Source organism: Furipterus horrens, unplaced genomic scaffold (assembly GCF_987537825.1).
Source record: "Furipterus horrens unplaced genomic scaffold, mFurHor1.1.pri manual_scaffold_10, whole genome shotgun sequence".
NCBI classification, from domain to species: Eukaryota; Metazoa; Chordata; class Mammalia; order Chiroptera; family Furipteridae; genus Furipterus; species Furipterus horrens.
The window spans coordinates 20,141,649-20,260,077 of record NW_028327180.1 but is presented as its reverse complement, the minus strand read 5'-3'; the positions used below and the strand labels follow the sequence as shown (position 1 = coordinate 20,260,077).

The 118,429-nt window shown below is 38.9% G+C and overlaps 4 protein-coding genes, 1 long non-coding RNA gene and 1 other non-coding gene across 7 annotated transcripts; 4 read left to right on the top strand and 2 right to left on the bottom strand.

The window, feature by feature from the left end:
• Positions 1-12,253: 12,253 nt before the first annotated feature.
• Positions 12,254-20,608, top strand: FGA (fibrinogen alpha chain). The gene is made up of 6 exons (XM_090288822.1): positions 12,254-12,350; positions 14,597-14,722; positions 15,182-15,365; positions 17,203-17,348; positions 17,934-18,945; positions 19,695-20,608. The coding sequence occupies exons 1-6, from the start codon at positions 12,297-12,299 to the stop codon at positions 20,402-20,404; spliced, it is 2,232 nt and encodes a 743-aa protein (XP_090144948.1). The 5' UTR covers positions 12,254-12,296; the 3' UTR covers positions 20,405-20,608.
• Positions 20,609-29,611: 9,003 nt separating this feature from the next.
• On the bottom strand, positions 29,612-37,280 carry FGB (fibrinogen beta chain). The gene is made up of 8 exons (XM_090288756.1): positions 37,185-37,280; positions 34,404-34,595; positions 33,739-33,922; positions 32,557-32,784; positions 31,557-31,670; positions 31,047-31,172; positions 30,548-30,833; positions 29,612-29,945 (listed from the first exon to the last, which is right to left on the bottom strand). The coding sequence occupies exons 1-8, from the start codon at positions 37,257-37,259 to the stop codon at positions 29,714-29,716; spliced, it is 1,437 nt and encodes a 478-aa protein (XP_090144882.1). The 5' UTR covers positions 37,260-37,280; the 3' UTR covers positions 29,612-29,713.
• A 6,761-nt stretch (positions 37,281-44,041) lies between these two features.
• Positions 44,042-59,843, top strand: PLRG1 (pleiotropic regulator 1). Of its 2 annotated transcripts, none has more exons than XM_090288894.1 (15): positions 44,042-44,152; positions 45,542-45,648; positions 46,673-46,815; positions 47,707-47,760; positions 48,823-48,916; positions 49,126-49,192; positions 51,136-51,237; positions 53,062-53,154; positions 54,976-55,125; positions 55,215-55,316; positions 55,863-55,965; positions 57,115-57,223; positions 58,189-58,328; positions 58,812-59,005; positions 59,562-59,843. In XM_090288894.1, exons 1-15 carry the CDS (start codon positions 44,144-44,146, stop codon positions 59,619-59,621), a joined length of 1,527 nt encoding a protein of 508 aa, XP_090145020.1. In that variant the 5' UTR covers positions 44,042-44,143; the 3' UTR covers positions 59,622-59,843. The 2 variants fall into 2 exon arrangements, with proteins under 2 accessions (XP_090145020.1, XP_090145021.1); XM_090288895.1 differs by lacking the exon at positions 44,042-44,152 and adding an exon at positions 45,913-45,988 and having other exon boundaries at positions 45,602-45,648.
• Positions 59,844-90,921: 31,078 nt separating this feature from the next.
• LOC149999326 (uncharacterized) lies at positions 90,922-91,895 on the bottom strand. Its single transcript, XR_016513546.1, has 2 exons — positions 91,708-91,895; positions 90,922-91,391 (listed from the first exon to the last, which is right to left on the bottom strand). It is a non-coding gene; the product is annotated as an uncharacterized LOC149999326 (long non-coding RNA).
• Positions 91,896-92,363: 468 nt separating this feature from the next.
• On the top strand, positions 92,364-97,404 carry LOC149999325 (protocadherin-23-like). The gene is made up of 2 exons (XM_090290160.1): positions 92,364-94,371; positions 97,358-97,404. The coding sequence occupies exons 1-2, from the start codon at positions 92,364-92,366 to the stop codon at positions 97,402-97,404; spliced, it is 2,055 nt and encodes a 684-aa protein (XP_090146286.1).
• A 2,478-nt stretch (positions 97,405-99,882) lies between these two features.
• LOC149999324 (U1 spliceosomal RNA) lies at positions 99,883-100,043 on the top strand. The gene has a single exon (XR_016513821.1). It is a non-coding gene; the product is annotated as a U1 spliceosomal RNA (small nuclear RNA).
• The last annotated feature ends 18,386 nt before the right edge of the window (positions 100,044-118,429 follow it).

The window sequence follows — 118,429 nt, the reverse complement described above, 5'->3', positions numbered from 1 at the left end:
TCTTCCCATCCAACAACATGGTATTTGCTTCCATTTATTTGTATCTTCCTTAATTTCTTTCTTCAATGTTATTTGTATCTTCCTTAATTTCTTTCTTCAATTTTCAGAGTACAGGTCTTTTATCTCTTTGTTTAAGTTTACTCCTAGGTACTTTATTTTTCTTGTTGCTATAGTAAATGGTATTTTCTTTTTTGTCTCTGTCTCTGATATTTTATTGTTGGTGTATAGAAATGCCTTAGATTTCTGTATATTTATTTTGTACCCTGTTATTTTGCCAAATTCACTTATTATATCAAGTAGTCTTTTGATGGAGTTTATATGGTTTTCTAGGTATACTATCATGTCATCTGCATATAATGATAGTTTTACTTCTTCTTTCCCAATTTGGATGCCTTTTATTTCTTTTTCTTGTCTGATTGCTGTGGCTAGGACTTTCAACACTATGTTGAATAGGAGTGGAGAAAGTGGACAGCCTTGTCTAGTTCCTGATTTCAGGGGGAATGCTTACAGTTTTTGTCCATTGAGTATGATGTTGGCTTCAGGCTTCTCATATATAGCCTTAATTATGTTAAGGTATGCTCCCTCTATTCCCATTTTGCTGAGTGTTTTCATCATAAATGGGTGTTGTACTTTATCAAATGTTTTTTCTGCATCTATTGATACGATCATGTGATTTTCGTCTTTTATTTTGTTTAGGTGATGTATTATATTTATTGATTTGCGAATATTAAACCATCCTTGCATCCCTGGGATGAGTCCCACTTGATCGTGGTTTATGATCTTTTTGATGTATTGCTGGATCCTGTTTGCCAATATTTTATTGAGGATTTAAGCACCTATGTTTATCAGTGATATTGGCCTGTAGTTTTCTTTCTTTGCTGTGTCTTGACCTGGTTTTGGGATGAGGGTAATACCGGCTTCATAGAAAGAGTTTGGGATTTTTCCCTCTTCTTGGATTTTTTGGAATAGTTTGAGGAGGGTAGGAGTTAGTTCTTCCCTAAATGTTTTGTAAACGTTTACAAATGTGAAGCCATCTGGTCCAGGGCTTTTGTGTGCAGGGAGATTTTGGATTACTGTTTCAATTTCCTTCTTTGTTATTGGTCTGTTGAGACTTTCTACTTCATCTTGATTCAACTTTGGAAGGTTGTATGTTTCTAGAAATTTGTCCATTTCCTATAGGTTGTCAAATTTCTTGCCATATAGTTGTTTGTAGTAACTTCTTACTATCGTTTGTATTTCTGTGGTATCAGTCATGATTTCTCCTCTTTCATTTCTGATTTTGTTTATTTGGGTCTTCTCTCTTTTTTTCTTGATTAGACTGGCTAGAGGCTTGTCAATTTTGTTTATTTTTTCGAAGAACCAGCTCCTAGTTTCGTTGATCTTTTGGATTGTTTGTTTGGTCTCTATGTCATTTAATTCTGCTCTGATCTTGATGATTTCCTTCCTTCTTCTTGCCGTAGGCTTTATTTGTTGTTGTTGTTCTAGTTCTTGTAGCTTTAGGGTTAGATTTTTTGTTTGATATTCTTCTTTCCTTTTCAGATATGCCTGTATTGCTATGAACTTCCCTCTTAGGACTGCTTTTGCTGTGTCCCATAGGTTTTGGGCTGTTGTGTGTTTATTATCATTAGTTTCTGGAAATTTCTTGATTTCTTCTTTGATGTCATTGTTAACCCATTCATTATTTAATAGCATGTTATTCATTCTCCATGAGTTTGGGTGTCTTTGATTTTTTTTTCTGAGGTTGATTTTTAGTTTCAAGGCATTGTGGTCTGAGAAGATGCTTGATATGATTTCAATTTTCTTGAATTTGTTGAGGCTTGTTTTGTGTCCTATCATGTGGTCTATCTTTGAAAATGTTTCATGTGCATTTGAAAAGAATGTATATTTTGCTTCTTTGGGGTGAAAAGTTCTATATATATCAGTTAATTCCATGTGGTTTAGTGTGTTGTTCAATGCCTGCATGTCCTTGGTGTTTCTTTGCTTCGATGATCTGTCTGTTGTTGATAATGGAGTGTTGAAGTTCCCTACTATGAGTGTGTTGCTGTTACTATCCTTCTTGTGGTCTTCTAGTATTTTCTTTATGTATTTGGGTGCTCCTATGTTGGGTGCATATATGTTTATCAGTGTTATATCTTCTTGATGGATTGTTCTTTTAAGTATTATGAAATGTCCTTCTTTGTCTCTTTTTATTGCCCTTGCTTTGAAATCCGTTTTGTCTGATATGAGGACTGCTAACCCAGCTTTTTTTTCAGGTCCGTTTGCTTGGAATATTTTTTTATATCCCTTTATTTTCAGTCTATGTAAATCTTTTGTTTTGAGGTGTGTTTCTTGTAGACAGCAAATATGTGGGTCCTGTTTTCTTATCCATTGCGTTATCCTTTGTCTTTTAATTGGAGTATTTAACCCATTTACATTAAAGGTTATTACTGACATGTATTTATTCATTTCCCTTTGTACCTCTATTCCTCTCCTCTTTTTTTCTTCTTTTTTCTTAGAACATTCCCTCTAGCATCTCTTGCAATGCTGGTTTGGTGGAGATGTATTCTTTTAGTCTTCCTTTGTCTGAGAAACTCCTTATTTCACCTTCCATTTTGAATGAGAGCCTTGCTGGGTAGAGTATTCTTGGTTGTAGACCTTTGTTTTTCATTGCTTGAAATATTTTTGACCATTCCCTTCTGGCTTGTAATGTTTCTGTTGAGAAATCGGTCGATAGCCGTATTGGAGCTCCCTTGTAAGTTATTTGCTGTTTTTCTCTTGCTGCTTTCAGGATTCTCTCTTTGTCTTTGAATGTTGCCATTTTAATTATGATGTGCTTTGGAGTGGGTTTTGGGGGGTTCCTCTTTATTGGAACTCTCTGTGCTTCTTGAACTTGCATAACTTTTTCTCTCATCAGGTTGGGAAAATTTTCTGTCACTATTTCTTCTATCAGTTTTCCTATTCCTTGTTGTTCTGATCCCTCTTTAATTCCAATGATTCTGATATTGTTTTTCCTTATGCTATCCTGTAATTCCCTTACTTCTTATTCATATTTTTTCAATCTTTTTTCATTTTGCTGTATTGTCTGGGAATTTTTTTCTACATTATCTTCTAACTCACTAATCTGATCCTCTGCTTCATTTAATCTGCTTTTGACTGATTCTACTGTGTTTTTCAGTTCAGAGATTGAATTCTTCATTTCTTCCTGGTTCTTGTTAATAGTTTCTATGTCTTTTTTTATGCTGTTGTAGTTCTCTGCAAGTTCCCTGTAATTTTCTTGGGGCTGTTGGTAACTTCCTTGGAGGTTGTCATAGTTGTTTTTAAGGATGTCGAGTATATTGAGCTTCTTCACCACTATTGTTTTGAATTCCATGTCTGACATTTGGGCTATGTCTATTCCATCTACCTCTCTTTCTGGGGATTCCTCTTTTTTTTTCATTGAGAGGTTGTTTCTGCACCTTACCATGTTGGATTCTTCTTGCTTGTTTTTGTTTTTTGGGTTTGTCTGCTTTGACTTCCCACCTTTGTGGTATGAGATTTTTTATAGGAGATCTGGGGGTTTCAGTGGTGCAGTTTCTTTGATCTCCTGAGCCTGATGTTCTTGGTGTACCCTTTATGTCATTTGTTTATGCTGTCTGGTTATATTTCAGATGCTCTTTGGTAGGATCTTCCTTCTGGCTAGTTGATTGAGAGTCACTCTATTCACTTTGTCTTGAGTTCTTTTGTGGAGATGCTGTTAAAAATATAAACACACAGCCCAGGCAGGAGACCCACACCCTTAAAAATATCCCTCACCCCCTATCACGCTATTGTCAGCCAACGAGCCAGTATTAATATAAGTGTAGAGAGATTAGAGCTTTCATACTATAGGAAGAATAGATAAGAGTTGTTTTTTGGGGAGGAAAATATGATTTTTTGAGAGAGGGGATGATAGATTAATAATAGTTGAGACTATGCAAGACAGTAGGTAATATTTACATTGTATGTTAATAACGATAGAAGAAAAGGAGGTAAGAATGCAGAATATAGTAAGAAAGTGGGATTGTATAGTATTGGATTTATATAGTAGTTATATTCTACTTATTTAGAGTGAAAGGGAGGCTAAACTAGACACATAAACAAATAAACAAAAATTAAAGAGGAAGGATGAGAAGGAGAGATTGTATGAAATAAATTGGAGATATAGTGCCCTCCCCCTTAGGAAAGAGAAAAAAAAGTAAGAATTATAATTGAAATTAAATTTAGAATTAAAAATAAGAAATGAAAAAATAATTTAAAGTAAGATAAAATACAAATAAAAAACTAAGATAGAAATAGAAATTTAAAAAGTACATAAAAGGAATGTTTTTACTTAGTTCAGCCTTTGTGTGTTGTCTTCTTTTTCTGCGTCTACAGCTGGTCTAATCGGATAGAGTAATTTTGGTTGCAGGTTGCCTTTCATCACATTGAATACTGCTTGCCAGTCCCTTCCTGCCTGCAAAGTGTCCTCTGAGAAATCAGCTGATAGTCCTATTGGCATCCCCCTGTAGGCAACTCTCCACCTCTCTCTTGCTGCCCCCAGGACTCTCTATCTTTCACCTTTGGCATCTCAATCATGATGCGTCCTAGTGTGGACCCCTCTGGGTCCAGCTCACCTGGGACCCTCCGTGCTTCCCAGACCTGTATGTCCATCTCCTTCGCAAAATTTGGGAAGTTTTCCTCATTTTTTTCAATTCTTGCTTCCTCATTCTACACTAGTTGACTGTATTTTTTTTCCCTTATGTTCCAAATTATTGATCTGAACCCTAATTTCCTTCCCTTCAGCATTGGTTTTGTGTGGATTTTCCTTCGTTTCACTTAGCATAGCCTTCACTTCTTCTCTTATGCGTTTGCCATACTCAAGCATATCTGTCAAGCCTGTGAGCATCTTTATCACCAGTGTTTTGAATTCTGCATCTGTTAGGTTGTCTATCTCCTCATCTGTTAGGTTGGCTATCTCCTTGTTGCTTAGATGTCCCACTGGAACCTTGATCCATTTCCCCTTTTGGGCCATATTTCTCTGTCTCCTCATTCTGACAGGCTCCTGTGTTTGTTTGCCTCCGCATCCCAGGTAGAACTGTGGCTCCTGTTACATTGTAAGGGGAGGAGTCTTAGGGATTCGTCAGTACAGGGCGACCTGTTTCACTACTTGGTAGTGCTGTATGTGGGAGAAGGGTCCGAGAGGGAACAATGCCACCAGCCCAGTACTTGCCCCTTTTCCAGGCACTTCTCCCACTTCTGCACTGGACTGGCACCCTTCTAGCTGCTGCCCTGGCCATCATTCCCAGAGTGGGTGGATCTGCGGACATTCTAGGACCATGAGGGTCCCTTTAAACAAATGGACTCTGCTAAGATCCGCAGTTTCTGCCCCCACCCCAACGCCCACTGGTCTGCACAGTCAGAAGCAATGAGGCTTGATTTTCTCTGGTGCTGGAACCGTGAGCTGTGAGGTCTGGTGAGGAGTGGGAATGCTCCCCAGGTGTCCCTCCTGACTTTTTAAAATGTGTGACTGCGCTTTCTGCCAGCCCTCTGCTGCTGCTGCTGCCACAGCTGCCACCACCACACTGCATCCTCTCCACCCCGGCTCGGCCCCTCCTACCTGTCTGGATGAGTATTTCTTCTTTATATCTTTGTTTGCTAGACCTCCATGTAGTTTGATTTTGTGGAACTTCTGGTTGTTTCTAGTTTTGAGGTAGTTGTACTCCTTCTTAGTTGTGGAGGGAGATGCAGCGTGTCTGTCTATGCCTCCATCTTCGCCAGAAGTCCCCCTGAGGATTTCTTATCAGTTTGATGTAGCTCAGAAAAGGAGGGGAGAAAAGAGTGGATGGCAATAAGACGAGTTGAAGTAGATGGAAAGTAATAAGTTAGTGACAAATAAACCAAGAGCATAGGAAATACCATTTCATATAACTCTTTGCTGTGTGTGTGTTTGTGCATATATTTGTGTCCATCCCTCAGAGGCAGAAATTGAATTAGCCACATTCCTACTATACCATTCTCATTCATCTGTGCGCTCGGTCACTCTCTTGATTAATTCTTCTTTATTCAAATCTACTTTCTTTCCTGTTTGCCCCATAATAAATAATAATTCCAATAGATGTGTGTTTCTTTATTTATGCATTCTTATAAATCATAGATTTTTCTTTTGAGCTATGTATTTTTAAATTACATAAATGACATTATTCAATAAATCAATGTCACTAAGAATGCTGGTCCTCAAGTTCTTTGTTACAGGTCTGCATTAAAATAAGCGAAATAATGGAAAATAATCATGTAGAAACTTTTTCCTAAATTGTGCTTGCTTTCATTATATTTAAATTACATAAAATATAATTTAATGGTTTTGGAATTTAATAAAAAAATTTGGGCTTGTACTTTGTATATACTTACCTTTTAAAATTTTATTTCTCTAGTAATTAAATTTCATAATCTAATATGTCTGGTTAAACATTTAATAAAACTAGTCCTCTATGACAAATGCTTTGAGAAACACTGTTAATGGCTTCATTGTACTCAGCAACATCTGCAACCTGAGTCTTTTATAATTTGTCTTGATTTCCTTTGGAACCCAAGGGTTTTAAAGTGAATGTCAGTTGGTTCCAAAGCTTGTGGCTTTTAAGATTTTATTTTTAATTAATATCTAAATTTTTTGCATTATGATCAGAGAACATACAGTTGGATGATATTAATTCTTGAGAGAGAGAGAGAGACTTTAGAAATTATTGTGGGATAGAGCAATTATCAGAGAATGAATTGATCCCATAAGAGTGTGTATAACATAATCAGTCTACATAACAGAAGACTATTAATATTGTTTCCTTTAAGAAGGAAATGAAAAAACTAAAGATAGACAGATATGTACTGGCTTTGTAAACATGAGCTTTGGCCCAAATGGTGCTGTAGCCATGGTCCAGCATGAACATTAAAAATAGGTTTTACCACTGGCCTGTGGAACACTCCTCTGGATAGGTTTGAAGCCTTTTGGGAAGGCTGGCTGGCACAATTTCAAGCTGTTGCTCATCTCAGTTTCATTGGGAAATATTTAAAGTTAAAGATAAATTCAGGATCATGGGATTTAATCAAGCCTACAGTTGGGTCAAACATGTATTTCCCAAATGAAAATCCAGTATCCTTGCCCCCTACTCCCATTTCCCAGGCCCTCATCCAGATTTTCATCTACCACTAATTTCAAGAACACAAATGACCTGAACTAGATGGGAGCCCTCTCCAGATAAATTTGAATACTGACTCTTTCTAAATAAACAGAGTAGGCAGATTCCACTCTGTGATGAAAGTGGCCTCTTTTAAATCCTCAGAGACAAGCAATCAAAATGTGACTTTAAAAAATATATAAATATATATCAACATTTAAGAGACCTTGGACTAGAACTGTTTTCCTTCCTAATTTGTTCTCTTTACTTCACAGAGATGTGGCAAGGGTCAAATAATATAATATATGAAATTGCTCCAGACACACACAAAAAATTGTTCTTTGTGGTTAAGTTTGGAAATATAATTTTAAAACTTTAATATTTTTGTGCTTATTTTTAATAACCTTTTCATTTTGAACTAATATATTATTTAGAGAAAAGTTTTAAAGATACTATAGTTTTCTGTACCCATCACCAAGTTTCCTCCAGTGTTAGCATCTTATATTACCATAGTTCATTTATCAAAACTAAGAAACCAACTCTGATAACTTCCACACTTTATTCAGATTTTACCAATCTTTACACTAACGTCTTTTCTCTGTTCCATGATCCCACCCAGGGTATATTACACTTAGTTGTCACATCTCCTTAGCTTTGGTAACAACTTCTTAGTCTTTCTTGTTTGGCACCATTTTGACTATTTAGAAGGGTATATTCTGGCATACTGGTCAAGTATTTTGTAAAATATTCCTCAATTTTGGTTTCTCTGATGTTATTCTCCATAATTTTTATTGAATTTTATGTAAGCATACTCTTACCCAAATGTCTTTTGTAAGTTACCTTAGTTTTACTATAGAATAGTCCATTTAAAATAGGTTCCAATAAGAAGCACAGAGAATTAAATGGATGTTAGTAATTAAATTATCCCATACTTTTCATATAATTCCTCGCTGAGGAAAGTCTAAGTACCTTACAGATACTCTTTCTCCAGATCTCAATACATCACTATTAAATCAATACCAACTGGTAGATTTTATTTGCTAAACTTCAGTAGAAGAACCACTGTATAACCAGCAGAGAAGTGGCCATATTTAATGGTTAGTTATGGTGTACGATGTTGGAATTAATCCATATTGTAGAAATTAATACATTAATTAGTTATTCATCTGTATAATGGTTTTACTTTTCAAAAATAACACTTATACTTTAATAAACCTTTAATGCAAAATATTTGATAAATCAAGTTAAATTTAGTAAAGCATATTTTAAGTAAAATTAATTTATCTTGAAAACTGAGTTACTTAATTGATAATACAGTCAGAAATAAAAAGAAATAAAGCAGTGGGAAAAACTTGGGACCTCACTTTCACCCATCTCTCTCTCTCTCTCTGTCTTTCACACACACTCACAATTACTCAGTGGAGGCTTGATTAAACGTACATAAGTAAAAGACTATAAAGTTATGTATAAAAATTAATGAGAATGATTATTATATTATTAGAAAAATTTAAAATTTAATATCAACAATACTAAAAACTGATTTAATTAAATAACCATTAATTTGGGCACAGTTCAATTATAAAAAATAAAGTGGATTTCTTTTCCAAATAAAGATTTAAAGAAAAATGCAGTGTGACAGAATCAAACAAGATCAAAAATTTTTTCCCCTCCTCACTTCCATAAGTACAGTTCATAATCACTTCTGTGTATTTAGGAAATTATAATCTTCTCTCTACAGCTAAACTTCCAGGACAACCTCCTGGAGTCAGGGTAGTGATGAAGTCTGAAAATAGAAGTCCCACTAGTTGCTCTTGCAAAGATCATCATACAAAGTCATTCACCTTTCATGGGAAGCAGCTTGGTTAATAACAAACTTTTACAACACCCTTAAAATGCAGGATACAAGTAGAGAAAATAAGACAAAGCTCAGTAGCCTTGCCAATGTGTTCCAGTTAATCCTTTAGAGGTCAGTGGCTGTTGTAAGAACCTGAGGAAAAGGCCCTGAAAGAGTTTAGAAATTAATTGTAGTATTTTCCAGGGGTGCATTTAATACCATTCTAATAAAATATTTCCTGTCAAAGTACCATTAACTTCTTGTTATTAGGACAATAGTAGATGTACATATTCATATAGATTTTTATGCTGCAGTTCACAATGAGTGTTTTTTCAGGAACATCTTGAATTTTTTGGCCAGAATTAAATCTGATATTTTAAGAAACATTTTATACAAAATGTAACAGAAAAAAAAGCAGAAGTGATATATCACTCCCTGCTCTGTGTTCTAACAGTATTTTGAATCAACTGCACAATTTTTCCATTGTTTTATATTAGGTTAAAACATATACATTGCAGGTATTCATCACTTTTATCTACAAAAATGGTACTTTTCTATGATTTAACTTCTTAGCTGCCTATGCTTGGATTTACTCACCAATTGTAAGTGACTTGAATGCATAAGACTGTACATTATTTCCTTTTCTATCTCAAGAACAGAGCTTGCAGGATTGACAAAGAGTAAACATAATATAAATGCTCATCACATTTAAGTGAAGGGATAAGGAAGTAAACTGCTCTCAGAATTTAATACATTTAAAGCCAATTGGTAAAGAAAAGAATATTCCTAAACTTCCCTAACAAAGGACAAATACCTCACTTCAAAGGAAGCTGAGGGTTTTTGTTTATTTTTTGTTTTGTCTGTATTTTTAAGTTATGTTTATATAATGGCAAATATCTAGATGCCTGGGTACATATTTTAGTCTTCATGTGTAAGTTTTCAAAGGTAGGTATAGTTTAAAACTGAAACATATTTACAGCTCTAGAATTTCTATTCCTTTTACACACATTATTTACCATACATATGAAAACTATTCCAGTCCTGCCAGATGTGATGGTGTAAGAAATGTGAGAATCCCTGCATGTAAATATTTACAATTTGTGGAACATTATATTAATTTCAAAAGGATAAATAAATGAAACATCCTTTTCATGGTTAGAATGAAGGAAGACAGGATATAGTCCTCTCTGAGAGAAATGCAGAAATTGTGGTTTAAGAAACTGGAAATTGCTAATATAATTTTTCCATTTGTACATTTGTCAAAGTACCCTTATTGTCACATGGTTTTAGAAAGTGACACTCCTGGTATTGTTATTATTTTTTTAAATTTATATTTAAAGAGAGGGAAAGAGAGAGAGAAAGAGAAGGAGAGACATCAATATGTGGTTGCCTCTTGTACATCCCCAATTGGGGACCTGGCCTGCACCCCAAGAATGTGCCCTGACTGGGACTTGAACTGGTGACCCTTTGATTTGCAAGCCGACACTCAATCCACTGAGCCACGCCAGCCAGGGCTCCTGGTGTTATTTGTTGCCTATTCATCTGCATGGCTTTCTGTCTAAACAAAACGTACTTTTCCATAGCAGGTAACATGGCTCATCAGTGAATGGAGAGACCAGTCTGGGGCTCAGGGCAGTGCCAGGCCAAAAGCGTACCTCACTGAAGTGCCTGGTTAGGGAATCCTGGCACTAGAGATCTAACATGGGAACTTTCTATTTGAGGGCATTGGGACATTTTAGAAACAATAAAAGTTACTATTCCTGGGGCTTGTAATGTGTATATCCCACATATAATACCTTGCAACAACCCTGCAAAATAAATAATGTCATACTTATTAGTATTGGCTTGCCTTGCTTTGGGCCAGACAGTATGCTGTGGCTTTGTGCAGCTTAGTGTGGAAGAGATAAGAAATAAGTAACTTCCCAAATATCCATTGTCCAGAAGCAATAAAGTAGTTTGAAGTAAAACACAACCAGGCTATGGGGACAGCACCCAAGGCTGACTGCTCTTAGGATGGAGTGGCCAAGGAGGGCCTCTCTGAGGAGGTGCCCTCTGAGCAGAGCCCTGGAGGACGTATGGGAGTCAGATGTGCTGATCCTGGGGGGGCTATGAAACAGCAAGGATGATGTCTGAGACATACTTATACTAAAATGTATTTGTTGTTTTTCTGAAATTCACATTTAAATGGGGATCCCGGTTTTCTGTTTGGTAAATCTGGCAACTCTCAGCCAAGGAAAATTTTGAGATGGAGATGAAGAATAGGGAAAGTAAATCAGCATGTCCAAAGGCATAGAAACAGAAAGAAATGGTGTGTTTCATGGCACTGGATGTTCTCCGGTAATTGTTAACACATACTGAGTACTGTACTTAGCACGTGGCAGTCACTGCTCTGAGGGTTTTACAAGGATTAATTCACTTATTCTTCATAAAAATATGTGTGGTAGGTTATCACTATCCCCCTTTTAAAAATGAGTAATCTGAGACAAAAAGAGGTAAAATAATGTGTCCAGAACTACAGAACAAGGACATGTAGTAACTAGGATTTTAAACCTAGGGTGTTTGGAGTCAGGGGCTACTGTCTTTTGAATAGAGAACAAATTATCTGTTCAAGACAAGCTTTTAGAAGGCCTTCAGTCATTTAAAAAAATATTTTTTATTTATTTTGTTAGAGAGGAGGGAAGGTAGAAGGAGAATCATTGGTGGGTGTGAGACAAACATCATTTGGTTGCCTCTTACAGGCCCCAGTGGGACCTGGCCAGCAACCCAGGCATGTGCCCTGACAGGGAATCGAACTAGCAACCTTTTTTGGTCCCAGGCCAGAACTCAAGCCACTGAGCCACATCAGCCAGAGTGGCCTTCAGTCATTTTTTAAGTCAGATCATACAGCCATAATTCCTACATAAAGTGAAATATCATTTGCCAAAGCTCTGCTTCACTGTGGGTTCCATACAGCTAGCCTGCCTTGGCAACTCTCCAGGTTCCTTCAAGTACTCAAGTCTAGCTATGTCCTACGTTCCCCTTTGGATTTCCAAAGTCACCTTGTTCCTGGAATGTGGAATCTGCCCGACTTGTTGATACCTTTGCAATAGATTATTGGAAGCAAACAAGCATGGGGGACTTGAGCAAGAACTTCTGGGACACCAACCTTGGAGAAGGAGCAAGGGATGTAGAGTGTATGTTGACCATCTAAACAGGACAAAGATAATGATTAATCAAATCTCTTACAGGTTTAAAGGAGATGGGAATTAGGAGTGAGGACAGTCCCCCTCTCTTGCTGCTGGAGTGCTCCTCGTGAGCCAGCCCCACCCTCTGAAAAGATGTTTTCCGTGAGGATCTTCTGCATGGTCCTGAGTGTGGTGGGCACAGTTTGGGTATGGATTCCTTTGTTTTTTCTTCTTGCTTTCTCTCTGCTGTTTGCTTCACAAAGAGCTTGCAGGTCTGAGTCAGCTTTCCCACTGTTAGCTCCCTAAGCTCCGGGCCGTGGAGGCCAGTTCCCAGATGGGCTGAACACCTCAGGAGTACAGGGCACCATGAGCCTAAGGGGGAGACTTGCCGGGAACAAAGTGTATAAATTCACAGGGGAAGCTTTAACATCTACAACTCAGGCTTACAACATTGTGGGTTTTTTTTTGTTGTTGTTGTTGCTTGTTTGTTTTTTAAGAGAAAATATCTTTGTTGCCGCAAAGCCTTGAGATAGCTAATGCTACTTAACAGAATAAAGCCGTCACATAAGTTTTTTAAATCTAATTATTATTTTCTTGCTATTTGTATAGAATAAACAGAACAGTGGTTTAATACAGTTTTTTTTGAAAGGCTGTTTCTGTATTTCTTTTAAGACAAATACAAAGCAACTCAGTTGTCTTTGCAAATATATTACATAGCAAAGTCAGATGAGATTAATTAAAAGGCAATATGCTTTTGGAAGCAATTATATTCTTTTAAGATAATTACTAAATATTGCAATAAGTTCTAAAGTTTGACTCCAGAAACCTACAGAAAAGAAGAGAAACTTTATTCAACAAGGCTTTTGAAACACTTTGATCTTATAAAAACATGATAAATATGTTTAAAAGCTCAATTACATCAGATTGTGAATTATTCTAATTTATTTCTTTTCTTTCACTGCTCATAAACCTTAATATCAAAGCAGAAAAAAACTAAAGAGGGTTTATAACTTAATTTCCTCCCTCATAGTAAAATACTAAGTAAACATTTTGATGGGAAATGAAACTAACATCATTTGCTAAGATAATATTTTTGAATAATGCATAACTTTCAGTCATTTCTCCCTGTTACTGGCATAAATGTTTAATTTTTGTCTGTTTTTATTGTTGTGTCATTTTATTCTGAAGTATGCTTGAATTTGTCATCTTGTTTCTTAGACAAAAGATTATATTTGTTACATTAAATAAATAGTTCTTGATTGCTCAAATTAGTATTAATTTATTAATATTGACGCATTTTTTAAATGATATGACAAATGTTAACTAATTATAAGAATAAACTATTTCAGATTAAAATAGTCATAGTCATGGACAACAGTGTGGTGGGTGTGGGGACATGGAGGTGTAAGAGGGTATGAGGAGATCAATGATACTGGAAAAAATACAAAAAATAAAGTAGTCATAGCAAAATCCTTGTAAGTTGGTAGTACAAAGTGAAAAGAGCTAAAACCTAAAACCAGCATTCATTTGTTAGCATATAAAGTCTTATTGGAAGAACATGTTTATATCTTATTTTATCTCATAGATCACAATAGGAAATTTTTTAAATCTGAATTTCTAATTATGAGGTGTTCAAAAAAGCTGTCAGCCATAAACCATTAGTTATGTTTTCATTCTACTTTTACTAATTTCAAACAAATTATTAAATGAGGGAGCAGCCTAAAAAGCATTTCTGAGTCTGGACTGGCCACATTTTTGTCCTTGGTAATATTTGCTCAAATTTAGAATCTGTAAGGTCATAGTAGAAAGTTAAAGGAGAGACAGACATTAAAATAGGATAGTGTTGGCTTTTTCCTACTGAAATAGAAATTATAGGAGGAAAAAAGCTGTAAATTTTCTAATTATCTATCTCCAGATATTAATGAGAATTAAAAAACTAAATTTTAATGAATTCTGTACATTCAAATAATTTTCCTTTTATAATGGAGCCTTTAAAAAGCCTACCATTTATTAAATGATTCAGTGTCAAACACAGTTAAATTCCTATACCTTATCTCCTTTAATTTTTACAACTTCATAAAATGGATATTAGGATTTTCATTTGAAAGATAAGAAACAGCTGGTGAGGGGAGAATTGGAGGTGGTGGGATTGAGCAGAAAAGGAAAAGAACTCACAGACATGGTGATTGCCAGGGAGGAGGGTGGGTGGAGGTTGAAGAGGGTGTAATATAAGAGAGATAAATGGTAATGAAAAAAAATACAATAAAAATAAACTATTTAAAAAATAAAATAAAATAAAGATAAGAAACCTGAAGCTTGTGGAGGCCCCAACACTGATGCACTTAATCTCTGGGAAAGCCCCTCCTCTCCTCTGGGTTTGACAGGCATTTCAGAATCTTCTTATTATCTGCTTACTGTTTCTTTCTTTTGTGTGTGTGAATGAATCCTTAAAGGCTGCAGAGACGGATCAAGGCGAATTTTTAGCAGAAGGGGGAGGTGTCCGTGGTCCCAGAGTTGTGGAAAAACAGCATTCTTCCTGCAGAGAGGCAGACTGGCCCTTCTGCTCAGATGATGACTGGGTGAGCAGTGGGCCTGGGAATGGGGGAGTCCTTCCTTGTGGTGGTAGGAATGTTCACAGGCTGACCCCAAGAGATTACAGAAAACTTTACCAGTGGAAATCATCTAATAGCTCCTTATATGTCAAATGAAAAGGAACCTAGTCCTGAGAACATTATTTAAATTACCTCCCATACTCTGGTTATTAGTGGGATTAAAAGATTGGATTTTTTGTTGCATGTCCAGATAGATACTCAGAATCTGAATATTATGACCTGAAGATTTCATGGGGTCTAATTTATGATGGAGAGGGTCCTCATTCAAGATTTTGCTATAATCTATAACTAGTTCTCTTAAACTACTTTTAAATCAATAGTTGATCTGAAGGAATTGGGAGTGATAGGAGCTTCATAGAAACCTACAAAATTGTACTAAACCCAAGAGATAGACCCTTAATTTAATTTTTTTCTCTTCACTTTCAGAACCAAAAATGCCCTTCTGGCTGTAGAATGAAAGGGTTGATTGATGAAGTTAATCAAGATTTTACAAATAGAATAAATAAGCTCAAAAACGCACTATTTGATTATCAGAAGAACAACAAGGACTCTAATTCACTGACCAGTAATATAATGGAACTAGTGAGAGGGGATTTTGCCCAGGCTAACAGTAAGTATTACATACTTAGTGCTTTGACTTTATAGCACATAACAAAACAACCACATCAAAAATCCTAAATATGTTATCTCCTTATGGCAACTAAGACTTTATTCCAAAGTACTTCATGTAGAAACATGTACTGTGTTCCTAAGGGTACCTTAAGATATAACTGAATTCTTAAGGAGGAGACTGCAATTTTGTTTTGTTATGATGTAAAAAATGTCAGCTTAAAGTTGTTTAAGATCACAATGGAAGTCAGAATTTTCAACTGAAGACTAGAATTTAAGTGTTTCATTCCAAGGGTATATACTGAAAATAAGATGGGCCCACGCTTTTGAGTAGACATATTTGTTTCTATCTCACAGAGGAGGAAACTGAGAGGTCAAGAGGCTTGCCTAAGGACACAAAGCTGTCACGTGATGGAGCTGGGAGTGCAACCTATAGACTCCACTAAGCTGATTATGCAGTTTCTTTACATCTTAAAATATATAGTCATGCTATAGCTTTCCCACAGGATGAGGGCTAGGTCTCATTAGGACCAGGAGAGACTGGGTTTGTTTTGAGCATGGACAGCAAGTTTAGTGAAGTCCCAGTTCCTGAAGTCTTGCTTAACTCTTTATATCTTCAGGAGACACTTAAGTAATTTAAAGTCAATGGTGCAGCAATAACTGGCAAGTGAGTGACCCTGTTGACCTAAAAAAAAAAAAAAAAAAATGATTAAGAACAATTTCAAATCCATAGGTAAGAAGCAAACCTCAGTAAGGAAATCCAGGAACACATTTCCCAGTACACCATATCTGGCTATCAAGAAAAACACATTATAAAACATACCAAAAGGCAAAAAGCACACATTGAAGAGGCAGAGGAAGAATCATAACCAGACATGGCAGGGATGTTGAAATTATCAGACTGGGAATTTAAAGCAACTATGAATAATATGCTAAGGATTCTAATGCATAATGTAGATAGCCTGCCCATGCAAGAATGTGGGCAATGTAAGCAGAGAAATGGAAATCCTAAGAAAGAACTGCATTACATGCTGGAGGTAAAAAGGCATAAAACAGAAGTGAAGAATGCCTGTGATAGGCTCATTAGCAGACTGGACATGGGTGAGAAAAGAATCTCTGAGTGAGAGAATATGTCAATAGAATTCTCAAAAACCTATACGTTCATTGTTATACATTAGTCCAAATCCACAGAATTACAACAAGAGTGAACCCTACGGTAAACTACGAACTTTGGGTGATTGTGATGTATTAATGCAGGTTCATCCTGGGTTTAAAAAAAGTACCATTCTGATGATGGATGATAATGACGGAGACTATGCATATATGGGGCAGTGGGGAAATGGGAAATCTCTGTATCTTCTCAATTTTCTTGGAAACAAAAAACTGCTCTAAAAATGAATTGATAAACACACATCATAAAAAGAAAAAAACAGAAAATTATGAGAAAACAAACAAACAAACAAACAAAATCCAGGAGCATGTACAAGCCCCATGAGTAAGGATTTGATGAAATAATTGGAAAGTGATCATACCAATTTTGTTATCTCTTACTTACACTTCTAAAATTCCAAAAATATTTTTTTCTTCTGCAATTATTTGGGTTACTAAGGTGCAGGGCACCTTAATTGGCATCCATGGGTGACAAACAAGACTTAACATTGTCCAAAGATCAAATGCCTAATAGAGTTGCAACTCACAAATTAAATATCCAGAGAACAAACTATTATGAAAATAAAATGGGGAATATTTCTAAGTAAATTTCCTTCTTTTGCTGGCTATTACAAGCAAATCACTCAGCAGCTACTTCAATATCCATATTTTTTTTTTTTTTATTTCAGACAAGGATAATACATTCAACCAAGTGTCGGAAGATCTGAGAAGCAGACTTGAGGTACTGAAGCGCAAAGTCATAGAACAAGTACAGCATATCCAACTTCTGCAGAAAAACGTCAAGGCTCAGCTGATAGATATGAAACGACTGGAGGTAAGGAAGTGTGTCACTCTGCCTCTGGATTTCCTTATTTTTGAATAGCAGGGAAAAGGAAGGCAACGGTCAATCACTAGAATGTCTACTGTATCTAGAGCAAAGTGTTATATATCTTTTATCTACCTACAAAGTAGGTATTATCCCCCAACCATACACATGAAAAGGCTCAGCGATATTAAGAAAAATTTCCCAGGGCACATAGATAATAAATTTCAAAATCAAATATTCAGTCCCTGGTTGTCTTATTCAAATTCCTGATATTGCCAAGCCTACAAGTCCTCAGCCTCGCTGAAGATCACTTCATTAGTGTTTCTTTTTGGAGGGAATAGCTATTTGCTCTTGATCAGTTCCTAAGATGAATCCAAATAGGTGCTATTGCTTCTCCTGGCTAGCCTTACAATATGCAACATCTCTTCCACTGAGGATACTACATAAGTGGAAAATGAAGTTTTGGTAGGTAGGTCTCCAAGTCAAAGGAATGAAAGAGTTTCCAGAAAATAAATTAACAACTAATATCTCAATAGATGTCCTTTATTAATTTATAGCTACCTTTTTTCTTTATCTCTCTTCTCCTCTCTCTAGGTGGACGTTGATATTAAGATCCGATCTTGCCAAGGGTCATGCAGTAGGACTGTAGTACGTGAGATAGATCTACAGGACTATGAAAGTCAGCAGACGCAACTTGAGCAGGTCATTGCCAAGGACTTACTTCCCTCTAGATATAGGCAACCCTTACCACTGATAAAAATGAGCCCAGTTTCAGACTTGTTTCCCGTAGATTTCAAGAGTAAACTCCAGACAGCCCCTCCAGAGTGGAAGGCACTAACGGAAATGCAGCAGATGAAAATGGTGTTACAGACGTCTGGAACAGATAGGAATCCCCGAGGAGATACTACATCTCATGGAGCAGGATCAGCACCTGAAAACCCCAGGAACCCTGAACCCGGTAGTACTGGAAATCGGAAACCTGGGATTTCCAGACCTAGTGGTGATGGCACTTGGGACCATGCAAGTCTCGGGGCTGGAAGTTTTAGGCCAGATAGCACACGGCACAGGAACACCGGGCCTGCCAGCCCAGACTGGGGCCCATTTGAAGAGGATTCAGAAAGTTTAAGTCCAGGGTCAAAGAAAGAGCGCTACCACACAGATAAACTGGTCACTTCTGAAGGAGGTAAAGAGCTTCTGATTAGTAATGAGAAGGCCAGTTCTGGGGGCCCAACCTCCAGTCATCGTTACTCATGCTCTAAAACCATCACAAAGACTGTTACAGGTGCTGATGGTCGCAGAGAAGTGATCAAAGAAGAGGTAAACTCTCAAGATGGTTCTGACTGTGGGGACACAACTGATTCAGGCTCCTTTGCTTTTTCTGGTGGCCTAGATGATTTCCGCATCAGGTTCCCCGAGGGTGCTGATTTCTTCGGCGCTGACGCTGAAAAACTATTCTCACCTGTGTTCAAAGAATTGGAGGGTAAGGTCCACTCACTGGGCTCAACATCGGACATTTTCACCGACTTAGGGGAAACCAGCTCTCACCACGTCAAAGAAACTTCCCGTACCACCAAGAAAGGCCGTGCTAAAACTCGCACTGCCAGAGGTATCCGCACTTCTCCTTTGGGGAAGCCTTCCCTGACCCGTTAGACTAAGTTAATTATTTTTACAATGTGCTCCCATAGCACTTTGCACTTCTTTCCTAGCCCTCTCTCCTGCTTTATTCAAATTACACCTTTTCTTGTTTTTTTTTTTTTTTTTTTTTTTTGTGCTAGAATGTAAGTTCCACGGGGGCAGGGACTTTGTCTCTCATGTTCATCTCTGTATTCTCAAACACCTGATAGTGAAGAGGGTCATCACTCAATAAATACACGATAAATGAATGAATCCCTCTGAAACTTGATTTTGAGTTTGTTTAATCAAATTCTTTTACTATTCAAAATGTGCATGATTGGAATTGTCACCTAATTTATTGATCATATTTTTAGAGTGGCTCTCAGTGGAAATTGAGATCAGGTTAAAAACAAGTTATATTAGTGCTAAATGAGGCTTAGTTATACTTGCTGGTTACTTGCTATTAATCAGTACATGCAGGTAAAATTCCAAATCCATTGAGAAAATCCTCTTTGCAATTTGTAGGTATAAATGCCACTCATTTGCTTATGATTCATTCCAGTGTAAGTATATCTTTTCTCCATGGAAGGAAGGAAGGAAGAAAGAAGGAAGGAAAGAAGGGAAGGGAAGGGTAGGTAGAAAAAGGAAGTCAGTATCTGCCTTCATTTAATCTGGGCCAGTCCTATCTTTGTAAAGTTAAATGAGAGTAACTTCTTCCAACCAGCTTAATTTTTTTTTTAGACTGTGATGATGTCCTCCAAACACATCCTTCAGGTGCCCAAAGTGGCCTTTTCAATATCAAGCTACCAGGATCCAGTAAGATTTTTTCAGTTTATTGCGATCAAGAGACCGGTTTGGGAGGATGGCTTTTGATCCAGCAAAGAATGGATGGATCGCTGAATTTTAACCGGACGTGGCAAGACTACAAGAGAGGTTTCGGCAGCCTGAATGACAAGGGGGAAGGAGAATTCTGGCTAGGCAATGAATACCTCCACTTACTAACCCTGAGGGGCTCTGTCCTTCGGGTTGAATTAGAGGACTGGTCTGGGAACCAGGCGTATGCAGAGTATCACTTGAGGGTAGGCTCTGAGGCAGAAGGCTACGCTCTGCAGGTCTCCTCCTATGAGGGCACAGCGGGCAATGCTCTGATTGAGGGTTCTGAGGAGGAAGGCACAGAGTACACTTCTCACGCTGACATGCGGTTCAGCACCTTTGACAGGGATGCAGACCAGTGGGAAGAGAACTGTGCGGAAGTCTACGGAGGAGGCTGGTGGTACAACAACTGCCAGGCGGCCAATCTCAATGGCGTCTATTACCCTGGGGGCTTCTATGACCCCAGGAACAATAGTCCTTATGAGATTGAGAATGGAGTGGTCTGGCTCCCCTTCAGAGGAGCAGATTATTCCCTCAAGGCTGTCCGCATGAAAATCAGGCCCCTAGTGGCCCAGTAAGCTGAAAGAGTGGAAATGAGAGCACTCTGTTTTGTTTAGTGACGTGGAGAAAAAATAAGGACACTAAAGGAGTCAAGATTCTCTACAATGTAAAAGTTCCCTGGTGCTATTTTATTATTTTTTGTACTCTAGCTAAATGTAACTGAGATATATGAGTGCTTAAAGGAAATAAAGTTATGTGATTTTAAAAAATCTTTAAAATAACTCTGAGTTTTAAAATTTCTGTAGGACACACCAAGGGACAGTCAGTACATCAGAAAGAGGGAGTCAGATAAAAGATCCTCTCTGCAACCTTGACGGGTGCTGTTTGGAGAATGTCTTTTCTCACACCATTCAAAATCATAGGGCTATTGTAAAGTAAAAAAGTTGCCCTGGCCCGTGTGGCTCAGCTGTGGATTCGATTCCTGGTTAGGGCACATACCTAGGTTGTGGGTTCACCCCTGAGCAGGGTGTGTATGAGTTCCCCAATGTTTCTCTCTCTCCCCTTCCCCACGCTCTAAAACAATGAAAAAATATGTTTTCCAGGGAGGATTAAAACAAAAGTTACTCCATCCATCTCATTTGAATGATTTTAAACCAACATTTTAAGTTGAAAAGCACTAAATTTAACAATGGCTGGCTTTTACAGAAGAATTACAAAATTCTTTGATCTCTTCTGTTAGCAAGCAAACCTAGGAAAGCAGAAGAAGCATTCTTTTGGAATAGAAATAGAACTCTATTCATAATGGATACCACAATGCACAGTTAATATTTTCCCCAGAGTCTAACCAATTTCTTTCAAAAAAAAAACCTGGAAAATGTATTTAAAAAATTTTAAATATTTACAAGTATTCCAAAAAACAAGTGACATTTACTCATTGATTAATAATTTTCACAGCATTCATTTTACTTTATTTTTCCACCAATCATATAGTCTGTGATACGTTAGTTGTTATTAAAGTAAAACATTTTTTGAAAGCACCTCACTAAATATGATTATATTATTTATAAGTTCAACATGTTTACATTGGTTAATATTTTATTTTATTTTGATCTAAGTTGCATCTCTGATCTTGATGGCCTCGGCTCTTGCTTTCAATTTTTAACTCATATTTCCTTCTAGTGAGTACTATTTCCCATTTATACTTAAAAATGTATTAAAATATCCCAAGCACAGTAGGATTACAGTATGTTGCACGCAATTGCATAGTTTCTGTCCCAATATAACTGCATCCTTTCTTCTTGTAAGGAAAGCAGACAGAGGGAGGGTGAAATGGAGGGAGGGAGGGAGGCAGGCAGGAAAACACAGAAGGAAAGAAGGGGCTAGGTCTGGGGGCAGGGGAGCAGAACCCAGGGAGCAGAGGAAAGGTGAGCATAAGAACTTGCCTGAGTCACATATGAAGCCTCAGTATTCTTGCATTTATTTATGTGCAATTAAAAATTGTTGCTACAGATGAAATTATATACCTCCAAATCTTTGATACTTGCATAAAAACTTCTTCTGAATTAAAAGAAGTTTCATTTGTTTCAGACAATGCAGTTCCATGTTATCTCTATGCCCACCATGTGGACACTCACACATATTATCTCTTTAGAATTTGATTTGTAGGAAGAATTTTATTTTCCAGAATATCACATTATTAGGGACAGAATCAGGTCCCAATGTGAAGGTGACTCTGCATGTGAAGGGTCATTTATTTCTCATTTATTTTGAAGGCTTTGAGGTCATTAGCAAGGATAGGTAACTTCTTTTAATTTAATGAACAACAGCCAATATTAGTACAATCATGAAATTAGAGATACAAATTGATTGTGAGAGAAGACAACAAACATCTCTTTCCCATTTTACCTTATCTTTAACCTGTTGCTCCATTTCCTTTGTTCCAGAAATTAAATGTTAATCTAACTTCGCTGATTCTCATTTACATAGAAACCCATTTTCAGTTGATTTTCACTTGGTTATCACTCTCTTGAAATTGTTCTCCTTAAAGTCAACAATAACTTTGTAGTTCCATCTGCAGGTTTACCTCATGTTTTAAACATTATGTGCTGTGGAAATCTGGAAGAAAGAGGAAAGACAGAAGTCAAAACAAGTACCTTCTCTCTTTGAAGGAAATTTCCTGGATGTTTCATATAGCACTTCGCTTAAATCTCATTATCCACAGTTCAGTCACATGGACATATCTAGCCACAGGAGATATGAGACACTGACTGTTAGCTATTTCATTAAAGTTAGGATTCTGTTACTAAGGAGACAAGAGAACAGGCGATCAGCAGCGTAGCCAGACCATCTTTTCTCACTCTATGTGTACATTTTCTCCTTGGTTGGCTTGACGATCACTGTAGTTTCAATTACCATCAGCAGGTTGACGATAGCCAAATCTAAAACTTCAGACCTGACATCCAGATCCATTATTTCAACTAATACTGAACACATCCAGTTAGCTATTCCTCATTAACTTAAGATTCAACCGATGACTTTTCATTAAAACCCGTTGTATCTTCTCTATTCCTTATCCGAGCCAGAAGCAGCATTAGCCCTCTAGTTTCTTAATTTAAAAAATTGGGGCACCTTCTCAGCTTCTTTATTAAAATTCTTATATCCAATCTATTCCAAAACCATCTTTTACTCTAAAATTGCCCATTCTAACAGCACTTTAGTGACTTGTGTTATCTTATGTTCATCTTTCCTAAATTAGGGTGTTCAACAGTCTTTTAATATCTTGCTTTACCACCCTTCTTTTGTTCATTCATTCTCCACAAAGTTACCTTTCAAAAAACAAATCCGTCATGCCTTTCTCTTATTTAACACCTTAAGGTTGAGTTAAAACCAAATGAAAGAACAAACAAAACAGACACATAGATACAGAGAACAAACTGATGGTTGTCTGCAGGGACAGGGTGGGGGGATGAGTGGAAAAGGTGAAAGGGAATAAGATGTACACACTTTCAGTTATAAAATCAGTACTTCATGGGGATATAATGCATAGTGCAGAGAAACTTGTCAATAACATCTTAATAACTATGTCTGATAACAGATGGTTACCAGACTTATCATGGCGATCGCATTATAAAGTACATAAATGTAGAGCCACTATGTTGTATATTATAAACTAATAGAATATTTTGTAGATCAACTATACTTTAATAAAGAAAACTAAAAACTTCTTAGCTCTTTCACAAATTGGTCTCTTTTTAGTCTCTCCAGTCCATCACTATATACTTCAGTCATTGAATTTCTCACCGGTATTGATATCAGATTCTTTAATGATTCTGTCTCTTTCCATATACTGCCTAGAAGCCTCCCATTCATCCCTTAACATACAGCTCAATACCGTTCCTTCTGTGAACCCTTTCTTACTGCCCACATAGAACCAGAGATTGTTCTCTGGGCCCTCACTGTTCTTGTTCATATCTCAAAACTAACATTGTCGACCCATAATTCTAATATAATTGTTTCTGTTGTTATGGCACTAGATTGTGAATTCCTCCGTGTGTGTGTGTGTTCTTTTTTTCTTTGGTTTGGTTTTTTTTTCTTTTCACTTTTTTGTTTATGCTATTACAGTTGTCCCACTTTTCCCCCTTTCGTCCCCTTCCACCCAGCCCACCTCCCACTTCCATATCAGTCCCCTCACCATTGTCCATGTCCATGGTTCCTTCATATATGTTCTTTGACTAATCCCTTCACCTTCTCTCAATCAGTCCCCATCTCCTCCATTCCCACTTATAGATGTCAGTCTGTTCCATGATTCTATGCCTGTGGTTCTGTTTTGCTCATTAGTTTATTCTGTTTATTAAATTCCTCTTATAAGTGAGATCATATGGTATTTGTCTTTCACCAATTGGCTTATTTCACTTAGCATAATAATCTCCAGGTTCATCCATGCTGTTGCAAAGGTAAGAGTTCCTTCTTTTTTACTGCTATATAATATTCCATTGTGTAAATGTCCCACAGCTTTTTAAACCACACTACTGATGGGCACTTGAGCTATTTCCAGATCTTAGCTATTGTAAATCATGCTGCTATGAACATAGGGGTGAATATACTCTTTTGTATTGGTATTTTGGGATTCTTCAGATATGTCCAGAAAGTGGAATTGCTGGGTCAAAAAGGAGTTTTTAAGGACACTCCATAATGTTTTCCACAGTGGCTGCACTAGCTGGCATTCCAACCAACAGTGCACTAGGGCTCCCTTTTCTTCACATTTTTGCCAACACTTGTGGTTTGTTGATTTATTGATGGTAACTATTCTGCCAGGTGTGAGGTGATATCTCATTGTGGTTTTAATTTTCATCTGATAATTAGTGATGTTGAGCATTCTTTCATATGTCTATGGGTCATTTGTATGTCCTCTTTGGAGAAGTGTCTATTCCGGTCCTTTGCCAATTTTTAAATTGGATTGTTTATTTTTATTTTAATTTACTTAAACATGAGAATATTACATATAGCATTTAATCTTAATTATTTTCCCAGAGGTATTACTGATCTAATTATACTCTGTCATGGGTTCCTCTTATAATCAACAAAATACATTTCCAGTTTAGTTAGCTGATAGGAGAGGTGCAGCTGGTGAATTAGAACAAGACCCATCCAGCCAAGTTCACTAATCTCCAGTCATGTCTAGAAAAGCCTGAAAGAATATGGCACCATATTAATATAAGTACATAAAAGTTGCAAAAATCATAAACTAAACATTAGTTATACTTGAGTGAAGTAATGAAACAACTTGAGAAGAAACAACATTTAGATTTTGGTAGTCATGAATATTATACAAGTTGCTGGTAGGTAATTAAATTTACACAGAAACAATTTTGGAAATATCATAATTTATTTATTTAATCATACATTTATTGATTAGCCTACATCCTATTTTTAATTGAATCCAAAGTACTTTATAAAGCTGGTTGTGGAGAATAATCTTTAATAGGAGGGAGGGTATGGTAAGTAATTTGCATACTGATTCAAATTAATTCTTATACAATAGCTAGACATTATGTCTTCCATTTCCACAAAAAGCAACACTTTGAAACCACAGAAACAAGAAAATTCAAGGCTTGAGCTGATTAAACAGTGGTCAGCTATTAAACAGTGGTCTCGCTATTCATCAGCTCAGGAGTGAAGGTGGCTACAGGTTGATTGCAACAGAGTACTCTAGAAAATATTTGCTAAATCCACCTTTGACTCTACAATAGGTCGATGACCTCAAGGTTGCATGCCTGCATAAGTTGTTGCAAAACTGCATTGGAAGTATATCCTTCGGAGAGATAAAGCAAATGTTGCAAACAACTGGTGAATGTAGGTGAAGGACATCAAGGTATTCATTAAACCATTCTTGTCATTTCTCTGTAAGACTGAGACTGCTTAAAATAAGGGGTTGTTGGAAAACTATAATTCAGTCCATATACAAAACAAAAAACATGTTGCCTTTGGTCACATCTTTGTTGGCAAAAGGAGAGAAAGGACACAGTGGTTAATACCAGTACAAGTTAAGACTTGTTGAAGAAACATATGATTCTTCCAGTATAATCAGTTAAGAAATAAAATACTTGAATAAACAGAATATCATGATTGTTATCCTACATACAAAAAAAAAAGGTTAAGAATTTATATAAAAGGTGATTATGCTAATAGAAAGTTGAGGAAAGAATTTAAAAGATAATTATCAAAAGAAGATAGTCATTAAATATTTTAAAATCTCTTACTTGCAGTAGTACTTAAAGATATGAAAATTAAAGCAATTGTCAATATTTGAATTATAATATTCAGAATTAGTGAAGGAGAAAAAAACCACTTGTAATTTTGTGTGCATGCCAAATGTAAATTGATATACATATTTACCTAACTTTAGGAATTTATTCTAGAAGAAAATAGATAATAATATATATTATACATTATACAGATTACATATATGCAAAAGGTTACTGTAGAAATATGCTAATTTCAGTATTATTAGAAAATGTTCAGAAAAATACAAATGTCAAATGAGAGATTTACTTTAAAAATTAGAGAACATTTACATGATGGAATGTTATATGGCCATTAAAAGGCATATTATAGAAAATAATATTAATAGAAACATCAAATAACATGACACAATGTGATCAATTCAGGCACTAAAATATACACAGGAAAACAAGAAAAATATAAATCAAAATATTAGCTGCTTCTTTATCATTGTTGAAATTACGTGGTTCTACTTTTTTCTCTACTTCCCAAAAGGTCTACGAATAATATATACTACTTTCATTATCTAAAATAACACTTAATGTTGTTAAAATAAACAGAAATCATCCCCTTTGATAGGTTTAGCCATAGTTATGCAGCAATGCATTGAGACCAGTTGCAGAGTTGCTTTCCAGTGGGAGCTCAAGCAGAGACCGTCAAATCACTTGCCTCAGTGAAGGAAGGGATGGAATTCAACAATCACAGTCTCAGGTCTCTGTACAAATGGTAGGCAGCATCTATACTTAAAAAAATCTAGAAGTCCCACCTAGAGAATGATCTGTGGCTGAGGGCCACTGGAATAGAAATAGTGGTTCTAGCATTGGAGACCATGTTGATAAACCCCAGTCAAGTCTTAAACACAGGCAGTAGTCACCTGTGAAGTCACAAGATTTCAAACCTGGTTGACACAAGTAAAATTGTATTTTAAATAAGATCTGCAGGTTTGGATGATCAGCCTATGTGATATTTGGTGTTCATGCTTAAACAGAAATGCCAGTTGACTGCAGCTGCCGGTGTCATGTCATTCACATTTTTGCCCCATGTGGAGAAATCTGTGTTCAGCTTAAAAAGCAATCCCTTAGTTACATTAGCTGTTTTCCTTGGTTCCTAAATGCAGAGGAACTAGAAGTTTACATCCAGAGTGCACATATCCTTTATATTTTGTTACATGCTTTCAGTCCTAATTGTATAATAAAATATATTATACTTTCATGCCATAGTGTGGGATTGGTAATTTTCAATTCATCTTTTTATTATCTTCAAAAAAGTCATGAGTTCATCTTTTTAGATAGGGTTTAACATATTCTAACTAGGGGACACTCCTTTTTTATTATATTCACAATTGTGATGCTTGAAAGGCCTAAGTCTTATATGTAGCATTTCTTACCAAATGATACCTTAAGAAGGCTTACTTCTTCCCAGAGACCCAGATATTATGTGTCACGTAGGACTGGTCTCTCTGTTTCTGCTACTTGTACATTAACTAAGAATTGACCATCAAGTTACTTACTACTGGTTTTTAATCTGTGGCTTTAGTTTAAATTCCAGGAATTCTTTAGATCCTCGGTGAGTGTCTAGGGGTTTAACAAAGGTCTGAGGTACACTGTCATTGGGTTGGGCTCTTGCCTTTCACCACCCATGATTCAGTGGGCCTTCGCTACAGCCAGCCTTTCTGCAAAAGTTCTACTTCCAAGAATTTTGCATATTCAGTTTCTGTCTGTGCCTTTGTTGGAAAATGGGTTCTATATATTTAAAAATAGGACACCTAAGATCTTGATAATCATTGGATTAATCATCTAATATGTATGAACTTATGAAAATCAACCTTTCTGATGGGCTAATGACTCTGGAATCACAGATGAGAAAGATCTCATTACTAGTGAAGGAGGAAGGTATGTACAACAGATAAATTACTATTAAAGTGAGGCTTGAAAACAAAGAGCAATTTGCCAGATGGATTTGGGGAAAAGACAGTTAACAATGAGGGTGCCATATAAAAGGTCCTGACCTTTCCTGGAAGGTGAAAACCTCACTGTGACAAGAATATAGATGTGGGATGGGGGTGGGGCAGAGGACAGTGCAGGGACCATTTTCACTCCCAGCTAAAGACTTCAGACTTAAAATTTAGATAACAGGGAAATAACATTGAGCAGGAAAGTAACTGGGTATATGCAATAACAGAGTAATAGATAGTAGTTAGGGCTAGGACAGAACTATGGCAGGGAAACTAGGTAAAAGTTGAAGTTGGATTTGATGAGGAATTAAGAGTGACCATATTTACATGATAAAAATTAACAGCCTTTGCTTAGATCAGCGGTTCTCAACCTGTGGGTCGCGACCCCTTTGGGGGTCCAACGACCGTTTCACAGGGGTCACCTAAGACCATTGGAAAACACATATAATTACGTAGTTTTTGTGATTAATCACTATGTTTTAATGATGTTCAATTTGTAACAATGAAAATACATCCTGCATATCAGATATTTACATTATGATTTATAACAGTAGCAAAATTACAGTTATGAAGTAGCAATAAAAATAACTTTATGGCTGGGGGTCACCACAACATGAGGAACTGTATTAAAGGGTCGCGGCATTAGAAAGGATGAGAACCACTGGCTTAGATGTAAAGGTTAAGAGGATGAACCTCAGGACCACAAGTTTCCAAGAAAATCAACGGCTCTGATGCTAAGCTAAGGAAAGGGGACCTAGGGCCATGGAGTTGCCCAGGGCAGTTGGAGTGAAGTGATAGGAGAATACAAGGTAAAATAATGTTGAGTTGAGGCATTCATTTCTTGGGGAGACATGGAAAAAACAAAAAATTCACTTATATTTCAGTTCTGGTATAACTATTTAAGAAACAATAACCCAGTTGAGGCCAGTTAGCCTAATTTCCAGGGGCAATAGGCAACTGCTGCTTCCTACCTCACTATTTCCCCCCCAAAAAAACAAATGGTGAAGACTCGATCCCAAGTGCCCTCTTGGAAATGCTGATCCCAAAGTCTGGCTAAGTGCCAGAGCAGTGGTTTCCCCTGGTGCAGAGTGAGATTTTCAATCTTCAAACATTCCATGCCAGTTTGTGAGCTACTTGAAGTTGTGAATACTTCTTTTCTTAAAAGTCAAAAGCCTAACTCATTGGCCATGTGGATTACAAAATAAGAAGACATTACTTTACTGCAACAGAGACTAGTTTAATTTTCATTCTTTTTGAAAGTTTTCTGCGACAGACCTTACATAAATAAATATGAGTTTTCAAAGTGAACTTTTAAACGTAGGCTTTTAGTTTGCCTCATAGTTTTTCTACAATGATAGAAAATTCCTCTTCCTAACTTGAAACTTTACACGATCAACTGGAATTGAAATTCTGAACACTGACTGTTCACAACTATCCTTTTGGTTACTTCTTGGTCAGCAATATAAATGAACAGCACAAAAGAAAATAGTGTGCTGATTTTAATGTCATTTACCCTAAATAGTTTTTCCAAAAAATCACACTTATAGCCTTTTGACAGTTTTAGAGGGATATAATATATGAAAGAAAATTGCAGTGACGTGATATAAAAAAAATGTTACAGATGGAAGAATAAAAATCTATGTTTTTGGGACTATTGCTGTGGGAAGAAGGGCCTGATCTTCATAGACATCTTCTTCAACGAATACCAGGACCCCTTCCAGTTCATCCAGACCACTCCATCATCGGTGCCATGTTTTGCCATGTCCCAGCTGTAATGCCCACCCCAGTAGTATCTGCCATTTGGATTGGCTGCATGACATCTATTGTACCACCATCCACCACCATCCTCTTTAGAGCACTGTTTCCTGGGGTCTGAGTTTAACCTGAAAAGAAACATGTTTGAGGTTATTACAACTGCAGTGTTGACCAGTTAATTCAATGTAAAGTACCCACAGAGGATGCTGTGTGCTATACCCCTTCCCTCTGGTTCTGTGAGTAAAGTCACACTAATACACCAAAGACCTTCTCTGCCCTCAGACAAGAAACGGAGAGACCTGGGCCTATGTGGCAAATGCATCTATATGTGTTACTTTAAACTGGAATGATAGCTTTCCAATCTCTTAGTATTAGAGAACTCTGAAAAACAAAATGAAGGCTTCGAATATATACATTTCAATATAGAGATACAGAAATTTATCTAAACACTCACTACTCAGAAGGTAAGAGTATTCTAATTCCAGTTCTATCTTTCATAGTTGTATGCCTTTGAATAAGTTACGTAATCTCTCTAAACTTCATCTGTCAAGTGAGGATCCTAAGGGCAACCTTATCGGAATGATACAGAAAGAGCTTAACACTTCAGTGCTTGACACACAGTAACTACCCAAGGAATGAGAGTTATTAACAACATTAGCTATTATTAATGATCCCAAACAACAATACCTGCGGTGACTTTTACAGCAGGAGGGAAGAACACAATACATACCAGCCGTCATTGTCTCTGTCGTACGTGCTGAAGAACATGCCGTTGTGAATGGTCATGGTTCGGTTTTCTCCCACCAGTTGAGAAGCTCCTTCCATGAGGGCATTGCCAGCTGTCCCCTTATATCTGTTCACTGAGATCTGGTACTTGTTTGCCTCGTTCTGTATAGTGAATCCTCCATAGCGTGCCTTTACCTTATCTCCTTTCCAGTCCTCCATTTCAATCAGAAGTTCAGTGGGTCCCATCTTGGTAAGCTGACTAATTTTATCATTTCCAAGCCAATACTCACCTAAAAAAAATAAATAAATAAAATCTCACCAAAAATAAAACCTTTAGAAACTAAAAACTGCCTTTCTTCTCTCGTCTTTCACACTCTTTTCATAAATTCTTCTGAACTACCTAAAACAGACTCCCAACAACTATGTTTTCCTTTTAATGGAAAAAAAATTAAAAAAACCCATTTTAGATACAATGATTTTATTTTGTACTCTTCAGTTATTACCTGGTAGGCCACAGAATTTTTTCCCATCTTCATTGGTTGCAATATTGCCAAAGCCTTGTTTATATGGATTCCATTTCCTGCCAAAGTCGACGCTACCATCTTGACGGTTCTGAATTACTGTCCATCCTTTGAGTCAAAGAAAGAGAAAGAAAAAAACAAACAAACAAACAAAAAAAAAACAGCACATATTCAACAACAACAAGTAATAGCCTTTTGAGGGAAATGTCTGAATTCTTTGTCTATTTAATTTCAATTCTGCCCATCTAAGTGCTCCACAATAGACCTAACAAGCAGATAAATATGAGAAGAAAACTCTTAAAATCTTTAAAATCTGCAAGTGCTTTATCTTACTCTGAATTGTGACTCATAGGTATCTTATAACTTTTAAAATATTGACTTCCAGATCGAATGGCCTATTGTTAGTTACGTTAAAGTAAGGTTTTATTTCCTAGGATTTTGTGGTATCAAAATAATTACAGAATAGCCGGTCAACAACTACTCAACACTTACCTCCACCTTCCGTGGTCATGTCACAGTATACTCTGTACGGTTTGACAGAACTGTGAGGCTGAATGAGATACAGCTCGGATGTTTCACCTCCATTCCTGATGATTTCCTCACATTCTGCAACCAGAAGGGAACGTATTATATTCAGGGAACTGCAACAGATTTACTTGGTCTTTAGTCATCCATTTGATGAGTACATGGGTTCCGGAGGAATGTTTTGCTTTTGGTATCTGAGAATGTATTACGGACATCGAATCTTTCTTTTACTCAAAATAAAACTCAGTTTTGAGTTACAACTGCAAAAGGGATGAAAAAGTCCTTCTCCACCTTTTGTGTCCCGGGCTATCTGCCAGCTGTACAGCCAGAGCACATGGAATGAAGACACTTCCGTTCTGCATCTCTTCACTGCACGTGTGGAGCTCCCACCGTCCTCACCCTCCACCCTGCCCGGCCAAAGCGGGCAAAGGCATTAGGCTACGTCAGAGCGCGGCATGTTAGGCGTGCGCTATGACGTCATTACGCTCGGCCAAAGCGTGCAAAGACATTAGGCTACGTCAGAGCGCGGCATGTTAGGCGTGCGCTACGACGTCATTACGCTCGGCCAAAGCGTGCAAATACATTAGGCTACGTCAGAACGCGGCATGTTAGGCGTGCGCTACGATGTCATTACGCTCGGCCAAAGCGTGCAAAGACATTAGGCTACGTCAGAGCGCGGCATGTTAGGCGTGCGCTACGATGTCATTACGCTCGGCCAAAGCGTGCAAATATATTAGGCTACGTCAGAGCGCGGCATGTTAGGCGTGCGCTACGACGTCATTACGCTCGGCCAAAGCGTGCAAATATATTAGGCTACGTCAGAACGCGGCATGTTAGGCGTGCGCTGCGACGTCATTATGATCGGTGGGAGAAAATCCACTGGACTTTTTCGTTGCTGTTGTTCCCTTATTTTTAGGGAGTGTGAATCCTTCTGGAACTCCCCAGAAACATGTTTGTTAACTGTTACCTTTGCCAGACACCACAGGAATGTTGCAGCTGACAGTGCACGGGGTACGGCAGTAGTCTATCTGAGCCGACACATCGGTTTCTAATTTTTGTATTCTGCTTCTCAAGTTTTCCAGGATTGCACGGAGTACACGAAGGTTAGTCGGGATATTACTATTCAAAGTCTCATCTATATATAGTCGGTAGTTTTCCAGCTCTGAGGTGTACTCATTTATTACATTTTCGTTATCTGGAAAAGTGAAATTATGTCAGAATGGTTAGCATTTTTCTCCTGATTAAAAAACAAAAACCTGAAAGTATTCAACCACACAATCGTGGTTCAGATTTTCTGAGAATAAATGAATGGGCACTGAGCCACCATGAGGCAGTCATGCTATGCAGTCGTACTTAAGAGAAAATTATTTGGTGCATGGCATATGCAAATTAACATATTCTAGCCACTACCCCAGTAATTTACCTTAAGTGTAAGCTAAAAGTTATGCTTAAAAGTAAATACAATAGGTTGTTTATTTTTTGGTGAGGAAAAAAGGAGAAAGTATTAAGACCTTCCGTCTCAGAAGTTCAACATCTTACGGAGTGGATACACTAGATTTATTTATTCATCTCACGTAAGTATAGCAGAGCCTTAAAATTTACAAGGGAGATGTCATAATTCCTTTGAAAAATGTCCAAACTTGGGCAAACTGTACACTGAGGTGTCTACGTCAGACTCGCTCACTAGCTGATTTCTAACTACAAAGCCCATAGCACTCAATTCAGATCTCAAGATTCAAAGGTTAGGTATCATTATTTGCAATACATACAATTGAGTCTGTCATGGATTACCCTCTTATATTCAAAACCTCAAGTGTTACATACATAAATGCTAAATTTTTACTGTGTGAATATTGTCTCCTGAGTCACAAGTTTTTTACAGATTACAAATGAGGACTCAAAAATTTTTCATAGAAAATTGTCCCTGCTGATGCCACATTGGGAATGAGTTAAATAGCGTTTCCCTAACAAGTTGCACGTGAAGGTGACCACGTGGGGACTCCAGGGTGATCAGGACCATACTGAAAGACTCAGGGTGCTGTTGAGCATAACCTAGAAATGTTACTCTTCTCTTCATTGTGCGTTCCCATGGCAATCTTAACAGTCCCACTGTGTAACAGAATCAAATGGAAAACGCAGGGATATCTACCTTTTACTTGCTTCTGCCAGTTTTTCCACATGTCTTTTAGTACATTCATATACTGAAAGGTGTCAGAAGCGGTGTGGGAAATAGAATCCATGTTATTATGTAACTCATTCACACTGTTTCTGATTGGTCTTTCCTGGTTTACCAATGTTTCTTGCAACTGACATCCTGTAGGACACAACACTCCCTGCAGACAAAGAAAGTATCAGGCGTTAGATGAAGAATCTGGGTTATGTATATTTGTGAAAATAGCACATAGTGAAAATCCAATGATATCATTAGCCAATATAAAAACTTGGCATTTGCTTTTCTTTAGGCAAGCCCAGGAATTCTAGAGTCATCACCATATTCCTATGAAAGTTAAAAATAGGCCTTACCACAAAATAAGTGTAAATATAAATGTAATAAATAAGTGAAAAATTTCTCATCCAAACACATGGAAGGGGCAAAATACAAAGGTAGAGGCAACACCCATGAGTCTTCAGATGTAATCTTGGGCTCAGACCAAAGAAAACTAGAAAGAAACTTTCAACCAAAGGCCCAGTATGTTTATGTTTCGTATGTACTTCCAAAATACACAAAATAACCACAATTAGGAAGCCATGATGAGCACAGAGGCTTTCTCTGCATGGGCCACCCATCACCACAAGGAACACCAGGGCACCTACCAGGTCTGGGTCGGCATGAAGGCAGCCCCCAGCGTCAGGGGCTTTTCTTTCCACTTTCTTTTGGTTGGCAGCTACTTTGGCTGGACGAGCCCGATAGCCACCTCCACTGATGGGAGGTGGGGCAGGTCTCAGGATGGGAGCGTCTTCCCTCTTCCTGTCGAGTGGTCGGTGACCGCGCGCATCAAAACCTCTCTTCAGAGAAACAGGCAGAAATAAAATATAGAGTGTTACAGAAGATTTGGGACGTAACTATTGCAACATCCTCATTTTATAATTTACGTTATCACACAACTAATGATTTGCTTAAGGTCCACCAACTGCCCAGTTGGTAAATCAATAAGTTGTTTAGGTTTTTTTAGTGTGAGCAGAAAGAAAAACTGCGCAAAAAAGCTACTGTATCTCACATAGTGTTTTAAAAGTGGCCCCAAAATTAAGCTGCATCAGATTATGAGTAGTAATGAGCTCAGATTCATGGAACCTATACACTGAATGACGCACAATAGTGAGGAATATATTGTCAGGAAGAATAAATAGTCTGAAGCCTCTTGGATTACTAAATTTCTATAATTATTGCTAATTATTTCCCCATGTTTAGTTTTTATGAATTGATGATTAATTTGGGTAACTCCTACATAATAATATCCTGAAGCAATACAAATTTATTTATAATAGGACAACCCTTGCCTCCAACATGCTTTATAAGAAATAGGGCACTCTGGAGCTAGACTCCTTGGCTTCACCCTACCACCTACTAGCTGTAAGATCTTGGACAAGTTATTTTATCTGTACCCATTTCCTTATCTGTAAAATAGGGATAATAATAGTTAGTATCTGCTGTTTAAGATGATTGTAAGACTTAAAATAATTTATTGCATATGAGATCCTCAAAAGAGTACCTGGCACATAGTATTTGTTATTATTTTTATCTCAATCACACATAACAGGTACTATAGTTTAAGTGACTTTTCCTCTGTTAATCCCCCTAACTTCTATCAACAAAATTATTTGATAAACCATTCTAATGAAATTTCCTATGTGATTTCTTTATCAAACATCATAACTTTTCATATTTAAAATAATTCTCAAGGTATATGTGTTGTGATTAAAATTATTTGTTAAAAATATTACATTAAAAGATGAAGTAGAAAATATGCATTGCAATATAAAAGGGTTGACTTGAATCTACTGTATTATCATATAGTCTATCAGTAATGATATGCTTTCAAGTTCAATTACAAATTATTGAAAGACTAGATTTGAAGCAGAGACTAAGCTTTCTAGTTATTTTGTGAGCCTGGAAGTCATTCAATTACTATTAATCACTCATTAAGTTATAATATTTAATATTTAGTTGGAGGGTGCTAGGCTTTAAACCCAGGCAGGTTGGTTCCTGATTCCCCTGCTTAACTGCTGGACTTAAATTATAGTATCTGTTATGTATGATAGCAATAAAAATGATGTGTGAAGATGTGAGGGAAAAAGACATATTCTATTTCAAAATCGTGGTCTCTCTGTCAGAGCCGGTCTGTTCTAATAGGAATTTTATAAAATATAATTCACCTGTGTATTATAAATCTATTTATAACAGAAGGAACAATGTTTTCTTTTATTCCAAAGTGCTATTAGAAAGGTAACATCGAAGACCTAGCTTTACAAGAGATAAAGAAATAAAAAATTTTCAAACATTATATGGATATTCAGGTTTATGAAGACCACTTATTAAAATAACTAAAACTAGAAAATCCATTTTGAAGCCTAAACTAGTAAACTGCCTCTGTAGAGATTAGTTTGTGAGCAAGAATGTAAGTGCTTAGCCAAGTACTTCACAAATATTTACATGTTCTTGACAATGTTCTTACCTAATGCAATTAACCAGACAAGGATATTTTTATATGTATAGTTTGATAATTAGATCACTTAGAGAGTTCCTTCAAATTCAACAAATGATTCAAAATGAAGGACATCTTTTAAACATCATTGTGTACTTTTATTTCTAGTGTGGCAATACTATGTTATATATAAGAAATTTGATCATGATTCATTTGATATTAAAATTAAAATTCTTTAAATTTTCATTTCCTTAAATGTATTTCTGTACTTCTGATATCTTCAAACCCATAGGAATAAATCAGCAAAGATAGTACTTTAGGAAAAACTATTCTACAAATGAATAAATTAAACTGGGCTATATGTTTCATAATCTTTAATAATAACAATATTACCTATGACTTAAATTTCATAATCTGAAAAAACAATATTTCATTTTCTATCACTGCCTTTGATCTATTCTGCTTTTAGATTTAGTTTATAAATTTCAATCACAAATAGCCAGTAATTCAGGAACTATATATGGCCCTCCTTCTCCACAGAGACCCTGTCTACCATGTCTTTCTTTCTTGTAAAACATTGCTCTTATTTTATAGTCTGCAAAATTCTCACATTTTTGTTCTTACGATTTAGTAATGTGTTAGTAGAACCAAAGAAAGTTCATCGTACTCAGGATAACAGCAAATAAGAATAAACACATCTTACCTTTGGTGCATCATCTTCACCCTGGGAAAATGAAAGTGATAAACCAGAAAACAAAAATTATTATTTTGTTTTTATATAAGAAATACTATGTAACATTGTTGAGACAAAATGGGTCCCTGAGATTGACAATTCCATTTCATAATTAAAATCAAGATTAATTTCACTGAAAATAAATATTCCATACGGTTATGATTGTTATATTTTACATTACTAATATTAGTAATAATATAATAAATTTTTTTAAGTCACCTCATTGTCATAGTCACTGAGAGCTTGGGATTCAACTACAAAAACACACAGTAGTAGCAGTAATAGATGTTTCATGATTTAAATTTTTTGAAAGTTCCAAGAAAAAGTCCCTCTCTTGTGAACTTAACTGAGAGCACTTCAATCCTATATATACCCGAACCCTCTGTGAGGTATGACTTTAGAAATGGTTACTTTCCGTAGTTAATATTTAATTTTTTGGTTCACTTGTTGGCTGAACCATTTTATCACTTAAGCAACATCTTCCCAGTAAGACTTATTTACTTGTCATTCAGCTATTCTCTGTTGGCCAAATTTAGAATGCTGAAGTTCTTTAATTCAGTTCATTGGAAAATATGATGGGAAATTATGACATTCCTAAAAGACATGTGCATCGCATTTCCTGTAAATTAATGTGGATGACATCCAAGCTTACAAAGAATGTGTGAGAAAAAAATATTTTTAATCTAAGCACAAAAAAATTGGTCTAACAAGGCACCTACTCACATTACAAGCTCGCTAAAGTTATAGCATAAATACTTATGTTTTGAGGCAATCATCTAATTCAATTATGAAATAATCCATTAAAATGAAGAATAATGTTAAATCATTATGTGTTTATTAATATACATTAATCAGAACAAAACATGACAGCATTGTGCTATAAGAGACAAAAAAGAAGTGTCTCGCCTCATTTTTTGCTCTGACCACGTTTCATATTTTGTCCTTTCTTAATAAAGATGAAACCTTCAACAAATTTTAAACATTATTAAAATAATTAGTAGGTTACAGATTCCTGGATTAAAGTCATTATTATGGTGATTGGATACGTATTTAACATTTTATTCTTAAATCATATATATTTTTATTTTAGATTGTACTGTTTACAGAAACAATATTATTTTAACACTAGTGAAGCCTTCACACATCTAGTTCAAATAGATGCTCAGAGCTAACTGTGGTCCATTTCTTTTCAGCATTTGCTATAAGCCACCAGATCCATGTCTCTAGTCTTTTCAATTGCTTGTTGCAAGAATCAATAGGGAAACCAAAATCAAAAACATATATCCCAGCAAGTGTGCTGCTTTGTGGCATTTTCTGGGTATTTTTGTATAGAACATGAAACATTCTTATTAAAAATATTAAATGATCTTATTAGACAGATAGCAGGATCAGGAGAGTATGTTTTAAACAATGCTTTGAAGCAGACTTTTGAAAATGGTATGAGAGTCACTAAATTTCTTGTATCTCTTGGTAGCATAAGTTGCTTTCCCAAATTCTTTTCACTCAGGTTTATAGAAGCAAAGTATTGTATTTAAATTACATAAAACAATTGATTGGAATTTTCTATATTTGTATCCCATTCATTAGTAAGTAAATTCTGTACTTTAAGATTAATTTAGTTTTAATTTTTCTTAGAAGAATATACAATCTGGCTGAAAAAGCAAATGTGTGTATGTGTGTATTATTAAAATAATAGAAAATGTTACTGAGAAAAATTTATTTTAACAACCTAGGCAGGGTTTTATTTTAATGATATCAGATTCTTGCTGATTTAAAAAGACTGACTATTATATGTCTACTTTACCTCAATAAAAATAAATAAAATAAAAAGACTGAAGAAGACTAAAATGTTTTTTCTTTTGAGGTGACATCATATTATTACTTCATTTTCAAGTACTGACATTTCATCATTTAGCAATAGAACCATTATTTAATTTCTAGAAGTTTAATTTTTAAAGTTCTTCTTGTACAACATTAAAATGAAAACTCCTTTACAGCCTCCCTTTTTCTACTCTGACCAGCATTCTTGCTGTTATCAGTAGGGAGTTGGAAGGAAACTATTAGAATGTACATTCCATAAGAGCAGATGTAACATTCATTCCACAGATAGTACTTGAGAGCCTCCTATGTGATAGGTAGTGTGCTAGTGGTGGGCAATACATTGGTGAGCAAGACGGGCATAGTAGGCATCCAATAAAAAATCGTAGAATGAATGAGTGCATTAACCTGCATGGAAACATGCCTCAGAGGCCTAGCTCTGGTAATCATTTATCTGATTTAATTCTTGAAACCACTAAGTTTCATGCAGATGACAAAACTGAGGCTAAGAGAAAATAAGTAAACTACCCAAGGCAAACAGGTAGTAAGTACAATACTTGTACCAGGACTTGACCCAGGTCTATCTGATCTCACAGTCCATGCTCCCCCTTACACCACATTGCCCAACAAAATACAAACATTAGAAAGAATTTACTGGTACCTTTTTGCTTTGTTTGTTGTAGTCGTAGTTGTTTTGACTAGTCCACTGTCTTGAGTATAATGTCGCACACTGGCACACTCAGTCCTAGTGTGAGAGGCATGCCTGATGCAGTGATGATAACTATGAGTTTCATTAATTCCAGTCCTTGTTAGATTTTTTTTTCTGTAGTTATAGATAGCTACACTAACACACTAAACTACTTAATATTATGAAGTACATTACCACGTTTTCAAAGAGAAGGGATGTATTTGCAGAGATTTCGCATACTAAATTACTTAATTTCTTTAAAATGTTGATGCCATTGGTGGAGGAGGAAGGGAGTACTCTTTGTTCAGTTATGATTTCAGATCAATAGTACAGTGTTCTTCATATTCACTGATCCTGTTACGTAAGTCAAGGGCAGTGAATCAATGACAGTAAATCACTTGTCCTGCCCAGCAGCGCTCTGGCGCGAAGGGTAGAGTTGTGAGCACTGACTGTCAATGCACTTGCTGTTGATACTTTTACAGTTCATGTTAGGCCCAGTTTATAGAGCATGAGGCAATTTTTGCTCATCATACGAAGCACCTGCTTTGTGGCAAGGTAACATGCTAGGGGCCAAGGATACTCTGGTGACCAGGAGAGACAAGAACCCTGTACTCCTGAAATTTTATGTCTAGATGGCGAAGGGCACCAGAGTTGTGCTACCCTAAATCTGCCTTTTGGGATAATGATTTTAAGCTGGTTATTAAGAAACAAAGGACCTAGAAAAAGACATTTGACCCTTCCCGTTTTCTGCCCAAGAGATTCAAATGGAAAGACCTGCTGCAGGGAAAAACCTTAGCTTACTCACCTTAGCCTAATATGAGTTAAATATGGTAGATAAGAAGATGCCAAGCAGGCACCTGGCAGCTAGATCACCCTTGTCCATTGAAGCTAAAATTTGCCTGCCATGTGTGTTCTACTCTTCCTCAATCACCTGTAAGTCAACCATCTTTATTTTTGAAATCTAAGACCCCATTTCCCCCTTTTCTCTTTTGTCCAAAATGACACCCAATTTTGCCTGATTGTCTTTGGGAACTTCCATGCTTATGTATTAAAACTGATTTCCCACTGGTATCTGTCTCTGTTAATTTATTATCTAGCTAAAAGAATTTAGAAGGTAGGAGGAAAAGTTTGTTTTTTTTTTTTAATCTCCTCCAAGAGGAAAACAGAAAATAAAAACTACTTATAAGATGTACTATGCCTAAGAAAGAGAAAGGTGAGACTTGGGGAAGAATAACTTAAGGCCCTAACTTCCTTCAGAGGGAAAAGGGACTTGAAAGGCAAAAGCTTTTAGACTTGAAACTTCTTATTTGAATGACTGTGTGGTTTATATCATACATCTGACATATGGAAAATATTTTATAGGTATCTACTGAACAAGGTATGAACATATAAATGAGTGAATGACATAAGGGATAAAATAAAATACTGTGTTCTTTTCTAAATAGGCATAGCTTTTGAGAAACTGTTAAATCATCGTTAGTCTTTGCGTGTACTTTTCTTGTGACACTATACTAAATTGTCGTTAGTCTCTGTGTGTACTTTTCTTGTTTTACCTTGAGCTGCAGTTTGAGAACCACTATCCAAGGGGAAATTTAATACTGAAGAGTTGAAGGTCCACTGGGAGCAGAGCTTTGATGGGCAAGCCTGAGGCCAGTGTGGTGGTGGTGACTGCTGTAATTGTTTAGCCATAGATAATGGTAAAAGCAGGGAAGATGAGGAGTGGCTAGCTAGCATTACCTCTTGTGGAGAGACTGCCTCTGTTGACTAGGAAGATGGTGCTCTGTTTTTCTTAAGGGAGCTGACTGATAACAGAGCATGGCAATATGGGAAAACTGGGATATTTTCTTCTTCAACCCAATGTCGATCACAGGAACTAGAGAAAACCAGAGATACTTTCCTGCTTCTGTCGCACTGGGACTCAAGACCACAAAAGATGTAGTGAACACCTACTGGAGTGATGCCCCCTTCTCTTGGGGTTACCCCTACAATGCAGGCGAAGGGCTACAGTAGTCTTGTTAATATTGTGATACTCTGACCCTCAAGCCACAGGTCTCTGCGTTTAGGGGTAGACTTCTTACCCAAGTCATTTTCTTGACAGCATTCTAGAGAGAAAGTCTACCAACTCTAGCAGTAGAAATGAACCAAACTTCTAAACTTGATCATTTTATTCTTTTGTCAAATCAGTGAGACACTTGATTATCCTTCTAACAGTACCCATAGCCTATTATCTTCTGGTTAGTTAGGCTGAGATTGCTTCTGAGCTTTGCTAAACTAATCCAAGGGGAAAATTAAGATAAAATTTTTAGGAATCAGACTTCTTTTTAAAAAGCATAAATTGCACATTAGAAAGAGAAGCTGTATTTCCAAGCAATACAATAAATAATGGAGTTTTTCTATTTAAGTGCATAGTACCAGCAGTAAAACTCTACAGAAAATAAAAATTTCAATTTTATTTTGGAGTGTTTAAAATTTTTTTTTAAATTTTCACTATTTAATAACTTTCTTAAATTAACAATATTTTCTGTAAAACGTGCCCAGAATTAGATTAGTAATGACATAATAGACATTTATAATTTTGAGTATTTCTATCCAAGAATAAGGTATGCATTTTCATTAATTCAAATCTTTTAAAATGTCCCTTATGGTTTTTAATCAAAGTCTTGCGCATTTTTCACTTAAGCTGTTATAAGATGGTTTTCTCCATTATGTTTTAACTGCATATGTGAAAGGTATTGATTTTGTAAATAATATTTTTGTACTCAGATACCTTAGTGAATTTTCTTATTGTTTCCAACAGTTTCTCCAGTTGATTTTTTTATTTTTTTAGGCACAAAATCATACCATTTGCAAATAATTTCTTATTTTACTCCACTTCTTCTTTCATCTATTTACATGACTAGAACTTACAGAAAAAAATAAGTGTGGATAATAATGGTGATAGTAAAAGTTCTAGTTTTCTGACTGATAATGAGAATGTTTTTAATATTAATCTATTAACACGATCCTGACTTTTGGTACTATGCTTTTAAAAGAAAGCCTAAAATTGCCTAAATTATAATAGTAACATATTCAGACAATCAAAATGCTTTCATCTTCTTAATTATGATGTCAAGAATTTTCTGCCAACTAAACCCAGTTTTGCAAGTCATACATTTTTCAAATAAGTTAGTATCCTATAACAATATCAGAATTAACTTTTATATACACCAAAGTTTGAAACTAACTTATCTAAATATAATGAAAAATAATGTGTTTTCTTAAAATTTACTATGATTAGAAAGGCAGGCTGTCCTCATCCAAACAATTATCTGCCTTACACACAGAAAAGGGTTAAGATTATATCAATGGTTGTTGAAACAGTAGCATCTTTTTAAGAGTGAGCACATCAGACACACAATTATGTATCTGAAAGAGAATAAAGAAATCTGTATTGGTGAATTTTTTAAAAGTAGCTTAACTAATGAGGAGAGGCCTTCTTTAAAATTTGTATTGGTTTCACAGGAATGGACTTAACAATATTTACATTAATAGTTACTCCGCTGATGTAGGGAGAATGCCCATCCTTATGAAGAACAGCAGTGACCCCTACTGCTCAAATTAAGACAGCTCTGGGTGTCGGCCAGGACAGGAATTCTTGACCTTTTCTGGGTCCTGCATCCTATTATGAATAGAGAGAAACCTCTAGATTCCCTCACGAGGACAAAATTTAGATTCCTATAAACAAACTTTGCAAACACTCTAGGCAACTCATGAATCTTTGAGCTAGATAACAGGGTCACTGAGCTCTATCTAAAACTTTCAAGTGAATAATTCTGTCAATTCAAAAGAGCTTTTAAAAACTAGGAGCATAGTCTAGTACAGATTACTAAAATTATTACAATGCTTTTGTGTGTCTGGGTTTATAAATTGTTTTTTCAAGAAGATTAACTAACAGGCTAATAGACTCAAATAGACAGTTATTATATTTCTGTAGATGTGTTAGACTCTTGCTCACATTTGTATAATTTCCTGCCACTTAAAATGTCCTATTGTATAGTTATTACTGTCTTTGTAATTATAATATAGTATCTATTACAGTATATATTTTATAATTATGGCATTTCCTTGCAAGTTCTACCATCAATGACCACTGTCAGAGAAAATCAGTTTTAGGCAAAACTCACACTCAAATTCAGAATGATTGCATTTTCGAGTGTGACCTTTATGTGTTTAATTCATGAAAACTTAATGGATTTCTAAATGAAATTACCAATTCACATTGCTATACTTTTGATAGATTCCCCCCCCCCCCCATCTCAAAGTATATGTAGTATGCTCTGGGGACAAGATCAATGGAACTGACTATGGTTAAGGAAAAAGCAGACTAATAGTTTGTTTATTCAAGTTTGCAAACGTCCAATTTCATCAATTTTTCTTTTTTACGTGGAAACACACCTTTCCCCGGAGCCGACGGTCCGCAGATCCGAGACTCCGCCCTAGAGGCGGTGGCAAGAGAAAGGCCCGCCCCTCGACCCCAGGAGGCCCGCGGGTGACCAGCGTGCGCTGCGCGGAGCTGCGTCACATCCGGGGTCAGGACGCCAGGTTCCGGAAGAGGCTGCACAGTTGTGGCGGCTGTTTCTGCGTTGATGCTTAGTTTCTTTGCTGCGGGTGCAGCAAACTACACAGCAGCATCATGGTGGAGGTAAAGTGACACTTGGGTGCTGAGGGGTATTTGCTTTGGGGCTGTTTTGGTTTGGCGGCGGGCGGGGGAATTGAGGGTGCTGGGAGTCTGGAGACAGTAGAGACTGGGAGGGGAGGCTGTATGGCCCGAGGCTGGGTGGTCTCTCTCGGTTTTCAGAAAGCAGGAGAGGCTGGATGAGAACAGAGCTGGAGTTTGCGTCCGGGCGGGAATCCTGAGATAAGGCCCCCGATCCTTACTTGACCCTTGGGCCCTTGAGGTGGGCACTGTCCTCGGAGGCGGGGCTTCTGTCGTTGTCCAACCACTGCTGTTTGGCGCCTGCGGGGTCGTGTCCGTGATTCTGTGTCCTAAGAGATTGGCGGTCCTCTCTGGTCCTCACTTTGTCTCTTACTCCAGCTGTTCCCCAGAAAACTCTGCCGTTCTTGAATTTTTGCATCTTTTCCTAGCTTGAACAACCATCCCGTTAGCAAGCCTTGTTTCTCTTAGAACTATTTCTTGGCTTTTGTCCATACCCACTGCCATCACCTTAATTAAGACCAACGTCATCTTTCACCTGGACAGATGAATTAGCTCTCAACTGGTCTTGCTTCCATTTTTGTTACAACTCCCCCTCCTCCGGTTAATAGGTTTAAAAAGTTACTTGGTCCTGTTTCTTTTTTTCAATCGCTTAAAGCCCTTTACTAGTCGTATATTATTAAAGTCAAAAATACAGACAGTTGCATGATTTAAAAAAGCCCTTATCTGATCTCCACCTTGTCTACCCTTGGCAACCTCATCTTGAACCACAACTCACCCTCTTATCGAATATACACTACTACTATTCCGCAGCTTCTGGCACTGTTTCCATCACTGAACACCTTTGTATGTGGCTTTTTTCTCTCTGCCTGGATTGTTTTTACCTCTTTTCTGTGCAAGGCTAATTCTCTTTCTGTTTAAATATCACCTCAGAGAGATCTTTCATAACTATCTTAAGTTCTTGCTCCATTCGCTGTTCAAGTCCCTTGCTTCTTTCCTTCCTACTTATCAAAATGTGGTGTTATTTTGCTTATTTTTGTCTCTTTCCTCTTTAGCACAGGGACTATGACTGTCTTTTCATCACGCTGTTGTTAGCTTGTAGCACAATACCTACCAGACACACCGTAGTAGCTGAGTACATTTTTAGTGAATAAATGACTCATCTTAAGCATCACTCAGTTGGTCTACTTGAGGCTCTAGCCAGAGAAGAGCTTTCTTGTTTCTCTGAGCTTGACTGCTGTAGCTTGCTACAGATAGCTGTGGTGAGTGGTACAAGTTTTGTACATTTTAAAACATATAATAACTGATTTGACTCTAATTTAGGTCTGATGTGTACAGTTTGGAGCTAGACATGTAATTATACTCTTTTCTTTCTAGGAGGTACAGAAACATTCTGTGCATACACTTGTGTTCAGGTCATTGAAGAGGACCCATGACATGTTTGTAGCTGATAATGGAAAACCCGTGCCTTTGGATGAAGAGAGGTAATCGCTGGAATATTTAAACTTCTAATGCTGGGGGAAGAGAGCAGGGAGAAGGGAACCTTTAAAGTTTAGCGACTGACTAACACGCATAGGCTATCTATTCAGTAATGAATGGTGTTAGGGCATAATTTAACCTGATTTAACTTTTTTTTTTTTTTTTTGGCCTTATCTTTTACCGTAACTAATTAATTACATTTGACAAATACCCAGTAATTAGGAGAGGGTTTTATATTTTATAATCAATCACTTTGTATGTGCTTTCAGCTTCCTTCCCGCTGCTCTCAGAGCCTTGCTGAGCTGAAACTGTACCTGGCCAGTACTTCTACTCCCATCTTTTCTCGTTAGTATGATGAAGAGTCTTGAGTGATGGCATAGTTTTGGTTCTACATCTCCAGCTCCAGTCTGGGATTGCATTATGTGCACTGTTCCTCTTTTGTCCTTTACCATTCTTTTAAAATCTGCTTCATTCCTCAAGCAAGCATTTATATTTAATTTGTAAATTGAACTATTCTTAAAAGTAATATAATAGGTACATTTAAAATATATGTACATTATACTAATTAAGTGCTTTGATTAATTCTAACTAACCTTTTTCGATATACCCAATAAAGGTTACTAGAAAGCTTTTACTATATTTTTATATTTAGACATTTGAAGGAAAACATTGACTTTGAGGGTTTTTAAAAAAAGATATATTAGTTTCTATGTATTTAAAAACTAGTTAGACCTTTGATAACTCATTATGAAAGGTTTTGCATTTATTGGTTAACAAACTAAAACATTCCTTAGACTTAATGGATGCTGCGTGGTTGATTGTGAGTGAAAGTGTGGAAATGAACTTGGAAATTTTGAGCTTTTTAAATGCAGTTTAACTTTAAAATCTTTATAGAAACTTTTTCTATATGATTAGGAAAACTTAAGCTGTTTAATACTTGCTCTTGTCTATCTGTGAATGTATTTAAATTGGTGAATATACTTAAAGTACTCAAAAATACATTCTTATGTTTATAACTTTTTAAAATAGTCACAAACGAAAAATGGCAATTAAGCTAAGGAATGAATATGGTCCTGTATTGCATATGCCTACTTCGAAAGAAAATTTCAAAGAGAAGGGTCCTCAGAATGCATCGGATTCATATGGTCATAAACAATATCCTGCCAATCAAGGTGAGTATGGCATTGTCAGAAATCTTAGGACTTATATGTGAATTTTAAAAATAGATAAATGAAGTGTGTTATTAGTGCCCCTCCTGGAAGGACTAATTAGAGCTAAACCCTCTAACACCCATATCCAGTATTATGTTGGAAATCTTGATTTCCTCATTGGAGTAGTGAGTATGATTATAGGTTGGTGGATTTTTTCTTATAGGGGATAAAAAAGTGATAATATAATGAGGGCAAAAATTCTTAGGAAATGGAGAAGTTCATGGTGGAGACTAAGGGAAAAATTCCTAATTTGTGGTGAGACTGTCTTATCTCTTTTTCAGAAAGATGACATTAAGTACTGAAATTGTAGTAAATAGAGACAATCCAAGATTCCACAGGGAAACCATTTGCTTAGAAGAAAAACCAGAGTGGTTTATTATTTTATAGGATGATCTCTCTCCACACCTTGCTATATAGAAAATGCACAGGCTTTCTTGACATCATGTCAGCAAATGTTCAAGAGAATCACTATATACATGATCTTTAGTAGTCAAAACAAAAATGACCAACTTACCTTATTCCTGAGGCTTGGGCTTAGTTGTGAAAATTTTAGAAATGTAGTTAATAATTTAATATTTAATTCAGTAAAAGAGATGATATTGCCCTGGCTGGTGTGGCTTACTTGGTTGGAGTGGGTTTGATTCCTGGTCAGGATTCACAACTAAGTTGCGGGTTCAGTCCCAGGTTAGGGTGCATATGAGAGGCAACCAATTGCTATTTCCCTCTCGCCCTCCCTCCCCGTATCTAAAAGCATGTTCTTGGGTGAGGATTTTAAAAAATTAAAAAGAGATGATACTAGTATGTAAAATCAGTTTTGCCATTGATGAATTTCTCTTTTTTTATTTTTTAAAGGACAAGAAGTTGAATATTTGGTGACGGGTACACATCCCTATCCACCAGGACCTGGTAAGTTAGCCACATATTGAAAATGTCTCACTCTCACATGTATTTTCATGAACGACCTAATAATATGATTCCTATTGCCTATAAAATACAAGATAAGCTCAATAGCCAGGCATCCAAGCATAGCTTTTTAGATGATAATTAACTAATACTTAGTATCACAAGCATTCATTTAGCAAACATTTTTAAGCACCTGTATTTTTTTAGGAATTCAGAGACAGTAAGACTGCTCCAGACTAAGGCAAGCTTATTATTTGGATGTTTAGGCCAACAGGTAAATATCACTAAACTTATAAAAGTGATACTAGAAGCGTTAGTGTAGAAGGAGGGTATGATTGAAGTGTTTCCTGGGTGTGTGAGTGGCCAGTATAATAGGAGAGGCTAAAAAGCTTAGGATACCTAGGTTCTAGTAATTTTATTTTAGTTTTTAATCTTCACCCAAGGATATGTTTATTGATTTTAGAGACAGAGGAAGGGAGAGAGAAACAGACAGGTAGACATCCATGTGAGAGAGAAACATCGATGGGTTGCCTCTCTTACATGCCCTAACTGGGGATCAAACCCGAAACCTAGGTGAATGCTCTGACCAGGACTCAACCTTTTGGTTGTATGAGACGATGCTCCAACCAACTGCACCACTTGGCCAGGGCAGTTCTAGTAATTTTAGAGGGCAGGATTTATCATATTGAAAGTACAGGAGAATTAGTAGTTCTTGTTGTAAAGTATGCATTTACTCTTAAAAGTGTTCTGTTAGTATTTAGGGAACTGTTTCATTTATCTGATGGTAACATCCCAAGATTATAGAAATTTAACTTTACTCTCTTGGGCTTTGCTAATACCAAGCTGCTTGTGATTAAATCAAATTTGAGTTTATTGTTCAGCAATATTTGTAGTAAAAAAGTAACAAAAGACATACAAAATGTAATCAGTTATTGAAATATCACCACCTAGAGGTAATTACCATTACCTTTTTGGTATGTTTTCCTCCAGCATTTTATTTTAAATTCATGCAAATGAAAACAAAGGTAGCTAGTAAAAGGAATTTTTTTTTTTTTTATTTAACAGGGGTTGCTTTAACAGCAGATACTAAGATCCAAAGAATGCCAAGTGAATCAGCTGCACAGTCCTTAGCTGTGGCATTACCTTCTTCTCAGGCCAGGTATGAAATACTGTGCTTCTAATTACAAAGATTTTGAAAGCATAGTTTCTGTTCGCATTTTTCTATCATTTTAAAATTTGTTTCTTTATAATTTTGTGTTACATGACATTTTTCTTTATCAGTGCTTGCAAAAATTTAACATAAAGTTTATTGTGCAGAACACGTGACTAGAGGCATTAATTACTTAATGTGATTTTTTTTTGTGTCAGGGTTGATGCAAATCGTAGTGTCCCTGTTGGAGGTTCTGACCGTTCACAGCCTGCAGGGATGACTTTGGTAAGTTTCTCTGTGTCAAATCACATGCAGGTTTCTACCTTTTGGAACATATTTCCTTATTTCTCTTTATTCTGAGAGTCTTACTTTAAATATTAAAAAGAACTTTTTTGAGGAATTAAGTAAATTGGAACCTGAGCTAATGGTTATCTTTCATAGCCCTAAAATTTAAGTTCCTAGTGAATTGATATTGTTTAGAATTTAAAATCATCGTGTTCTATGTCTTCTTACATGTTGTTTACATTTTCTTTGATGAAGATAATGTGATGTTGCTTTTTATTATCCACTGTTAAATATATAAGGAATGTTATTCTGAAGCTTGTATCAGTGTGTTTTAGATATGAAAGCCCTTTTTAAATTAAACTCTTAAGTTGATTTATGCAGTTGAAGTTGAGTGCTACTAGTGTTGTAATTTCATGAGCTATACAACTAGTGTTGTATTAGAGCAGCAGTTCTCAATCTGTGGGTCGCGGCCCCTTTGGGGGTCGAACGACCCTTTCACAGGGGTTGCCTAAGACCATCAGAAAACACATATATAATTACATATTGTTTTTGTGATTAATCACTATGCTTTATGTTCAGTTTGTAACAATGAAAATACATCCTGCATATCAGATATTTACATTACAATTTATAACAGTAGCAAAATTACAGTTATGAAGTAGCAATGAAAATAATCTTATGGTTAAGGGTCACCACAACATGAGAAACTGTATTAAAGGCTTGCAGCATTAGGAAGGTTGAGAACCACTGTATTAGAGCATTTAGAAATATATAAGTTTCTCTATAAGTAAATGACAGCTACTGTTGTTGGTAGAAGTAGTTAGAGAAGAGTAACTGAAAATATGTTGTCACTTGAAAGAAGTGTAGGCTTTATTTTTTCTGCTTATTATATACAGTTGATTAGGCTTTATAAAGTGAATGAGTTTGTAGTCCTCCCATTACATTACTTTTTCAGTCTCTATTCACCCATCTTTCTGCTCAGGCTCTCTGCCTTCTTAGGAGGAAGAAATGTTAGCTTCTTAAGGGTAGGGACTTCATGAACTTGATAGATGGATGGATACTAACAGAAGATTGTGTATTAGCTAGAATGCCTTTTAAAATAGTATTGAATTATTTGGGGAGAAGATAAATAGAAAGATCTATCAGTCTCTCCTTTGCAATATTAAGTCAATGATGTTAAAATATGACAATGAAGGGCAATGACATTAATCCACCTATAGTCACTTAAATTATAACAGGAACTTACACAGAATGTTTACTATTCTGTTAACATTCATAATAACTGTATGAGGTAGGCACTGTTATTTCTTTTTATTTCTGTTTTAAAAATGAGGCACACAGGTTACATAATTTTTACCCAAGGTCAATCAGCTATTAATTGGCAGAGCTAGGTCTTGAACTTATGTACTGTGATATGTGCTCTTTTTTTTTTTTTTTTAAAGATTTTATTTATTTATTTTAGAGAGAGGGGAAGGGAGAAGAAGGAGAGAAGCATCAATGTGTGAGAGATACATTGATTGGTTGCCTCTCGCACGCCCCTAACCGGGACCTGACCTGCAACCCAGGCCTGTGCCTCGATCAGGAATCGAACTGGCAGCCTTTGGGTTTGGGGGACAACACCCAACCCGCTGAACCATACCAGTCAGGGCAATTTATGCTCTTAACTTTAATATTTTGCTTCTTGAATTTTTAAATTGCTTTTTAAAGTTAACATTCAGAAAATACAGTTTTGATTAGAAATGTTAGACTCATTTTCCAGTTATGCAGGTATTTTGAGCTGCCCTCTCCTCTTTATAGAGGGAAAAAACAGCTTTTATAAATCCCCCCTTTGAATTTCCATTTTTGAAAAAACGTTCGTAAATCCCCTCTTCCATTTTCTTTTTTGATAACATGAGAACAAAAGTATGAACCTTTAATAATAGTGTAACTGGTTCCATATCTAGGCCGTTATGGAGGGTGGCAATGCCAAGAACTCTGCACTGATGGCTAAAAAGGCCCCTACGATGCCGAAACCCCAGTGGCACCCACCATGGAAACTCTACAGGGTGAGTGAGTTTGTATATTGTTCCACTACGTGAATGTGACCACTGCTTTCCAGGTGACAAGAGCTAGTAATGGAATAAGGAGGAATAGGAGTGAATATGAGAACTGGTAAAGTGACCTGAGGTGGGATCGGGGAAGGGGCTAAAGCACGGTATGAAAAGCTATCTTGGAGAGGAGACTTGTATTTTGTATAAAATATGAAGTCAAGTGCTGGTGAGGATTTGGAGAAAAGGGAACCCTAGTGCATGTTGGTGGGAATGCAGACTAGTGCAGCCACTGTGGGAAACAGTATAGGGTTTCCTCAAACAATTTTAAATGGAACTGCCTTTTAACCCAGCGATTCCACACCTGGGAATATCCTAAGAATCCCGAAACACCAATTTGAAAAAATATATGCACCCTTATGCGCATAGCAGCATTATTTACAGTAGGCAAGATCTGGAAATAGGCCAGGTGTCCGTCAGCGATGAGTGGATAAGAAACAGGTACATTTACACAATGGAATACAATGTGGCCATAAAAAAGAAGGAACTCTTCTCTTTTGTGACAGCATGGATGGACCTGGAGATTGTAATGCTAAGTGAAATAAGCCCATCAGAGAATGACAGATACTATATGATTTCACTCATATGTGGTATCTAACGAACAAAATAAACTGACAGACAAAACAGAGACAGAGGCATGGACACATGGGACAGACTGACAGCTGTCGGGGGGGGAGGGTTGGGCGGGCGGGATTGGATGAAAGAAGGTGAAGGGATTAGCCAAAGAACATACATGCATAACCCATAGACACAGACAACAGTGTGGTGACGGTCAGAGGGAAGGGGAAGAGGGGGCTGAGTGGAGGGGGACCAAGGGGGGTCATTTGTAATAGTGTTAACAATAAAAACTAAAACACGAAGAACAACAAAAAATATTGATAGAAGGCTAATTGTGCAGAGCAGACAAAATAATTTAGCAACGTGCTTGAGGTATTTAATATGGAGTTCAAGGGGAGAAACAATATATCAGGACATTTGTTCAGCTCTAATGATTACCTTTTCAATTATAGTGAATTAAAATGATTTCCAATGTACTAGATCTAAAATAAAATTATATAGTAAAATTATATAGCAGCAACAACAGCCATCTGCCTTCACCTGTAACAAGTGCGGCAGGGATTGTCACTCCCGAATCGAACTGCACAGCCATTCTCGGCGGTGCAGATAGACTCTCAAGAAGCTACGCCATCGTCTCTCGAGACGGACGGCTGCCGACGAGTAGGAAAAGTACAACTATGTATAATTTAATATATGTAACAATTTACTGTTTAAATAACCATACAGTAGAATAGATTTTCTTTTGGTATACAGATGTAATAAATTTTAATACCTATGTAGATTTGGGTAACCAGTACCATAATCAGGCTGTAGAAGTTCTGTTTTGTATAGCTGTATCCTTCCCCAACCCTGACAACCATTTGTTTTCCATCACTGGTGTTTTTTTGACTGTGTCATATAAATGGAATCTTCCTTCACTCAGCTTAATGGCTTTGAGGTTCATCTAAGTTGTTGCAAGTATTTTTACATTCCTTTCTATTGCCGAGTAGTATTCCATTGTGTAAATACCACAGTTTGTGTATTCGTTCACAGACTAAAGGTAATGTAATACTTATTCTAAAATATAATTGTCCAATAATGTTATAATCTTGTCATTTGAAGATGTTGGAGGGGCATTTTAAACTTGAAGAAACCTTAACTTACATGTAATGGTTGAAATTGAATAACCTTTATCTTGTGTGTCCATTCTACTTTTTTTTATTTTTCCTTTTTTTTAAAATACAGGTGATCAGTGGGCATCTTGGCTGGGTTCGATGTATTGCTGTGGAACCTGGGAATCAGTGGTTTGTTACTGGATCTGCTGACAGAACTATAAAGGTAATAAGGAGGGAATCCTTTATGTTTACTGTGTATATTTAATCTGTTTTCAGTTATTTCCTCTGGTAGGAATTGTTCTTGTAGTTCCTCTGATTTCTTAGACCTGAGTGTGGAGTACAGTTTATTGTCTATGCCTGTTAAAAGTTCCATCTGTTTGAAAAGTGGTATTTAAACAACAGTTTTTTCCAGACAGAACATGTGACTACCTATCATAAATTTCTTAATACTTAATATTTTTCCTCTCTGGTTATAAAGTTAAAGTATGCTCATCTATAAAAAAAATGTGGAAAGTATAGAGAAATAGAACATAGAGCCATATCTAATCCTACCACTGTCAGATATTTGAATGAATTTCTTTTTAGTGTTTATTGCTGTGCCTATGTATCAGTGCATTTTCTTCTGAGTTTTTCCTGTGTGTATAAATGTGTATCTTTTAAAAATCATACTTGGAACCTGGCTTTTTTGCACTTCATATTACTTAATATCAAAAGCACATCTGAAAAATCAGCCATCCTTTTAAATGGTTCCATGATATTATATTATTTAGATATTTTATAATCTATTCCTATTATTAGGCATCTTAGTTTCCTGACATTCATCACTATAATTAATCTTTGTGCCTAAAGCTGTTTCTGTTTTTAAATTATTTTATTATTGATTCTCAGAAATAGAATTAATAGGTCAAACCTTTTTGAAGTTGGCACCCAAAGTACAAATTATTTTCTAAAATTGTGAATTGATACTTGCATTAAGTATATGAGAGGATTCTTTTCAGCCTGTTGATGGTGTATCTTTAAAAATGTATGCTCATAATAAGCAGAAGTGGGTATCTTATTTTTCAAGAACTGTATATACAAAATTTCTAGAAGCTACTTCTAGGATTTAAAAAATTTTGTAGATGATGTACAACATTAGGTAAGTCTCAAGTGTACAGTATAATCATTCACTATTTGTATATGTTGTGACATGATCAGCACAAAGTCTAGTTAACATCTGTCACATTACATAGTTACAAAATTATTTTCTTATGAGAACTTTTTAAGATCCACTCTCGGCAACTTTCAAATATGCAATATGGTGTTATTAACTGTAGTCACCACATGTACATTACATCCCTGTAACTTACTACTTTATAACTGGGAGTTTGTGCCCTTTGACTCCCTTCACCCATTTATTCACCCTTCACCCTTGCTGTGGCAGCCACCAATCTCTTCTCTTGTTCCGATGAGCTTCGTTTTTCTTTTTTCTTTTTCTTCTTTTTTATTTTGTTTTGTTTTTTAGGTTCCACATACAAGTGAAGTCATGTGTCATTTGTCTTTCTCTGTCTGACTTATTTCATTTATCATAACACCCTCGAGGATCATTTATGTCATAAATGGCAAGATTTCATTCTTTTGTGTGTGTGAGTGTGTGTGTGTGTCTGAATAATATTTCGTTGTACATATAAGTGCCACATTCTCTTTATTTATCAGTTAATGGACACTTAGGCTGTTTCTATAGGGGTTTTTTAAGTTGTTGCCATCTTTGACTAATTTAATACCATGGAATTCATATTTTTACTATCAATGCTGTCTTTTATATATTAAGAATGTTAACCTTTTGTCATCTGTTACAAATATTTTCCCATTTTGAGCATGCCTTTTAATTCTGTTTTTTCCTTTTATTTTTGGTGGTGGTGGTGGGGGGGGATTGTTTTGCAAATTTAAAAAAATTCATATGCTTATATATTTCACATTTTTGGAGACTTAATTTTAACATCAGGATTCTAAAATTTTGCTTTGGGATAATGAAGAAGAAAAATTAAATACTCTTTGATTGCAGATCTGGGACTTGGCTAGTGGCAAATTAAAACTGTCCCTAACGGGGCACATCAGTACAGTCCGTGGCGTGATCGTGAGCTCGAGGAGCCCGTACCTGTTCTCCTGTGGAGAAGACAAGCAAGTCAAGTGCTGGGACCTTGAATATAATAAGGTAAGTGTGGACGTAAGGATTGAAAACATTGTGGGCCACGATTTTTCTCCCTAATTATAGACATTTTCACTTTCCTGCTGTGTTTGTAGGTTATACGGCACTATCATGGACATCTGAGTGCAGTGTATGGGTTGGATTTGCACCCAACAATTGATGTGCTAGTAACCTGTAGTCGAGATTCAACTGCCCGGGTAAGTGGAATAGAGCTTTGTGTTTATTTGTAAATATATTACGTCTCACAGTATGCATGTTTGGGATTGAACTCATATTGTTTGATAGAGGATTAAAGATAGTTACTTTGACCCACCAATAACCTGGTTCCTCCATTTCTTGACTTGTATGTTTTTACACCTTTATCACTAGTTCTGTGGCCTCACCACATTTCCTATTGGGAGTGTCCCAACCCTGAAATGTTCCGCTCTCACATTTCACTCCGTCACCACTACTATGGTGCATTAGTTGTTCCCTTCAGTGGTCCCGTTATGCCCATTCCTAGACTTTCAGTCCCCTGATCTTTCAGCTCCTCCACCCCATCAGCTGTCTCGTATCTTCATCCCCCAGCCAGCTTCAACATTATTATCTCTATTTACGTGCTTTCTTCATTATATTCAGGCACAGTTGTGTAGTAAATTCCCAGCCTTGAATTCATTCAGTTACCTGCCTGAGATATGAATACCTCTTCTCTTTGACAATATGTCTCTTGATGTCTATTGTGTGTGTGTGTATGTGTTTTATAGATCTGGGATGTGAGAACTAAAGCCAGTGTGCACACATTATCTGGACATACGAATGCAGTTGCTACAGTGAGGTGTCAAGCTGCAGAACCACAAATTATTACTGGTATGATTGATACTTTCCCAGTTTACCATATATTCATATCAATGCATTATGATTATGCATGTATTTTTTATATGTACTATGACTCACCTTGTGTATAGCTATTCTGTGTGCATTTGAAATTATAGTAATGTTTCATTTTATTTTTGTCATACTTTTTACATATCATAGAATGTAAATACCATATAATGATATTACATATCACGTAATGTCTGACTGGAAAATGGTGATGTTAGATAAGTTAAGCATTATTTCATAGTATAAGAATTATTGGTCTAGAAAAAATTTTTTTAAGCTTTTATTTATTTTTAGGGAAGGGAGGGAGAAAGAGAGGGAGAGAAACATCAATGTGCAAGAGACATATCAATCAGTCTGTTGCCTCTCACACGCCCCCAGTGGGGGACGTGGCCCACAATCCAGACCTGTGCCCTGTCTAGGAATCAAACCAGTCACCTTTTGGTTTGCAGGCTGGTGCTCAGTCCACTGAGCCACACCAGCCAGGGCTGGTCTAGAAAATTAACGTTAGAAGACAGGATACCAATAACCTTTAGAACAAGTTTGAGTCTTGTTTTACGTAAAGATTAATAACAACGGATTTTCCTCTAAGACTAGAAAATAATTTTGTGATATATTTTATTAACTAAATTATCATTTGAGGTTTTTTTTCCCCTTTCACAAGGGGATAACATCATGTATTTGCTTTGTTATTGATATTTGTTCAGACTGTCCAGTTGACAGTACATCAAGCGTATATTACAATTTTTAAGAAATAAATTTAAAACCAGCTCTGGCTGGTGTGGCTCTGTTGGTTGGAGTATAGTCCCATACTGAAAGGTCACAGGTTCAGTTCCCAGTTGAGGCATGTATGAGAAGGCAGCCGATTGATGTTTCTCTCTCACATCGATGGTCCCCCCCACCCCTCTTTCTCTTCCCATTCCCTCTCTCTAAAAGCAATAAAAAATGTCCTCGGGTGTGGATTTCAAAAAGTTTCTTAAACCAACCTAAAATTTTGGTAGTAGAAAGCGACTAGCCAACAGTTGATATGACTTTCATTTGGTATATATGTGTTTGTGGGAGAGCACTTCATATTTTATTATAGTTTTGCGTTCTCTCCCTGATCTATGTTTTTTGGGGTGCGTATTTTCGTTACAGGAAGCCATGACACTACAATACGATTATGGGATTTGGTGGCTGGCAAAACAAGAGTCACATTAACAAATCACAAAAAATCAGTCAGGGCTGTGGTGTTACATCCAAAACAGTAAGTGTATTTTCCAAATTAGTTTTTCCTCTTTCTTCAGTTTTTGGTATCATCAGAAATACCAACATTAGTATTACTTTGGTGGTCATTTAGACACTTATTTCCAGGCCTGTTCTACTTACAGACATGCATTTCATGTATTTTGCTTCATGCCCTATATGCGATGAGAAAAATTTTCTGCGTGGTAAAAAACGATAATGTCAGATGAAGCAATATGAATACATCATGTTTAAAAGCTGCACATCAAAATAGAATCTAAGAGTAGCTATAGATGTTTGGGACATAAGTAGTTTATTGTGCACTGAGGTATACATAGAATAGTTAAATTCTTAAGGATGACGTTAGTATACATAGGGGGAAAAAGCGAGAGCTGAGAACATTGTAGTCAGGGCATCCAAAGTAGGGAGCATAATGTCCCGAGCTGTTGTTTGTTGTATCACATCACCCTGACCGGTTCTGTTCGTGTTCCTGTCTTTTCTCTCCTTCCTTCCCCCTTACCCATATTCCCTTCCCCTACTCATCTCTCCCTGTTGTCCTCCCTCCCTTTCTTCCTCTCCTCACGCCCTTTCTCTCTCTTCCTCTTGCCCTTGTTTCTTTCCTTTTCTCCCATTCTCCCAGTTGTCCTCTCTCTTCTCTCTTGTTCTTCCACCTCCTCACCCAGAACAGTTGCACAGCCCCTTGCCCATTATGTGAATTTATTGCTGTAGCTACGTATAGAGCATGGGAGAAACGAGTGGGCAGTAGAACAATCTAGGCCCTAAAATACATTTAAAATACTTTGAAAATCTGATTTAACTTGGAACAAATGTCTTGATATTTTTACCTCTTGGTATGATGGTAATATTTGGCTAAAACTACATGGGTCACTGAATGCATGTGCTAACTACAACCATAATAAGCTTCTTTAGATCTACCATTTTTATTTAACTTGGTTTACTTTGATACTGTTTTTAATTTTATTTCAGTTACACATTTGCATCTGGTTCTCCAGATAATATAAAACAGTGGAAATTCCCTGATGGAAGTTTCATTCAAAATCTTTCTGGTCACAATGCTATTATTAACACATTGACAGTAAATTCTGATGGAGTGCTTGTGTCTGGAGGTAAAATAAAATTTTTGTTAAATGTGTTTTTTTGTCTGTCATTTTTTCTTTTAGTGAATGACTAAACATTTGTAAAATTTCTGAGCCCTCACACCTAAGTACTATAGCAAAACTTGCCTTATTAATGTGTATTTGAATGTTTTTATGTGTGTTCATGCTTGTTCATAATACTTGTAGCATAATTTATAGTTCAGCCTTCTTTGAGTTCTCACATGATAAATCTAAATTTGGGATTTATGCTGGGAATCGCCTAAAGTTTGGTTGTGCATTCTGGAATTGGATGTCATTTTGTGGTGCTTTTTGAGATCTATAATAAATACTGAATTAAGCCCTGATAAAAGTGGACAAACCAGTATTATTAAGAGAAGCTTAAGTGCCTGTGTCTTAAACATCTTTATAACTGAAATTATTGCTGTAGTGCTCAGCTAATGTCAAGTGACTTGTGGAAGAGATACTGAGTTTAACTACATCTTTCCCTTTAAGCTGACAATGGCACAATGCACCTTTGGGACTGGAGAACTGGCTACAATTTCCAGAGAGTTCATGCAGCTGTGCAGCCTGGGTCTTTGGACAGTGAATCAGGAATATTTGCTTGTGCTTTTGATCAGTCTGAAAGTCGTTTACTAACGGCTGAAGCTGATAAAACCATTAAAGTGTACAGAGAGGATGATACAGCGGTAAGTTCTCCATTTCACATATCTATTAAAGTAAGTCAGTTGTACAGTACCAATTCTGCAAGCATTTTCATGTGTTACAGTTACTGAAATTATCAGAAGGGAAAATAACCTTTATAGTATTAAAGTATTTTATCATCTTGAGTAGTATCTGCTCATAACTTTCTGTATTGGTTTCATTAATGCCACCAAATCCATAGATTGGTTTAGTTGTATTCCAACTTGTTACAGTTATTGGGAAAATGTTGCACTAAGAACAGGTAGATTGCTATGCAGATGAATTCTAGAATCATCAGCTTTGGCATTACCAGAATATCTACATAGCAACTTAATTTGAGATGAAAAACCATAAACTGGATTTGTAGTGAACTCACTCATCCTTTATTAGATCAAGATAATGCAAAAAGTTTGTCAACTATTTCTAAAATCATTAAATCTCTTAAATATATAATGCCAAGTAATATAGCTCAGAACAGATACCTTATTTTTGTTAGAAAAGAAGTTATTAAATATGAGGTGAACTAATACTTTATTTTTTTATTTACTTTCTGATTTGTAGACAGAAGAAACTCATCCAGTCAGCTGGAAGCCAGAAATTATCAAGAGAAAGAGATTTTAATGTGACATTCTCTTCATGGCGTTTTTTATTTTTGTTTTTGTTCAGCTTGTTGTTGATGAGAGTATCCAGTCATTTTGTGCTCTGGCTAGGATTATAAAGCAGAAACTCACATGCTTGAATCATTGCTGCTGAATATTTTACAATAAAATGTGTTGTCTCCCCCTCCCATGTTTTTATTTCTAAAATAAATAATTCGAGATTCAAGGAAGATGCAGATATCAAGCACGTGCTGGTTTATTGACTATAACTATTCTAACGATAGAATATTTTGTCAATTTTGTTAAAGGACACCTTTTTATTTTTTAACTTAGCAAATTTCCTGCCATAATAGGACTTGTTTTGAGGGGAGCAGGGGGAGCAGGGTGTTTGTGTTTTGTTTTTTTCTTTTTTTAATAATTTATTTATTTTATTTTTAGAGAGAGGAGAAAGGAGAAAGGGAGGGAGAGAAACATCACTGTGTGGTTGCCTCTCACGCGCCCTCAACTGGGGACCTCATGTGCAACCTTGTCATGTGCCCTGACTGGGAATCGAACCGGTGACACTTGGCTCACAGGCCAATGCTCAATCCACTGAGCCACAGCAGCCAGGGCTGTGTTTTGTTTTTTTCAATTCTTTAAGAACTGGTATCTGACTGATAGTTTGGTATTATAGGATTTGAATTATTAGTTTAACTTATGTGTGTGTGTGATTTTACAGACAGTTTTTGAGTGCATGTCCTGCAAAGTTCTGCACCAGATACTGTTCAGGATACAGACAAATCAGATGCGTCTATCCACCAAGACCTCTGGTTTATCATCCAGTTCTATAATAGAGGTGCAAGCGAACAGCTGGGGTAGCACAGAGGCAAAGACTTTTCTGGGAGGATTGTGAAAGACTTCATAGAGTAAGTGATATTTGAGCGGAACCTTGGAGGGCAGAGAAGGAAAAGGGTGTTTTAAGAGGAAACAGGAAGTCAATGAAACCCGCCAGGCACGTCAAAGTGTGTGTTGTGTTCTGGGGGGCAAGTATTGTGCATACAAGCTGGGTTGGTGATGGGGGAAAGCTCAGGTTTTGAGTTTGATTGGGCATAGGGTGCCAATATAGGTATCAAAACCTGGAGAACTAGCTGGAGATAACAATAGAGCTATTTGAAGCTGTAGCAAGGGCTGTAGTCTTGTGAAGACTTTATAGCAAAGTGTTATTTAACTTGGTAATACCTATACCTCTTTTTGGTAAACATGAGTTCTATAAATCCTGCCCTTAGGATCCTGACTCCCCATCAGTCAGGAAGATTTGTTAAACTTACTATCTGTAGTTATAAAACACAGTTATAAGAATAATTGGCTTAATTTTTTTTCAAATTAAAAATTATAATTTTGGATAGGCATTTGCAAATTACCTCTTAGATCTTGCATGCTGTAGGTGGGAGTGCTAATTCTTACAACCTTTAGGTGGATAGTTTTCTGGAATTTATTGAAAATGCTTGACCTCTTTAGCTAACTTTATTAGAAATGAAATTCCTATGAAACTTCCTAAAAGAAATAATCTGACAAGTATACACAAGCAAGTTTATTGCACCTCTTTTCTTTAATAGTTAAAACTAGCCCAAATGTCCTATTGATAAGGGAATGGTTTAATAGATTATGGTACCTTTGTGGAGTTTATTTCTATCAATTAAGAGTAAGGAATATCTCTGGACTAATAAGATGTCTAAACTATTATGTAAAAAAAATATATATATATAGCAAGCACTTTTTGGTTAAATAACTTGTTAATGCTCTAAAAGATAATGGAGAAGTAGCACCACATTGTTATCAGTAACTTTGTGAGGGAGTGGGATTATGGGAGAACTTTCATGCTCAGCTTTATATATTTCTGTGTTTTAATTTTCTATAAGCATGTATTGTAAGCAAATAAAACACTACACTTGCATCCCTGACAGATTCTAATATGGCTTCTAACAGAAGAAAAATCAAAGATAGCCCCCATTATCCTGCCTAGCAAAGAAAGCTTCAACTCTTGTGTTAGGCACAAAGCATCTAATTCTGAGTAGCATTTCAACAATCCCATTTCCCTGCTTCATGTTTTCCTGTATTATGGTGTTCATGAACCTTCTTGCAAATAGTTGCCATCTATCATATGTGGTCATGAATCCCATGAAAATTTAAACAGAATTTCATGTGTGTGCCCTTCTTTTGCTTTGGCAGAACCCCAACCCAAGTTAAACCCAAATCTCTTAACGTGCCTATGCCTTCAGTACACTCAGGTTGTAAATTGTCACCAGAGCAAACAGCTGTGCTGCTGGACTCCTTGTTAACTTATGACCACATACCTCAAGTGGGCTGTCAGTAATGTCCACGTAACACATTTCCATAGTTAATGTCTTCTGCCTCCTGTTAAGGATGAACTGCCCACCGAGGAACAAGTTCTGCAGGTAAGCAATGGTTGTCTTAGATTCTTGTCTATTCAAGAACTTTGCTCCTACAATTCACCCAGTTCTCGTCATTATGAATTCCTTCCCTTTTTACCAAGTGATTCTCAACAAATTTACTTAAATATGTATTTAGTATATGTATTTAAATATGCCTGTCTTTCAAAAAACCCTAATGTTCCCTTCTAAGTAAATACACTTTCTATTTCCCTTTATCATCAGACTCCTAGAAAGTTTTCATAACCTGATCTCTAAATTCCCTTGCTTCCCATTCCTTCAACTAATCTCTAATCCAAAAATAATGAAAAAAAAAAGTGTTAAACATTGTTCTTAGAAAAAAGAAAAATAAAAGAAACTTCAAGTATGAGGGAACTGATAGGAAAATAAAGCCGATGTTGACTTTTTGGTACAAAAATAAAAGTAGATAAAAATTAAGAAACAGAAGATTCATAAGTATCCTAATAAAAAGGATAAAGGGAAAAGAGGAAGAGATAGTCCTGTCCAGTTTTATGCCATTATATTTAGAGAGCCAAATAAAATGATTAAGTTCAAAGAAAATATATGACTTAATTCCAGGAAATACAGAAAACCTAAACAGATTGATTCTGTCATGGAATTAAATCCTACCATCACCTATGCCTGTCACCAAGCTCGGAACTTCAGAATGGAATTCTAATTCAATGCACTTCATTTTTTCTTTATTTTTATTGTTGACACTATTGCAGATGTCCCCATTTTGCCCCCATTTCCTTCCTTCTCCCCCTTGCCATTGTCCCCCCTTTCCTCTGGTCATCACCACACTGTGATGTGTCCAGAAGGTGAAGGGATTAGTTGGTGCACTTTAAATTTTTCTAGAACCTAGATGAGAGGAAAAGATTTCACGTGTTTTAAAAATGTGAGTATAACAAATATATTCAAATCCAAAAAAGCACAAATGAAATTTTGATTTCATATTGCTTATAAATGTCAATGCAAAAGTTACTAAGTCTAATAAAAGAAGTAGCACATATCCAAGTGTAGTTTATTCTAAGTGCAAAGATGGTTTATTATTAGGAAATACTATAATTCACCATATTGGTTTGTATAAGTAGAAAAATTATGAGCAGAATGTAACTGGAAGCCAACTGGCAAACAAGCCTAGAAAATGGTGTTTTTTTGACCTTCGGCCACAGCATTACAAAGCAGAAGATAGGAGGCGCATCTTGGGCCAACTGTCAGGTAAACAACAACCCAACAATCTCTTATGTAAGAATTTTGTTGAGATACCAATACAAGGATGCTTTTTGGTTAATTTCTTTTTATACATTCTTTTGGTTGCCTGTTTTGGCACTCAAACATTTTGAATGTTTTTTTGGGGGGGTGGGCAAAAAATATCCATGGTAACTGGACTGTGAGGTGTCATAAAACAAGTGCCGTACTAGAGGTCCCTTTGGAATGACCATAGAAATGCCAAAGAAGATGTGTTCATTCAGACCTAGGCCCCTGAAGAAGCTTCACAGAATCAATGTGAGACTTGCCTAATGAAAAAAGAAGAAAGGGGAAAACATTCTCAGATGGACAATGAAATCAAAACCAGAGGTGAGAAAGTGTGTGGTGTGTTCTGAGAATAGCCAAGGTTTGGAGCAGCTGAGCAGGAAATAAGGTGTGTGGGTTTGGGACGGGGAAGGAGTCCAGTCACGTGGGAGCAGCACCTTGTTGGAGGAGAGACTTGAAATTTGAGCTGAGAATTTGACTTCTATTCTGCCAGATAATGAATAGGTAATAGGAAATCATTCAAGGACATTGGAACCATGGGAAAAGATTAAGACCAAGTGTATTTGAAGCTTGATTAACTGAAGCATAGAGCAGTGGGTCCCATGGCCCCTACTGACCCCAACAAACATTGACAGATACCTACTCTGGGGAATCTGTAACAGCTACTATAAATCATTGTTCTGTTCACCTCAACCAAACACAATTTGGCAAAATTTCTTTTCCTAGTATTCTGAAAAAAATTAATTTTTAATACAAAATAAATAATTCCAAAAATATTTGGTTTGTCAAATTATATTAATGCTACACTCATAAGCTATTGAGGTAAATGTAAATTGCTTAAGTTATTTTGTGAACACTTTGGCAGTGCACGTTATATTTTATTCATCACTGCATTTTCAGCACCTAGAACGGTGACACATAGTAGGTACTCAATATGTTTTGTTAGGTGATTGAAGTCAGATATCCTAAGTAACTGGGAAACTGGAAGAATTATCTTCCAGTGATCTGACTGGATCTGATTTTTTACTTTTGTAATAAAAGTAAATTATTGAATGAATTATTAAACAATGAAAGATTGAAAGTAATTTTAATGCAGATAATTTATACATTTATGAATTTAAAATGTAATTAACAGTTAACACTTAGCAAACTCATAGATTTAGAAGATACTTTGGTGACATAAAGCTGAATTTAGAACGCGCGGGTTATACCTCACAGCATTTGCACTGATAAAAAGTAGCAGCTGGAATTTGAATAGAAGTCACAGCTAGAAAAGCAATATTTGGTTGATATCTCTGACACGTTTAAAAAATATGTTCATTGATTTTAGAGAAAGAGGAAGGGGAAGAGAGAGAGAGAGAGAAACATTGATTGGTTGCTTCCCATATGCACCCTGACCAGGGATCAAGCCTGCAACTTAGGTATGTGCCCTGATCGGGAATTGAACCTACAACCTTTCGGTGTTTGAAATGATGCTCCAATCGACTGAGACATGCCGGCCAGGGCTCTGACAGTATTTTAAAAATAATGCTATGTTTCTTTAAAACTTTCAGACAATTCAGTTTTCCCACCATCAGCAACCTTCTGATGACCTATCTTGTCACACCGTCTTTTCTTCTGATCAGATGACCACACCTCCAGAGGAGGAGAGGGCAGTGGCTTAGAGCACAGCCCGCAGAACTGCCCACCCTAGTGTGACTCTTGGTACTACCACTGCTGACAGGTGCAGCATGCCTGCTGGCAAGTCACTAACCTTTTCTGATCTCAGTTTCCTAGCTGGTAAAAGTGGGGTAATAATAGTACCAACCCCATAGGGTTGTTGTGCCTGTTTAAAAACAAAGTGGCCATAGCAGGACCTGGCAAATAGTAAACACTCTCTAAGTATTAACTGTTATTTCCCTGGATACATTGCCTTTCATCATTCTTAGTTGCTACTGTTTTTAAATCTTTTATAATTGCCTAAAAAGTGTTATAGATTCTTCACTCTCACTTCTAGCTAGAGTTGGTAAATTAGTTCTACACTCCAGGATATTGATCTCTCCCAAGGTGATTAGAAAAGCAGCTTTTTTGTTTACCTTCAAATCAAGATGTCCCTGGATGACACCATCCAGGTGTCTTGAAGGAGCAGCTATGCCGTTTGCAGACTTCCCTTACAAACGTGTTTCATTTTCTTCCCACACCACACACTCACTGTGTGTGTGTGTGTGTGTGTGTACATGTATGTACAATATAATACATAAAATACACTTGAAATATTTGACTTTGATGTTTAATTGTTTAGAAAATATTAACAGAAACTTATTTACTTGGTATTTATAATAAAACAGATGACTTTTCCCCACTAGGCTTCTACTGGGTGTCTATCTACCTGTGCATTCAGTTCTACGTGAACTCCCTTTCAAACACTTCAAAGACCAAAGATGAGTTAATATCCAATAGCCATTCTCCTCTCCTCTCTTAGTAAGAGAATCCTTATTTAGGGGGGTGGGGAGGGTGGTAATACATCCACCTAAAATTTTAGATACCTATCTCAGACTTTGTTGCAGTTATGTGTGGCCAAGAGGGAAAACCTAGTTAGTTGTGTGAGACTTCCAGCGAGGTTGACTAAAAGTTGTTGACTCAGCTGGGAGGTCTGAATTTTTCATCCTTCCTTCTGTCAAAAATCAAGTGTAGTAGTAGGAAGTTCAGCCATCACCTTAGAACAAGGGGTGACCTTGAGGACAGAAGCCAGAGTTAGGGTACTGGAGCAACCATACAGAAGCCAGAGGTCTTTTCGGATCATAATGCTGTGATCCCAGCCCTGCTCCGCTCTCCTCTAGACTTCTACCATATGATAAAGAAATAAATTTTATCCTCCTTATGCTACTGTTACTTTAGGTTTTCTATTATAGAAAGCCCTATGGAATCTTAACAGATACAGAGGACCTGTTTTTCAGTGTCCTCAGAAGTGAGTCCTCATTGAGGCCAGTTCCAATGGGAACTCATCAAGTCTCATGGCAGGGAGAGGACTGAGGTGAGTGTATGGGTCTTCTGTTGAATGACCAGTGGTCAAAGTTCAGGCAACAGTGAGAGGAAGTTGTAACTTCTCAACCAGAGGTAAGATAATGAGCTCAGAAGAATGGCAAGTGTTAGTCCCACAGGTGCTGGCTGCCAAGGGCTGGAGCAGACATTGGTTGACTCCCTCTTCTTGAAAAGTTATGAACTCTCTGTTCTATTCCCCCCAGTGCTTCTCCTTTAAATCTTAGTTTGGGAATCAAAACTAATAATACTATAAATAGTTTCTTTCTCGTTGAATTCCTTGCTCTAACAATCTTAATTCTTCTCTGGGCAATATGATTGCCTCCGACTGATGGGTAGAAAGACCAGGAAGTAGGGAGAGGAAAGCACAAGGGTTAATATTATGATGTTATTTCACTGGAAGTACCTGGCATCAGAATCTTTTCTAACATTGTGGAAATATTTTTTAAAAATTGCCCAAGCAAATCACAATCCATATAGTTTATGTTTATTTTTTTAAATACTAACAAAAGAAAAATATCCATCAAACCTCCTAAGAAGTATTGTCCTGCATTGAACATACCTATTTTAAGAGAAAATTCTTCAAAGGGGAACCTATGAATATAGCAGTTCTTATCAAAAAGTTAGTGTGACATTAACAACATTAAATAGATTGTTTTATAAATGACAACCAGCTATTTGAGTACATGGCCTGCCTGTCTACCATCCTTTTGGAAACTATTTATAATCATGCTGCTACCAATACTCTTGTGACATTTGAAGTGAATGAAAGTTTTGTTTTCCGTAAGGAGTTAACTACAGAATTTTCTAATTCATTCTTACAGGGTGTGCAGTTGGAGATGTATTATAGTTGGAAATGTTGCAAGAGAAAAAATTGAAAAAAAATGAAGAGTGTCTATGAGATGGTGTGGAGGCCATAACCACTGTAGGGAAGGGGAATGGAGTAAGAAATCTCAAGTACTAATGTGATTGGGAATCTTGGTGATGAAAAAGGAACAAGATTCCGTGGTTGAGTTTGAGACCCAGTAAAAACACGAGAGTTCACTTTCACTGGGGTCAGAGGGCCACCCTGGTTTGACAAATATGATCTTCAACTATTATCAACAAGAGTTCAAAATGCCAGTAGTGATGACTGTAGGCATGTGCCCCATATGTAATGAAAGAAGCTCTGTTTTCTTCATTTCTGGTTCCTAGCTATAGCAGGTTATCTAATATCTTTTTTTTAAGAAGATACTAGAACTTTGAATGATTCATTCATTCATTCATTCATTCAGCAAACATTTATTGGCACATCCTCCTTTCAGCACAGATGTAATTTTTCTCTGTTTTTATTTCTTTTAGTATTTTATTATCCCAGTCCTGATGAGAGTTTGAGTGGAATCCTGGGTGTGTGGGAATTCTCCTAGTACCACCTAGTACAATGGGTATCACGCCTTCTGCAGGGGACCCGTCTGCGGTCAGCATTTGTGCCTGGAAAGCGCTCACTCCACAGCTTCCGCAGTATCCTCACTTCACCTGTCCTTTCATCAAAGCCGCAGCCAGGCTGATGAGTGGAGATCTAACTTCCTGGCTTATTTACTTTATTTTAAATAAGGAGATGAATTCTATAAGCCATGCTAACCAATAAAAATGTGGTCTTTGATAACTCTTGAAATAAGCATATATACTTTATTAAGGTATAAAAAAAACAAATATAGGGTAAAATATCCAAATCAAAGGCTGACACCAGCTTTACTTTTTTAAAGTCCCCAACCCAAGGTTATAACAGACAGAAATTTCAGGATCCTATATAATAATAGGCAGCAATTTCAGAAATATTCTTCTCATAAGGCAAAGTGAAAAACTTATTTAAAAATACTTCTAACACTCCATTGAGACTTTCTTTCTTCAAAGGTTTGCCTCTTTTCATGTGCTTTGCTTGCAACCCCTTCTTCCACTGTGCGCCCTTGAGTCTGGGGGTCACGTCCTGGTTTCCTTTCCAAAACGGGTTCATCTTTTCCCCTCAGCCTGCCTGCTTTCTAATGGAACTGAATATAAACATTCCTGCAGAAGTGCTTATAATTTTTTTTACTAGCTAATTAACCGTAATTCAAAATGTGAAATGTGTAAAGCATCTGTGCTTTCAGTTCCAGAAAAAAAATGCCTTTTATGATGACACCTGGCAAATAATGGGTCCACTATAAATGTGAACTGTCTTCCTGGCTTCTTTCAGTAACAGCCCTTTAACTCCCTGAGAGGAATTTTGCTTTGTCCTCCTGCCTTTGGGTTTATTTCTTCTTTTCAGAATCTGAGAGTCTGAACCTATTGGACAAGCCTACTTTTAAAATAAATCATATAAGAGGGTATAATTATTTTTTAAAACTTTGATACTCATTGTTTCTTTCTTAAGGATTATCCATTCACCTGTTTTGTCACGTAGATAAAACCCAGGAGAACACCCATCGTGATTTTCAAAGCCATTTTGAAATAATGGAAACCCTGCCCAACCCTTTAAAGACAAGAGCTTACTTTAATAGATTTTGAGGGGTATCCTAGCAACCACTCCATAGTGAAATTTATCAATTTCTCTGGGAGAATTTGCACCAAATCCATGAAAGGGACTTCAATCTTAGCTCCTTAGAACCATTTTTTTTTCCTACATTGTTCCAAGAATTGGATCATCTTAGATATCTTCACTCTTAAAATTTATTTTAACGACCATTAAAAACATATTTGATGAAATCCTGCTTAGGCTTCTTTAGTGGCACTGGATTCTACCAGATGATTGATAGATAGATAGGTGGATAGACAGATACAGAGCTAGATACAGAGATAGGTAAAGATAATATTTTAAAATTGTATCAGCAGTCTAAAACAATGCAAACAGAATATATACTTGTGTTTTTTGGTTTTACTTCTGTATACGCAAAAATACAAGACAAAACCTTCTTGATTCTAAGGAATTATTGTCAGAAGCTGAGTCCTGGAAAGCACATTCATACTTGCTAATCTCGTTTTTCCTGTGTGCTATAAACGGGAGAGGATTTATTTGCCTGTGTTTTTAGATAGCAGTTGTTTTCGAATTGATGATGTTTTATAAAAAGAATTCTGAATGCAGATTAAAAGAGGAATTTCTCCCAGGTGTGTAGACAAATCAAGCATAGAAGAGTAAGAGTTGAGCACACATTCTGCAAACAAGATTCAGAATTGAAGAGGCTATTAAAATTAAAGAGCGTTAACAATGCAGCTCTGGATAACCAGGGAACAATGCCTGCATAGAAGAATCACATGTGTGAGCAAGACTTATTCTCATCTTTTTGCTATCTTGAAAAGCAATATGAAATTATAATATGCATTTGTCTATGTGGTTTAGAATCCATGCATTGTTTAAAAGGCAGCCATTTGGTGTTGCCTAGGTATCTGTGTGGATCTGTGTATAAGCACAGAGAGATTTACAGGCAGAGACTTACTTTAATTAGCCTTATGATAATTTAGTCATAGGGAGAGATTTCCACGATCTAGCAGGCTTACTCACAATGCTTCCTTAATGTGCCATAGTGAATTAAGCATTTAAAAGTCGATATATTCAATAATAACCCTCTTCTGACAAAACGCCCATTAATAGAGTTAAGGTTTATAGCAAATACTTTTTCTTTAAAAATATTTCAGATTAATAAAGGTTAGTTGATTTCACCATATTAAATACTCTTTATGAAATGTATTTAAGTATAGTCTGAATTATTTAAAATTTTATTTCTTGACTTATCTTTTGGATCTTTGTTAACATAAATTTAGCTTTTTACATCCTTTTAGAGTTTTTTTAATCCATTTTTAACTTGATAGTTTTAAAGATTATTATTTCTTAAACTTTTGATCTTTAGCTCACTGAATCCTGCTTTATTTGTTGTCCTTTACCTGTGGTTTTGTGGAGGGAGCTGGCTTACTGTTAGTTTTGGGTATGTTGTTGATAGTGGCAACAAGGAAGTCTGGGCACAGGTTGACAGTCACAGGAAGTGGCAGGAAGACGTGGAAACCCATCCACTTCCCTGGATGGTCCTCCTTCTTTGTTTTCTTTCACCCACACTCCCTCACCGTGGTCTCCTAGCCAAGGTGATTTAAGAATCCTGTAGACTAAGAACACTCTTCAAATCAAAACACTCTTACTGTTCAAACAGCACACCTGACTTCCTGTCGCGCTAGGCCAACTCCAGTTTACAACTCACAGAACAGCAACTCTTTCCTGAATAGCGATGTATGCTGAGTTTGTGCCGTGTATTTGCTACAGATTGGCCATCTGGAACTCAGGCAGCACTTTCCCCCAAACATCGCCATCTTTGTGTCTGGCTTCCTAGGTCAGTCAGTGAAAGCCCAGGGAACCTGGACCAGCTTAACCACTGCTTAATCTCCTTCCTCCTTCTTTTATTAAAAAACAAAAACAAAAAACAGTCCTGGTGCACTGAATTTCTGTATACATCCACAATAATCTCAAGGAATTATATTCTTATACAGGTTAGTTTTAAGCCCCTCTATCCAGATTTAATTTAGATAAAAGGAGACAGAGACAGAGATGGCAAAACTGGGTGGAACGTCCACTTCAGCCTCAGAAGCCTCCTGGTGGGGCAAACAGGAGGCAGGTTGGGGGGAAATTCCAGCACGAGAGACTGAGGCAAAGATGGGCACAAGCCCTTGCTGAGTGAAAATTTCAGAAATTTGTTGATCATGCCGATGGGAGAGCAGATGCAGAGAACAATGCCCTTCAGCATGCAGTTTACTTTTTACATTTAGGAGCATCTCCCTCAAATGGCCTATGTGGGAGGCCATCAAAAGATTCCAGAGAACACGGGATGTTGAATGGAATTAATTAGTAAATAATATTACTAATGGGTTTACTCTCAGTCTTGATGACCTCAAACCAGTGTTTCCTTCACGTCTTAAATTTCTCAATTTCCAGCCCCACTGCCAAGGGGATTGCAGACATCCAGCCACTGAACTGGAGATTGAACACTGAAAGCCATGAAAAACAGCACAGTGATGTTGCAATGCCCTGAATTCACAGTCCAGACCATTAAATACATTAAAAACAAAACTGTGTTGTTCTGAATGCTGGTGCTTAAGGGAAGGGGAGTCTAATTAGAGGCGGATGAAGAGAGTCCAAATGGAACTTGTGGCTGCTTTCAAGGGCTTTAAAAGCTGGTGGCGAAGGTTCCTTTTGAACCCATTTCTTTTCAGTGTCTCTGTGAGTCTGGACCGTTGCCCCTCTCCCCTGCCCAAGTGTCTTAGCTTGTTTCATAAATGGAACAAAAACGTACCAAGAAATGGAACAAAAGAAAGATTCCTGAGATAAACTGACAGAAAATGGGAAAAAGAAGAAAAAGGAAGGGATCAAAGAAGATTTCTCAAAGCAGAACTGAGAGTAAGGGGAGCGACAGAGGAAAGGGGGGTGATGTGAGCAGGGAAGAGAATAGAGTGAGGAGGAAAGAGAACGAGCATAGTGGGAAGGAGGGCGGGAAGGAGAGAGAAGGAGGGGAGAGATAAGAGCGAGAATAGAGAGAGGGGGAGAGAGAAGGAGAGAAGGAAAATGAGGGCATGATCTTATGGTAGCAATCCCTTCGTAGGTGGTGCGTGCAGAGGCTCATTGGATCTCCTAGCTCTCCAAGCTAGGGCCGAAGTAGGGCTGTGGGCCTGGGAGTGCTTTCTGTTGGCTGCACATTAGATTCACCCAGGCCTGGCTGTTTTTAAAAGCTCTCCTGGTCCTTCCAATGCACAGCCAGCATTGAGAAGCCCCAGATAGGTCTGAAGACATAGGGGCAGCCTGCAATTGGCTACTTGTGTTTGTGGGATGCTGTTTGTAATCTAGTATCACCCTTAGGAACAAGTCTGTGTCTAAATACTTGTTTTGTACGAATTCCTTTGAGGAAGATGCCCCCAGGTGCTCCCCAGTGTTAACACTTTCTAAGGGGTTGGACCCTTCAGAACTCATAGAAAAAATACGGCATTTAACATAATAATCAAATAGCTTCATTCAACCACATCGTTTTTACACTATAAAATCTTTGTAAGATAAATGTTCTTATTCCCTGTTTGGCAAACTCTTCTGTTGCTCCTCAGAGATACAAAAAGGGAAGGGAACTCCTTAGCTCTTGACTGTCAATTAACATTGCCAAATTTCTCAAATAGTACAAGGTTCTGTAACTGGTCAATAAAAAGTACAGCAACTGGATTTTTGAAGTTGGGGAGGCAAGAAATTTGAAAGAAAAGATCATTACTAGCTAAGTTATCATTATTTAATAGCTATTTTTATTGAGCATCTATTATGTCAGACATAGTATTAGGTGAACTATTTAGGAACTCCCATGTCATTCACAGAACTCTCTTTTCAAGGTTCAAATGTTGACAGTGATTACAAAAGTCAGCTTGAACATTTAAAAGAGTTTTTAATGGAATGTCCACATTCCCTGAGAAATCAGTATTGTGTAATGGAATCTTTGTGTGAAAGTTAGAAACCTGGGAGAACTCATTTCTTCAAGTTGTGGTTTCTTCCTTTTTTAAATGATGTATTCAGACTGATTGACTTTTATAAATTTATGACAGTCTTGGTAAGAAGATATAGTGGATATTACTATGAACTGTTGAGTGCATTACTAATGTTTGGGATGGGGGATGATGCTTTACAATTTCCAGTATAAATGGTGTTATTTTTGATTTCCACTCACAGCTCCCTTGTGAGGTAAGAAGGATAAATATCACCTCGCCACCCCTGGGAACAAGCCTGGGAATGTTATTCTTTTTTAAGAAATACCACAGAAGGAGCAGTCAGTTTTTGTTTTCTTTCTTGTAGTGTGAGGCGGTGGGAAAAGTAAATGAAAGATTCTATTATTGCTAAAACAAATATACAAAGAAATGTAAAAGCTTGACTTTTCATTATGCATTGCAAACATTTTACAAATTTTCATTTACTAAAGAAGAAAATCATGTGAATTGTTTCCCTCTAAAATACTCTACTTGAAAAGGCAATGCAGTCTCCTAGCAACCAACATGTCTCCAAATGAGAAAAATGTCTGGAGGAAGGAAAAGAAACTACAATTACACATAATGAATAGAGCAGAATTCTCATGGGCCTGGAAGAGAATCATAAAGGGTCTCAGCCCATTTCCATTCTCCAAGTGTCAGTTTCTGGGACCCTCAGGGGCTCCAAACAGGGTCACCAGCAAAGTCACATGTAGTGGCCTGCCCTATGCCTGTGCCCGGTGCCAGGGCCTCTTCCTTTCCTGCCCTCTTGCTGAAGAAGCAGCCTTTTCTACAAGAAGGTCCGGAAATCCTCTGGGGCAGCACAGTGCAAAATGGTACCCACTAGACTTATTTGGCTATTTAATTTTAAATTTGAATTAATTTAAATGAAATGAAATGAAGAGCCAGTTCCTCATTCACACAAGTCCCACTGCAAGTACTCGACAGCCTCATGCGGTGGTGGCTGCCACGCCGGGCGGTGCGGACTCGGACCATTTCCATCCTTGCGGGGAGCTCGGTGCTGCTCTGTGCGCCGCTGTGCGGTCGGTGTCTGCAGAACGGATTCAGATGGAGACAGCCGTCAGGAGACACCCAGCAGGAGGAGGAGCCTTGCTGTGGCCTCCCTGAGTTTGACCTCCAACTTTTGATTTTTCTCACCATATTTCCACATTAGAAACTCATTTTTCCCACCATCCTTTCCAAGGGGAAAATTGTTTTTTGTAACTTGTACGTTATGTTAGGGATGTGACTGAGGGGTGCAGTGGGGAAACCCGTGAGGAGGACAAGGACTTTTTTGCAATCAAGCGACTGATGTTTTCTACAGGTTTAAACCTAGTCAAGTTTATAGCAGCAATCGGAAGCGTAGGCCACAAATCACAAAATTCTCCATCAGGATAACTCAGCGTGGAACAGTCTGAGAGCCTCAGACGCGGCTGGTTATTTTTGGTTCCTGTTTTTGGATCCTGCTATTTGGCTTGCCCGTGAGGTAATCCTTGGGAATAGACAAGGATTTCCAGACAGAGTGGGGATTTCTCCTGGATTGCCTCACCTTCTCTTTTTCTCTTTCCTTCTCATGCACTGACTTGATCAACTTCTTTGGTACCCCGCCTAATGAAGCAACTTAGTGCCTTGGAGACGATGACGCAGAAGGGGAGTGCAGGGACCCTGTACTCTGAACCTGAACCCGTCTGCACCGACACACCTGGGTCTGGGGGAGGGCTGTCCATGAACTACCTGGCACGGACCCCCGCCAGGTTCCCCGACTGGAACCTTAACACCTCTGTGGCATTGCAGGGGCCCAGCAGGTCCTCTACGTGTCTGTCCAAAGCAAACACTCTCCTTCTTGACCGCATGTTGGTTTTTGGATTCAGGGGCTTCCCCGGATGCTGTGATGGATAATTCAGCTGAATCCCTAGGTCACAAGTCAAAGGAAGTTGTCATGATAAAGTTTTTCATTTTAATTCCATGACTTTCATCATTAGGCCAATTTATAAAAATGTGTTCTATGTCACCAAAAACAAACAAACAAACAAAAACAAAACAGTTCTAGGTTGATATTTTTCTTTGCTATAGGGTTAAAAATTCTTTCTTCAAAAAATCTTTTCACATACAGTTCTCCAGTTCTCCAGAAGTCTTTTCACTTGGGAAAGTATATGTCAGACTGAGAGGTGGAGTAGTAGAAGCAAGAGCAAGAATTCTCTGAAACTGAACCAGCACATGCGAGGTGTGGAGCACTGATGAAAATACAGATGGACGCGTTCTGAGAGCGGATGTAGCCGTACAAAGCCGGGCCTGATGTGACTGAACAGCAAAGCCAGCAGACAGGAAATTTTCTGACATGCTCAGCAAATAATACAGCACCCATATTTCTGCCCATGAGGAATTGATTTTAAATTACAATCCAAGCAAGAATTGATCCACAGCACTAGTGGAGGCTTAAAACCTCCTCTTCCTACGTGGCTGCAACATGCAGAGGGGAGACCTTGTCAGAGAGAAACCAGACGCATAGACCTGAATGAGGGGCTAAAAGCTGTAGGTTCCTGGTCTTGTTTCCTTAATAATGAGAACTGGCAGCCGGCACTGCAGAGCAGAGCAAAGGGAGGGAGCACAGGCCATCTTCCTGGAAACCAATTAATAAGTAAAAATAAAAGGAGAAGAATTGTAAATAGTCTCAAGACTCAGTTTGGTAACATTTTTATGCAAGTCAGCCTAGTCCTCAAACCCCTGTTTCTACCTAGTTCTGGGGCGGGGGAGGATCTTGCAATTCAGCAAAACACAATCACTTCTGGTGTGAAATATAGTCAGGTCAGAATTTAAACTGATTCCAGTAGCATTTTTCTGTCCCAGCGGCTTCTCCTTTCACACACACACCTAGACATATGCACGCTCCCTTCCCGTGTTGGAGGTCTGGGAACGTAGCTGTTTTTCTCTCCTGTGGCTCGTATTGTCACAGGCTCCTCTGTGAAGCTGTCTTCCAGAGCCTCAGGCAGGAATTGGGGCACAGGCCAGAGGTGATTTTGGAGACCTCAGGGCGCTTGGGGTTTCCATACGGCCTCTTTCTGGGATTAAAATGAGGATGAGGAGGCACTGGGTGGGATGGGGCACAGACAGGCCATTGTATTGGTTTCTAAATACCTGTTCTCGCTCATCTTCTCCGTCCTTTTCTCTCCAGTCGAGGGAGGGCTGCCCTCTCTTCTCTGTGCAGAGGGAAACTTGTGTGCATCACTGTGTTCTTCCCCTTAATGTCATTCACAATGCGAACCCAGTGCCCCACGCCTTCCACTCTCTGGGTTTTGGGAAACACAAATCCTTGTATCTCTCAACCAAGCCAGACTCTTGCAAATGAATGCTTTGTTTCCCAGTTTGTTATTTCTGTAATAGATTGACAAAAATTACTGTAGCACTTTAATTAATGCTAAATGATCAATTCTTGTTCTTACCCGTTCTCCTCCTAGAAACAATTGAATGGCATTGATTCAGTGGGTGAAAAGCCCCGGGCAGCTGGCAACTATGAGGAATCACTGGGAGTGAAGGAAGTACATCAGTTGGCAGGTGACCCGTTATCTGGACAGAATGTTACAAACCTCCCACACCTAAGCCACCTTCACTGCTGTGGCTTTATGGCCTGCTACTTGTCTGTTTCCTCTTGACAGTTTATTTTGGCTTTCAACTCTACCAGGCAAAAAATATTTGTCTTTTGCCCAGGGTTCAGCAGTCATGAAAATCTCAATTTCATAGTGTCCAAGGGTGTTTTATTAATAATGGAACATTCCAGAATTCCTGAGCCAGCCAGCATTACGTTGTATGTACAGGCAAGGCAAACTCATCTCAATGGGACCGAGGTGTGAGGGGCAGAGGCAGAGGGAGCGGGAAAGAAGGACCTGGGCTGCTTCTGGCATCTGCCACCAGCCTGGGTACCGTCCTCACTGTGGCCGAAGTTGGCCCCTTTGCCTTCAAAACTTTTTATTTATTTTTTAATGGTAAAGATCCTTAAAGGAGAGTAAGAAGGAAAATCAAGTTTCAGAGAGAATGTTAAATTGTTTCAAGCACTTAAATCAGTGGATTTCCTGATAGTATCAGTGCCCTGACTTCATTTTACAAACACTTTCCTTTCTGGCTAATCGCTGAGTGTGAATTCTGTTCTGTGTCATAGAACCTGCCTCATCTCTCAACAACCCAAAAGCCAAAAAACATGTTCTCAAATCGATGATTTTTCAGTCCACGTCTTTGGCTAACCTTGCTTCACCTTTTCATCATAATCACGATGGAAGGAGAGGGAGGTAGATTAAAAAAGAAATGGAAAGAGAGCAAGTAAGCCAAGGAGTCGTGCCTGGATTTGCTGTCTGCTCGGTCAGCCGATCGTTTCCATGATGGATCCACTTAGACTTCCTTTTCAATATTGATGTATTTATAGGGCATGAACTGGTAATTAGTTATTGACTGTGGAAAACAAATTATTTGTAAAGTGCTTATTCTATGATGGCCCATGATACAAATGAGCTTCAGGATGACCAATGACTTTTCAAAACAGTGTAGTTCATTCCTATGTACAAAAAGTCCCCAGTGGCCACCACGCTGCTTATGAGAAATCCAGTTCTAAGTGATTTGAAAACAGACTTAAAAAAAAAAAAACAAAAAAAAAAAACTAGTAGAGGTGGTGAAATATTAACTGAGAAAGAGTCAAAGAAAGGAAAAAGAAGAGTTTGACAAAGCTAGGGGTTTTTTTTTTCCAAAGCAGTACCAAAAAGAATTTGGGAATTTCTGAGTTCTCAGTGTGCTCTCTGCTCACTCAGGCCTGCTCACTCTTTGATCAGCTCCTCTGAGCCGAGTTTTGGGGTCACTGAGTAGGTTATTTCACCTCACTGCCCCTCCACTTGTATTCATTTATTTCTAATACTTGTCGAAGCTGTGTCGGGGATTTTATTATACTATTCTTTCTACTTTTGTATAAGTTGTAAATGTCCCGTAATAATAAGTTAAAAAAGAAAGAAGTAGATTGCAACAAGATCCCAGAGGTTTTTCTGTTTCTAACACTTTTTCTTTATTCTGCTATTTGGAGCGGTAGAAGACTCAGCCAGTGTTTACTCTGAACATTTAGCTTATATAAACTGGTTTTTAAATTTTATACACTGGTATTTTTTTAATTACAAAAGATAATTAGAGCACTGTAGTTAATTATCGACCTCCATGACCCCTTTCTCCAAGTCCCACTGCCCCTGCAGTAAGGGTCCCCACCCCTTTCTTTCTGTGCTCATACAAACATTTATATACATAGAGCAACTTCATTGTTTTTGTTTTATTTATTTACAAAATTGGGGCTACTTATCAATTAAGGTGGGGTTGACAAAAATAATGAAATGAGTTGGATCCATGTCTATTTATTAGGAGATGTACTTGATGTTTTCGGTACTTAAGTGATAAATAAGTAGCCCAAAGTTTGTAAAGAAAATAAAGCAAAACACTGAAGTTGACGTATGTATATAAATGTTCATATGACGACCATAAAAAGAGTGGAGAAATACTCTTATTACTCGCCCTTGGGTAGGCAAGAGTGTATGGTTCATCAACGTTTCAGGACAGACTTAAAATTTCAAAGTACAGTGATTGCTTTCAACAATATTAGAAAACCATTTGCCCCCCCTTATGAAGTTGTCACCATGTCTGCTGTCCATTTATTCATTTATTCTTTCAATAAGTAGTTCTTCAGGACTTTTCACATTTATACTGCAAATAAAGGCAGTACACTGCTGCCCTCATAGACCTAACAACCGTGGTCTGGAACTCACATAAATTTCTTAAAATCAAATACTTTACAGAGTTCTCCAAGCCAGTAAAAGAAGTGATCCTGCAACTATCTCTTACCTAAATGTATCCTTCAATATCCTTACGTTTTCTGGTTAAGGGAAATCAACAGAAATCACACAAAAAAGGAGTCACTAAAAGTAGAGACTTATAGTTTAAAGTTTCTAGTGGTAATCAAATGCTATTCATTTCAAGGTCTCAGCTCTTCTTGTTTATAAAAAATTTTGTGAAGGGAGGATAACTTTGCTTTCCACCTTCTTCTGTGATCACAAGATGGCAGTGTTTCTGAGCTTCGCTGATGTAGCAATTTGACTTCAAACGGAATCGGGCAGAATTGCTGGAGGTAAGTCAGAATAAATGGTGTGGAAGAACCTTTGCGTGTGAAATAAAACCAAGCAGAAAAGAAAAATCAACTGATTGCTCAGGAGTTTGCACTTCTGGAGGGGTGAGTGTGTGCCTAGGTCTTGAATGCATTTGACAGTTTACAGTTTGGTGGCTTTTTCTAGAACTCCTAAAAGATGAGAGCTGGTGGAGGTCTTGGGAGGGCAGGAAGGTAGGTGATGAGGCTGGGACATAATGAAGGGAAGTGCGTGGGGGACTAAGGAGATTTGATTCCGGTCCTCACTGAGGAGCCACTGCCAGGTTTAAACAAGGTGAGGGGCAGGGTGCAGACTGTGCTGTGGAGAGACACTAGGGCAGTGGAAGGGAGGAAACATGTTTAGATACTTAAGGCAGGCTAGCTAGTCAAGGTGTGATTCCAGAACTTTAAACAATACCTAATCATCTACATTAAAGCAGTGTCCAAGGTGGAGAAGAGATTTGAACTGTACTTAAAAGAGTAGTCAGTAGAACTCAGTGATTATTTGGAGTTTTGAGAGAGAAGTCCTAAATTAGATGACTGGGTAGATAATCGCATTATTACAGCTGAATTAATTATATCAAAGAGAGAGTGAAAACAAGTTTAGGGGAGAAAATGATATACTGGGGTTAGAGGCCTGTAAAATATCAGCTGAAGAAGACTGGGCACCAGCAGAGATTAGAAGTTAGCATTTGAGGGGGGAAAGTGTGTGTAATCTTAAAAGTCACAGTTTGGGGGTATCTCAGGGTCTAGAAGACCAAAGGCATGGAAGTGGGCATGTGCTACCAGTCATGGGGGGCAGTTTATCCCCCCAGTACTAATCACCTTGGTAATAAAATGATTCTCTCAGGTAGCTAATATTTTCTGAATCTTATGTAAGTCTTGAATACATGCATTTTACAATTGCTTTCAAATAAATGTGGTATAAGGGAATCTTGAAAGTTCTTATTTGTAGCATTCTGGAAACAAGTAATCCAAATAAAAGAGATGTGCTTGCTGTACAGAGGCAGTTATAAGCCAAGTTGTCTATTCAACCTCGTATTCCAACAATCACCCTTATGCTCCCCCTACCCCTGATCTTAAATTTAAAAGCATCCCTAGACAAAAAAAAAAAGAGAGAGAGAGAGAGAGAGAGAGAGAGAGAGAGAGAGAGAGAGAGAGAGAGAGAGAGAGAAAGAAACAGAGATAGAGAGGAGAGAAGCAAGCCAGGGGAAATGGCTGTTAACTTTACCTGTGCAGCAAAACTACCTTTGGCTCTTAAAAAAAAAAGACATGTGATTGGGTCCTAAGGTGATTTTCATTCAGCATGTCTGGGAAAAGAAAACCAGGAAAGAGAGTATTGTGTAAGCCACAGGAGACACATTTAAAGGAGGGACTGGTCAACCTTGTCTAATGCAGCAGAGGGCAAATAAAATACATGCTAAACAGTTCCATAAATGTGGCTGCTGGAAGCCCACTGAAGCCCTTATGGGGACTCTGCTGTTGGCACATGGTGTGTATGTCGGGGCAGGAGGGTCATTTGCAGAAGGGAATGCGGCAAGTGTTCTTATAACTCAAGGAATAAAATTCATTGGTTTAAGGGTTTGTTGAACAGCTGTGAGGACCCAACTGTGATTGGAACTTACAGATTTGAAATGGTGTCAACCTGTATTAATTCAAAAGTTCATTCAGTACTCTGTGGGCTCTGGGGATAGAGAAGTAAATACAATACACGAGGGTCTTGCATTTCTGAGGAAAGGCAGACAATAAACAGGTAATTAAATAAAGATGTTAATTTCAGAAAGGGTTAAGTGCTACAAAAAAAAAACAAACAAAAAAAACCAGCAGTGATATGGTACAGAGTGAGAAGAAGGTTACCTCTAGCGGCAGGCAGCAGGTCAAGGAAGACCAAATGGAAGGAAGAAGGACCTTGGATTTAATCCAAAAAGATGCAGGCAATGGAGAAGCTGTTGAGGGAGCTGGAGCCTCAGAAGGATCAAGGACCAAGGATGCTAGGGTTGCTGCTGAGAAATGATTGACACGATCTCTCTTAGTTCAATTGGGTCTGACTGACAGCGAAGCTGTCCTCTGTGTTCCACAAGGCTTTTTGCGCACCTGGTGGTAGCATTATTTATCCTGGAATGTAATTAACTTTTCAATTATCTGCTTCCCCTAGACAGTGAGTTCTTCTGAGGAAGGGATTTTGTCCTACCAGTTTCTTCCTAGAATTCCTAATGCATAATCAACATAGTAGGTCAGGAAAAACTTAGCTCTCTCGCCCCCTTGTGGTAGTTCAATATACCCCAATAATCTGCTTGTGCAGGGAGACTGGATCCCCCCCACCCCCAAAATCAGGCAACTTGTTTGTCTATACAACAGAAAAACAATGTTAGACAAATCTTCAAAAATAACAAAACAAAGTCACTGACTTAAACTGCTCTCCTTATGTCGGTTTAAAGATTGCTGGAAGAAACTAAAAGGCAATCAGGAATGGATTTAATATTTTTAGAAGCAATTTTTATTCACATTTGAAGACAGGTTAAGAGGAGGATAGCTGGGGAAAGTCAAGAAACAGATATAAAGGACCCACGGGCATGGACAGCAGGATGGGATTTACTGTTGGGGGATAAGGGGGGCAGGAGAGAGCAACAGGGAAAAATTGGGGCAACTGTAACGGAACAACAATAAAATAAATTTTAAAAAAAGAAAAAGACAGGTTAAGATAATTTACCATGCAGTAATTATAGAAGACGGTTACATATTTTTCCACCCTGCGACATTGTTCTTACTGGTTTATGCCTCTGTTTGCAAGCTCAGCCCACAACAGAGGGCTTATATTCATTTAGATGTCATACCCTGGGAACAGCTTTGTAGTCTGATAGCTGGGCTTTCTGGGATTAATGGAGATTTCAGACTTTTAAAAATCCTGTCATTCATTTCAAGTGTCTTTAGACTTCCAAAGTTATTCATCATAAATTATTTAAAAATAGCTATCTCTAAAGAAAAAACTGTAAAATTTAACTACTTTTTGTATTTGTCCTTAATTGCTATGTCTTTAACTTCTGTCAATTAAATCATCCAAGGGTTGAGTACAACACTTTCTCAAATTGAATAGATAAGGACCTCTAATATCTTATGAGTCCAAATCATGGTTCTGGACAACGTTCTAGAACTTCAGTCTGAATTGGAGATGAAAGCTCCCCTATGACCATGTGCCCTGAATGTTCCAGCTGCCTGTAATTTCTCTCAGAGTCATAAATCAACATGCGTTTTCCTTCAGGGCCGGTCAATCTGCAGATATTAGAATTTCCCTTCAAAATGTTTATTTGAATTTCTGAATGCAATTCTCCCTATAAGCCACATTTCAAATGGGGTGCTATTTATTAAACCAGACTAAGTTCGAGTTTGGGACAGGTTGGGCAAATGACTTCTTTCTGCATCCAACACTAACCTTTTCCTTCAAGTATCTATTTGAAGATTCCAAGGAATCTTCTCAGCTGTATCCTTATATTCAACATCTACCTTCCAGCATCCTTCTTTTGTCTTTCTATCCCTTTGCATAAAAGAGACCATGCCCTTTCTCCTCAAACAGACAAGAAACTTTGGGACAGAAGTCGATGGGACTTAAAAACCAAGTTACAAAGTATTTTTCCTCTAGTCAAAAGACTTCCAAACTAGTATGCTTCACCTTGAAGCCTTGAATTGGGACCCTGCCTTACTCAGTTCTACACGAAGCTGTGTGGGCTCTGCTTCTCCTTTTTCAATAGTCTTTAATTTTTCTAAATCAAATGAGCTGGAGACACTCGTTTACATTCTAGTTTATTGACTTGCTATATTGGGGGGCAAGAGCAAAGTCATCTTGATATATGGCAATTTAAAATAATTGCCCTTCTCTCAAAATGAAAGGGAAATTAGCTGGCCTGGTGGATCAGCCTATGAGGCAGTATGTAACCATCTGTCAGCTCACTAGTCTCCACACCACCTGCTGGGGTCCCCTTCAGGGACACAGACTGATGAGATCACCGCAGCAAGCTATAGATCTTGGGCAAGTTAACAGGTCTGGTTTTGCTTGGTAATGAGGAGTGTCTCTGAAAAACGGGAAATTGGAATCTGTCACCTCTCTGCAAACTGATGAGTGATGGCTATTGTTTTACATCTCAGTACAGTCAGCACAGTTTATTAACTATTCCTCAGCCCTGAAAGTTTAGTGGCATTCTGATGGTATAGGCAAGAATCTAAGAAGTATGTTGTGAAGTATAATTGTTGAAAACAGAGTGAAGGTGAGCAGATTTCTCTGAGTCTGGCACTACTTGTCTTGAGCAAACTTAGGCATCGGGAGAGAAGGTTGGTTTTTGAGGTGATACTGGCTAAGATGGTAAATAAAAATGCTCTGGGGCGGGGAGTGCGATGGTGACTCACAATGCTTTGTCTCCAAGGGGTGACTCTACTTCCCCAAATCCCTGAAATCCAAATTCACAAATACCAATGCCAATGTGCTCTCCCCCCCACAAAAAGTGGCAATACTTTCAATAATTCCTGGTTTTGATTAGGAATTAATTATTCAAGAACAAAAAATGTCAGAATTACCTTAGAAAAACCATTTATTTATTAAACAAATTTGCTGAAGGGAAGGTTTCAAGTTGTCAGTCCTGGCTTGATTATATTTAAAAAGAAACTTTGAAACTATGAAATCATAAACTTGGAAAAGACCTTAAAGGTAGTCAGTTCAAATCTATTATTTCATTTGAAGTTACCAGGTAATAATGAAAAAACTTTCAGTATTAATTGGGAAAAAAATTCTGTAGTGATAAATAGTACTATTAAAGGTATGTTTTTAAACTGCAGCTATGACCGTTTAGTAGGTCCTGGTCAGCATTTTAAAAATAACAATGAAATATAATAATAAAAATTAGGAAATATTAAAGTACTGTATATCTCACATTGTAAGGGTAAGTAGGGTATCATAAAACTCTTGTTCCAGTTACATTGTGAGTGTGCGTAGTGGCTTACAATACAAAATGTGTTTCTTAGAGTGGGTCAGAAAAGTTTGAAAACCACTACATTTAGCATTGAGTATGAACAGATGAAAAGCAGCAGATCCTTTGTGTGTGCAGGTTTCCTACCTCTCGGGCCCGTGACCCCACCATTGAGTAGATTTCACGGCCCGTTATATAGCACTTAGGCTGTTCCCAGAGTCAGGATTTATTGCTCTCCACAACACAACCGTAGCCCCATTTTCTGGCTGTTGGGCCAAGTGCTTTGCTTTAAAAGTAAACTTCATGCTCTAAGCCCCTTTCACAAAGACTCTGCTGTCTTCCTCAGATAAACTGTGGCTACTTCTCAGCTGTACCTCAAATGCAGGTCTAGTTAAGATTTTAACACTTGTGATTGTGTTTTCTGTGCACAGTATTCTTTTACCTCTTAAATGTTTTTTTTCAGATATTTTTCTCAAACATTCTATACAAAGATGAAACTTTTGGAGAATGTGTTTAAATCAAAGAAGAAAACCCATCCTGATATTGTAAGAATCACATTCTCTGCAATCAAGCTGCCCAAATTACCTGCTGAAACTAATCCCTTGAGATAGCATTGGCTGGAAGCAAAACCAGAGCAGTGATAGCTTCCACCTTCTTTGTAATGAGAATATAGATGTTTGAGAGAGTACATGCACTGGGAATATTGCTCTTTGTTATGCAGGATGCAGGAAAGAGGGCAAACTTGCCTTGGCACAAAGGATGTATGAATTTCTTATCGCTGCTGTAACAAATTCACAAAAATCCAGGTGCTGTCAGGGTCTTGCTCCTTCTGGATGTTGAGGAGAATCCTTTTCCTGCCTTTTCGAGCTTTGAGAGGCTGCCTGAATTCTGTCCCTTATGGCTCTTCACATTGACCTCAGCTTCCACTAACCTCATCTTCCACTGTCCCAGCTCCTTCTCTGGCTCTGACCCGTCTGCCTTTTTCATTCATTTATAAGGACTTTTGTGATGGCATTGGGCCCACCTGGACAATCTCCTTGTCTCAAGATCCTTACCTTAACCAAATCAGCAAAGTCCTTTTTGTTATGTAAGGTAAACACATTCCCAGGTTCCAGGGCTTAGAATGTGGGTATATTTGGAGGATCATTATTTTATCTACCCCTGGGGACTCCAAGGATGCAGATCTACGAGCAAGGGAAAATGAGGCCCCAGGTAAGCCTTCAGATTACTTCGATTTGTGATCATGGCTTTGCTGCTGGGGACACGCTTGCGGAGAAAGGACAGGAATCTTTACCCGGAGCCTCTACAGTGCTCAAGGACTGGCCGCTGTGTGGCCCCTCTGAGGCCTTGTTCGGCTCTTCCTCTTCCCTCATGGGCTGTGCTGCACACTTGCTCAAAAGTGAACAATCGCCTCTCTGAATGCTGGTGCTCGCTTCCTAGCATTTGACATTCATCTTTGTCTCTTAAAGAGCTTTATCATTTGGGTCTTTAAAGCATCTCCTCTATAGTACATTTTTTAAAAATGGCCGTTATTTTGAGCTTGCTCTTTCTGCCTGGATGGGAGACCAGAGCTTAAAAGAAAGGAAAGAACAGGGAGTAAAGCCCACAGGTGAAGTATGTGGGCTGGAGATCAAAACACGTGAAAAGAGAGGTTGAAGGCCTTCAAAGGAGATCTTGAAGGTAAAGCACACAGCAAAATCGTAGAGGCTGGGGTTATGTATAGAGTGGCAGGAATAAAAGCCTGTGAAACCAGAGGAAAGAAACAAGAAGAAACATTTGCAGACACAGGAAGCCGTGTTTGAAGAGAAGTCCCTGTCTTGGCAGTAAGGTTACTAACTGTAGATCCCCTGGAGTTTCAGAATGATGGCGAAAACACTGTGTGCAGTGGTCCGAGTGGGTGTCGTTGACCATGGAAGTTAGGCCTACTTTCCAGCAAGACTACAGTTTTCATTAATTGAATGCATCTTGCGAGGCCAAGAGCTTCTGGAATTTCATCCTCTTTTTTCTCTCTCTCTTTGCACTATATGAATAGCTATGGGAAATAAGGAATTGGCAATGAACAGAGGGAAGTTGAGGAGCACCTGAATTCAGGAAGCAGTTTCTACCATGGCCTCCGGAGAGACGGCAAGCTCATTTTATGGGGGAAATCACTGGGTGGAACAGACTCTCCTGAGACCTCAGGATTCCGCAGCCTTCAAACTCAAGGCACAGGTTTTCCCCTCAGGATGAGCTCCAACTGCAGTCTAAAAACATCTTTACAACTATTAAGCAATGATGCTCTCCTTATTCATTATAACAGCGATGAGAAACCTCTGTATGCCTTCCAGTAGGTAAATACATTCGTTATTTAATCTGTGTAAATATCTGCCTGATTTTCTGTTTAGTTCCAGGGCCAGTAGCGGTATTTGTATTACGAATTGCAGAAAAAAATTATTTGGAAAATGTGAACATGTATTAGTTACAAAAAAAGTTTACATTTAAAAAAAGGAAATTTGTGAAAAATGTAAATTGTGATGATAGGGATAGCCCCCCCCCCCCCAATTTATGTCTGTTCAGAAAGACCTGGAACATTCCTATTACGATCCTGTTACTGTGTTGTTGATCATACTGAAGAAAAACAAGACTGGCATTCAGTCTTCTATTTCTCCTTACATGTACACACTGCTAAATCCGAGGAACCAGGGCAAAACACTGCGATCCTGTATGATCCAGGAAACTTCAAGGAGCAGTACTGCCAGAGCCACATATGTTCCATGACAAAAACAGCCAAGATACTGGCATGGCCAAAAACTCAGTGGCATAAACTTTCTTCCCCAATGTCTGTGTATTGAAGGAGTTTCTCATAGATAGTGTCTGTACCCGGTGCATCCCCATCTGTATGTGCTCATCATGAACTGTGCTGGAATCCAGCAGGATCCATTTATTTCCAAAATAACTGTGTCTTGATCAAATAGGATTCATGTGTGCCTGTCGCAGTGCGGAGACACACTGGGCCGGATGTGGTTCTTTTCCCCGACTGCCCTGATTCAATGGGATCCAGGCATTTTCCAACTGAACAGCTGTGGCTTGGGGAGAATCCAGGTGTTTTTCTCACTGAATATTTGTGGGATTGGCAGGATCCTGGGTATTTCCTTTGCTTTCTCTTGCCTGGAGTTATTATAACATATATGTATGTATTTCAGTGAATTTTGCTTTGTCCCAGGAAACAGATCGGCTTCCTTTACACACAAAGAGCAATTACACCTAGAAAAATATGGGCAGGATTAAAGGCTACTTATCTTTGTCTCCGCTAGCTATGCCCTTCCTGCCATTTTTTACAAATATATACATGGATATTCTAAAAGTTCCTCTGAGTGAAAGTAATTACCTTTTCCCACTGAATAGTTATCTACTCAGAAGGTGTTGCTTTGTTGGAATTGAAGGTGTCACACCTGTTCTGACATCCACTTGTTAAGAACCTGTTGGACTTGGCTTTGATTGCTGACTGAAGAAGCAAGTCAGCCTCCCTAGGTTTGGCAGTGCATAGACCCTGTTAGAATATGGTGTGTGGTTTTGGTTTCCACATCTTAAACAACCTATAGGGAAATTGGAAAGAGTTCAGAGAAGAAAAGCAAAATGATTAAAGGGTTGGGGAAATAAGGAATGGAATTATTTCATCTAAAGAAAGGCTTTCGGAGGTGGTGGGAGAGGGAGTGGAACAAGATGTATGTGTGTGTGTCTGTGTGTGTATGTGTGTGTACCAAAGACAGAGAAGCCAAATCTTAAAGGCTATGTGTTTGAGCAGGTTTGATTGGCCTCTGTAGGCCATCTGGAGTCTGGAGGAGGCAGTGGAGAGAAGCTGGTCTGCCTTACCACTTACTGGGAAGGAGAATAAGCAGTTGAGGAGGGAGAAGGGGATTTGGGGGAAATCAGGCAAGAATTACTTTAGCAGGGCTACTTATTGGATCATCTTCAAATGCAGAGGGAGCTTTAGTATATGCTAACTCTTACATTCCAGCTTTTACTAGATGTGAACTAAATGACTTGATATAGTATATCTAAATCTACTTAATGATAAGCTATTATACTTGTCTCCAACCATGTGATGAAATGTTGGTATAAAGTTTTTCTCCATCTTCCCAAAGAATCAGAGGAAATAATTATAGTTGACCCTTGAACACACGGGGTTTAAGGGCTCCAATTCCCACGCAGTCAAAAATCCTTGGATAACTTTTAATTCCCCCCCCAAAACTTAGCTACAGTCATCCCTGGGTGTCTGTGGGGGATTAATTCCTGTGGCTATTCTCCTGTGCCATCCCACCATTTATACAAACACACTGTTCAAAGTTTTTTATTCTGTTCTCCCAGACTTTTTCAAAAACTGGTGCTATCTCATTATTGATTTCAATGAGAATTCAGATGCCAAACAATCTGCTTCAAGCAGAAAATCACAGGTAGATGAGCACTGAAGAGCTCAAAAGGCCATGGACACTGGAGCAAAAACTGTCTGGGTTTAGATTCCAGTTCCACCACTTATACCTATGTGACTTTGGTCAACTTCCTTGTAATGTCCTTGAACCTCAGTTTCTTTGTCTGTAAGATATAGGTGATAGTTATCATTACTTTCCTAAAGGGTTGACTTGAGATGCTTTAAACACCGCTTTGAGGACTTAGTATTAACTATTTAGACTAGTTAAAATGACTATTACAAAGCTAAGGACTATCCACAGTCTGGGAGAAAACGTTTTTGACAATGGACTTCCTGTATTACTTAAACTATGTCACACTGAGTGAAGATCTGCTTTGGGCATTTTTGCCCACAGTAGTGTCTGTTCATGATACTGGGAATTCTACATCTTCCCTCTCCACACATTCAGGGGGGCTAAGAAGTCAGAGTTTGATATTACTGAGAATCCCAAAACATGTCACCCCTCAAATATTTCATCACACAAACAGAAGGCAAGAGAAATAATATTCACTGAATGTCTTCTATGTGCTAGTTCACATATGCTGTCTCATTTAATGCTCATAACATCTCTCTAAATTAGATATTATAACCCTCAATTTAGAGAGGAGAAAATTGAGGCTTAACAAGGTTGAAATGACTTGCCCAAAATTACAGAAGAGAAGCAGGGCTGTGTACTGCAAAGGCCAAATTCTTGCCAGTTACACTATGGCACTTCTCTCAAGAGGGTCAGGCCTCCCCAGCTCTTTCTTGCAGGCTTTTAGCTCCTGTGCTATCTAAAATGATGTATTTGTATATCTGAGAAATGCTCTTATTTCTTTTACTCAACTAAATTGAATTCTCTATTCTAGAATGCTTCTTAGGACAGCATTCTAGAGGGGTATTGAGAAATGGGCAGGAGACCTTGAATTGCACATGTTCCAAATATAAAGCCTAGAAACTAATGGAAAAATACATGCTTGAAGTTCCTGATTTTCCATTTGTTTCTAAACTTAACCACTGTTTACAAAGAATGTGTCAGTGAAAGATGCAGAAACACTAGCTGGTTTTCCCTTATTTTAGACTCAAGTAAATATTTGATAACAATACAGTTTTCAAAGTAAGTTGAAGTTCAAAAATAAGTTCACAAAGCCCCCAGAGAATGATTAAAATTAGTAACTTGTGAAGCTACAGTTCATCACAGTAAAGGATATCATGGCCAATTAATTCTGAGTTATGGCATTGAACCCCTTCTTTAACAGACTTATCCGTCATCTACCCATCAGTTCAGTCAACCAGCCTTCCAGTCATCCAACACATACTTAGAGAATAGACATGGTATGTACTCTAGGTTGTTCTGGGTGCTGGGATAAAACAGCGCTAAAAGTGTATAAAGAAGGTTGAGATCACAAAATCTAATAAGCAAATGAGGAAAAAAAGCTAATTTAAGGTACTGACAGGTGCTATGAATGAAATATAATCTGACAGGGTTTATGGTGCAGAAGCTACTTGAGTTAAGGTGGTCAAGAAAGGTCTTTAAGCATTTGATTTTAGGCCTAAAATAGAAAAAGCCAAATATTCGCAAAGCAGAAGAAATAACTCCCAGGCACAGAAAGGTTCTAAGAATTCAAACTTATACTGGCTCAGTCCATTCAAGCTGCTGTAACAAAGCACCACATACTGAGTGGCTTATCAACGAACATGTATTTCTCACAGCTCTGGGGTTGGAAGCCTGAGATCAGGATGCCAGCAAGGTCAAGTTTGGGCAAGGGCTTCCTCCTGGTTGTGGACTGTCTGCAATTTCTGTGTGGCCAAGAACAGAGAGCAACAAGCTCTCTTGTGACTCTTAGAAGGGCACTAATCCCAGAACCTCCTCTAATCCTAATCACCTCCCAAAGACTCTGCCTCATCACATCACCACATTAGGGGGTAAAATGTCAACATATGAGTTCTGGGGGAGACACAAACATTCAGTCCATAACGGGTGGATCGAGAGTGGTGCTATGCAATGGAGTCAGGAGGGTAAGTAAGGCAATGTTAGGTAGAGTCATGTACTATTAAAAGGAGTCTGAATTATAACGCAAGTATAATGGAAATACATTGACAAGTTTAAAAACATCAGTCTGAATGTTTGGTTGAGAATTACTTATTAAGGGGCAAGAATGAAGAACTTGAAGAGGTTAAGATGAAAGAAGATTAAAGACTCATAACGAATCTTCATGGTAAGGAGTCTGCACTGGTGAAAGGAAGCTGAATTTGTTTTAATGTCTCCATTTACATGCAACATATCTACTATAAAAGAACTTGTTTTATTTTTATGTGAGAGGTGAGATGATGTGAGTGTAGGTTACATGCCTCCACTATAGTAAAAGGGCATCTTATCTTGCTGCAAGGAACGCTCTGCGGGGTTTCTGGTCCTCCTTGAAGGACACCTACAGGATCTAGAAAATTAATTCTTCCCTCCCATCTAAGTGCAAAATTGGAGAAACCGTTTGCTAAAATATGGCCAGCCATTCTTAAGAGGTCCCAGATTCCTTCATCTGGCATTCTTTATTGGAAGCCATTTATCAGTTTCTACCAATTATTATGGACAATTGACGGGAAACTTGCAACTATGGCAATTTATTGGCATCTTTGTTGGGCTCAGCCACAAGTTACCTTGAAAGTGATATCACTACTGGCTCTGCCTGCCAACTTCCTTGCTCAGAGGCGATGGTGGAGCGCTGGGAAATGGTGGGGCCTCAGCCACCCCATCTTTCAGCCCATAAATCAGCATCTTAAAACATCCTGGAAGTGTCGTGATGGCGCTGAATATATAAAAAGTCTTCGCAAGCCAAATTCATTGTCTTCATTTCTGTTGGCAGAGGGGAGTGACAAGATGCTCACGTGTTGCTGAGTAGTAACGGGGCCTAATAAATCGTGGTTTACACCATGTGTGTCACAGATTTCTCGGGGTTTCTCGATGGTTTTTTCAAGTTCCACCTTCCCCACTTTGCAGTTATTCTGGCCCCAGCTGTGCGTCGGCTTTTGACTTCATCTGTCCTTCCGCGGGCGACGAGTCTCCCTAGCCAAATGGAGAACACAAGTTTGGCTCCCCAAAGTTATTATAACCCCCGCCCTCTGCGCTCAGCCTGAGCCAAGGGTCTGGCCCAGCGGAAGGGACGGTCAAGAGGATGGAGGTGGGGGGGTGGGGGACGCGGAGGAGGCTGCTCCCCTCACCTTCCCTCACCATCGCTTTGCCTACAAAACCAGGGCAGATGCCCTCCTGCGCACCACCGCCCGCCTGGCAGCCCTGATCCCCGGGTCCTTTCTCTTCAGCTCCCCTCTCTTCCATCCCTGGCCCAGCTGAGAACGCTCCCCGCTGCAGAGCTGCAACTCACAGGTTGGAATTTGCCCTCGCGTGCGCTGCGTCACTCGGCGGGGAGGGGGCAGGAGGGGGGGCGCCGGGGTCTGAATTGCAGCGGGTGCCAGGCGGTCCTCTGCGCCCCAAGATTCGGCGGGGAGCAGTCACCCCCGGCAGCCGACAGCGCCGCTGCCCCAGCAGCCTCTCCCTCCCTGCCTGCCTCCCTCCCGCGCTCCCGCCTGGCGTCCTCACTCTCTGCCTCCCCGCCCTTACTCCACCCCCTTCCCCTGCACGACCCCCATCCTCTCCTTGTGTTTGCGCGCTTTAAATAATTTCGTCCTTTTTGGCAAAAGAAATAATGCACCTGACTTTACCAGGGGGAAACAACAAGCCGAGCAGAGCGAGGAGCGGGAAGGAGAAAAAAGATGAGACTGGTTTCAAGAGACCCTGGGGCTGAAGAGGCGGCCACAGCTGCAGAGGCACCCAGAGCGTCCCCGCCGGCTCGAGCTGCAGGCGGAGGACCTTTTCACCAGTTGCAGATGTAACCTCGGGAACTCCTGGGTCTGTGGGTTGGTTTGCCAAACAAAGTCTTTTCTTCTTTGGCTCAGACACTGAAGAAGCTCCTGGATTTTTCTGTCATCCCGCCAGAAGCTGGCAGTTACCCGGGAGCCTTCCCAAGGAGCTAGCGGAGCAATGAGCTCTTCTGCGCGGAGGATGGGCGAAGGGCATCAGCATCCAGAGGCTCCAGCTGAGAGACGAGGGCCACTGCGCCGGCGGCCAGGCTGCGGTGGCGGCGCTGGGGCGCAGCGCTTCCTGCTCGGGTTCTTAATGCATGCGTGGCTGTGGGCGGCCTCGGGCTCTTCTGCCCAGGTGTTCAACCTCAGCCTTTCCGTGGACGAGGGACTTCCTCCGGACACTCTAGTCGGTGACATTCGCGCTGGGCTGCCAGCTGAGCAGCAACAGGAGGAGGGCGGCTTCTTTCTGTCCGAGGATTCAGATGACTCCCCGCTGCTGGACGACTTCCACGTGCATCCGGACACTGGCATCATCCGTACAGCGAGGCGTCTGGACCGCGAGCGGCGGGACCATTACAGCTTCGTGGCCGCCACCCTTCTGGGCGACGTGGTGCAGGTGGAGATCCTTGTCAACGATGTCAACGACCACTCGCCCCGCTTCCCCAGAGACTCCCTGCAACTTGACGTCTCCGAGCTTAGCCCTCCAGGTACTGCTTTTCGTCTGCCAGGTGCCCACGACCCTGATGCGGGGCTGTTCAGCACACAGGGCTACACTCTGGTGCAACCGTCCGGCCTTCCCGAGGACCCCGCAGGACCCTTCTTCCAGTTGCGCTATGGGACCCCTGGGTCACCAGCGCCCTCATCGCCCCTGGAGCCCCTAGACTTGGTGCTGCTGCGGCGCTTGGACCGAGAGGAGGCGGCAGCGCACGAGCTGCAGGTCCAGGCATGGGATGGTGGCCGCCCGCCACTCACAGGCCACCTGCGTGTGGAGCTGCGTGTGCTGGACGAGAATGACAACCCGCCTGTCTTTGAGCAGGACGAGTACCGCGCCACCGTGCGCGAGGATGCTCTGCCAGGTGCCGAGGTCTGTCGCGTGCGTGCCACCGACCTTGACCTGGGGCCTAATGGCCAGGTGCGCTACAGCATCCGCGCCCGTCAGGGGCCCGGGGCTGGTGGTGGTGGCGGGCCTTCGGGGGACTCGGCCTACTTTGAGGTGGAGGAGTTGAGCGGCGTGGTGCGCCTGCAAAGGCCGCTGGATCGTGAGGCTCAGGCCTGGCACCAGCTGGTTGTTGAGGCCCGAGACGGAGGTGCGGAACCCGAGGTCGCCACTGTGCGGGTGTCCATAGCTGTGCTGGACGTGAATGACAATCGGCCCGCCATTCACCTGCTCTTCCTCACCGAGGGGGGCGCAGCGCGAGTCTCCGAGGGTGCCCGACCCGGCGACTATGTGGCTCGAGTCTCGGTGTCCGACGCAGACGGTGACCCTGAGAAGGAAGAAGAGGCAGCTAGGGAGCTTGATATGAGCCTCTGGGAAAGGACCATCTCCCTGACCTTGGAGGGCTCAGAGGGAGCCTTTGCGTTGAGACCTGGCGGTTCCCCAGGGGTATTTTTCCTTTGCGTGGAGGGGCCCCTGGACAGGGAGAGCCGCGACCTGTATGATTTGCGACTGGTGGCCACAGATGCCGGGTCTCCTCCCCTGAGCACAGAGGAGACGCTGCTGCTCCGGATCGCCGACCTCAACGACCAGACACCCTTCTTCAGCCAGGAGCAATACCAGGCCTCCGTCTCCGAGGCTGCGGCTCCCGGCACCGCAGTCCTGTGGGTCAGCGCCTCCGACGCAGACGAAGCTGGCACTAGCCACGCCAAGCTGCGCTACAAACTGGTCCACCTTCCTGCTCACTGCAGCCAAGAGGCCCCGCGGCCCTCGGCAGAGTGTGAACCATCCTTCACCATTGATCCCGAAAGCGGCCTGATCAGCACCATCCGGAGCCTGGACCGAGAAGTCCAGGAGGCAGTAGAGCTGCGAGTGGTGGCCCAAGACCTCGGAGAGCCGCCGCTGTCCGCCACCTGCCTGGTGAGCATCACCGTGGACGACGTGAATGACAACGAGCCCATCTTCTGGAGGCAGGTGTACAACGCCACCCTTGTGGAGCACGCCCCGGTGGGACATTGCTTTCTGCAGGTGAGTGCACCAGGGCCTGTGGATCGAAGGAAATTCTGTGAAAGGATGGAGTAGGCTTGTGTCTGTCCAGGGAATGGGAATTGTGATGTGATGGTTCTATCCCAGCTTGGTAGCAGGGAACACAGGCTCCAGTTCCTTCTGTCCAGTGAGATGAATGAACACCACCTCAGGCCACCTAACCTTCCTACCAGGGGCTTAGATGGAATGATCTCTAGGGTCCTTCCTACTTCACAGTTTTATTTGGATCTTGCTTTTGCTTATGGAATCCTGACTTCCTTCAGGACGGGTGTGTGCACCCAAATTGGGAAGAACCACCCGTTTTCAAGCAGTTGGAGAAGAGCAATGTCTCACACTTTTGAGCATCATTATGTGGCACCCTAGGGGAAAGAAGGTGGCCCTCACAAAGTACGTTTTCAAACAAACAAGTATATGCCTTTGAACACTGCAACTGATGTGAGCAATCATTTCTAGAGACTTCTTACACACTGTCCTACCTTCATTAGAAACCTCCAACGGCTAGTTGAGAACATCAAGTCATTTTTATCTGTTGTGGGTCAGGTTCCTCCATTATGCCCTTCAGGACCATGAAGAGCAGTGGGGCTCAGTCATCCTTCATAAGACGGGGCTCTCTACCCTTCTTTTTGGGTGTGCTACCTTTTAGAGTTCTGATCTCTCCTTCCCGCTCAGGACATTGTGATGTGCACCCTTCTAGCACCACTGCTTATGGTTTCTAGCTTCCTATTTCTTGTCTGATGTGAAATAACAGACTAGATTTCCAGACTGATTTCTTTACTCCAAGAAAACTTGAGTAAATAAATAGAGCCTAAGAGACTAACTAGTGAATGAAGCTCTAAAGCTTTAGTTTGCTCTCAGGCTGGGTTGTTTTAAGACCTCAGTGGCTTATTTCCTGGTTCTTGGGGAGGGGGAACTTAGCCTTTATAAGTTATGTCTCAAATCATAACCTTTGGATAAGTGAGATACTTACTATACTGTAAATATGAGCTTCATGACTGCTTCTACTTAAAAAAAAATCTATTGTCAATAATATAATGATTTCCATCCTTTTTTTTTCCTGGCACATTTGGCAACTCTTTGAGTTGCTAGATTATTAAAAGAAGGCTTGGAAATCAATGAATATTTGCTGATGAAAAGGACAAGTCCACAATTGTCAGTGAGCAACATAATGGAAGATACTTATCACTCAAGTAGAGTCCGATATGGTGTAGATTGGCTGGTCCTCCTCCATCCAAGGTAGGACCAGGCCTGGGAGTGATTTAGGTCCACTGATGTCCCACTGGTCGCAATTCAGCCACGTGGCCTCAGGTGCACTGCAAAGTTAGAGATGAGAAATGGAGAGGAGCACATGGGTGCCAGGGTATGCTGGTAGTTTCTGCCACGCATTTCTAAAAATAAAGTCATAATAGGTGAGAGGTTGGACTAGATTTCTTCCATCTGGAAGACCTTAAGGCTCTTGATATAAAACAGTATGACTTGGCTCCATTTGAAGGAAAATGAGCAGGGTGGGTTAATTGCGATTCCTTTGATTACAACCTGCCTTTAGTGCTGTTTCTAAAATTGTGAGATGATTCTGCCAGGAGGTGTGAGTTTATCCGTCACTATGACTTGGTATGTGGTGTACCCATTACGGTGAGCTGAACTTGGCTCAAGTGTAGGACTGCATCTCCAACTGCAAAAAAACTTTTCAGGTTGCCAAGTATTGTTGTAGATAGTACTGAATTGTGCTGATTAGAATTTCTGGAAATACCAGTGATCTAGCCCCTCAAGACTGCAGAAACCCTCTTATTCACTGGGCTCTCTGGTGGCCTCTCCACAGCAGCGAAGGGAACTTTCTGTGTTCTGTAAGCCCGCTAGCTGACCATGTTCCATACCTTCTAAGTAAGGTTATCTTCCATATGCTTTCTTTTTATTTATTCTTTAAAAAATTAATTATATTAGCTTCAGATGTACGATACAGTGATTTGATGTTTTTATACCTTACAATGTGATCACTAATTCTAGTAATCACCTGTCACCCATCACCATGCAAATTGCCTATATGCCTTATTCACCTTTTCCACCCATCCTCCATCCCCCTCCCTCTGGCAACCATCCCTTTGATGTCTGTTTCTATTAGTATGTTTTTGTCTTCTTCTGTTTGTTCAGTTATTTTGTTTAGATTTCATATATAAGTGAAACCATATGGTATTTGTCTTTCTCTGTCTGACATATTGCTTAGCATAATGCCCCCTCGGTTCATCTCTGTTGTCACAAATGGCAAGGTTTTGTTTTTATTGCTGCATGATACTCCTTTATTTATATATACCACATCTTCTTTATCCATTCATCTATTGATGAACACCCCTAGGCTGCTTCCATATCTTGGCTATAGTAAATAATGCTGTAATGAACATAGACTTTACAGTGTTCCCTCACTTATCGCAGGTATTACGTTCTAGATGCCCTCCCCTTGATAAGTGAAAATCTGCATAGTAGGAACCTTACATTTATTTTAGTATTTATATATGTTTTAAGGCATTATAAACCCTTCCCACACACTTATAAACCATTCCCAGTCCCTTATTAACCTTTCTCATTCCCTTATTAACCTTTTCCACACTTTTATAAACACTACTTATGTTCTTAAACATATTCTACAATCTTAAACCTACGTAACTTTAACAACATATGTATACAGTACCACAAAATCCCGTGTGTAGCGAAAATTCCGCGATAAATAATTAAATATAATATTTTTAAAAATCCCGTGATACAGTGAGGCCACGCTAAGTGAACCGTGATATAGAGAGGGACTACTGTATATCTTTTTACTCTCTCAACTTTTTTATACCACTTTGTAAAAACCAACGGCGCCAGCTAGGCTTTAGATCTCATAGCTTAGCCTTTCTTCCAGGGCTTTGTTTAATTACATTATATCAATTCTTCTAACTACACCTTATTTCTGTTGCATTCTGCCAGTTTTCTCCCTATAGACCTTTTATCTGCTAACTTTTCCTTTGTCAGAATCAAAACAAAATGAGAAATAACAGGGAAAGAAAATTCTTTTCTAGATTCCCATAAGTAAATACAATGTCATCTAATAAAGCGTACCCTTGAACCTTCTAGGTGTGTTGGTAGTTTCTCAACATCACTTATCAGCTCATACCACATGCTCCTGACCCCTAGGGCTGGCTGAACCTTTTTACATTCTCACACCCAGATAGGCATTTTGCAAAGGCTTTACATGTGGGGCAGATGACAGGGATTTAATGCAGAGTATAAGAATCAGTAGCAGCCTGAGATAGGGAACCTCTTGCCCAAAAGGTTTTTATAGCCTTGTGGGCACTGGCTGGATTTGTTAATTCCTTGCTCTCCAAGGCTAATTTCAATCCCCAAGCAAGACCTTCATTCTCCACCTGCACTAAGTCCAGTGATGTAAACGGCACTTATGGCCTTGATCTTGTAATCAGATCTTAAACCAATGAGCCATACTAAGATTATCCTTTCATATCCCTCACATATCAGCACTGTCGTCGGCAGCCGTCCGTCTCGAGAGACGATGGTGTAGCTTCTTAAGAGTCTATCTGCACCGCCGAGAATGGTTGTGCAGTCCGACTCGGGAGTGACACGGTATCTGTCTCCTCCCGTGTCGAATCGACATCTTGCGATGACGCTGGAGTGTCCTCTCCAGTGAAGCTGAAGCTACAGAGCCTGGGCAGGGTGATATGGAGGGTCTGCTGTTGCCCATGCAGCAGACCCCCCCTCTCTTCGCAGCTGAAGGGTCCAAGGGAAAGACGGAGTCAATACAGCTTGGCTTCAGGTGCGCCGCAGGAGTTGCCGGTGTTGACTACAACGTCAAACCGCCTTAGGGACTCCGGCTCCGGATTTTCTGTTGGGGTTTACTCCCTTAGCCTTTCCCCTGAAGAGGTATGCCACAAGGCAGCGGAGGTTTTTTGGAGTCAGAGTTTTCCTTCTCTGATGTGCCCTGACTGGAAGATCGAACCAGCAACACTTAGCTCGCAGGCCGACGCTCAATCCACATCAGCACTGTAATCATGCACTAATTCATTTATTTAATCAAACAACAGCATTCTTTGAATGAACAACATTCAATGGACAAATATTTATTGAGTACCCATCGCATGCTGGGAACAGGCCTTGGTGCCAAACGTGTAACAATGAGCACAACGGGCAAGGTCCCTGTGCTAACAGTCTTGGTTCCTTTTCTTCTTCCCTGCACTCAGTCCTTGTGAATGAATGACATGAGCCCTGTCTCCGCTTGCTGATCACTTCTCAGCCCCCAGTTCCGACCTTCCCCCATCACTATACTAAATTCTGTCTCTCAAAAGGCAGCTATGTTCTATTCCAAGTCCAATGGGCTTTTCTGACTCATAACCTCCTTCATTCTCTCTAAAGCATGTTGGGCTGTGGCCACTCCTACTTCTTAGAGCACCTTCTTCCCTGTCTTTGTCACATGCACTCTCTTTCTGTCTCTGTCCTGCCAGTTCCCCCTTTCCCTCTTGTGCCTCCCACTCCGTGCGCTATAGGCATCTCCAAGGGTTCTGCCTTCCTCTCACTTCTCTCCTTTCTCTATTTTCTTCTTATATATTTCCACAACTTCAGCTCTTAAAATTTTTTTCATGTCCAGGATCCTTATAAACACCAGATTAAACATTTATCTGCTGGGTTTGTATCTCTACTTTGATGTTTTCTTGGCATCTCAAATCTAACATTTTCCAAATAGAATTCAATTCCTTTCTAATAGTATTTTATCTTTCTTTTATTTCCACCCTGCATTACTCACCTCCTTTTGGAAACTTTCCTATCTTTGCAAGTGTGTCCTTTCTATATATACATTTATGCCTTCGATGGTTGTCTGTGTGGTGTATTTGCTGTTTGTTGGTGTGATTGTGCTTCTGTTGTTGAGAATTGTAAGGGTAAAGAGCAAGGTCCTGTCTCACTCATGTCAATCAGTTGGATAACAAGCCAGTCTTGGTCTTGAGAGTCCAAACTGGGGCTGTGGGAGAGAGCACCTGGCTGTGTTTCTTTGTTTTTTTTCAGGCTCTGACTTTGAGGAGCCTCCTAGGAGGGGTGTTGTGGACCTTAAAAAGAGTATCTACCATCTGGGAAGACATGAGAAATTGGACAGCTTAATTCCCACTGTGCTGCATAGACTGAAAAGGACAAAACTATATCTTGTTTCTGATTCATTATATCTTTGAGGGTTAGTTCCTTTTTATTAATCCCCTGGTGTTTGGTAAAGTCTTTCTAAGGGTGTTCATTGGCCTTGTCTCAACTGTGCTGTGGAGGTAAAAATGCAGAACTGCAATGGTAATGGTATGACTCAAGGGAAGAGTTGCTAATTAGCTTTAATTCAAGTGTCCAGGGCTAGCAGCACCTGTCCTGAAGTCCGAGTGGTGATGATGGCAAAGGAGGCTGAGGTTAGCGGTTTTCAGGAACAGTATGAGATCCTTGCCAACTTCGGAAGTAAGAGACTTTATTAAAAAAGATGCTTCCTATACTTACCTGGCAGGGGAGATGCCATGGTCACGAAGGTGGTTTTCCCGGGGCGAGGCTTATCCATCCCTCCAGATGTGCTGACCCCTGCAATTTCCCCAAATGTGGAAACCCGACTGCATAATTTGTGGTAGTGGGGGACTGCGTTTACGCTCTCCTGACATAAAAAATAAAAGAAGATGCTTTCTAAAATCTTAGTCATTTTGGATTCTTCCTCAAATTTGACCATGGTAGTGGCCAAGTCCTACAGTATTTCTTACATCTGTCATGTTATGTATATACCCATGGTCATCACCCTAGTTCTGTCCCCCATCACTATGGCCTGTTGTTCAAACTGGAGAGATTGTAGGCATATCTCAAGTGCCACCTCTTCCCACTAAATGCTTTCTTGATCAATCTGACTCTTTCTTAATGTTCTCTGTGGTGCTACAGTTATTTCCTTGTATTAGTAAAACAGGATTTTTAGTACCTTGTGGGGTTGTAATTTAATGATATTTGAGTCCCTTGTAATTTCTAGTGTCCTCAGTCTCATGTACTAGAAGATCAAAAACTTTGTTGAATTATATGGAAGAGGTACATAACAAAAACAAAAACTAGTTGAGGTATTTTTTTTCTAACTTTTTCAGTTTTCACATTATATATATCATATATAATTAATATACGTTAATTTTATTGTAAATTTATTTACTCACTATATTTTGTCATTGGTCATTCGGAAATTTATTGCATTGCTTATCCTGTCTCCACTAACTTCCTACTAACATACTTTTATTATTTAACTCACATACATTCTAACAGACTTTCATAGTGTGCACCAGCTTTGACAGTCCCATAAGTATATTACCTGTGTATGACTCTTTTATTTTGACTGCTTTAAGTGGACTGGATCTATCTGTACACATGTGCTGAAAGCATGCCAGATTTCCACAGCAGTCATTTGTGCCAATCTCCAGGATGTGTCTGGAGCACCTGCCAACTGTCATCTTCCCTGATTAGCTGACCTTCCTGACTTTATACCTTAGCTCCAGCATGTGCCGTATATGCCTGTGGTTTTGCTTTGATAGCTGTTAGGTACTCAGGGTCCACTGTAGACTTCTCTCTCACCTCTCCCGTTCCCCTGCACAACTGCTACCCAAGACCAGTCAGCTGGATTTACTTCCCTTCCCCATCCACTTGGGAAAGGTGATCAGATAATATATTTGGATATGTAATAGGGAGGATATAACCTAGGATCTGTGGGATGTATCTTTAGTTACAGGCAGTATATAACTTACTAGTAATCTGTCTAGTTATTGGCTCTATAACTCAAGGTGACTGATATTGCATGGCAGAGTGTTCATAGCTTTGAAGATCAAAACAAGGCTGTATGCAGTGGGGAAAAATATAGATACACCATGGGGCTAGAGTGCCTGGGTTTGAATCTCAGCTCCACTGCTTGCTAGCTGTGTGATCTTGGGCACTGTGCCTCAGTTTCCTCACGTGGAAGATGTGGATAACAATAGTATCAGTGTGATAATTTTTTTGTGTGGATAATGAATTAATATATGTATGCCTAGAACGATGCTTGACTCAGTAATTGCCCAATGCATGTTATTAAATGTTGGTAAATTAGTCTTCTGGAAATGAAGAGGAAAACTTTTGCCTGATTTAGCAAAGGCTGAGGATTAATTAAAAATGACATTTTGAATAAAGATTATCTTGGGCTCAAAGATGGAAAAAGGAGCAGAAAAACGTTAATTGCATATTAGGTTTTTAGTTATATGCATGTGTTTATGATAATGAAAGCAGAAATCTGTCTTACTTATTTTGGACACTCCTTATGGGCTTACAGAATCCCACCTGTCTTAAGAAAGGTTCAGATGAGCTTTAAATAATGATCCTGTCCCTAACCCCTGCCTCCAGAAAGCGCTGTAAAGGTCTTAAACTAGGTAACATGATACAGTTGTGGTGGAGGCATGGCAGTCATGAGCCCTCTGGATGCACTTTAGGGTGCCAACCACCATGCTGAGAGTCGTCCCTGACCCCTGACCCCTCTCAGGTGCTTGGGGCACAATGCTGGCCTTTATAGTGTCTTAGTGTCTTTTATACTATTTATTGGTTCTTACTCCTTAGAATCTTCTATTGAGACAACCTGGAAAAAAGACAGCACTGGAGTCAGAAAACCTTGACGCCAATCCTGACTCCACAAATTACTGCCTCTAATCACTTTTCTGTCCACAGTTCTTCATCCATAAAATGTTGTGTGTTAATCAGGGTTCTCCAGAGAAATAGAATAAATAAAATATATCTTCATATATGTATGTATATGAGAATATATATACACATATATAATGGTGAGAAATTGACTAGAATGATTTTATATATATACTTTATATATAATATGTAAATTATACATTCTATTTAAAATTAATTATATATCACACAAAGTTATTATAGTATAATATAATATGTAATGTATTATAATAAATTTATTATATAGTATAAATTTATTGTGTTACAGTTTATAATAAATTATAATAAATATATTATGATACATCTTAATAAATATAATATATAATGTGCTATTTTATTTATTACATGTGTATATATTATATATGAAATATAGATAATTTATTAGGAAGAATTGATTTATGTGATTTTGGAGACTTAGAAATGTCACGAAGACCCAAGAAGGCTAAGGATGTGAATCAGTCCAAGTCTGAAGGCCTGAGAACCAGGAGTCAGAGAGCCAGAGAAGATGGATGTGCCCGCTCATGCCAGTGAATTAATTCTTCCTTCTCCTTTCTGTTTTCTTCAGGCCTTCAGTGGAGTGGATGAGGCCCCCACACATTGGCAGGGATGTGGGGAGGGGAAATATGCTTTATTTATGCTGCCAATTCAGATGTTAATCTCAGTCTAAAACACCTCACAGATGTACCTAGAAGTAATGTTTAACCAGATATCTGGCATCCTGTGGCCCAGTCACATTGATTTAGAATTAACCATCACATGCCGTAATTTGTTTTAACAGCACGTTCTTAAAGCAGTCGTCGGCAGCCGTCCGTCTCGAGAGACGATGGTGTAGCTTCTTAAGAGTCTATCTGCACCGCCGAGAATGGCTGTGCAGTCTGACTCGGGAGTGACACGGTATCTGTCTCCTCCCGTGTTGAATCGACATCTTCCGATGAAGCTACAGAGCCTGGGCAGGGTGATATGGAGGGTCTGCTGTTGCCCATGCAGCAGACCCCCCCTCTCTTTGCAGCTGAAGGGTCCAAGGGAAAGACGGAGTCAATACAGCTTGGCTTCAGGTGCGCCGCAGGAGTTGCCAGTGTTGACTACAACGTCAAATCGCCTTAGGGACTCCGGCTCTGGATTTTCTGTCGGGGTTTACTCCCTTAGCCTTTCCCCTGAAGAGGTATGCCGCACGTTATTGCAAGGATTTGAGGTAATCTGTACTATGTGATAGAAAGTAGCTGGTGTAGTAAAAGTTAAGGGACTTTGAAGATACGAAAGACTTTTTCAGTGCATCAGGATGGAGGTTTCAATAAATGTGGACTTTCTAGGGAGTCCTGTGTTGTGATATGTATGTTTTTATTTATAAGTTGCCATGGATGCATTCCACTGCACATTTTTTTTTTTTTTCATACAAATGTGTGCATTTCTAGGCATGACCACTTCTAAGAATCACTCAGGATGGATCTCTGAAAGTTGTGATCAGTAACATTTCCTTTCTAAGGATTGAAATTTGATCATAAATTACTGTTATTAACAACTACACAATGAACTTCTACTAATGAGCCCCTTGCCTTCTAACTTATAAATTAAAAGTGAGCAACTGTAGAAGTAATTTACACTTTCTTAGCTCACTAGGGAAATTATGCTTGATTATTTTTACAAATGCCAGGTTAATTGCTTGAAATCTTAATTAAAATCTTCATTTAAAAGGAATACGTGCTTTGTGGTGCAGGTAGATCAGGTGAATATCTTAACAAATCCAAATATTAATTAAAACTGTCTTTAGGATTACATAGTACTAGTGGGGATAATATAAATTGAAATAATTATGGTGTTTCTGGTTTCTGGAGTGAAGTAATGGGAAGGGTTTGGAAATGTGGGAGGAGACAGCCCGTGATGGGCTTGCAGCATTTGAGGAAAGAGTTTGAGTTTAATATACAGACGATGAATTATAGAACTGTACACTTGAAAGTTATGTAATCTTATTAACCAGTGTCACCCTGATACATTTAATAAAATAAAAAAATAGGAATCTGGCCTTTGTTATGGAAGCAACTAAGAGATATGGGAGGTTTTTGAATAGAGATTGACCTGTGTAAAGTAAGGTTTTAGGAGGATTTGTCTTGAATTAGTAGAGAGAAGAAAGTATGGAAACCCTGTAAGAGTCCTGATAATATTCTCATAATAATCTGTATTCAGCGATGAGAGCGTGAACTAGGGGAATGGTAGTCATCGGCAGCCGTCCGTCTCGAGAGACGATGGTGTAGCTTCTTAAGAGTCTATCTGCACCGCCGAGAATGGCTGTGCAGTCCGACTCGGGAGTGACACGGTATCTGTCTCCTCCCGTGTTGAATCGACATCTTGCGATGACGCTGGAGTGTCCTCTCCAGTGGAGCTGAAGCTACAGAGCCTGGGCAGGGTGATATGGAGGGTCTGCTGTTGCCCATGCAGCAGACCCCCCCTCTCTTCGCAGCTGAAGGATCCAAGGGAAAGACTGAGTCAATACAGCTTGGCTTCAGGTGCGCCGCAGGAGTTGCCGGTGTTGACTACAACGTCAAACCGCCTTAGGGACTCCGGCTCCGGATTTTCTGTTGGGGTTTACTCCCTTAGCCTTTCCCCTGAAGAGGTATGCCGCAAGGCAGCGGAGGTTTTTTGGAATCAGAGTTTTCCTTCTCTGATGTGCCCTGACTGGAAGATCGAACCAGCGACACTTAGCTCGCAGGCCGACGCTCAATCCACTGAGCCAAACCAGCCAGGGTGGGGAATGGTAGTAAAGTGTAACAAAAGGGATGGTCTTGGTCTAATTCCTTCTCAGCCCACCTGGGGCTCCAGCATGCACCAAATTAACCCTTGCTCTTCCATACCTGTACACACATTACCGGGAGTGGATTAGTCTAGCTACAGATGTCCCCCTTCCCTACACTTGGACTGTGGGGCATTGCTGGTGTAATTCCAGTGACAATAGGTTCTGTTGTAAGTGTAAGGTATCTGCTGGGCCCGCAAAACTGCTGAACGATTTTGTTGTATTCACCTTAGCATCTCTCTGTAACTTCACTCTCTTCAAGCATCATATCTTGGTCCCTTTACTCTTCATAGACAATCATGCCCCCTGCTCAGTAGAGGTTAGAAGGTGGGAACTTGCTCATGTGGTTGCCGCCCATCATCAGACTCTTTCTGTATCTGGGCCGTCCAGTCCCCTGAGGACTACGTGATTCTCCTCTGACCAAGTCCAAGTCATCCATTCATTCTTTTACATTATACCTCTCCCATCTTCTCTGACACTGCTTCTCAATGATCCCCTTTCACCTCTGTCTTTTACCCCTACCTTTATGCTGCCTCTCCCATTGCTGACGGTTGTTACAAGTCAAGTCTGTGGGCACCTCACCCTGTTTGCTCCACTTCCTTCCTCAGTACCTATAAGATTGACTTTGCCACTTGTTGACTATCTCTACCCAGACCTGGCCATATATTAAGAGCCCTTTCCCACTTAAAGAAGGGTTCTGGAACTCTGTTGTTGTCTTATTCTGTGTCTGGTATCTCTTGCCGATGGATTCAGGACCTCTTGAGCTAAAATTATTTTCTTCAGCATCTATTAGTGTCAGGAAGTTGTGAAGAAAATGTAGCTGCTAAAGGATAAAAAATGACATGTGGGATTTATTATTGCTCATTTCTTAATATTATATCCTATAGTTGATGGAAGCCATTAACTAATGTCTTTCATATGAGAAGAAAGGGTTGAATCAGGTGAGACAGGATATTCTGTTGAACAGACAAAAATACCTTAGTCTTGATTATTTTTAAATAACCTTGCTGCTTTTAACCTTTTTAGTCTATGGCTTTTGGGCATACTAACCTTGCCCTATGTATGCAATAGGACACTGTGTCTTTCTTTCTTAGCAATTCTGTTTTGAATTTCCTTCTATAAAATCTGTGCTGTTCACTTCATTTCAGGCTTTAACATTTTCCCATAAAAATGCAGATCTCAGATTGCCCACTGATGAAGTGTGTGGAAGCTCTTTAGTAGGGAGGATGGAAGAGGCTTACTGGTACTCATTATTTCCAGCTGTCCTTGTTTTGGACAGAGAAAGGGTGATATAGTAGTTAAAAAGTTGTACTATGGAGCCAGACAGAACAGGGTTTACGTTTCAGCTCTGTCACTTTGCAACTTGACCTTGCACAAGTTCCCAAACCTTGATAGGCCTCAGTTTTCTCACCTGTACAGTAGGAATGATAATAGAACTCCCTCATAGGGCTATTGTGGAGATAAATGAGATGGCGTGTCGTCGTCGTCGTCGTCGTCGTCGTCGTCGTCGGCAGCCGTCCGTCTCGAGAGACGATGGTGTAGCTTCTTAAGAGTCTATCTGCACCGCCGAGAATGGCTGTGCAGTCCGACTCGGGAGTGACACAGTATCTGTCTCCTCCCGTGTTGAATCGACATCTTGCGATGACGCTGAAGCTACAGAGCCTGGGCAGGGTGATATGGAGGGTCTGCTGTTGCCCATGCAGCAGAACCCCCCTCTCTTCGCAGCTGAAGGGTCCAAGGGAAAGACGGAGTCAATACAGCTTGGCTTCAGGTGCGCCGCAGGAGTTGCCGGTGTTGACTACAACGTCAAACCGCCTTAGGGACTCCGGCTCCGGATTTTCTGTCAGGGTTTACTCCCTTAGCCTTTCCCCTGAAGAGGTATGCCGCAAGGCAGCGGAGGTTTTTTGGAGTCAGAGTTTTCCTTCTCTGATGTACCCTGACTGGAAGATCGAACCAGCGACACTTAGCTCGCAGGCCGACGCTCAATCCACTGAGCTAAACCAGCCAGGGCCAGATGGCGTGTATCCAGTGTGTAAAGCAGTGCCTGACACAAGGCAAACTCCCAGGAAAGCTTATTATTATGTATAGCTTCACTTGAGTTTAATTAACTGGAGGAGCTAAGTGAGAATGAAAAAAGAAGCATCAGCCTCATTTAAAAAATCTCAACGTCTAGTCATGTTAAATGGGGAGAAATATGATGCTGAACCTCAAATGACACTCTAGGAAAACACACTGTCATAATTACTATGTGGAACTTCAGTCCCGCATTTGGTCTGCTCCTTACCACGGACTGCCACAGCATCCGTATGAGCTTAGAGGATACCTTGACCCTCTTGGTTGAAAGTGAAGATTAGAGTAGCCCATTCTCTGACATTTTTCCATGGTTCTTCTGTGGCCATACTTGCCAGTCCCAGAGCTTCCATTACCCTGGATGCTTTTCCAGCCTCCCAAGGTCAAGGGGATTTCCTAAGAAAGAGGCACTACCAGGGTTTGTCTTACTGTACTTGTCTCCTCGGCCATGTCAAAAGAATGAATGCAGGCCGTATTCCCAAAGACCTCCTCCATGGCAAGCTAGCAGAAGGCCAGAGGAGGACAGGGCGCCCAAAACTGCGGTTCAAAGACATCTGCAAAAAGGACATGACACAATGCTCCATCAATCTCAACACATGGGAAGTTCAAGCAGACGACCGCCTAGCCTGGAGGCTCGCGGTCAGGCAAGGTACGTCACGCGCAGAGGCTGCGCGCAATGAGGAGGCGGCCCAGAAAAGATCGAGGCGGAAGCAGCGTCAGCAGCAGCAACAACGGCCATCTGCCTTCACCTGTAACAAGTGCGGCAGGGATTGTCACTCCCCAGTCGGACTGCACAGCCATTCTCGGCGGTGCAGTTAGACTCTCAAGAAGCTACGCCATCGTCTCTCGAGACGGACGGCTGCCGACGACGACGACTTGTCTCCTAACATGGAAGTTAATCCAGTGAAGGAGAAAAACATTGACTTCCTAGGATATGGCTGACTTGCATCTTTTTTTTTTTTAATCGATTATCCTGAGTTTTTCTCATTCAATAGTAGAAGTGAGGCAAAAGGAGGAAAGAGATGCATTGAATTTTCCTTTAATTAGAGCCAAGAGGAGTGTTTTCATTCATAGAACCCTTTAACAAATGTTTATTGATACTCACCACTTTGAACATGGACTTAATTGTAAAATAAAGTTATTGAATGGTTTTGAATAATTTACTGCAGGAAGTTTACTAACAGAAAAAAAAGACATCAATTAAAATTTATTTGGATACCTCCTTTAACAAAACAAATCATTCCTTAAAAGTTCTTTTGCATATGAAAAATAAAACGTATACTTAAAATATTATTTTAATATTAATGCAAAACTTTCTTGCTTGTATTTCTGTATATTGTATGTGCGCTTGATACATTGAGATCCCTCATGTAATCAAGTTATTTGTTTAAGCTCACTTTATAGAAATCAGAACCCATGTGTTCTATTTTAAATGATGTAATTTTTAATTGATGATTGTTTTTGATGATCTTGTTGGATAACTTTATACTAAATCCTCAGACAAGAAAATAGCATCTACTTGTTGCTTTGCAGGGGGTATCTAATGTGGCAAAAAGCAAGAAAAATTTGTAGAATAGCTGTGTTCATAAGGATAGCAAAGAGAAAAGAACAGAACAGAACTTGCGGCATTTTCTCATCAGTTTGATAACTGACTGTTAATCCAAAAATTTGTTCAATACAGAAGATGACCCTTTACTTTTTAAAGCTTTTTGGTTCAGATTATTTGGAAAGTTCTTTTGTTCTTCTCTTAAACTAATTGTGTAGATTGGGGGGAAAATTGGGACAACTGTAATTGAACAACAATAAAATGAAATAAATAAATAAGTGAAAAAAATAAACTAACTGCAGAAACAGCCATTGTTATGGATATGTTTTCAAGAGATTAAATATTATTTCTAGCCCTGCCATAAATAGACTTAAATACTATTTGATTTTTAACAGTTGTCTAATTAGAAAGTTCTGATGTGTATATTCTTCTTGATTCCTACATTTGGAAACACAGAGGAAGTTATTGTTTATGTAAGGATTGACTTGTCTAGTTCTTAAGAATTTCTATTATAAAAGGACCAAGTCATGAGGTGAAAAGCAATCTAAGCTTATGCACTGTTTACTTTGCTTTGAAGTATAGATTATTTAAAGTACTGAACTGTTAAAAATAATACAAAGGCTGTTCTGTTACATTATGCATAAACAAGAACACAATATTTCATTGCTGGCAGATGCTTTATTTCCTGGACTCATCTTGCAAGAATTTTAATATGGTTTTTCCTAGTGTAGAATCTAATTGTCATGCTTATGTCTATTCCACTTCCATTGCCTCTATTAGCATCCAGCATAAAGAAGAGAGGTGACAGGAGGGGCAGTTTATAAATTAATATTTGATATTTATAAATTAGTTAATACCTCTAGCTAATTTGCTTACTTGAATTAAAAATATAGATTCGTTGTATATTGCAGCATACTTCTAATACTATAAAATGAATTTAATAAGTTCATCTTGAGTTTTGAATCTTAGTGTATTTTAAAAGAAAGATAATATTTTTTGAAATGTGTAATATTTAGCTTTGCCTGATACTGAGCAGAGTACAGTTGTGCTCTTATTTAAATTTATAATATCTTAAGACTACTTGCTATTATTTCTCTAAATGAATTTTAAATATGAAATATAGTTACCACTTTTATCTATACTATGAAAATATGTTTTTAATGATAACATTAAGCTATTCCATGTATTAAAAATGTTCTTTCTAGAAGCTGCTTTTTCTTTACTTTTAAAGACTTTTTTGCCTTTTTTTTTTCTTTTCTGTGTTCCTGAGATTACAAATGCATATGTTAGACCTCTTGGTATGAGGTCTTAAGGCTCTGTGCTTTTCTCTTTCTAATAATGTTCTCTCTCTGCTTCAAATCAGATGGTTTCTACTGCTTTATTTGCATGTTCACTGCCTTGGTCCTTATCTTCATTCTGCTGTTAAGCACAACCAACAAATTTTTAAAATTTCAGATATGGTATTTTTTATTTGTATAATTTCCATTTTGTTCTGTTTCAGAGTTTTTGTTTTTCTGCTGATTTTCCCTCTCTTTTCATTATTACAAGAATCTTTTTCTTTACCACATATAACTGTAATAGCCACTTTGAAGTCACTGTGAATTCCAACATCTGGACCATCTTGGGGTTGACTTCTTGTTTTTATTTCTTGAAAATAGATCACATTTTCCTTGTTATTCATATATTGAATAATTTTGCATTGTAGTCTGGACATTGTGTGCATTATGTTGTGGAGACTCTGGGTTCTGTGATGTTCTTTTGAATAGTACAAACATTTTTGTTCTTGTAGGTAATTAACTTGTTTGACTCAAGCTGCAGACTCTGATGCTTGGGTACCAGAGCAAATTTCAGTTTCATTCTGATTTTCCTGATCTGGGCTTTTGCAATATGCTCCATACATGTGTAGTTCAGGGGTAAGTCTGAGATTTGAGGAGAGTTTATACAGAATGTGGGACTTGCCCAGAAGGCTTTCTCCTGTCTGGGATTTTCTTCCCTTTTCTGAAGTCTGTGGTTGTCCCAAACTCTGTCTTAAGGTTCTTCAGTTCAGAAAGATTGTGTGTTTCCATTGGTGCTTTAGTTACCTGAATGATGTCTTCACTGACACCTGTCCTTAGGTAATAGGCTTAAAAAAAATAAAGAATAAACTTAAAAAAATGGGAAACCCACTCTATGGAAGCACACACGAATTTTTTCGTTCTTTGTGAACATTTATTGTTTCTATCCAGTTCCCAGAGCCTTCATTTTTTTCTGTTTTATTCAGACTCTATAGTTGTTACAAGTAGGAGAGTAGGTTATCACAGGAGTGTACTTGGCCATACCAGAAGCAAAACTGCTTTTTCCTTAAATTCAAATTTCTATTAATTCCAGCGAGATTCAGATGATTAAGGCTTAATAATAAAAGCCCTTTGACAATAAAGCCTTTAGAATTTTACTCTATTTATAATATAGTAAATTATGATTGAATGGCTTCTAATGTGTACAGTCACAAAAATTTATTGATTCATTGTTTCATGGATTGATGTTACTAGTAGTAAATGCTAACCGTTTAAAATCACTTAAGTATAGTTTAGTTTCATCCAGGTTCAACAAATAATTTCATGTATTTATAACTCTAGACTTTTAATTGAACAAATGATCATCCTTCTTTAAAAAGTAGAAATAAAAATCTACTCTATGAACCAGCTGATGTTTCCTACCATATTTGAGTGGCTGAGACACGCAGGAAAAATAATTCACTGAAGCATTTGAGGAAAATCAGGCCCTTAGCAAGCCCTGTCTAAATGCAAAAAAATAAAAAGCTCAGATTGTTAAAAATCACTAATGTTAAGCTTTAATATGACAAAACTTTTGTCTAAGTAGAAATTCATTTTCCTTTTTTTTTGTAAATCAAGACTCTAGAGCCAAAATATCTCATGATAATGTTTTACTAATTTCATTGTTCTTACACTATATCAGCTAGAACTTGACATTTCCTTTATAACTACTTTTGAAAAAATCATCTGTAACATAGATCTGATTATATTATTCATGCTTAAAGCCTTCAGTGACTTTGAACTAGTTGCATCAAGTTCAAAATCCTTGCCTAACCATTCTGCTTGCCCTTCTATTCTTATTCTGAGGAACTCTCCCACACCCTTTCACATTTCATGGAGGCATCATACTCTTTCCTACCTCTGCCCTTTGCTCTGTATTATGAACTGAATGTTTGTATTCCCCCAGATTCTTCTCTTGAGGCTCTAACCCCCAATGTGATTGTACTTGGAGGAGGGACCTTTGGGAAGCAACATGGTTTAGATGGGGTCACGACGGTGGGGCTCCTGAACTGGGATTAGCTTTCTTGTAAGAAGAAGATGAGACCAGAATTTTCTCTTTCTACCTTGTGTGGAAACAATGAAAAACAGGCCATCTGCAAGCCAGGAAGAGGACTTTCTGTGGAGCCTTCCCATGCTGGTACCCTACCTTGGACTTCCAGCCTCCAAAACTGGAAGACATAAATTTCTGTTTTTTAAGCCAGCCAGTCCATGGTACTTTACTACAGCAGCTTCATAATGATTAGACACTGGATTTTGGCATTGTGTGAAATGTGCTGTTCTTGTGATCTTAGCCATGGGTCCCCTTTCCTCCAGTTTCTCTAACTTATTATTTGAAAATATCATGTCTTTAGGAAGCCTCCTCTGACTGTCTCAGCTCCTCGCATAACTCCTATTAATTAAGTCCTCTCTTATAAACACCCATAGATTACATGCATTTTTCAATAAACCTCTTTTGTAGCACACCTCGCACAGGTAACCTTTCTCTGCCCATTACAAGCTTCATGACATGATGGTAGAGGCCTTGTCTGTCTTGCTCACTGCTAAGTGCTTAATAAAATACCTAGTCGCTAATAAACAGTAAGACTTGCTCAATGATAAAACAGAATGACCTGCATGGAAGCCACATAAATGAGTGCCAACAACTTCAGAAATAGGGCATAATCTATAGTGTTCTTCCGGCTTTCTGAAAAGCAGTACTGTCATTGAAACCATCTACTGTGAACCTTATAATACAGCAAGAAAGTTAATATCCCTTTTATTCTGTCATTTAGCACTAGACAATTCTCATTTCATGTAAAAGCCTCATGATTTTTGTTAGTGCCCCTTTATGCTGTCAGAATATAAAGCTTTGAATTTTGTATATTAGCAGAAATAGCACTAGTCTTTTTGTTTCTTCAGTGTGTCAAATTAACAAACTGCTGTTTAGTCCTTTAACCTGTCTTTAAAAGACATCTTTCTCTCTCATGGTTATCCAGAAAAACTGGGTAGCTGACTTGAGGATAAAAAGATATTTAAACTTTTACATTTATTCTGTCTGTTCTCCAGCTTGAAAAATAAACCACCAGTTCAAAACTCTTTTTTTAAAAAAGAACAATTGTAGTAGATATATTTCCTTTTCCTTTTTGGAGGAATGCCAATATTGTAAATCACTTTTTTCAATCCTTTTAAGCAGAATATGAGCCGGCTTATTAATAGGTATGTGCTCAGTGGGAGACATGAGTGGAAAGAGCACAGGTAGATAGGAGTGTGTCTGGCTTTGCACGGTATAAAACTGTATCCTTTGAACCTCATTGTATTAATCTAGAAAATGGGATGCTACTATGTACTTTGAAGGGTTATTTTGAGACTCAAAGATAGTATATTTTAAACTCCAGCACATAGTAAGCACTTAGAAAGTCGTAACTATTTCCTACAAGTGGAGAAATGGAAACTAAACCAGATATTATTCTTAGGACTGGACCTTACACAACTGGGTAAGATTTCTGCACAAAGCAGTACAGGATATATTTACTACATAAAAGCAAGTAGAAAGTGAGTCATCTCTTTGCAGGATTAATTTTCCTGGTTTCATTTATTTACTATGATCTACTCACCTTGTCGTAACAAATAATGAGATAGGACAGGCTATACGTGATACATTCTAATCCTGAAAAAACTGATTTAAGATATGGCTGCATTAGATGCAAAAAAAAAGTGTTAATTTATTCCTTTAATATTTCAGCTTATAAACCATGTGACTCTAGTCTTTGTATTGCTGTCAAGGGTTCATTTATAGCTTTGATGGGCAGAATTCTATATAGCATCAGGCATTGATATATAACAGTGATTTTAAACCTTTTTCATCTCATGGCACACATAAACTAATTCTAAAGTTCTTTGGTACACCAAAAAATATATTTCTTGCCAGTCTGACAAAAAATAGGTATACTTTTGATTCATTCTTCCAGAGGGCTATTGTATTGGCTGTTGTCATTGTTTTATTTGGCAGTCGAAGGGAAAAGAGGTCAGTGCTCCTGACCAAATAGTCAGGTACTGCATGTTTTAAAAATTCTTGAGGCACATGGTTGAAAATCACTGATCTATAAGATCCAGAACTACTGTGAAATATTGAGGGTTCTTTTTAAATTACAGTTGTTCTCTTTTTTGGTTTTTATATGTTAAATTTGGAATAAATATATGAGTTTACAGAAGAAGTTAAGTACATTTATTCCTTTGATATTTATAAGGAATACAAAAATTATTTTATTCCTTTGCTGAAAAGTAACTAACCTAGAAATTATGAGAATGTAATAGTGATCTTAAAAAGTATTAACTTTATTACAATTAGAATGTCAGAAATAATCTGATTTCTAACTTAGGGAAAGCCAATAAATACAATATTAATATAAAAATGAATTTATTCCCTTATGAATGTTTCTCCTACAGAAGAAACATGCTCCTAATAACAGCTTCTAATAAACATTTATTGAATACTTACTATGTGCCAGGCACTGTTCGAAGACATTTGGATGGATTGACTTGTTTCATTCTCTCAACCCTGCATGGAAGGCACTACTCCTATCTCCGTTTTGTGGGTGAGAAAACTTAGGAGCAGAGGGGTTAAGTATCTTGTGCAGAGTTCTCCAGCTAGTAAGTGGCCAAGGGTCTTAGGTCAAGTCCCCTGGAAACAGATGCTGAGATGGAGACTTGCACGGAGGGAGTTTCCCGGAGAGCGCTCTGGGGAATAACACCTGGAAGGGAGTGAGGGCAGTGGAATCGAGCAGGAGGAGGCGAGTTGTGCAGATGCAGCAGTGACCTCAGCCTACCGTCCTCTAGGGAGCGCGGACCTGGAGGAGTCTTTCCTTCCATCTTGAGCTGTGTCTTGGGGCTCCCCTGAAGAAGGGGAGCTGCCTCTGGCTGAGGGCACTTCCCAGAGAGATGCCAGCAGCCTGGGGACTGACAGGAACTCTGAGCACGCAGCATCCGTGATAGCCCACCTGTGAATGAGACTCTACTTAGAAAGCGGGGCTTTGCAGAGGTAATTAAGTTAAAGCTCTCATGATGAGATCATCCTGGATGGGAGGACCCTTCGTACAATAATTGGTGTCATAAGAGAAAAGAAAGGACGGGTGGAGACACAGAGCAGAAGATTGAGGCAGGGATTGGAGTCATACTGCCACCAACCAAGAAATGGCCAGGAGCCACTACGAGTTCTAGGTAAGGAAGGATGGCTCTGAAGAGCCTCCAGAGGGAGCACAGTCCTGCTGATCCCTTGACTTCCAACATCCAGCTAAGTTCCAGAACTGCAAGAGGATAGAGTTCTGCTGTTTGAAGCTCCCCGTCTGCCCCAGTTGGAGGTACTTGATTATGGCAGCCCTAGAACTGAATCCAATGCTCCTTGTGCTTCTCAGCCTGCTTGCTTCCTCAATAAGTTTATCCTGTCTGGGAACTGCTTCCCCAGGCTTCTGTTGGTTTCTTTTTCTGGGGGGAATGTAAAAAGAGATGATCGGTAGGAGGAACCATACATAGCTGACACGATCAACTTCCTCTCCGACTGCCCATTCCAGAATCCCCTTACACCCAGCCAGCCCCTCTCCTGCTCAAGGAGGTGTGACTCAGATCTTTGTCCCGAGGGGTCTTGAGCTTCTCATTATCATAACCTTCCTGCCTATATCTGCTGCTTTTGTCCATGTTTTTTTCTCTCAAAATTGGGCAAAACAGAACCAAAAAATGTTTCAGTGAATCGTCTGGGTGTCAAGTGCATTCTCCCCTGATCTCATTGTGTACTATTGGCTCTGCTTGCTCTTCACAGTCATGGTCAAGTACTCTTGTCGAGATGGCAAGTTGGCACAAGGAGACTGAAGTTTAGTTTCAGGGGATTCTTGCTGTGTCCTGTGGGGAAGTGCGCAGCCGCCCTGGAAACTAGGAACTCTAGACACACAGGGCCCAGAGTTGTGGCAGTCAATTTTTTTTTTAACTTGGATGCAGACTGGTAATTAGGACCAGCTACATTGAAGGATTGCTTTGAAGTAACTATAGACTTGTAATTTCTGGTGGTGATAGAGTCCGACTGGTCTGCCTCCCTTGTGTTACAAGCTCGGGGAGGTGCCAGAGCTTATCCAGGGTTGCACCGTAAAGTAGCAGGTGAGCAGGAACTAGAACACACCTTCTTTAGCCAGGAGGCACACTGTGTCCCGTTACTTCATATGGATTAATTTTACTTTATTATTAAGATAAGTGAGTTGACATTTGAAATATACATTTGTTGAAAGATTTTTAAATTTGGTTTCTCACTGAAAAGTTATGCATATAGTGAATCAGCCTAGTGGCGAGAGATTTGATTCTGTGGAGTGTGTGAGCATGCGTGCATGTGTGTTCTGAGCGGGATTGGATCACCTCTGAAACATGTGTATTCAATATCAGTTTTGAGATCCAAGGCAGTTGTGCAATGAGTTCATGCTTCTATCAATGTTAGCTGCTCATTAAAAAATAAACATTATAAAATACATTAAGTTTTGGACATTTCTGTGAGAGTAAAATTTTTCTCTTGCAGTAAGTCTTAATAAAAATTGTATTCTAAGTGCTGTGTATGCCAAATTCTAGGGGGAAAATGGGGACTTCCTAATATGTTGATAAAAAGGGTTTTGTTGCTTAAAAATATGCCCAGTGTTACTTGCTTGAGATTGTGGTGGGTTGACAGGCTGACAACAGTCTCATTTGTCTTTAAGCACATGAGCGAGCCTATGTCTTGGATGCTTTTATTATTGCAATATTTAGAAAAAGTAATTGGAACCAAGATTACTTTCATACTGTCCTATAATCACAAATGTTAGACTTGGAAGAGATCTCAGTACAGAGAGTTACAATCATTGTCAAGGGGATAAAACATTGAAGAGAAAGGGCCTTTTAAAACTGTGGATTATTTACATATGTGTGCCACTGCTGACCAGCGGCCCAAGAGCTGCTTTGTGGTTTCATGTCCTGGAGTGTTTGCTGTCATATTAATTAATAACTCCGTGCAATCCAAACCACCTTCTTTGCCCAAAGTGGTGCTTTAAATAGCAAGTTGTCTTTGCTTGAGACTCACAGGACATAAGACATACAAGAGTTGCAGTGGAATCCTTAATGGTATTTCTGTTAAGATAAGAACATGATTCCATTTTTCAGTCCTAAAGCTCCAGCAGTTTTCCAATCACCTACTGAAATGTGTGTCACCTTCAAAATCTGGACTATGAGTGTGTCTGTTTTCTGCTTCTGCTTGTATTTCTTTCTACATCTTTTGTGAAGATTTGGCATAGATGTGCATTAATAAGCACTGCTCTTCCAGAAAAAGCCTGATCTCGGAATCTGAAGCATTCTCTAAAGTTTAGAGAATGGAAAAGACACAGAACAAATGCTAGGCATGCGACCGCAGTGAGGCTTCGGTTCTGATGACAGAGGTGTTTGCTCCCTGAGACAGTTGCCATGTTAGGATAGTGCAGATGTGTCTCAAGAGGGTCAAGGGAACTTAAATTTGATCCAGGATTTATTAACTAAAAAGTAAAAATCATCAGCGATTGAGCACAGCCAAGAAGGTCCTAAGATAAATCACTTCAAACTCAATTAGAAACATGCCTCTTTTTGACAGCTAACCTTGGAAATAAAGGGAAACAGAGTTTGATCACAGGTAGGAAGGCTTTCTTTCACACCAGCTACCCTCATGCTGTGATATGAAAAGAACATTATCAGGAACAGGTTTTTTTTTTAAAAAAAAAACAAACAGAATTTACTTCAGATCTATGCTGGAATAAATAAAACACATGAGTCTTAACAGGAGTAAATAATAGGGAGTAACCTTTATATGAGTAATTAAACAGATTGTGTGGACTGTGGAGCTGTTCTCATACAAAACTGGGCTGTCAGAGACCCTGCAGAGTTGAGACACTTTTAATGTGGAGCTTTACGTAAATCAGTGTGTCCTTTACCCCTGGCAATGGTTGTAAAATCCAGCCAGCCAGTCAGCCAGCCAGCCAGCCAGCCAGCCAGCCAGCCAGCCAATAAATAAATAAATAAATAAATAAATAAATAAATAAATGCTGTTCGATTTGAGGCCCAGCGATAGAAATCATTTGTAGGTTCCTTCCCATGAGCCACCACAAAGGGGCTGAAAGAAAGTTTCGATGTTGGATTTTGTCTAGCACATGCGTGCGAAGACTTACTATCCAGGGGCGCTTTCCCAGGTTACTTCTCTTGATTGCTAGGTGTGCTTGTCCAAATCCAAATTCCCTATGAAATGCCATCTCTGCTGGAATGACCAGTCGCTAACTGTATCCAAGTGTTACAATGGGAAAGTGTGGTGATAAAAATCTCCTTTCCAAATCCATAGCCCTGCTTTGCTAATTTTTTTTGAGGGGTTGGGAATGCTTTGCAAACATAAATTCAGTATAAATCTAACGCATGTCTGGGTAGTAGTGAAACTTCTAGGACTTTTCCAATACGAATTTTCTCGAGAGACGTAGCTTCCGAAACGTGTGACTAGGTCTATATACAGTAGCATCAAAGCTCTGGGCCTCAGTAACATCGGTTGGAAATTGTGTATGAGCCACTGGTGTCTAAAAAGCTTACGTGAGGTGACGTCAGTTAG

Bases quoted from the DNA above. Each gene is read 5' to 3' on its own strand.
- LOC149999325 (XM_090290160.1), top strand. From the start codon at position 92,364: ATGAGCTCTTCTGCGCGGAGGATGGGCGAAGGGCATCAGCATCCAGAG. The intron at 94,372-97,357 runs GTGCACCAGGGC...TTCTCCCTATAG, and splicing joins ACATTGCTTTCTGCAGGTGA to ACCTTTTATCTGCTAACTTT.
- FGA (XM_090288822.1), top strand. From the start codon at position 12,297: ATGTTTTCCGTGAGGATCTTCTGCATGGTCCTGAGTGTGGTGGGCACA. The intron at 14,723-15,181 runs GTGAGCAGTGGG...CTTCACTTTCAG, and splicing joins TCTGCTCAGATGATGACTGG to AACCAAAAATGCCCTTCTGG. The intron at 15,366-17,202 runs GTAAGTATTACA...TTTTTATTTCAG, and splicing joins GGATTTTGCCCAGGCTAACA to ACAAGGATAATACATTCAAC.
- PLRG1 (XM_090288894.1), top strand. The intron at 58,329-58,811 runs GTAAAATAAAAT...TTTCCCTTTAAG, and splicing joins TGGAGTGCTTGTGTCTGGAG to CTGACAATGGCACAATGCAC. The intron at 59,006-59,561 runs GTAAGTTCTCCA...TCTGATTTGTAG, and splicing joins ACAGAGAGGATGATACAGCG to ACAGAAGAAACTCATCCAGT.
- FGB (XM_090288756.1), bottom strand. From the start codon at position 37,259: ATGAAACATCTATTACTGCTACTACTGTGTGTTTTTGTAGTTGAATCC. The intron at 31,671-32,556 runs GTAACAGTTAAC...TTCTGGTTGCAG, and splicing joins TCCTGTGGTGTCTGGCAAAG to AATGTGAGGAAATCATCAGG. The intron at 29,946-30,547 runs GTATGTATTGTG...GTTTCTTTTCAG, and splicing joins GACAGAGACAATGACGGCTG to GTTAAACTCAGACCCCAGGA.